General features: G+C 49.6%; 1 protein-coding gene across 1 annotated transcript; it reads right to left on the bottom strand.

Moving 5' to 3' along the window:
- Positions 1 to 486: 486 nt before the first annotated feature.
- DLGAP2 (DLG associated protein 2) lies at positions 487 to 115361 on the bottom strand. Its single transcript, XM_087856483.1, has 10 exons — positions 114302 to 115361; positions 104357 to 104568; positions 62131 to 62278; positions 54346 to 54565; positions 28019 to 28368; positions 20495 to 20580; positions 18540 to 18955; positions 8537 to 8628; positions 3887 to 4039; positions 487 to 1029 (listed from the first exon to the last, which is right to left on the bottom strand). The coding sequence occupies exons 1-10, from the start codon at positions 115295 to 115297 to the stop codon at positions 811 to 813; spliced, it is 2892 nt and encodes a 963-aa protein (XP_087712609.1). The 5' UTR covers positions 115298 to 115361; the 3' UTR covers positions 487 to 810.
- Positions 115362 to 144179: the final 28818 nt, after the last annotated feature.

The raw sequence follows: 144179 nt of genomic DNA on the forward strand, positions 1-144179 counted from the left end.
ACGTACAATGACTCCTGTATCAGAACGAGGGCCACGCTGTTTCTTTTCAGACACCTGCTACGGGACAGCCAGCCTCTTGTAAGACTTCGATCTCTTTTCATGTGTCACTCTCTTGTGTGAATGAAGTCAGTGAGCGTATTTTTTGATCGAGCAGATGCTGTGCTGGGTATCTCTAATGGGTTCAGACGTGGACTCCCCCGGGTTTCTGGAGAACTGCACGGCAGGGCATGGGGGGGGGGGCTGGAAAGATGGCTTCTCATCACCATAGAGTTGGCACAAGGACCCTGGCGATGGGTCAGCTGGATTCGGGGAGAAGCACCCCCAGGTGAAAGGGGGCGGGTGTCTGTCTTTCCTGCCCTTCGAGCTGGAGCACCTTCCACTGGGACGTCTAGTGAGTGGTGAGATGCACCCACTGATTGCTCTTTGTTATTCTTGCCTCTAATTGTCACACAATTTATAAAAATATAAATAACAAAATGTCAGCCGGGTTCCATCTCTCGAGGTGCTTCTCGTTATCGTCTGAGAACAGAGTGGATGGGTTTGGTGTCCCCACGTCTAGCCATCAGAGCTGACTGAGAGTCAGACCATCCAGGGGGAGGAAGAAGAGGAGGAAGAGGAAGAAGAAGCTGTTCCGGCCGTGAGCTCGGCCAGCTGCGGGAATCAAAGCATTCCAGTGTGTGCACGGCACAAAGAACACAACAGGGCGTATTCGGTGGAGAAACGAGACCAAAGTTACCAGGTAGGTGAGAAACTGTACAAGCGTTTTGTTACAAAGAAAAGAGAGGACCACGGTGAGGGCCGCCCCCGTCCCTAGAGGCGCGTCTGGGCCTCGGGGATGTAGATCTCGATGCTGTCTGCACGCTCCGAGGCCGAATTCTGGCGGAAGGAGGCTGCCCTCTTGGCTGCCATGAGCCGCCTCCGGGCTTCCTGGCGCTGTCTGTCCGGCAGGTCCAGGGACTTTTCTCTCGTGATGGGAAATTTCCCTTTGGGGGGCTTCTTTGGTATCGGAGGGGGGACCTTTCTTTCTTCCTGAAAAGCAGCACAAGTCAAAATTGGGGCGATCAGAGGAGGGCAGCGCCAGCCCGTGAGCCTGGCCCACGTGGGGGCAACTGCAGGTGGCACGGGACACCCCCTGGGGGCCCGAGTCTGTCTGGCCCCGCGTCCCTCCCCGCGGCCTGGCCGCCTGCCCGGTGGGCCCTGCCTGTGACTTGCTCACATCCTTCCACGGCGGGGAGAGTGGTCTGGTGACGGCTTTACGCTTAAGCAGCTCAATCCTGCACCAGAGTATTGACTGTCTCCTCAGTCTCTGATTTATTCTGATGTCGTTGCCAGATTAACAGACTCTGTCACCTCTGAGCAGTGGCAAGTACCCACCATTTCAAGTTCTCGAGTATCCTGGGCATTTTGGAAGATGACACTTGACATCCCTGTCACATGCTACAGTCTTTTCAACAGACTTTCGATTCTAAGGACCTTCATGAAAATCATCTTATGTAGGGGAACCAATGGCCAAATTCCCTATTGTGGCCCTAAGATCCCTTGACATTAACTAGATAGACAGATAGATTTGTCACTTGCTTGGGAAACAGATGCAAATAATTATTTCCGACCTTTAACTCATGTTCTTAAATAAGTCACGAAAACACGTGTATGCCTTTTCTAGAAAGCTCCATCCCGCAGTTCTGTAGCAGATATAATATGTAATGCTTGTTACTGTTCTAGAAAAAGGTCTGTGTCCCAAACCTTGCTGCGTTATTGACCGTGGGTCCTAACTAACAAAGCTGGACCCAATGTGGGCTGTCCTTCCTAGTGGAGGGATGACAGAGCCCTACATAGCCGATTACCCCCTTCGCAGGAAAGAGGGCCTGGCATAAGGTGCCAGAATCCCTTTCTTTTCTAAGCAGATATCTAGTTGATGGGGGAAAACCCCATCCCTGTGTCTTTCTCTCTTCAGCCTCTGCAGAAATTCAAATGGGCCAGACATGCTGGGATGTTGTGGGGAAGGCATAGCTTGCCATGCAGGGTGGTCGCCTGTGGCTGAACCTGTCCATTGTGTAATGCTGGATTTGGTAGGAAGATGGTTTTGACACTTTATTCCCATGGCTTATTTTAAAATGACCTGGACCAAAAAATTAAAAAAAAAAAAGTTGGGGGGCACTCATGGCTTAGTTGAGCGGCTGACTTCTGATTTCAGCTCAGGTCATAATCTCAGGTTTGTGGGATCTAGCCCCATGTCGGGCTCCTCATTGAGTGCTGAGTGCAGAGTCTGCTTGGGATTCTCTCTCCCCTTCTCCCTCTGCCCCTCCCCTGCCCCTGCCCTGCCCTGTCTCTCTTCCTTTAAAAAACAGATTAAAAAAAATTAAAATGACTTGGACCAGAAGCAATGACTTTTTTCTGACTCTTGGGCAGGCATCTGTGACAATGGGGTAATTGTTTCATCAAAACTTTCAGCTCTTTCAAAAGTTAGTTCCTGCATTAAGCACATGACCGGATCTACCTATTTCTTTTCTCTTTGCTTGGTAGCCTCTGAAGTATGGGGCTGTAGGAAATACACATGAGCAATTCTTGTGGGAGTCTCCCGTTTAAAGGGGCTCTTGACCTCCAGGCGTCCCACAGTAGGAGAGGGTTGACCAGATGGCCCTGCAGTTCTACAGAGTAGAGTGGCCCAAGAAACACAAGGCATGGGGCCTCAGTGGTGTGAAAGAGCTCCTTATCGTCCGCACTGCGGTGTATATCCTCAGCAAGAGGCTGTCTTCAGTTAGAGGACAATTCCCTGTGCATGGCTTAGGTAGAAGGGATTTTATTAGTTGTTAATTACTGAAGAATGGAAAAAATAGGAAGGATTATTGCAAATCTTTAGATTAGTTTACTGAGTTCTATTTTTTAGTCATTAGAAAATGACATTTTCATTGGCGATCTTTACTTGTGATCTCCTTCACTTCAAAACCAAACCATAGATAGGACTTGCTTATGTACCGTGTATGGCTTATAGACAGCCCGTGACTTCTTATTCCTCTCTGACCCACTGTCTGTGGGAGAGGGGATCTGTCAATCGTCTGCAGTGGCATCTATGGCATCGAGCCCAGAACCCCCCCAGTATGGTCGGTGGCACTCTTGTGGGAACAGTGATGATGGCAATGATGGCTTTTGTTCTAATTATCTACATAGCCATCCTCCACTATGTACTTTCTCTTCAAAGCATGTTGGGTTAATTTCACCATTTTATTTTGATAATGTCTACCCAGAAAATCAGATGATGATTACTTAGATCGTCTTTAAAATGTGTTAGGAAATCAGTGTATTTATTGCTGATTCAGACCTACGTATCCGCCCTACTAACGATGATATCTGAAGGGAAGACGTGACACCATGTCTTCAGATTTAATGGAAACTTTCAGCCTATTTAAGGGCCCAGGCTGAGAGGCCTAGAGGAATTTTACATCATCAAACCATTCAGGCAAGCTCAGAATGTTTTCTTGGCCTCAACTGGAGATAACCAACTAAAACGTTTATCTGAATAGGAAGCGGTCATTGTGACCAGACCTGAAACTTTCCCTGCGGAAAATCATCTTCGTATAATCCAAACAAAGGTATGATGGAGACAATTCAGAGGGTAGATCCCTACAAGAAATGCAACTCTAGGTCTACATGTGATTTGGGTGAGTGTCCAAGAGATACAGCGAGAAAGAAACTTACTTATGACACCTGGCCGGTGACTTGCGTCCCACCTCTGCACACACGTGCACGGGTGACACTTTGATATGGTGTCGCTAACCTAAGACCGGGAAGCCCCTCACGGTGGAGCGTCACTCCTACAGCTGGACCAGGTACAAGGCACTGACGGGAAGCGGGGTGTGAGGACATCACACGCCCGGGGCAGAATTACCTTTCTTTCGGGCGACTCTATTATCTTCCAGTCATTGAGCTTCAGCTGGTGTAGCTCGTCGAACTTCATGCTGACGTCCTCGATGGAGAGCTGCAGCATGTCCCAGTAGCCCGCCAGGTCCTGGGACGTGGGTCTCGGCATGGCGCTGGGGTCCTGCCAACACACGAGCACAGTTTACAGCCCATTCTTTCCCGCACGTGCCTTTCAAGGACCCGGGATAGGGAGAAGCCCGGCTAATTCACAGCTCTGATGCAAATATTCAAGTGGGCCCACAGAGGTCCAGTAAGTTTACACAAGTGTTTGCTGACACACTTCACATTCACAAATACGAAAAGGCTCCGTATTATGTAATCCCAACTCCATGACATTCTGGAAAAGATAACACAGCAGGGACCGTAAAAGGATCAGAGGTTGCCTGGGGCCAGGGGGAGGGAGGCATGGGTGGGACATGGACGTTTAGGGCAGGGAGACTACTCTGCACAGTACTATGATAGTCGCCACTCGTCACTGTACATGTGCGCAAACCCATGGAACGTACGACAGCAAGAGGGACCCTCATGTGCACCGTGGACTCTGGGTGAAGACAGCGTGTCCACGCAGGTTCACTGATTCTAACCGAAACACCTTCTGTTGGGGATGCTGGTTGTGCTGTGAACGGGGGGGCAGAGGGGAACGGGAAATCTCCCCGCCTTCTTCTCAATTTTGCCATGAACCCCAAACTGCTCTTAAACTATAAAACCTATTAAAGAAGATGCATGTACTACATTCATTCATTGTTTCCTTTAGAAAATGCTTCTTAGGCCTCGAGAATGGTGGCAACTATCAAAGTTTTCCGACGCCGGGCAGTTCATAAAAGCAACAGGGCAACTGCGTTTTTGGTCTCCTTGGGGGATTATTCTGCCGACTCGTGCCCGGGCCAGGGCCCGGGTTTGGTGGTGGTGAAGTTGGGCTTGGAGCGGTTCCAAGTGTGCTCTCTGACAGATCTCAGCGCCCATTCCGACGGCCAGTGAGGCTGCACAAACGCACCGCGGGTTTACTTTGCTCCCACGTGGCGGGAGGACAGGCAGGTCTGATCTAGGAAGGTGCACGACCAATTTCCGGACAGGTCCCTGCACGCACAGGGGACGCCGCCGAGCCACAAACCGGCAGTCCGCTATGCACACCATTTCGGTGCGTTCTCTACATTGAAGTGGGGCGACTTTCTAAGATTAGAGTGCACCTGTCCGCCGGTTCCCACACGGCATGAGGCTGGTGAGGATCCGAAGCCCGCCGGGCGCCTCTGTGCTGGGGGCAGGCCAGCTTCACACCGTACCTGCCTGGAGGCACACAGGGCTGTGACCCCGGGTTAAGCGTATGGGTGTTTCCATGTGTGGTGCCTGTGATTCAGTGGGAGGCCATCTCAGATTAAACAGAGAAATTGTGGTGAATTTGCTTAAAATGTGCAATTTTCGGCTTACTTGTAAGTCATTCATGGTAAGCACAACGTCCTTTTTTTGTGTCTTACTCCTTCAGGATGGCTGGACAGAACCCCACCGCCGGGTGGCTGACAGACACGTGTTGCTCACGAAACTGGAGGCTGCGTGTCCAGATTGGGTGCTGGCGTGGACGTGTCCTGGGGAGACCCACGTCCAGGTGGCCAATTTCTGGCTGCGTCCTCACATGAGGAGGAGGTGCGAGCTTTGTGGGGTCTCTTTTATAAAGAGACTAACCCCCTCACGGGGGCTCCACCCTGATGACCTCACACCTCCCTGAAGGCATCACCTCCTAAGGCCATGACACTGGGGGGCGGAGTCCAACACATGAATTTTAGGGGGACACACGCATTCAGTCCCCAGCGTCCTGGTTTGGCATCTGCATCATATGATTGCTTTTGGCCCCAGCCCACCGTGCTGCGTGCAACCAGCCGACAGCCTGTGTGGGTGAGGGTCAAGGGGAAGCGAGCTGCGTGTCCAGCCAGCCCATCTGCGGAAGCCCAGGGGGACGCTGGCGTCCACAGGGTGAGAGGCGGCCGGCTTCCAGGCACCTGTCCTTGTGGGAGGCGGTCCCGTCCACCAGCCGTGGGGCTCTTCCCCTCGCGTGGGGGGCCCTGAGCTCAGCTGCTGCTCGTAAGGAGAAACAGAATGCCTGTGTTGCAGCCAGGACCTCATTCTGGAGGTGACGGAGCAGGACTCTGAACGTACTCGCAGCCATCGGGAAGGAAGTGGGGCTGGAGGAGGTTTCTCCCACCAGGGACCCATCTTCTGTCCGAAATGGAGTTTCTAAGGGGGGTTGTGTCCCCTTCTTCTGGAAGACTTCACAGACACAACGAACCTTCTTTTTTGTGGGTTTAGGGGAGGACGCCTGAGCACGTCTGTAGGAAGCCGTACGGTGACCCTTCTCATCTCCAAGGTCAGGTTGTTGGGCTTGGGTTACGTCTTCAATGAAAAAAGCTAATGTATTCTTGGAGACGTGCAGGCTCCCACTGACCCGCGAGCGGACGTCAGTCTTCGCCTGTCACTCCGCTCGACTGCTTTTGAGGCAGGGGTGCGGCTCTGTGGGGGCAGCGGGGCACAGCCAGGACCTGCCTCCCTGTCCTTGGCTCTTTTCTGGGGGAGCTGGCTGCCTCTGTGTCCACTGGACACTCAGATACCGTGGTATGTTTGTGAAACTGTTTTTAAATGTCCCCTTCCCCCAGCAAAGCGACACAGTGCCGTCTTTCCCAGTTAACTTCACGTCCAGGAGGGTTCCCGTGGCTCGCTGGCCCGGCCGCCAGAGGCCCCCATGACGCAGCCTCTGGGGCTCCCGTGTTCTGGGGTAACGTCTTCAGAAGGGCTGGGAAGCCCTGCCAGACCACACACGGGGTTGTGGAGCTTGTGGGAACGTAGGTCTGAGGGGGACAGTGAGTTTCTACCAGGCTGGCTGGGGATGAGGTGTGCGGCTGGTCAGGGAAGCCCGTGTTTCCCTGCAGGTTCAAGGGCAGGTCCCCCCACTCCGGTCTGTATTCTCGTTATGTGATGAATCGCTCGTACGTCCTTGCCTTGAATGATGTCTGCTTTGTTCAGTCCATCCTAAACACCCCGGGGCGGTGGTGGTTCTGGCTTATCTTCTGGGGTCCTTCCTTTGATTTAAAACCGGTTAGCCACCTAAATCTTCCAGCAGCTGGCAATGCGGCGTCGGACAGTGTCTCTCTCCGGCCAGGCCCGCCTTGGACACCCACCCCCTCCTTCAAACAACGCCGCAGGGTTGTTTTGTTTTTGTTTTTTTTTTTCTGAATCCTAGATAGAAGCCAAAAGAAAAGGAAACAGCCACACTATGCATTTCAAAACTCTAAAAAAGGATGTTTTTAAGGTTAGGTTAAAGTGCGATTTGACATATGTAAGAGGCATCAAAAATATTAGGACAGGTAATTTAAAAATCCAATATTAGCTGCTTCTGGTACAGAGGACATGGCCGTTTTATAAGCTTGAATAACGCTTTTACATGTTTTTACTGCGTGCCAGGTGCTTTAGGTAGGAATCCCTAAAGACGGTGAGTACCGATGCTTACCTGACTCTGGATAACACGGTACAGCGCTGTGCAATGGCCTAAATCCGCTCCTTTCAAGGCAGTAATCACGCAGACGTGGAGGAGGCAGGACTATGCTCCCTGATCACTCCAGCCCAGCACGTCACGGCTGCTAAACCCCCCTGCACCCCCTTTCTAAGTGTGGGTGATTACTTCATGTCACGGGAGACATGGGGGTCACTCTATACATTTTGTGATGAAAGTCAATGGGGTTAACTGGAAAATACTGGAGAAAACATACTTTTTAACAACCCTAATTAAGAGGGGGGAATTGGCGGCTCTCGTGCTTTTTTTCCTTTGATGTGTAGGAACATTCTGTAAATTCACATGTCGCCTTGCAAATTAAAACAACAAAAAAAAGTCAAATCACGGAGCACCGTCGCCCCCACGACGCACAGACCTACCTGCATTTTAATGACAATTTTGCTCTGAAAGAAATCAATGTCTGGATTTATAAAATAGTCTATACAGTAATGTGAATACTCCTTAGGTATTTCTACAAATAACATGAGATGGATACTTTTTTGTTAGACAAAGAACAGTGTGTGTGTGTGTGTGTGTGTGTGTGTATTTGTACCTAGATGCACTAATACGCCACATGAGTAAATATCAACACACATATCGTTCTTCTTTCTCTTTGATGTTCAGGACCATCAGAGTCACGTTTACTGCCAACTCGGTTGCCTATTCCTGGCATACTCATTGCCCTCCTGACTACGAACTAGAAAGCCCCGATTATTCTACAATCTCTACTGAATCTCTCTGAAAGTTGCTGCTAATGTGTTGAGTCGACCCCCTCTCGTTGCGGTCTTGGTCTGTGACATTACAGCTGCTCCTGTCCCTCTTCCCTCCTAAGGCTATCGGGCAGGTGGACCCTGCAACCCGAAGGTGCCCCAGGGCTCTGGGGGGCTGTCCCCGTGCCACCCGCTCCCTCTCCCCCAGCACCGCCTCACGGTGGCCTCGTCACCATCCCAAACCCCAACCCGGGACGTGCGTTGCATTGGCTCCCTGTTCTGCAAAGTCCCAGGTACCTTTCTCAGACCAGAGCGGGGAGAGAGGACCCACGACTTGCTCTAAGGAGCCAAGGACACCCGGGGATTTGCTCACCATGTTCTGCTGGCACAGCCAGTAAAACTGCTGGAATTTCTGGGACATCAGAAGCTGCGCGCTCCCCACTGCACTCCTGATTTTACCGAGAACTGTGAACAAAACAGAACAAAACAGGTTTAAAGCTGGGTCAGTGAAAAACCAAACACAAGAGCATTACACGAAGGGAGTCAAGTCCAAAAAGCATGAGTTACTCTTCTCCTTTCCTGAAGATTAAAACTTTGAATTTACTGTGCAGGGCATGGCCACAGACTGGTTTTTTTCCAGGCTGCCCCATGTCTGAGTTTTGAGGGAAATGCAAAGATATGTAAGTAATACCAGCTGTTAGGATATTACTGGTCAGTGTTGGGATGAGTGTAGTCTGGAAGTGTGATCTATACCACAGGAGGCTTTTCCTGTTTATGGCACCAAGATTCTTTTTTTTTTTTTTAAGATTTTATTTATTTATTTGACAGAGACAGCCAGCGAGAGAGGGAACACAGCAGGGGGAGTGGGAGAGGAAGAAGCAGGCTCCTAGCAGAGAAGCCTGATGTGGGGCTCGATCCCAGGACCCTGGGATCATGCCCTGAGCCGAAGGCAGATGCTTAACGACTGAGCCACCCAGGTGCCCCATGTGGCACCAAGATTCTTTAAGCAACGCTGCTTAGGTGAGCTAGAAGTTGAGGCAGCCAAGTAGGAATAAAAAAAGACATTAAGTCCTTCTTGCTTCTTATGGATTCCACGGAGATGAACATGTTAATTCGTAATTTCTAGGAAATCACATTGGTACCGGTTACCTCACTTGACTCAAGGGGGTAGTCTTTGGGGGCTCTGAGAGCATCTTGCCCTGTAGCGAGGAGCTGTGCAGGGAAAGGCTGCGGTGTGCTTGTGACCCATCACTTCCCAGCCTTGGGCTCTGTCCACAGCTCCCGCCACCTGCTGTGGGCCCTCTGCGGACGACCGAGTCACGTCACCACCGTGGGCTCCCATCACATTTGACTCTCCAACTGATTCACCACGGACGTTCATAGTGACGATGTCCTCCCCACTCCCGTGAGCCCGCAGTGATGTGGCAGGAAGTCTCCAAATGATTTCTAAGTCATATGACTTTAAGCAATCAAATAGCACTTTCTAAAAAAGTAAGTAATGCAGTTTTGTATAGAAGTGTGGGTATGACCACTTCGGGATGGAGAATCGGCAAACAGAAGCCTTTGTGTGTGAAATGCAGGGACTCTGTCCCAATTCCGCGACCTCCGGGGGTCTCTGCACCTGCCACCTCTGTCCCCGTCCTCACGCCCGGTCCTTGTTGGGTGTTAGTACCGTAATTATTTTGGAAATAACAGCTTTGGTAGACCCCATCTCACATGACTCTCAAAAGCACTTGGGCCTCTGCGGGAACACGTTTCCTGCCTCTACACCCTGAGCCCACTCAGCCCTGCGTTTTGTTTGCCAGAGACACAAACAGCAAGTTATTCACAGGGTTCCGGCAGATCTCCCTCTTGGAGCTGGAGCGGGTTACTCCCACCTGCTCACTTTTGGCTTCCGTCTGGCTCTCTTGCAGACCGTCTGCAGAGCACAGGTAGTGAGGAGCGGAGCCAGCCTCTCCAGCTGAGAGCAGCTGAGCGCGTGTCCTCGGGCTTCCCTGCCAGGAAAGCCATGGAAGCCTAGCATTGCTAGCGGCAGCTGGAAGACGGTTAAGGAAGGGGGTGTTTCGCCTGGAGATGTGTCCGTCCTGGAAGGGAGGAAAGAACCATCACCCTCCCATATGTATTTATGTGGATTCATCTACGTCAGGACATTTCTGGACTCCAGGCTTGTCTAAAGAAGAGAGCGAACCAGAGCTCAAGGCGGCATGAAGGACATGCTCGCGTCACCCAGTGTCTTGTCTGGAGGCGCATCCTGACGCGGTTCCTCGGGACACCAGGGGGCGCCCATGCAGGTCCTTGGGCACACTCGATCGTCGAAAGCTTGCAGGTGTCCACAGAAGGGGAAACTGAGGTCCAGAGGAGTAAATGCAGCCCCCGCCACGTCCCCCACAATTTCCCGAATGTGAGTGATTTTACCAGCGGCCTCTAAACTAAGTATTTGTGAGACTCATTCAGAGTGCGCTTGAAACTGGCGTAGAACATTCTAGTGCCCTAACAGCCGAGCCTCACGGTTGCTCCTTCCCCTCGGCCTTGCTCTGGAGGAGAGTCAGAGACCACGGCTGGGAGGGGCCTCAATATCCACGTGACCAAATGCTATGAGGCTGTGGGAACGGATGTCCCAGAAACGCACCCGTGGATGTGCCTGAGACATGTCGTAAGGTACCAGCGGTCCCCCCAAGGCAGCAATAGGTAAAGCACAAAGTCCATTTCCTAAAAAGTGAGGAGCTGGCATCGTGCACAACCTGTTCTTAAAATGATTTTCTTCAAAACAACAATTGCTGGAGAGAATGTGGAGAAAGGGGATCCCTCCTACATTGCTGGTGGGAATGCAAGTTGGTACAGCCACTCTGGAAAACAGTGTGGAGGTCCCTTAAAAAGTTAAAAATTGAGCTACCCTATGACCCAGCCATTGCACTACTGGGTGTTTACCCTAAAGATACAGACGTAGTGAAGAGAAGGGCCCTATGCACCCCAATGTTCATAGCAGCACTGTCCACAATAGCTAAATCGTGGAAGGAGCCGAGATGCCCTTCAACAGATGACTGGATTAAGAAGTTGTGGTCCATATATACAATGGAATATTACTCAGCTACCAGAAAGAACGAGTTCTCAACATTTGCTGCAACATGGACGGCACTGGAGGAGATAATGCTAAGTGAAATAAGTCAAGCAGAGAAAGACAATTATCATATGATTTCTCTCATCTATGGAACATAAGAACTAGGAAGATCGGTAGGGGAAGAAAGGGATAAAGAAAGGGGGGTAATCAGAAGGGGGAATGAAACATGAGAGACTATGGACTCTGAGAAACAAACTGAGGGCTTCAGAGGGGAGGGGGGTGGGGGAATGGGATAGACTGGTGATGGGTAGTAAGGAGGGCACGTATTACATGGTGCACTGGGTGTTATACGCAACTAATGAATCATGGAACTTTACATCAGAAACCAGGGATGTACTGTATGGTGACTAACATAATATAATAAAAAATATTTAAAAAATGATTTTCTTCAGAGTAAGACAATGGACTTAAACACTTCTTAATTTAATTTGTCTTATTTTCTCATCTGTCTATAAGGAACTCAGCTTGCTGTTCCCCGGAGTTTCATTATTAACAATTTCACACATACAGAAGATCTGAAAGAAAAGTGTCCACATCACTTCAAATCAGTAATTAACAGTTTGCCACGTGCGCGTGTTTATTTTTCTGAACCATTTGAAGATAAGCTGTAGCCAGCCGTCGGCCTGTGCAACCTTCATGTCCTTATCATTCCGAAGGGGTGAAGAATTCCCTTGCGTATCTATTCTGTGCTGCTTCTAGAATATTAACAAGGAGTTTAACTCACGTGGCTTTAATAAAAGTGAATAACTGGATAACACCGTGGCATCCTTTCAGACTTAAAAAATAGCTTCATGCATCTTGATCCCTGGGCCCAGGTATGTTCTGCAAATCTGTTTCGAGAGGTGCTTTCCTCCCCGCAGACCCACCTCCTTGATCTGATTTGCCAGGCAGCAGTGGAGAGGGAATGGTGACCAGGACCCCTGGAGGAAGCTGGTGCAGGGGGAGGGCGCTGGGGTTCAGCACTGAGTGTGCCCAGAGGACAAAGGGTGGGCAGGCATGGGGGGGTGGGGGTGGACAGGTGCATGGATGGGGTGGGCAGTGCTGGGACAGGGCATGGGCAGTGCTAGGACGGGGGGTGGGCAGGTGCGGGTGGTGGGACACAGCCAGAGTATTTCCTAGGAGGAGTGAAAGCCCTTTACCCTTCATTCACATTTTGATCCCCCAAACTGAACACATCTCTCTAGCTCTGACCTTACTGCTGCCAAGTGGAGGAATGATCTTTATTCTGAAATGTTGAGTTTCCACTGTAAACCCCTGTAACTTGCAAGACTGATGAAAAGCTTGAGAGAGACTTGTTTCAATGGGGCTGTTGCTGCAGGAATGTACAGAAGTGACACTAAATGTGCTTCTTTGTACTGACTATGTTTCCTCAAATCGTAATTAGAAGTCAATCGGTATTCTACAATTCGGAATTTTCATCCCTAATTTTCATATTCTTCTTAAAATGTAATTCAACAGAAGTATTAATATAAAGCACTTGAATTTATAATCTTTAACACATCATGGATAGATGGGCAATACCTTGGTGTTGATTTAATGTGGTGAAGTTATTATAAAGGCTGTAAATTGATTATTGCTCGGGAGAGACAGTGAATGTTGGAAGAGAAGCTCGAGACGTGATTGCTGACGGCGGGAGGGTCTGCAAGTTTAGCGAGTGGGGACGATTCTATCTGGTACGTTTAATGCAAATAGCTTCCCATAATCGCCAAGAATTTGAAGTGAAAAATTCAATGTATTCTTTTCCAAGATACTTCCCTAATGTTGTCATAGTTTCGACACCTTTTTCAAGAGCTTCAGATGCGTGCTAATGCTCCCCAGATTGCAAGCTGACAAAGAACGTGATACAACGCTTGTCTTTGACGTGCAAGGAAATTTGATTAATTCCCTCGCTCCTTTTTATTTTTCACGCATCTTCTACAATTTCCAATTCTTTCTAAATTTGCTATGAAAGGCCAGGACAACATTTACATTATTCTTTCAGAATCTGAAGTGGATTTTTGCAGAATTTGCAGATAGTTTGAAAGGATCATGGGAATATTTATCTCCTCTCCGATCTCTTGGGTTCCTCCGTGACTGGTTTCGTGCAACAGGCGTGGGAAAATCGCTGCTTGCTGAGACGTCCCCCCGCCTTCAGGTCTCATGCATTACATTCCATGTTTATTGAGCACACGTGTGTTTGTCCACTCTGGTGTCACGTGGCCATCTGGTGCCTGGCACGTGAGGGACGTCCCCGAAGGCACCTGCCCGGGCTTCACGAGGACCTGGAAGCAAGCCCATCGGAAGGCTGGCAGGGGCGGCCGTCCACCGAGCTGTGCAGTCGGCAGGTCCCCAAGGCTGGTGGCGGCTGAGGTGCGCCTGGCATCCGCTCTGTTCAGGGCGATCGTCGCTATATCTGATTCTTCAGTTTGTCATTTTCTCTGTTGACGTGAAGGGTCCAGGCAAACTGAAGACACAGGGGCGGCTTCTCTCCAGCCTGTGTCCTCCTCATCCCCCTGCATTCAGGGTCGCTCTGAGCAAGATGTCCCTCTTCCCTGTGCCTGCTGCATCATCTATGAGCCGGGCATCGCCCCCTCCAGAGGTCACGGCTGGGCGTCCCGGGTGTCCTCCTTCCTCTGCCGGTAAAGGGAGACCCTCAGACGAGGGAATCGCTGAAGGCCCCGCCCCCCAGCCCTGGGCATCTGTGGTTCTACACGTCTGGTCAGCCGGTGTCAGGTTATTAGCTGTTTTGGGCACGAGAACCTGCCAACACCTGTCCAAAGACCCCACTTCGGAGTCCCTCATGTGGTTTCGATCTTTGTGGAACTACGGAAGGAAAACCTCGTAGCTTCAGGACAACTGCTTTTATTTCAGAAAAACACCCTACTAGTTTTGTTTCACTTTATGCCATTTACCCTTTGGGTTTAATATCACAAATACAAAAATCCCCAAATACGACTGTAGTAATGGTTGACAATCGCTCCAGAACGGATCTTTAGTGACTTAACAATAGGAAGGGGTCATGAACGTGACTTAACTTAGACCAGTATTATTTGGGCTCAGGATAGTTTTTCTGAACCACAGAGGGCTGAACGGATCTCACTTCTTTCAATCAGTTCAGTGAGCTGTGATTATAAAATTGTAGCTTGGGAAGAAATTAGTTCATGTGATGGAAATTTCAATATTCGGAGCTCAGAGTTCTGGTTTAACAAGCCGTTTAACTTAATCTTTGCTTTTTAAAGGTGCCATCACCAATAACCCTCTATCTGTTCTTAAAACGAGTGCGAGAACCAGAGGTTACCTTACTTTTTAAACTTACTAGGGAAATGTCTAACGTTGATTAGTATGGTGCTAGTTTCAGGTGCAAAGCACGCAGAAGAGACACCTAAGAAACGTTGTGTCATCTTTGTCCACAAAAACATCAGACATCTGGGCAACTTCAGGAAAGAAATTCAGAACCACAAAAAGTATCAGGTGCATCACTTCTCTGGTCTCTGCACCCAAGGCTTCCAGCGGCGCCATCATCTTTAGTTATTAAACAGTCCTGGGAAAAGCGCACATAAGACAAAATCATCAGCTGGTATCCTCAGATGGGGAGGGCACGGGACACTGCAGCCCCTGGGTGAGGGCGACGGGAGGACTGGGGGGATTTTAGATGCTGCGCTCTCACAAGGGTGTGAACAGGAGAGTGAGCGTCCTTGCGTATGATGACCGTCCAATTGTCCTTCTGTTCCCTTCTGTGTCTGCACTGCAGAGCACCCTGCCAGACCCTGGTGTGGGATAAGAGGTGCACCAAATACCATCACCACCTTCAAGGAGCCGAAGGGCTCTGAGGACAGCAGAGGACAGAGCTTCGGGAAGACAGAGCAGCTGTCCTGTCCTGCGAGAGACGCACGTCGCCAAGGGCTTGGAGGTGATGGAGTGGAGGCAGACAGGGGCACAGTCCACGTCGAAGTGAAGTTCTCCTTAAGGAGCCTGGAGACAGGCCGCCATCTGTGGAGCAGCTTCCCCCCCCCTCCCCTCTCTGCTCCCCCTGCCACACAGCTGAATCCAACTCCCCATCGATCCTGGCACCACGCGCCGTCTCTACGAAGCTGCCTTGGGATTTTCCCCGTTGAAAGTGTCTCAAGCCTGAGTTTCTAAAGCTCCTATCTGCATTTCTCCCACCACACGTGATGTTTCCTGCTCGGTATAAATAGTCCTGTCCCGGTCTCACTGCTCCCGGTCACTGCAATCCGTGTCTACACTGCTGGTCACTCTCCGCCAGCCTACAGTCTGTGGGGTGGTGACTGGATCATGGCGTGTATTCAGTAAATATCTGCTGAACATTTACATTAATGAGAGTCCAAGAAGAAGATCCCAAAGATTCAAAAAAGGTGTTTAGGGAAATGCCATTGAGGGGCAGCAGAAATTCCCTTCTGCTCTAGCTTGCTGGAGAAGAATACACTTTCCAGATGCTCAGCTTAAGGCAACTGAAATCCAAACACTGTGTTTCCCGCGAGGATGGAATCTTAACCACTGATCTGGGTCATTGCAGGCCCTCGAACTGAATTCCGTAGAGAGTACCTTCACAGAACTAGTACCAGAACTCTCTTGCATGCCCCCAGTGACAAGACAGTCATGACTTATCATGATGATGCTTCGGTGCCAAAGCCTTTTAACTGTCAGATCTTTTGTGTTTAGTTGGAGAAGGAATTTGCCCCCTTTTCCCTCTTAATTTCCAGTGGCCAAGTCATGATGAGCTAGTCATGAAACACTTAATCAGCTCAGGGAGTCTCTCTGGAACCTCAAGGGGTGTCCCAGCTACAGAGGATCAGAATGCAGCAAATGGCCGAGGACTGGGACTCAGCGTTTTCTGAAACAGCGGAAGAAGGTAGTCCACAAGAATACAGACAGGAAAGCGATGCAGGGAGAGCCTTTCCAGTAAGGAGCGCGGTGACTTGATAACTTCGGGCAGCACAGTGGTAAAGCATCGCTTTCGACGGGAGAGGGCCCTGACTTTGCCTCTCGACTCCATCACCATGCTCTATGGGATCTGGGGGGAGACGTTAACCTCAAGCCTGGCTCTCTTTATTTGTAGGACGGCGACGATGCTATCCGCGCCGCACCGCGGTGAGCACTGAACGACGTGTGCAGAGAACTTCCCATGAGATTTGGTGCGGGATTCACGCTCAGTACCTGCCGGCGTAGAGATCTCTTCTTTGAAAACAATACTCCTTTTAAACTGGAATTCTTGGAAAATAACTACTACGTTAAAAGGACACGCTAAATATGGAAAATTGTGATACGGTAACGAATGCCCTGGGCCGCCTTACAAACACGCAGCGGCTAGTGTCTCCTGTTGTTCTGCACACAAAGGGAGACCAGACTTCTTGTCCTAAATGGTGTAAATTCATATGATGACAGGATGGAATTGACACATTACGGAGCTAGACCTGACAAGTGTGTCTTCAGCGGGGTTCTGCTGTGGAGCCCCAGAGGGCGGGGGCGCGTCCTGACGGACCACCCCGCGGGTCTGCACACTCCGGGCCCCGGAAGAACCCGTGTCGACCCCGTGCACACGGCAGGAACCGACCACCTGACCCTGATTTCACATCAACTTAGGCAATTCAGTTTTTCCGAGTTTCGTCTTTGCGATAAAGATTATAAATCCCATGACAATTAAAACAATTTTGCCGAGCTGAAACACATACCGACAAGTGAGAAAATGCTGCAGGAAACGAGTGGTTTTTAAATATCAGAATTGTGCGTAATCGCTCCACTCAGTGTACCCTAAGCAGATAATACATTTGGACAAACGCATGAGAACAGTTTGAGACACCCATCGGCCACAGCCCACTGGGGAGCAAGTTCAAATGCTTCGCCATGGCAACGCTTCCCCCAAAACACTCAGGGTCTACTATCCACCCAGGTAAACAACATGTGGAATTTGATGATTAAGAGAGAAATGTGGGGGAAGAGAATTAGTTATGTAAAGGCAATCTATTTGTTTCTTCGTAGGTTAACACCGTAAGCTCTGACAGCTAGAGATCAACACACCAATTAGTTTTTTGGCTTTATGGATCTCAGGCCACTGCATTCTGTCAGTTATGGAAGTCTGTCTAATTTCACCATCATGTTTCCATTTGTAGGATGACTGACAGATTCTCTCACAACAAACATCTAGACATGTAAGGGCAGGGCACAATTCCCAAGGACGTCAGCTATCCTTTTGAACTTGAGAATTTAGAGTGAGCTAGCAAGTGTACAAAGGAATTCATGGAAGAAGAAAAAATACTTTCAAGAGAGCATAACTTGTCAAGTCAAGACATTCAGAGATGCCTCTGTGAAATCATATTTTGGTCAAGACATGTTAGTTCTAAGTATGTTGCAAGTGTTCTTGGATTCTTGGTCTATCAACAAAGACAGATAGTGTTTGTTTAGAAATCACGTACAGCGATTCACAGGATGCTGCTTCTGACAATCCTCAAGATAGGATTCTTCAGGTCAGTGGGAGGTGGGTGGAGAATGAGGGAGCTGTCCCTTTCTGCAGAGAGGCAGAGACCCATCAGAGCCAGAAAGGGGCTGGAGCAGGTCTGCTCTGTGGGCACTGGGTCAGGAGGTCACACAGATTCCCGCTCAGCGCGGTGACGGGAGAGCTGGGTGCGAACCATCACAGGGCTGGCCGGTTCAATCTCTACTCATCTCAAACTTCTCTTTGGCATAAAGCCAACTCAAGTGGCCCCTGGGTGGCTCAGCCGGTTAAGTGTCTGACTTGAGGTTTCGGCTCAGGTCGTGATCTCAGGGCCCTGGGATGGAGCCCCGTGTCAGGCTCCACACTCAAGTGAGTCTGCTTGAGATCCTCCCTCTGCCCCCGCTCCTGCTTGAGCTCACTCTCTCTCTCTCTCAAATAAATAAATAAATCTTAAAAAAATAAAGTCAACAATTTCTTATAAACATGGGACACTAATGATTCTAGAAAACAGTGGACACACTCCACATCAAGTTACTGTGAGAATTCGGGAGAACAGGCACGTGGAATGCGATCAACTACACTTCCGACACCATGGTCAGCGCCATTGGGCTCATGATCTAACAAAACCCAAAAGGATCCCCTCAAACACCTTAGTGGCGGCTTTTCTGTTCGTGTACTTATCTGTTTTCTGGGCGCTGAGCGGGACGTGGTGGGGAGCACGTTTGTTTCCATTTACCCAGTTATCAAAGGATTAATAATGCCGTTTGCCTGTTTGCCCTACTGACCAACGATCAATGCTAGTAAGCCAAGGAGAGGCTGTCCTCTTACTTTCCTCCGAGAGGTCGTTCTCCTCTGCGTCTCTCTCCATGTCCTTACACCAGCCTTCCATCCTCTTTGTCTCCGTGTGCAGGAGCTTCACAAACCACGAGCCGTCCCTCCGGCACGGAGACATCCTCCCGGTGTCCGCTGTCTCGATGGACGGCTCCAGCCAGGGGTCAGGCGGCGGCAGGTTGGCAGTGTCCACGGGGGTCCTGTAGTCTTCTCTGTAACTGAAGAGCCCCTGGGTCCGAACAGTTCTCACGGCCCCGTACTGGGTCGGTGTGCTGGGCTCTGAATGCCGCTGGAAGGAGGGCCCAAACTGCAGGCCTTTGTCCTCCATGGTGACGTGTCCCGGGAAGCCCTCCAGCTCCAAGTCCGCTTGGACGGCGGCGGTCACGCTGTTGGAACGCTTGAAACGCCCGTGTCTGCGGAGGGGGGAGGGAAGAGAAAGGGGAGACTTTCTGAGCGGACTCCATGCAGCAAGCCTACGCCCAGCTCATCAGCAACATGCCTGCAGCGCAGCGAGCAAACAACTCCAGGGAATGATGAGTCTTTCCCTTTCCTTACTACCATTTTGGTGTTTCAGCTTTGAAAGAACGCTGGGTTTTGCAAATAATTAACCTCTAACATCTACCTAAGTCCCAATGCCTAAATGATGCCCACTAGATAAGGGCGTGTATTGCAGGGCGCAGTGAGGGTAATGCATTCCACGAGTCCCCTGCCTTGGCTCAGGGACTTCCCTTTACAAATATGCTACAGTTTACAAAACTGCCGTATGTTGCATCTATGCAACAGGACGGCTGTGTAGCTTCTTTTATGTAAATAACTTCTGTACCCCACGGAGTTTTGTGACACATTTCAGGGCATGCGTCTCTTCTATCTGAATAACTTCATATCATCCCCATTAAGTCTTTTATGCAAAATAAGGAATCCAAATTCTGACTCGAGCAGGTGTTTTAAAAACATTTTCATCATATGCATTGGAATGCCACCCAGTCCCGCACAGCCAATTACTGAAATGATGGGCAGGAAAGGGCTTATAATTGGAGTCCAGATATTGCTGGGTGAGAACTCTGTGTGCGTGTGTGGGGGGGTTATTCCAAACTGAACCCTAACTCTACATTTTGGTTTCTCACCAACTGAACCCTCCCTTCGTATGGTAGCAGCTGTGTGTGCAGCTGGTTAATGAGTTTGCCACTTACTGTCTTTGCTGGAGGCAAAGGAGAAAAGAACCGAACCCATGATGGGGATGGAAGGCAGCAAGCCCAATCCCCGTGCAGAAGCGGTCCGCCTGCTAAGTGCTCTACTGGGAACCGGGGAAGCCAGTAGCTTGTGGTCTGAATTTCTTTGCAATCAAAACCTTTATTGGCTGGGTCCTAAAACCCTCCACAATGAGCAACATCACCCAGGCCTAGATGCTAACTGAAGTTGCAGATGTAACAATCCTCTCATTTAATTAGTTTTTATGAAATGTACGAGATATATTTTTTAATTATAAAATAAAATCATCATCCTGTTCTTGCTACAAAAATAACATCACTGTCATAGACATCTCTGTATTTTATAGTTTAAATCATGGTATAGCTAAGGTCTTAATTCCTTCTTCTCTCTTTCTTTTACTTTTAACATTATTAGGTAAGGAGACATGCACCTGATTCACCCTTAAGCCTATCTGTTCTTCCTTTTGATGAAGAACTTTGGCTCTCAGGCCTGTCAGCTCCTCTGCTTTCACAGGTGGTAAATTACTTTAGAAAGAATTATTCCCCTGCCTCTCGCAAAAACAAGACACGGGCGGGTGTTATTTCATACTTGAACAATATAAATTGCAAAGTATAAATATATGACCCTGCTTCCGCAAGTGGCATGAATTATAGATGGTCGGCGTGATCTAGATGTTTGCAGTCAGAGTTCTAACAGATCGCTCTGGCTTGGGAACATCGTATGTTGGGAAGGGGCTGAGTTACCGCTTCTCATCTTCCACCTGGATGCCAACGGAGTGGTATTCCCGCAGGCCTCGGCTCTCTGTGTCAGAGTCTGTGGCTGTTTCCACCTAATGCAACACAGAACACCTTATTTTAGAACTGAGATAAGGGACCTGGGCAGGGGACAATTTTGTGTGTGTGTCTGTTCGTTTGCTGTAACTAATTACACATTTAATTAGTACAGAGAGGCACTTGACCCAGTAAAATCACAAAAAAGAGGGAAATGCGGTCATATTGGTGTAATTACATTGTTACTGTGTTTCATCACATTTCACATAACTACTTGAACTCAGTGTTGCACTCTGATCTCTCAAACATATGCAAATAAAATTGCTTAGTTCAGCTAAGGCAAAAAATAGGCTTTGTTGGATTGCACGATTATAGGACTTAAAAGCTCTTATCACACCCTACAGTGAAGAAAGTAAGTATAGCATGAACCAGATAGAGCTAACGACAAACAAGCCACTTAATAGAATTATACTGATGGCCGCATCCACATACAAAAACACACGGAAAGGAATTTCAGCGTGTATCGGGACCATTGAGGCAATCTCTCCATCTGCTCCTACACAAAGGTTTCTCGCATCTGCCAATGAGACTGCCCAGCAAGGCCGTGTCAGAACAGAACAGAAACTGCGTATTTTACATGAATCCTTCTTGTGGTTCTATTTGCCAAAATGTCTCCCAAACCCACCAAGCGTGTTAGGACCGTCAGCAGGGCAGAGCTCACAAGCGAGGGGATGCTGGTACGGTCTGTTTTCTAAAAACAAAACAAACCAAAACAAACCCCCAAGCTCTCAGCACAAAAAGTCTGTGAAACCAAAGGTTAGTTTCATCGTAAATATTATCCTGGCTATTCCAACGTCCCTATCCTTTTCCCCAGAAAATACTACCTACTGTATCAGTGGGACTTTGACCCCAATCTGAAATGTCATAACTAAGTTGTAAACCACATCTTCTCTTGAAAATATTAATGATTGCCACGAGGGTAAGACAAAAACCACTAAAGAAATAATTATGACACTCTCTTTTGTGCCTTAGGAGACACTGTGACTATAATTTGTGGTTGCCCTGTGGCCGAGCTCATGCCACCGAGGGCTGACTCAATTCGTGGCAAAGAGAAACAGTGAGTCGAAACCTGATGTTTCTTTTATGCTGACCATGCACCAGGCACTGTGCCAAGAGCCTAATAAGCATTATTGCATGTAGTGTCCACGGTACCCCCGCTGTGATTTCCTGCCACACTGAACAGCTGAGGAATCAGAGAAGGTGAGTAACTTGCCCAGGGGTGCACAGCTCACTGGGGGCAGAATGAGGATTCACACCTGCGTCTGTCTGACAGCAGCACCATGCTCCGTATTGACCCTCTGTGACCAGCATAAGGACAGCCTCAAGAAGCCCCTGGGGCTCCTGGTGAGTTCCCGAGCCGTGGAGCACGGCTGGGCATACCCTATTTCTTACTGGCAGAATCCTGCACACATGCAGAGAGGTCACCCCTCCTCTGTGGTGCGTGGTTGGATGGCTGGACGAGGACACAGGGTGACCACAGGAGGAGGGACATTCTTGAATCCAGGTCTAACCCTGTTGCTGTCTGTACGGGGGAGGGGGGTCATGGCTTTGATAAACTTCACCTTCCTGGACATGGAGATTGTTACTATTTTATTTTATATGAAAAGGTTATAGTAACAATTCACATATTTAAAATGTGGTCCCATGTCAGTGCAAACAGAGCTGCCTTGTGTTTTAACTGCTCGCTATTCCATTTTACGACCATCACCTGATTTATGTAACCAGTCTGCAATGGAGGGATAATCCGGTTACTTCTAGTTTTCTGCCACGATTAATGCTGGTGCTCCAGATACATGCCTGTGCGTGCGCGTGAGCTTCTGGGAACACATTCATAGTGTATGTGATTTCTGGATCAAATTACTACACTTCACAATTTTAGTAGATAGTGTCAAATTTGATGGATACATGATTTGGGGGAGATCAAAGCATACATATACTTGTAGAAAGAATTTTGTAGTGAAAAGAGCACTAGTTTTTATCATTGAAATGTTCAGAATATTTATCTTACTTATTCCAATTCCAGGATTCTAGTCTAAGGAAATCACTTTAAATTCTGACAAATGCGTGAGGCGTTCATCCTCGCGTTATTTCTCAGGTGAAACACGGCAGGGGTGAAGGGCGAGCGGTAGCAGAGGGTAAATTATGATTCGCTCATGACACAGAAGACTACACAGGACGAAGATGATGGCTGTAAGGGCTACACCACGCAAGACGCTTGTGGTCCCATGCACACTAGCAGGTGGCATGAACAGCAACATCACAAGATGCATGTGCACACATGAAACACACGTGTATTCACAGCCATGGACACACACTACGTAAGGGACTAAAACATACAACCGGATAACAGCATGTTGTCTCCCTTATCCAGTCTCCAGTTCCCTGTGCTAGAACTCTCTTCCGTTCCCAGTGGAGGGGAGAGCTTTGGAGCCAGAGTCTGCTGCGAGCTGGCCATGCGACTCTCAGTGAGTCTCTTAAATTTTGTTGAGTCTTTTCTTCCTAATCTCAAAAATGAGGGGACATCAGACACTTCCCTTGATTGAAGTAAAACTCCGCAGGAAGCCAGACTCAGATAAGCTTGTCCGCAGCAAGTACTGACGCTCTGTCCTCTCACCTCAACTGTGAAGACGGGCAGGTGTGTGATGATACGGATACTGAGTACGAGGGATCCCGCAGAGCTACAGTGCTTGTCGTACGAAACTTTTCTAAGAAAAAAATAATGTTATCTCTGTTTTCAGAAGGGGAAGGCTAAGGGGGATGATAAAATCATATACGGCTTGCATGAGCTGAATACTTCACAATTTCAAAAATCCTGGGAGTAGAGACCCTTACAGAAACAGAAAAAAAAGCAAATTCAAGGCAAAGAAAAGGAATTCCTGCTTTGTACAGTGGAAAGAAAATCAAAGGAATCTCTCCCCAACAGGAAATTCTGCGTGAAAAGTCAAGGGATCTTAAAAGTTTTGAGAAATGAAGGCATATACTCATTTTTACAAGACCTACCATGTTCTAGGCATTGAGAAGAAAGATTAACAGAATCACTTATGCTAAGTGAGCTCTTTCTGAAGCCGATGTCGGGTTTGCAGGGCTCCCTGATGAATGGGGACAGACATCTCCCCAGTCACCGCCGTGAGTGGTGGGCACGGTCACAGAAGGGCGTCTGGGGTCTGTGGAGCCCGGAGCCACGCACTGGCTCTCCCCGTGCGATGGTGGAGGCCGTAAGCTGAGCTGCACGCCGTCATGACAGGTGGGAAGGGGGACGTTTCTAAATATGGTCTGTTTATGAAACAAGGACCTTGGTGTGGCTGCTGTGGGCATGCATGTGTGTATGTACATGCGTGTGTATGCATACATGCACGTGTGCACGTGCGTGCACGTGACTGCAAACGAGTGTGCATGTATAAGTAAATGTGTGAGTGTGCCCATGTGTGTCTGCATGTGTGTTCACATGTATTAACTGTGCAAATGTGAGTGTGCACAGGTGTACATGTGTGTGTATGACGAGGTGTGCATGAGCAGGCACATACGTGAGTACATGCACGCACACATGCCCGAGTCTGTGAGTGTGTGCACATGTGCGTGTACTTGTGTGAACAACCACATGCATGTCAGTTGTGCACACATGCATACACACATGAACATGCTTGCACCTGTGTATGAGCACGTGTGTGCCTGTGTGTGTATACATGTATGTGTGAGTGACCTGCATGCATGTATCTGCATGTGTGCACACAAGTGTGAATGCATGTGTATAGGTGTGAGCACACAGGTGCACATGTATGTGTGTTGAGTGTGCATGCGTGTTTGTGCAGACATGTAAGCATGAGTTCATAGGAGTGTGTGCATGAGTGTGAGTGTGCATGCACATGTGTGTGAGTGTGTGCTTGCTGGGGCGTGTGATCTGGACAGGAGGCGGCCCGTGTGCCCTGGTCCCCATTTGCTGCATGGGAGGAGTCTGTGGGAAGTCAAAGCTGATCAGCCACAGTCAGCCCCCACTTCTCCCAGACCCGAGGGAAGCTTCCAGGCAGGAAGCCATTACCCCCAACACCGGCGGCAGCTCTGACCGTCCATCTCTGCTGTCTAAATCCAGATCTGCCTTCAGAACTGTGAGCGTGGCTGGGCAGGGGCCCTGCGTCAGAGGCACGACCTAGCGTAAGTCCAAGAGTGAAATGTGGTCGGCCAGCCTCGCTGCTGGGATGAGCCTGCAGCAGCAGCGGCACTTCCAGGAGCAGTGGTGGGAGGCTTGCCGGTGCGCAACGGCTCAGACCGGCGAGGGACAAAGCCGCGGTTGTGGGCGGAATGACGCTCTCTCAGCTGGACGCTTGAGCTGAACAGGAAGAGGCCTGCGGCAGTTGCTCTGTTCATCCCCACAACCTGGCGACGTAAGAGCAGTAACTGCTCCGACTTTAAAGACAGGGCAACTGAGGCAGGTGGGCCTGAGGAATCCCTGCATGTTAAACCAAACTGCGGTGTCTGGGAACAGGAGACATTTTCAATGGACTTTCACAAACACAGACACACGCACAAGAAAAGGAGAAATTCTGCAGGGACACACGCACCACAGATACACAGGACAGGAACACAGAGGAAAGAGGAGACGTCAGCATCGAATGAGGAAACGTGAGGAGGGACCCCGCGGGTTCGCCCCAGGGCCCCGCATCACCAGGCCAGCCCTTGAGGAAGGGCCCGGGGCTGCACCCCCAGACTTGCAGAAATGCGTGGGAAATGCCATGTCGATCTTCTGCCGTCTGCCCTTGACGAAAGCTCCTGAGCACGGGCAGTGGTCGGGCAGCTATCACATGCCCGAGAGTGGAGGCTGAGTGTGCAGGGTGCTAGCCGTCTTTCCCTACCAGCGACAGGACCGACAGGCGCGGGACAGGTTGCTTCTTGCCCCTCAGCTCAGGGGTGGGCCGCACACTGACCCTCCCCGCCCGTCTCCTCTCTGGGAAGTGGGCGTCCTGCAGGCTTTGCAACGCCGCCCTCCGTCCTGGCTGCGACACCTATGGCTGTGACCCTGTAGGCAAGTCACTTACCCCCGAGCCTCAGTTTCCCCATTGGCAACTTGGATGACAACTGCCCCTAGGCTTACAATCGGGTTATAACGAGCACATGCAGGAGAGCCAGGGACACGGCAATGTCCACAAGCCTGCTTCTCATCGTTACTTCTGCGTCACGCCGCCACAGCACAGACACGGCCAGCCACTCCTCCGTGCCCTCTATGTGTCGGGGTGGGGGGGTTTCCCTCTGCTTCAGTGGCCACCTCTCTCTGTTTCTTCGTGCTTCGCTCTGTGAGTTGGCTGCCTACACTCCGCGCACTCGTATTGATTCTAATACTTAAGCTTCTCTGACAATGTTTTCCGTTGGCTCTTCAGTTCACTTCAGTCTGATAATGGCAAGGGTACGAGCTGACATGATGCTGTGCATTCCTTCACTGCCACGGAAGACAGCGGAACCCTTCGCACACGTGCACTCACACGGCTGTTCACAGAGCACTCCCCCCCCCCCGTCACCCGTGCACCCACTTATCCGACATTTATCGAGCACTTGCTATGTGCCAGGCACTGTGCTAGGCGCTGGGTGATGAAGAGGCGGAGGGGCAGCCGGGCCTGCACAGACACGCGGTGCGGGGGGCAGCGCCAGAATGGCTTCCGGGGTGGGGTCAACGTGTGAACTGCGGGGAGCGGTGGACAGGGCAGGAAGGACATTCTTGCAGAGGAAAGGCGTGGTTGCTAGGAACAGAAAGGGCCACGGGGCGGGGCGAGTAAAGGGGTCGGGGCTTCTGGGGGTGAGGCGGAGGCAGGAGGGGTGGTGCCTCGGACCAGTAGAGGACCTGCTACTGCAGGTCTGCTCTGCTCAGATAAAGCCAGAAGAGGACACTCCCGCCCTCGTCCCAGGCTGGCGTGGGCAGCCAGAAGGAAGCCTGTGGCAGGTGGCAGGTGAGAAGGCCAGAGGGTGCACGAGCACCTGGAATGTGGAGTCAGCCTCTTTAACTTGCGGACCTCGCACATCTTCTCTGGAGACGTGACTTTGGAGCCAGAGGGAGTGGCGTCGGAACCCTGGCCTCCCACAGACTAGCGCTACGGCCCCAGCAAGCCCGTCGGCCGCAGCACGTTACTTGCCTATTTGAGCCCCATCTTGGTCCTCACCGAGGTGGGGCTGATTACACATCATGGGGGGACACAAGGGTTCCCTGCAATCATATGGGGGCACCCAGCATAGTGCCTGGCATATAGAATTAGGACACAGAGAGGTGACAGAGCAGTTGTATGAATAATCCAAAAAAGGGAGATAAAATAAAAATTCATGCGTACTTGTCTTTGCAGTATATTTTGGTACTTACATCTGACCTTGGGTATGGCTGATGCTCTGGGAATTCAGAATCCTAAACAAAACAATGAAGCCACAGTGTGGAGACCTGGTTCAGAGGACCTAGTCAAGCGGGCAGTTGCCCCAGCCTGCTCTCCCATGTCCCCAGGATGCCCAAGACATGGAGCCCCCTTACGCCATCACTAAGCACACATGGCTCTCAGGCAGAGCTCTGCTCACCCTCCTCCCTGGCCATGAAGCCTTCTGATTTTAGAACTTCCGGCTGGACACAAGAGTGGACCATGCTTGCACAGGACTTAGCAAGGACCGTGCCTCGCCATGCCACCACGATCTCAGAGGGAGAGTGACCGCGGCAAGATATCGTCCGTGTGAGGCGCATCTCGTGCTGTCCCGGGGCTGGGAAGTGGGCTGGACGGTGGCCCCTGTGTCTTACCACAGTGCCTCCCATGCCCTGGGAGGGGCGCTCTGGACGCAGAGAGGAACCGCCCCAAGCTGCACCCTGCTCAGGCGCCAGGTCTGTTCTCGGGGAGAAGTCTGGGGCCTCCATGTGTGGGTCAGCCCTCGGTGGTCTGAAACCACCGGCCCGGCTCTGCCACCACAACTACACACCCAGAGTGCCCTGCGGCCGCTGAAGGAGTACCTGAGTGGCTGTGAGCACGCTCAGTTTTGCCCCAAAGAGGCCTTTTTAACCTTTACCGCTGTATTCCCAAGGCCCTTCTGCCCCACTCTGCTGTTGGGGCACAAGACTAAAAGGCTTTCGAAAAATGGGGTTTCAACAACAACATCAATAACAATAAACCATCCTTCTATAGCATCAAAATAAGCTGTATCCACACTCCATAAGCAGCAGGCAGCGCCTAGAAAGTGCCCTGGGTGGGGGTGTCTGCGTGGTAGGGGCAGGCGTGAGGCGGGGACCCAGATGTCCCAGGACAGTCCCCCGGCTGTTGACTTGCCGGCTGGCCGTGCAGCTGAGACCTCGCTCTTGCGTCTCCCGGCCCTTGGAGGCTAGGCTCCCTGCTAAGGACCCAGGGCCGCGAGGTCTCGGCACCTCAGTCTATGCTATCTGCGGAGCCACGGAGCAGGCGGCAGTGCCACGCGGCGCAGAGAGGCTACCTGGATCCCGATGGAGGAGCGCCGGCTCTTGAGGAAGTCCTCGGCCTTGGACACCAGGACGGCCTTGTCGCTGGTCCGCGTGGAGCTGCTCTGGCCTTCGGAGGTGAGGCGCTGGGCTGCGGCCGTCTCCAGGGCAAGGCTCATGGCCTTGTTGCTGTCCAGACTGTCCGTGGAGTTGTAGAGGCTGCGGCCGTCCTGGGGCCACGGGGACACCCGCTGGGCGCGGCTGTCCTGGTAGGCGTCCTGCGTGGACTCGGTGCTGCTCTGCGCCGTCACCGAGATCAGGGGCTTGGAGGTGGTGCGCGGGGGGACGGGCGGTGGCGTTTTCTTGTAATTCGCATAGGAGACAGCTGTAAGGAAAATCAGCGTGGGATCAGCAGAAACATCCTCCCCTCCCTGGGACCCTGCTCCACCCTTCACTCCCCATGACCCACGAGCCTTTTCCGAATGTGTGGCCTGAGAAGATAATGCAAACTCTGGGGGATCTCTGTGCTCAGAGATGGCCCACACAGATACACTTACAGTACTGGGAAATTATAACCCCCCCTCCTCCAATGCAGCAACAGTGGCCACACCGAGTAACTTCTGACACAGCAGGACCGACAGCAGGCGCGACATCATTGCACGCAGGGGAGCCTCACAGGACATGCTCATTTCGTCACACTGCGGTGAAAAGCAGGACCTACTCAACCATATGCAGGTGAAGGTGGAATATATTCATAAGGAAAAACCACGTATGAATAAAAGGTTAGATGCACAGAACTCTGTTCATCAGCTCATCATCGAGGGACAACAGGGTGGCTGTTCTCTCTTCTGCTTCTCTGCATGTTCCAAAAATGCTTATGTTGAGTAGGTATTATTTTTCTAATGGAAACATATAGAATGTGAGAAGACCGTTTGCTCCCTATACGGACATGCTTCCTGGGTCTAAAGCGTAGACGGTGGTTGAGAAGGGACCCTGGGTCTCCACACGCACACCGTCCAGACCTCCTTCACCTTCCACTTGCTCGTAGCCAGCCTCCCACCCTGCACCCACTCCCCGGCTGCAGTCAACACACTGAGGGACAAAACATGCCTCTGGACACAAAGTCCTATTAAGTGTCTCTTTAAAGGCCACCCCAAATTCATTAGACACATTTGCCAGGCTCAGGGTGTTACTTATTTTTCCACCGAGGTGAATGACTCCATTTCGACAGGAATGTGTTTTCCGTTAGCTAATGATTTTTCTTTATCTGGAACAGAAGAACTCACCCAAGTGCTTCTGAAACAGACGCCATCCCCATGACCCAGCGCCAACGCACCCACACGGCCCACAGGCGTGCGAGGGCTGCTGTGTGCACGACCACACGTACACAGCGCCTCTCCTGGGGAGGGCTCGGCCTCGTCTGGGAGGACAGACTGAGCGGGTTTCCCCCATGAATTTCAGAAGCTGTCCAGAATCAGGTCCTGCTGCGGCCCATGGGAGCACGTCCTTTCCGCTCTTCTGTTCCCTGGGGATTTCAGTGCGCTTAACTATTTCCTGCAATCACCCCCAATGACTGTGTAGTCTGTGTGAATGGGTTCTCTTTATAAATAAAACCTCAAATGTCATTCCGAATAAAAATTGGCAAGTGACAAAACAAAATGAGTTTGTCCTGTCAGGATGATCTGAGTTTGAAGGCATAAAAGTTGCACATGAAAATTTACGCCATGGACACATTTTTAAAAGAATGCATTGGAAAGACTCACGAGTGTGGAAAACAGACGGAGGACAGTTACTGGAAGTGCAGGCTTCAAACTGCACGAGAGGAACATCGGAAATCACCTTTTATACTTTAAGGATTTGTCCTCCTAATGTTGATCAACCTCTAGAGGAAAATTACTGAACATGGACTATATTCGAGGCATTCTTCTAGGAGATTCAGAGATTCAGAGATGTGTATAGTACGGTTCCCAAGCTCAGACACCTACCAACCTTTTAAGTGTCTGTGTTAGGCTTCCCGGGCAGAGGCTGCTGGGCTCCCGCAGCAAAGGCTCGCTGGCCTTCTCTCCTCTGCGGGGCACCGCTCTCCTCCCCAGGATCTCCCCCTCATCTTGTGTCCTGGGCACCATACTCCAACCACATCGCTTCTGCCTGGATCCCTGTCTTTGCCAGAGTGGCTGGACATCCTCGTCCTTGAGCAGTCCTGCCCTTGCTGTCACAGCGGCTGAACTAGTTGGGTTGGAGTAAGAAGGCCTTTGTCTCCATCTGATTTTGGGGAATCACAAATGTGCTCACCTGTGCACCTTGCAGAGCTTGGATCTCTTTGCCTCTGAGACACTCACTCCTGCCACCTGCACTCACCTGCACTCACCTGTTCTTCTCTCTGGCTCCCACACCTTTCCTTGCACTGAATTTCGGAAGCCACCCGACCCCTTGCTCTGCTGGACTCTACCTCCTTCCCTACTCATCACCCGCCTCTTAAGCCCAGCCTCAGGGACCCTGCTAAGCTCGGTTCCGGATCTGTAGGGATCCACAGGAAGGTCTTAATGGGACTCACCGCACATCAGGTGGGTGTCCGTTCAGTATGGAATGGAACACTGTGGCACTGCTGCTGGAAAAATCTGCGGAAGTGTGCCCACAGGCCCACAGTGTGCTCTGCCCAACATCAGAGCTGCGAGGAGGCCCCTTCCTCCCGCACCCCGGCTCTGGCCTGGCCCACAGCAGGGCTCCCACTTTGACCTGGTGTTTAGAGCCCTGCCACCCCACAGTCATCGTGCCTTATAACTGATATCCAGCTCTGCCTTCAGGGAGGGACAGTGGCCTCGGCCGAATCTTGTGTGCAGGTGCTTGCCTGCCTTGGCGGGTCATCCCCCCACTAGCTGGTCCTCTCTTCAGAGGCTCCTGCAACAGTTGGTCAGGGGCAGATCCCTGGGTACAGGCACCGTCCCCACCTCCCCCACTTGTACCATCCCCACCTTGCTCACCTGTACCGCATTCACGCCCCCACCCCCCTGCACACTTTGCCTGCTGTCCCTCACTGCTCTAGGGGCCTCCAAGGACTGAATTCAAAGGCCCATTTTCAAGTCCCCAAGCTTGTGACTATATTAAACCCCATTTCTTTCTTGAAAATTGTTTCTCCTACCTCTACTGTTGGATGACTTCATTTTATTTCTCCAAAATCTGTGACACAGCCCCTTCCTATACCTTCAAATCTGCCAGTGAATTATTCCCACTTGTCCTGACCACCCACACTCTCTCTGGAGTGGCAGCTCCTGATGCGTGGACGTGTCACTTCCCCTCTGCAGCCCAGCTCTCAGGCTCCGAACTCAGCTCTCTCTACGGCCCTTCTCGTGCAAGGCCGCCCGTTGGGGCCATCTTGCAGATGGGATAGGATCTTCCTGGGTCCCAAGCCAATCCTGTCCGAGCTCAATCGATGACGTCGATGAATGGTGTCTGGTCTGTTCCCCTGCTTTGCTCCTGCCGTGCCAAGTTCCGAGTGCCCTGTCGTTCCTCTTCTTGGCTGTGGCTGGCCTCATTTGTCACCATCCTCTCCAGCCTATCACTCCTCTGGCCCACCCACACCCAGCTGCCACACGGACGCTCCCACAGACACACTGTGGAGCCCCCACATGGTGCCCCCTCAAGCCCTTGCCTCCTTCCCTTCATCTCCTCAAGTGTCTGATCGGAGAGGTCTTCCTTATGTCTGCCCTGACTCTCAGGCCCAGGAAATGTCCCCTTCCTCCATCCGGCCCCGTGCCATCATCCATGGCAACATTTCTTTGGGGAAAGTGGTATTTACCAGACTCTGTTCTCTTTCATACTGGGGAGATGTGTGTTCCCTCAATGCCCAGTGCAGGGCTTGGCACGCCTCTAGGGCTGGATGAGCTTATGGAAAAATCCCGCAGCTTTATGACATGGCCAAGGTTCCATGGGGACTCTACCCCAATCACCAGGGGCCACGCAATTTCACAACAGGGGAACTGCTGGAAAAAAGTAAAATGCAAACCACAGAAAACCCACGTTCTTCAAAAAGCTTATTTTTGGCCACGGAAGAAATATACCAATAGGTTTGTGCTTCTCAAATAGTAACATAAAATAAAATAACTGATGCCATCTGTAAGCTTAATTTAAACACACTGTACAGGTGCACAAAGGGGAAACATTGCTGGGCTCTGATAGGAGTAAGACTCCAGGGTACAGCGAGTTTTGGTTGGAAATCATTTTGAACATCTGGAAAGAGTTAAGCCGTGAGATGCAGAATCTCTAGAACTTTTTCGGAGACTGGAAGTATCCAGAGTTGGCACGGTGCTTTGGCTTTTCCTATTCTCCAACTGTGTTTGACTCCGCTGACTCAGGAGGAGAAATGAGGGTCAGGAGCCTCAGGAGAGAAGCCTCGCCTGAAACCCGGTGCGCTGGGGACGAGGACGGCGCATCACACGACCGCAGAGACCAGAGGGAGAAGCAGGAAGTTCAAGCATCGCGGGCAGACGTGAGGAAGAAGGAGAGCAGGCAAGCCTCCGCCTGCCCAAGAAGCACGGAGTCTGAGGTCAATCAGTGGGCAGCATCTGGGAGAAGGGCTCCAAAAAGGAGCCCCGGGCCAGGGTTTCAGCACAAGTGGAAAGGGACAGAGGTCTGAGTGGGCAGCACAACAAAGCAGAAGTCGATGCACCAGCACTCAGGGCAGGAGCCTGCTCCCAGAGGAAGCGGAGTCAGGAGCAGCTGGACCGGCAGTTTCATCAGCTGCCTCCACTGGGCTAAGTCATCTTCTAACTGAGGCCGCTGTTGGCCTGCAGCTCAGATCGGACTCCATCAGGGCTACTGAGAGCCCAGGCTCATGGAGAAAGCCTGTGGGGAGCCCAGCGATGAGGTCCGAGCAGCTGATGCTTGCTCTGAGCTCTGACACCTCACAGCTCGCTCTGGAGGCCAGCGAGACTCCCCGAGAAAGTATGCCGTCCTGCATTAGCGAGAGCACTCCACCCCGACACCCAGCCGGACCTGGACCAGGGGCATTAACGGACCCAGGCAGGGCTGCAGAGAGGGCCCGGCTTGTCTGTGGGTCTGAGTGGAACTGAGGGGCAGCAGAAACATGCAGGAGGCAGGAGTCAAGCCCTGTTCTCATTCCCATCTGTCATTCGTGTGTTCGGTGACAGCCGCCTGGCAGCGCTCCACATGGACCCCAGCTGCGCCGTGAGCAAGGAGCCCCCGCCCTGGGGATTCTGATTCGGGGACTCTCAGACCCTCACATTAGATACGTCCGTGGGTTAGCCAGTGGTGCTCAGCTGGGGTGATCTTGTCTTCTGACTCTCTCAGGGGGCCCTTGGCAGGGTCTGGAGGACATTCTTGCTGCTGTCACAACCGGAGGGGGAGGGTGCCCCTGGCATCTGGTAGGAAAAGACCAGAGGAGCTGCCAAACCCCGTCCAGTACACAGCCCCCCCCCCCCCATGAGGAGCTACCCAGCTCAGAAGGTCATAGCGCTGAGGCTGGAAACTCAGGTCCGGCGAATCACTTCATCCCTCTGGGTGGGACTCCTTGGCTCCTCTGTGAGACGAAGGGACACGTATGTGGGTAGATCATTCCGTAACAACTTGTCATTTCCTCCTGTTTGGTTGTCGGCTTTGACGATTCCCTCTTCTTCCTAATGAGCACGAGGCTTACTGTCCAGACTGTATTTGTCTCTCCTTGACAGGGGTGGCCCACTGAAAAACTTGCTTCTTACTCAGCTCTTCTTAATTCTACTTCGCGATCAGTTCCTTGATACAGGCTGATGTATCAGCGTACTAAGTGTGACACAGACACACGAATAAGGGGATTGACCAGATAAGGACACAACGAAACCTCGCTGAGGGAGGACTTCACACAGCCGCGCGGAGGCTAACCCGCTGGGCATCGTTCCTTTCCTGCAAGGACAGTCTCATCTCTGATGAGCATCTTCGGACGCTGGCGAGCCTGTAGCAGGGAAGCACGGCGGCCCGGCACCCTCCGCGTGGCACGCACACCGCACGCGTAGCTCCGTGTCAGAGAAACACTGCTTGTGAAGAGACGCCACGTCTTAGCAGTGGCAGGGGGACAATGAAGGGCAGCCAAGAAATACGGGAACAGAGATTAAGAAGTCACATCTGCCTTAACACGGTCGTATTGCTCTTCGCCCTGTGGAGATGAGTCGAAAGGTGCTCACGAAAATACCAAACTGGCCGCGTCCTCTCGCTGTGTCCAGTCAGCAGGGAAGGACGGCGTGTATGTCCTCAAGGACCGGGACACCTCAAGGGCAGGCCGAGCAGACAGATCTTCCTGGACTCCCATTCCAGCTGGGTCACTCCTTCACCGTCCGCAGACATTTCCCCTCACCCCCGTGCACAACGGTAAATCTCCTGAGTGTATTCAGTACAACCAAACTTCCCGAACGGGTATCTTGCACATACAAACAAAATTGCAGAGTGTTAAAATTTATCTCCATGATCACAGGAAATCTAGTATCCCATCTTCCAGTGCATTTGCTACAGGGTGATGATATGAATTCTTAAATTGACTTCTTTGTAAAAATGCAGCAGGACAACATACTTTCCTGAGAAATTGATTAAAACTGGGCAATTCTCAGCATGCATCAAGGACAACTGACTTCCCTCAAGCCGAGAGGGTGCAGGGGAGGGACTTTGTCCAGGGAGGCGAGGGAGAGTTGATACCGTCTTCATGCTGCGTCCGCGTGCCAGGCAGACTGTTTAATAATCACTGAAGTGGAAGCGTGGTTTGATGCCATCAGCATGGTTTGTCCAGAGCAGAAAATGGGGAGCCAGTTTCTGGGTGGCTCAGAGAAGCCGCTGATCAGCCTCGGTAGAAGATACAGTCAGAGCTTGTCTGGAAGAGCGATGTTCTTCTGCAGGTCAGTGAAGCCCCAATACCGAAGTGTTTATCCGGGCTGCTCCGGTCTCCTACTAAACACTGTAGGAAGTATGTCCAAATAGATGCCTTTCCTATTGCTTAAAGAAATTAACTGCCTGTAACGTAATCATTAATTTCCCCTGCCAAACCATGGAGGAAATTTCGTAACAACAGTCAACTGGAGGCATTGTTGTAACTGCCGTAATGAGGGACACCCCAAAAGCTGCCCCTGAAGGGGCTGCAGAGACCTTGCATTTCTTCCACGTGCCTCATCTTTGTTGCCATCATACTGTAAGATTCGCTGGTTCCAGTAAACATTCATCTTGAGCCTAAGACACTGGCTCCATCCAATTGCTCATAATCAAATTGAAGTGAAGGGCGGGAGGACCAAAGTCTGCATCCGAGCCTCACAAAAGCCCGGGAGAGAAGGACCCAGGGGTGAACGGGAGGCTGTCCGAGGAGACAGGCTCGGGCTGAGTCTTGGAGACCAGACAGAGCAGGCGATGTGGGGGAGGACGCAGCTGGTCCGTTACTCCGCGTGGACTCACTGTGGTCGATACGGGACACAGCGCCCCGTGGAAGGGGATTCGGAATCAGTGGGTCAGGAATTACCGAGAAAATTGGGCTCCTTTAGAAGATACTCTAAGGTTGACTAATTCTCCCCTAGTGGTCTGGAGGCTCTCATTCAGGGGATAAATTGACCGATTATAATAGTTTTCTAGGGATACCGTCTTGTTTCCTTTTAAGTGTCAGAGTTTTCTTCACATTATTTACTTTCTGGGGAAAATACCAAATGGACATTCTACTGCTCTTTCTTCCCCCAAATGGGGAAAAAAATGTGCTTTAATGTTCATACCCATGCTCTGATACACTTTAGCAGCTCAATATCTTGACGCATGAATACAGTGCACCTTCCAGGACACGGATGCTCCTGGTTGGATAGCCTAAACGCACTGTGGCTGAAAATTTCTAGAAAAGGGAAATTCTCTGCATTTCCATTCTGGTTCTGCTAGAGTTGAACGGACTCTTCCTTGCTTCTGACCTAAAATGAGGTAACTGGGATATTGGACAAATTCTCTCAGCCTCAGTCTGCTCACCTATAAAAGGGACATACTCGAGATATCTCTTTGTCTCTTGTCACGGGGATGGGAGATAAAGCCCAGAAAGGGACGGGCAGAGGCAAGCGCTCAGTAAGGGCGGCCACTACGGTGTTGGCCACGTAAAACCACCCCTGCGTCTGTCCTCAGCAGAAGTAACACATGCTCCCGGCAACCGCGGACTGGGCGGCGCCCCTCACCGGGACCCAGTCACGACATGCATGTTTATGAGGTCTGTCTACGGTTCTCTCCGACTGCGTGCGCACACATAGCCACCACTGGGTGGCACAGGGTCTGCGGCAGCCCCACGCGGAACACTTCACACTTTATTCCCTACCTAAGCTGCAGACAATCTTGCCGGGTACATGGCATGTGTATTTCCATTTCCCAGATGAGAAGACAGGTTTAAATGGGTTTAAACATCTTCCTAAGGTCAGCCAGGACGAGGTGGCATGACTGGGACATCAGCCCCTCTCCAGTTGTTGGTTATAATGATTCTCTCCGTCTTTCCCTGACCCTGTACTGAGCTCAGTCTGATTTCTCATGGTTGGATCTGATTTTATTCCTCCTTGCCCATTGCAAAGGTAAGTGAGAGAACCATTTATCATTTCAGCAAGATTTCCTCTTAATGTGATCAGCTTCAAGTTTTCTAAAAAATAAAAATAAAAAATGAAATACATCTGGCAGGAGAAACTGTAGAATGTACTCCCACTCCATGATGTGAACTGTTTGAAGGGCTGTTAGCTGATGGGGTTGAGACCGAGTAAGAGGAAATTAATTGCAATTCTCTCTCAATTCCTTACATGATAGAAAACAGTGAAACCATTTTTGGGGAAAAGGCCTTCTAATATTTGCTTACTCATCTAATGAGATATTTCCTTGGTTCACAGGAAGTTCAGAAGGGACCCGGAGAATATCTGAGCACCCACATTTCTGCTTTACAGACTATGGAATCAGAGGGACAGGAAGGACAGCAAGTGACTTCTTCCCTCTAGCCAATCAGCCCTCTGGCAGACCACCCAAGTTTTACATCCTAAATAGTAAAACTTCGCACGGGAAATTTTTCTCTTCTCTGTTTTAGCTGAATAACAGTGTTGTTTAAGACCCGCCCCCTCTCAGCACTGGCCAGCCATCTGGAGAGAGGGAGAGGACGCTGTCGCTCTGTTAGCACATGATTTGTGGTCCTGCGGCAGGGACAGCAGGTGCCGCTGCCGGCTGAGAGACCCAGACACGGCCAGCTCACGTCAGAAGTGTTCTCTTGGTGCTTGAACGCGAATGGAAAAAAGCCCTTGAACAAATATGATAAAGATGTCTATTTATACAAAGTTTTCTTGGAAATAGCTAACAGTTGATGACCACTTACTAAGTGCGAACACTGTATTATTTTGGACATGGATCACTGCATCTGATCTTCCGGAAATCCTAGGACGTAGAAGCCGGTTGGCAGTGTCCTCAGTCTCACAGTGCACAGAACACTTGGGATCCCTGCAGCCTCGCGGCTGGCGTTTGCGTGATCAGCCAGTGTCATGGCGTCTACCGTGCTGTGGGACCTGCTCAAGGGGAGTGCCCCCTGGGGTGGCCGTCCAGGGCATTAGGTTCCTCGAGACAGCCGGGATGGCTAGCTAAGGCCCCAGGGAAAGTTCTGGTGGAATGTTGGAGGATTTCCCACCCTTGGGATCTGAGCAACCCACATTTCCACTGAGGGAGACACATGCACGGGGAGGCGGGGGGGGGGGGGGAACGACACATTTTTAAGCCCCTGAAAATACTTATCACTTGTCCATGTGTTTCCCTTTGCAATGGTCCCACCATAAATCCAACATACAGATTTAATAGAAATAAATGATACTTACTGTTTTAAGAATAAGAAATACTATGTAAGTTATAGAAACAGATTTAGAAATACACATAAAAACTTCTAGGCACCCAGATACCAGACTTATTCTCACATGTTAGTGTAAGAGTCAAGACGGGATTTGTATTTTAAGGCATGGGAAAGGCACTTAATATACATGTTGAACATACCGACTGTCTCTTAGAGGGGTCCTATGTCCATATGATATGGTCCTCCGTGGGCTTTTGAATGGGACATTTATAGCAGAACAATAAATCACATTCACATTCCTGGTTAACTGAATGCTTTTGAATTTTATAATTTAAAAATTAAGTATCAGCTGTCAGCCTTCAGTAAATCAAAACTGCAGTACATAAACTATTTAAGGTAAATAAAATAATATTGAGACAGAATTTTTGAAAAACTGATGCAAATCAGTGTTTTCACTCATTCATCAGTCTGGTCTTGTGACAAATATTTGTTGGTAGCTATGATCTTGTGGGGTAGAATTGTGTATTCCTAAATGGCTCGTTACAGTTAGAAGCTTGGAACTATAGTTAAGAGAGAATTTAAAATGATCATTTGATCATGTTAATTTGCTGTCAAGAACTAAAATAAACAATTAAAGAAATCATTTAACATATTCATGAAAAATATTCAATTAATCAGCTGGATAGTTTGGAGATAATAATTGTCTTAATTCTGTGTATGGAATACACAATTAGAATATACTCACCAGAGCTAATACTTATTAATTACAGGCATTGTTATGTCATTTTCTATATGCATATCAAGCAAACCGTAAATACAACTGGAAATTGAAAATTTAATTTAGCAATATAATGCTACTGAATTCCCTGCCAACAGAGAAAGGTTTCTAAACAATCACATAAGGTTTATTTAAATATAAGCGATCAAATAAAAATTTTGAAATAAAAATGAAATGATTATTTAACTTAATATCTTAAGGTGTCTGAAGACCGTTTTATTTTTTTTAAATTGAGTTCAGGGATGAACTTTTGGTTTTAAAAGCCCATCATGCATTTATTTTACTGTGTGTAAAACACGATGGAAATCGCTGGTGGCTTCCTAATTACAGGGAGAGAGACACCTGTGCCTTCTAATCCAATTACCACCTTAGTTTGGGTTTTGCTTGTGTCCCAGAGATCAGAGCAGTTGGTGAAAGTCACCCCCAAATCCCTGGGGTTCAGGGAAGGAAGCCGCTCAGTAAAGGGCTTTCTTGAGTGTATTTGGTGCCAACATACGCCTTTGTGCCATTGAGAAAAGGTTAATTACATGATTTAAGATGGAAGGAGCCATGCATAGAATCCATTTTTGGAAGATTTCTGTAAAATTTGCATTGAATAAAAGTAGTGAGGCCTAAAGGAAACTGTCTCAGGTGGATTAGTTTTTCCTATCTAGAGGCGTATAAAAAGAGTACTTTCCCAGATACACGTGGGGTTGAGCTCATTTGGAAACCCTTTCAGAAGGGACTGCCCAGAGCCCTGGGTCTAAAGGGCTGTCAGCTGGAAACAGGCAGTGGCTGGGTGCTGACACCAGGCACTTCCTGGCCTCCCTCGACCGCATGAGAAAGGCTGCCGTGGTCAACCGCACAGCCACCAACCCCATTTAAATGACCTAACTTCTCAAATATCTCAATATCTAAACATTAACTAAAAATCAGCTCCTGCATAACACCAGCTGAGTTTCCAGGGTCTGACGGTCCTGCGCGGCTACTGGTCCCCGTGCGGACAGCGCGACTAGAGAGCGTCTGCCTCACTGGACGGCCCTGGGCTAGAACATTCCCGCCCTGCACCGTCATGGAGTACGTATGCACCCATCTGTTCCATAGACGACATAAAGCAAACCAAGCTGGTCATTGGGACTTGGCATTAGGTCTTCAGAGTGTTGGGTTAACAAATCTAGGAGGGAGAATCTGGAGGAACACACTTGATTTGAGATCCACTAGCTTGAATGAGATGAAACTAAGCGCTGGCCCATCTACGTTGTTCCACGGTGTGGAGTCATCTCAAATGCCAACACAGGGATACTTTAAATACATGCCTAGTGGTCCATCCACACCTGGCGGTCTGGACCCCGTTTCTGAATGCAATCCTTACAAGGCATTCACAAGCCCAAAAGGAAATTTAAAAATTAGCATTCCATCGTACAGAGCACAAATACGTAATCAAGGTGAAGTGTATTTCAAACGGCAAACATCACTATTTGAAAGTAAGAGCCACACTTAAACTCGCTGCCCTCTGTTAATTAGAGCTTCAAAGATAATAGCATAAAAGGAATTACAGTGAACAAGTCCGTGAGTGTCGAAATGAGAGCCTGGATGTTGGAGAAACCAAACTTCAAAGGCGAAAGAGTCCATATAAAAGATGAAAGCCATTTTGACACTGAAATTAATGTTAGTCTCAAAACATAAGTGTAAATCAAGCAGGACACAGAAGCCACATCCCACAGCCACGCACACAACGGTTTCCCTCAAGTTACAGAAACCGAAGTGGGCTATCCAAGTTCTGGGGCAGAGTGGATGGGTCGGCAGCAAAGACATCTATTTCGAATGTGTTAATTAGCAAGAAATTATAGTCTAACCGGTATTTAGCATCTTGGAGACGGTAAAATAAAGTGATGACAGCTGTTTCACTGCTCAAGACGCTTTCTGTCTTCGCTTTAAATATTTAAAACTCGCATTACATAATAAGAGCTTGAATTTTCCAAAGAAAACGTGTGTGTATTCAGTTTCACTTGGGACATTTAATGGTGAATGAAGTCTATATTAAAATCATACCAGAATTACATGTTTATTATCAAAATTTGGGGAGAGGGCGAAATTCTCAGACGGTGTTTTGTTTGGCGGTGAAATCATGGATTTTCACATAGATTTTCACACGTGGCACACAGGGAATGTGTGGCCAATGGTCTATGTGAGTTAATGTATCCGCAGACACGACTTTTTGTTCACGGAAAAGAAAATGATCTTCCACAAAAAAGTTAGTAAGTCAATATGGCAAATGCTAATTGCAAGGGTAAAAACGGTACCTACCTGCTGACTTATTTACCCTTCCCAATGCTCAGCGTCCAACGATCGCCTCCTAGACCCGCCTACTTCTCCGCATAGTTCGATAAGGAAGTTGCAAGGCCCCACCCCCATGGTAGGGATGGCACCGCCATGACCTCAAGCTGACTGACGGTTAATGGTCGTCGATCCTGACACCAGGGCCAAGCGTTGTGCCTGCTGTGAGTGGTCCGATGGCTGATGTCAGTTGTGCCATGAATCGGAGCTCCCTGGCCGGAGGCTTCTCTGCGAACCTCCCGAGCCCGCTGGAATCGATGAGCAGTAGCGGTGTCATGAGAAGAGCAGGAGCGATGCGTGTGGCCGGAGAGCTGGTGGTGCTCCGGGAGCTGAAGGGTAGTGGTGGGGTCTGTCCCGGCAGCACCAGCAGGAGCCGGGGGGGTGGGGGGCCTCTGCAGGAGGATCCCTGCTCCTGACAACCTCACAGACAAGAAACACGGACAATGCAAGCATGAGGTTGTCTGTGAGCTCCTGCTCTGTCCTAGTCAATGACACGTCTGCTCCAAATCCCCCACGGTACCCATGCTCTGGAGGACACCCCAGAGAAGGGCTTAGGGCAGCCCTCCATCCTGTGCAGGGCAGCGCATCCTCCATGGGCCCCTGGCGAAGGGCACATGGAGGACAAGTGCCTGATGAGTCATCTGGGATATGGCCTGGAGACAAGAACAAGCCAGGAGAATGCAATCGTGCCGAGGCGGGAAGTCACCGTGCTCTTCGGAAACTGCTCACAACACTCTGGTCTGCTGGCCAGCTCCCACTGCTGTGTTCTGACGATATCCTTCATTAAAGAAAATACTCTGACCCTGAGTTCTGGAGCTAGAGAAGCAGTGATGCCAGTTGCGTGGTGAACCCAGAGATGTTCTGCAAGGGACCCTGGGCAGGGTTGGTGCAGTGACAGGTGTGTCCTGATGTGTGCGCCTCACCTGTGCCATGCTAGGTATCCTGAACGTCACAGAAAAACCTGTTCTCCTGCCCCTGCCTCCCCGGTGCCTGTGCCTAGCCAGGGTGCGGGCGGCACACCAAACCAAACCAGTTATTAAAATATACGTTATGGGGGCACCTGGGCAGCTCAGTCAGTGAAGCATCTGCCTTCAGCTCAGGTCATGATCCCGGGACCGAGTCCTACATTGAGCTCCCTGCTCAGTGGGGAGTCTGCTTCTCCCTCTGCCTCTGCCGCTCCTCCTGCTTGTGCGCTCTGCCTCTCAAATAAATAAACATTAAAAAATATATATACATCGTGTTCTAAGGGGGATAGACATGATGGACTCAAGACAGACTCCAAGCACAACTTCATTAAAGTGTTTGAAAAGCACCACTGTGTGTCTAAAACCCAGCCCACATTTCTGCCTAAATGCAGCGTGTGGTCTAATATTCCATCAGCACTAGGTGAGTCCAATTATTAAAAACACCAAACAGAAGCAGCAACATCTCTAAATGCCACACCTGCCCGTTAATGAATGTAAAGCTAGAAACAAGACCAACTTAGTTCTCATAAGAAGAGGGGGAGCATTAGTAGGCATTTGGGGCTGGACGAAATGAGCCCCACCGGCGCTCCGGCCCCGTAGGGAGGGCATCTTTGGGGAGGAGCCGAGCTCCGCATCAGCCCCCTGGAAACGCCACGCCACACTAGCTTAGGAGCTAACCACGCAGGAAACACAAGCTCTCCCATAGCTAGTCAGGGATCTCTCCGTATTGTGCACCTCGCAGGGGAAGGCTATCCGCCGCGCCCCCCCCCCCCCCGCCCCGGGCTGTGCCCGTGTTCCCAGTGAATAGGGACAACAGAGCTACCTGCGGGGTCGCGGGAGGCCAGGACCGCAGGCGGGAGAGCTGTGACCTTGGCAGACCATTTTCAGGAGGAACCATGTGGCCCCTGCCACACGCAGTGGCTCCTGCTGCCTCCACCTTCTGGGGAAGTGTCCCAGCTGGGGTCTCCAAGTCTACACCCAGGGCTTCACTGCTCTGGGGAGGGGCTGGAGGCCTGACGGGTGGCCCAGGGAGCTGGGTGCTCCATTCCAGTCCTTGAGCCGGGCTGAAAGCTGCTGTTCTTACAGCACCAATGATTCTGTGCCCTCGTGACTTTTCTGGGACCACTGACGTGGCCGCACTTGTTTGTTCTGGCTTGAGAGCTGCCTGTGAAGACACGTCACGGGAGTGTAATGGGCTCCAGGAGTCTCGGCCGCACGCTCGTGTCCTGGGCTCCTCTGGTGCACCCTGGCTCTTCCGGAGAGAGATGTCGGGGAGGGAAGAGATGGGGTCAGAGTGTTTGCAGGGTCTGCTGACCTCCGTATCCCAGAACACAGACCTCGTGCTGAACGCCTGAGACACCGAACGGCTTTCCTTGTTAGCACTGGTCCCCAAAATACTCAACATGTGATCCCGAGATTATGCTGCGTGCAGACTGTCTGGCTCTGGATGCTGGAGACTCCCGGGTGAGTTCAGCTCTCCGCACTTGCCCCAGCATCTCAGGGACTCGGCTCCACGCTCTGTCCTCCAAACCCAAGAAATGCAGATGGGGACCCACCGAGTATCTCTTGAAAAGCACACAGTACCTGCTCCTTGAGTAGCCCCACATGCCAAAGAAATTCATCTTTTTTTAGTACCATTTGCCAGGTCTGTCTTTCAGAAATCCCCTCACAGAGACAATTAAATCCCGGTCTGCACGAAGGAACATGTGGGAACGAGCTCCTGTGTCCTCCCAGTTAAGATCAAGGACCTAAGCTCATGCTGCAAGTATTCAGAAGAGAACGCTGACCACTTTACAAACCATAGGACATTTTGTAAGAACGTTAATACTAATTTCGAGAAGGGATTAAACATTGACTAGCAAGTCTTGGTAGAGAAGTTTTGAACATGATTATTATTTATCGATCTGCACATGCGTCTGGAGCTCCTAAACCTATTTCGCGTTCTGCTCCCTCTCCTTGTATGAAGCAGCTCTCCGCTATTTTACAGGTGTTAGGCACGAAAGAGGTATTTGTGGATTGGATTCGGTTGATGGCATATGATTGATCCAAATGGACGCAAATGAATGACCGACCACAAACCAGTACACTGATAAGAAAACGCCCGGCTTCTATTACGGAAGGAGACAGTTTAAAGAACCAGAAGTGTGAGCTTGCAGGGTCACCTCCCGGGAGCTCAGCGGACCAGCGGTCGCCTCCACCAACGATGAGCTTTCTGTTGCTTCAGCTAATCAATCTTCTCCTTACGTATCCTACTTATACTCACGATAACATCTGATACGATCTGTCGTTTCACGCCTCCTTATCTCTTTCCTCCCTGGCATCCGAAAAATAACAAACAGATCAACAGAGGGATAAATACGACCCGTGATCAATCCACTGAGATTTTCCAGCCTTTCCTTTCATTTCTTATGTTCAAAAAATGCAGCATCTTAATGGCTGTGTTAGGGTGAAATAAAGCCCATCCAACGATATATTTTAAAGAGGAATGCTTTACACATATGAATAATACATGTTTTCTACATTCTGCATAACGATTTCCTTACCACGTGTTACTGCCACCTGTCTGTCATGTGAAAGTATCAGCAGACATACGAATCTCATAGTCCACGTCCCTAAACCACAAACCAGCTCACCGTGATTGAGTGTGTGTGTGTGTGTGTGTGTGTGTATGTGTGTGAGTGTGTGTGTATGTGTATCATTTTTGGTGTCTGAACAGTAGTTGAAAGATTAAGCTCCGAGTAATCAACCTCACTCAACCTTTTTCTCCAAACGCGGGACCATTTAATGGCCAAACTCACTCCCAGTAGCTTAATCCTGCTCCTGAAAATAAACAATCAATAGCAACTCACTGAAAGTCTGAGTTTTGAGTAGCTCTGGTATCTTCGTGAAGGCAGAAGGAAGGTAGTAGTGGAATTTATTCTTCACTTACAGAAATAGTTTTGAGATACGTGTGTTTCACTTTGGCTGTCTTGAATTTTAGAGAAATGCAGTTTCCTTACCTATGAAGAGAATGAGAAGTCAACTGTGAAGGGCCACAGGCAATGATTCTGTACTTAGTGGACCACGGAGAGCCTCTTCTCAGAAGCGTACACAGACGTCGCCCGAGGAATGACAACGACAACCCGGGTAGACCTCCGCACCAGGTCCACACTGCAGGTTAAGTCATTAGGGTGTTACTTGCACGTTTTTTTCCTACAGTCCTTCCAATCGCAAGCCAGCTCTGGGGTTCCCCTTCTTGAAGGTTTCGTTGGGGGAAGTCAACTTCAGGGTAACGTTGGCTGGACCTTTGTGACAGCCTGAACTCGACAGAGAGAGTGCCCGGGGGTCCAGGTGCGGCGGGATGAGAGCAGAGCTTGAAGAGGACAGCGGTGGGAGCCAGGGACAGGGGTCTGTGGGCCTCGGGGAGCTGCAGCCCTGATGAGGCCCCCATGAGGCCAGGAGACCCGGGGGGCCCTGCAAAAGGGATGTGGAGATCTTGGGCAGCTGGCGTCAGGTTTCCGGGGGCCTTGCTGCCATGTGGGGTGCTGGCATTGCCAAGCTCTGGGCTCACCTCAAAATGACTGAGGCTGAGTCTTCTGGTGGCAGGAGGGTGAGGCGCTCAGAACTGGGATGGAATTGATTTAAGAAACTAAACTACTGTATTCTGTCTCGCAGGTCCATGTTGTAGATGGTCGGATCAGGTGTCCTGTGGGACGTCTAAAGAAAGCAGTGGGTGCTCGTGAACTGGGACTGCCCACAGAGAAATCGAAAAGAAGAAAAGCCCAACTGGGTAGTAGCCAAGCGCAGGTGGAGTTTAAATATTGAATTTAAAATATTAAGTCAGTGCAAACTGTTCATGTAAATGGATTTAAATATTTTATAAACCATAGATTCTCAAGTCAATTATTCACGCGTTCAGCAAATATTTATGGAGTCCTGTGCCACGTCAGGGTAGATGAAGCAATCGGGGAACCTAAATTCATCTGGAGTGTACCCCCGAGCGCCCTGAGCACGGTCATGACCTTCGGTCGATCCTATGAAGTATATTATCTCAAGATAAATGATGTCCTGTCACTTCAGGTTTGTGACTGCTTCATGCGGGACGTCCCAGCCTGTCAGCACCAGTGCTGTTTGGTAATAATCATGGTGTTTGTGGTTTCCAGCTGGTTTCATTGGAGCTGGTGGGTTCAGACTGGTCATGTAGCTGGAGACGCCTCTGTGACCAGTTCGCCACGAAGGACCGCCACCATGAGCAAGCCGTGGGCTTCCCCATACCACATCCTTGTTGCCACACTGCTGGTAACCTGAGACCCGGGAATGAGGTATGTTCTGTGGGACCGGCAGTGCCCAACCCTTTGGAGACATACCGTTGGAGACCAGTTTGGAGACACAACGTTACCCTGCTGTTGTGTGTCCCCAGCCATGAATAAAGCTAGTCCAGGAGCACAATCCTGTCCTTCCTACAAGTCCTTCCAGCCACAAGACACGTAAGGTGATTCACATGTGATGAATTCAAGCCCCTTCTAAGTGTGGACGTTGTTCTGGATGTTTCTGATCGCATGTTTGACTGCTCCTAGCAGGTGCCTGTTCTCAAGGCCCTCACATTCCAGTAGAGGAAGACAATACACAAGTAAAAACTAAAATAGCTTCTGATATTGATTATCTGTGAGATACCGAACACTGCATGTACCTGACCTCGTTGTTATAGGCAGAGAAATCTCATTATGATGCCTGCCGGCGGGAAGCGTGTGTTCCTAACCCTTCCCGTGCACTATGGACCCCTCAGCAGTTTGGTGGAGCCTACAACTTCCTCCTCAAAATAATGTTTTAACCATAAAAAATAAAATACAGACGATTAAAAAACTTACATTGAACTATGGTTATCAAAATGTTAAACATTTTTGTGACACAGATGTGTGTATTAATGCTGCAAACGATAAGGTCCGACAGCAGGACTAATAACTACTGTCGTTTCCAAGCCTGATGCACTTCGGGGATGTTCTGAAACAGTGTCAAGAGCCGAGTGGCCGTCGCTGTCTTGAGTTCCGTACTTGATGGCGTCACAGACGCTGCCACTGTTAATGCGCTCCGTGGCCTGCATCCGTAACCGAAGGAATTCTTACAGTTAGAAGTTAGTAAAAATAAAGATCCACTTTTTAACCCATCAGCATTCATGCAGTCCTGACTCTTGAATATATTAGGGACCCCTGGACTTCAGGTTGGGACCTCAGTTCCAGAGCAGGTGACCTCTGCCGAGAGATTGTCTGCTTTCCTCATTACAGTTTCCTGTAGGGCGTGAGCTGTGGACGCATCTGCGAGAGCCTTATACCTGGAGCCACGAGCTCTAACCCCGCAGATCTCCGCGGCGGCCCTGACAGCCCACGCTGGGATGAGCGCCAAGCCCTCGGGCTGTGTGACTGCTGAGTCGCGGGTCCCCTGCTGCTGATCACTTCTGGGTCACCTCTGAAGTCTAACTTCTCCTTCCCTTCTCTGTGGGGCTTTTTCAGGCTCACCGTGGTTCTCCTTTCCAAAACTGAGTTTCCAGAGTGTCGTCTGCCTTCTGGCTCCATTCACTTCTGACAGGCCCGGTGGACCCGTCCCTCTCCCATGGCACGTGTCCTGGTGGCCGGGACTCGATCTCAGGCCCCGGTGGGGGCAGTCAGTCTGGATTTTCCTTTCTGATGTCCACGGCCTAGGGGAGGGTGCGGGCTATGGGAGGTAAGAAGTCTGCTGCCTGGGTCTGAGCCGCAGCCATGCTTCCCCACGGGGAAGTTCCCGGGCAGCAAAATGCTGATTTCCCAATTTGAAGAGTCAGGTAGGATGAATTCCCTCCTACCCATGGGAGGGTCAGCTTTGTGTTCTAGTCAGGCCCTCAACTGATTGGACATGGACCACCCAGATGAGGGAGGGCAGTCTGCTTTCTCAGTCCTACGGATTCAAATGTTCACTCAGCAGAAAGAAACCAAATGCTCGCAGAAACACCCAGAATAGTATTTGACTAAATATCTGGCCCAGTCAGGCTGACACACAAAGTCAACCATCCCAGATGAGATTTTCCAACATTCCTCAGGATGACAATGCTTTCGTCCTCCACGGCCAGCGAGAGCAGAAGCCCACCGGCCACTTCCAACACAACGGGAAGGACGTGTGGGTAGCAAGAAGTCTAATTCTCTTCCACTTATGTGCCATGCTTCAAAGGATAATTCTTATAAAAGGCTAATTCTCCAGAATCTAGAAATTGCTAACTAGAAACCATTTTTGTGTAAGTCCAAAATTGTCATATTAAATTGTCTTAAGTGTATCTTGGAACCCAGAAGCAAAGAATGAAAATTTGAAGTTACAAAAGTAACAAATGAATTATAATTTTTAAGTGCATTTTAAAGATGACGTATGTGAAATGATTAAGTCTGGATAATCAATAAACTGAAACATATATACAGGACTTTATGGTCACATTCCTCTCATTTCCAATGTGAGGTTTTTTTTTTTTTTTTAAAGATTTTTATTTATTTATTTGAGAGAAAGAAAAACAGAGAGAATGAGCGGCAGGAGGGGCAGAGGGAGAAGCAGACTCTGCTGAGCAAGATGCCTAATGCGGGGCTGGATCCCAGGACCCTGGGATCATGACCGGAGCCAAAGGCAGATGCTTAATGACTGAGCCACCCAGGCGCCCCACCAATGTGAGTTTATATCACTGTAAAGAAAGAAAACTAAAAACTCACTTTGGGTGATCTGATTTAAAAGCATTGTTACAGGATTTTTTTTTTTCCTGAGAGAGCAAAAGTATTTTCTTTTCAATGTTCTCAGGATATTTTACAATAATATGAATTTAAATAACTTGTTTTAATGTAATACTTTTTAAACTAACACATAAGGACTAAAAGGCATAATATCAATGCTTTCAAAACATATATAAAGACAATGTAAATACATGAAATAGTAAATCTAACTGTAGCCTCATTTTCTGGGCATCTAATATCTGTACATCTTTAAAAGAAATGAAAATTAGGATTTGTTTTAATAAATAATTTTTTCTATTGAAACTTGTCTGATCAGGGAGTAGGGACTAATGAATTATTTTTTTCAAAGATTTTATTTATTTGGCACAGAGAGAGAAAGCACAAGTAGGGGGAGTGGAGGGAGAAGGAGAAGCAGACTCCCACTGAGTAGATGTGGGGCTCGATCCCAGGACCCTGAGATCATGACCTGAGTGGAAGGCAGAGGCTTCACTGACTGAGCCACCCAGGAGCCCCAGGACTAATGAATTTACGTTGGCACCTAAACTGATTAGAAGAAGAAGGAATCACAGAAGCCTTCCTAGAAGAAATGATTTCTGAGTTGCAGCTTAAGGCATAGCTAAAAATTACATACAGAAACGCAGGAAAGCGAATTCTGGGCTGCTCAGGGCATATGCAAAAGCAATGAGAGGGTCTCCAGAGAGTGGGCACGAGTATGGGCTCTCAGGGCAGCTGGGGGGCGAGCTTGGGTCAGGTCACCCAGGGTTATCATCCTTGCAGGGGACGGAGCCTTTGCTCACTGGTAACAGGAAACTGAGAGAGGGTGCCAGGAGAACATATTGGGGCCGGGCTATATTTTTAATTATATTTAACTCCATTCTATTTATTTGGGGGGGGGCTATATTTTTGGAAAGAAAATCAGAGGAGTGTGGAGGGTGGGGTGAAGACAGGATGAGAAGTCCAGCCGGGGGGCCAGTCGGAAGGCTGAGCAGAGGTCCAGGGGGCATGCCACGGGCGTGCATTGGGTGAGCGGTGGAAGGCATGGGCTGGTCGCCGGGGCGTGGGAGGCGACGTCCACGTTTGGGGGGCCTCTGCGGTACCTCGCGGTCTGCTGGAATGATTCACTGATTCATCGACTCATTTAGGCATGCAGGCGTGGGTTTATTTGTTTACTCACTGGTTATTTAGATTACAGGCGCCTAAGTGACCAGCGACAGTCACTAGCTTCTCCCACAATGATGGGCCAGAATTTCCTGTGTGTGTCTCCGACTGAGCCGCCGAGAACCCACGTCCTCCAGTCACGCCCATATCTCAAGTAGGAGATGGGGGGTAGGGTCAGCCGCACACAGTCATAAAGTGTAGGGATCCTGGACTGTGAGGCTGGGGGCTGGGGGTCTCGTCTCCGTCCTACTGAGACTCAGCACTTTGACAAGTTCGGTGATGGAACAGACATAGAGCCCACGACTGGGGGTCTTTTACTCTGGGGTCCCACCCAGTTAAGTGCACGGGGGCGTGTTTCTGGGGGGGGGCGAGGATTGCTTGAACACAGGTGCTCTAGGAGGAGAGGGCACGTTGCAATCTCAGGCTCCAGCACTACCTGCCGGTAAAGGTAGGGCCCCTCCTCTGTGTTCAGCTAAATGTCTGCACAGTTTCCCTCCCCGGGCCTGAGGGCGGAGGCTGTCTTTCACTTGTTTATCCGGAAGGTCAAGAGCACAACGTGGATACAGTGATAGATGATTCTCTGTTGCCCACGGAAATCAGGCAATTCCCATCACACAGATGACGTCCACCTTTTCAATGTCCAGCCTGCGTATCTTGACTTCTTCCGAAACGCAAGTCCACACGCAAAGCAGAAGCCCCAGTAAGACTCTGCAGAGACACTGTCTGACCTCCAAAGGGCTTAGTGCCGCAGTCGGCCTCATAAAGGAGGCGAACGTCCTCGTGCACAGTGCTTGCCCCTGAACTTCAGATGCCACAGATTCCTGTGGCCACGCGGTCAGAGACCTGCCTTTGGCAGGAAGTCTGTCTGATCCTGGGGGAGCGGAGAGGAGAGCCTCCACGTCACCTTGCCACAGCTGAGGGCTTCTCACCAGACCCCTGTCCGGCAGTCTCCACGGGGTTTGGTTTCCTGTCAGCTGGAGGGGTTTGGGTTCATGACAAGGACAGCTTCACATGCCCAGCAGGGCGATGGGTTCCCCATGCTTCTGTTGGACCCAGAGGACATGGACATCTACTCCAGGCTCGGTGTCCGAGAAGACCTCATCCCTGCATCCCTTCCTCCAGGCACTCAGCCAGTCTTTACTACAGTCTTCACTATTGTAACTACGTAACGATCCTATGATGGTAGACAGAAGAATGCCCACACCCCAGCTGCTCACATTCTCATCTCTGGACGCTGTGTCACCTTTCATGGCAGAAGGCACTTTGCAAGTGAGATTAGGTTCAGGATTTGGAGATGGGAGCCATCCCTGGGGTGAGCGGGGGCCCGATGTCATCCCAGAGTCAGCGAAGGGGGTGCGGGGACGGAAATGGACCGAGTCGTGCCCGGGGGCTCTGGAGGGCAGTCGAAACCTAGAGGCCCGAGGCGCTCCTGGAAACTGGAATTATGATGTACCCCTGAGGGACAAGTTACTATTGAACTATAAACAATGAAATAAAAACAAATTTATGGTTGTTTCCTCTGTCATGTTTTGTATGGATTTTCCCTTTGTTTTAATGACTTCTAGAATCAGTTGTGACATTTGTTGAAAAAACTTTTGACCCAGAGAAAAATCATTATAATCTAATTTTATAGCATTTTCTCCACAGTATCAATAACATTCTCTCCCTAGAAAGATCGGCTGAAATGCATATTTAGACAAGTAAATCTCTCTGATAAATCATTTCACAGACGAGAAAGAACCCGTGTGTGAAATGGAAGTTAGAGGTTTTCAAAACCACTCCACTGAAGGAGAGGACACTAATCAGTACGCAGTGGTTCTCCTAACGGAAGACACAGTGCAGGACGGACGTCCGTGGTGGGGGTCGCCCCGCGAGCGTGCGTGCGGGCCCCACGGCAGCTCCCTGCCCAGCTGTGCAGGAGACTGTTCTGGCCCAGTCTCCACGTGCCCTTCAGGGTTAAGCTCAGCTGACCCCCCGCCCCCCGTCCCCTCCAAACAAGCAACACACGCCGGCAGCTCGACCTGTCGGTGTTTAAAACAGAAAGCCTTCCATGTGTCTCCTGGATACGTCATTATTACTAGGTGCATATTAAAATTACATGTTTGCATTTGTTCAAGGGGAGACAACCTAATTACACCAACTTCTACTTTTCAAGTATGCAAAAAGAAACATTTAAATAAATCTTAGGCTTCCAAGTAATTGCTGTGAATTAATTTGAAAATAGTGTTTTTTTGGAATTATTTTCAAGAGATAGTTGTAGAACCATAAAAGAAAACCAATTTGTCGAAATAATCCCTCTCTCTTCACACACACGTACACACCTACCCACTGAGGATAGCTATTAGAAGTGAACGTTGGGGTACGGTCTTCTGAACAGGTTGGTACAAAATGATTGACGTCCCATTTTGCCTCCCTGACAGGAAGCCCTGAGTCCAACTGGAAGGTCAGTGGGTATTTACATCCTGTGTAGTTGGACAGTTTCTCCCCTCTACCTTCATTCTTGTGTGTTTTTTCAGATAGGGGCTTTTCATTTCTTAGGTATTTTTCTCAATCTTATTAAATTGACAATTGTTGCAGGCCCTCCCAATTCTACGGAGAGAAGGATGATAAATCCGCGGAACGCTTGGGGTAAAGCAGGAAACGGAAGAATGAGCACGTCCTCTGCACTCCCCTTTCTTCAAAAGGCATTTTGTGCTAGAAATCTCCCCTAGCGGTTTTTGTTTCTTCTGTTAATCTAGTTCTCAGACCCTTCCCTGACCGGGGCACGACCCCCATGCCCTCAGCCTGGAGGGAATCGTGACTCCGTAACCAGGCCAAGATCCAGGAGAAATGCTGAATAGAAGCATGCTTTGTGATTTATCTGGTGCATACATCTTGGGAGCACAACAATGTACTTGGGAAAATGATACGTACATAAATTAGAATTTTAGTCTAAGTTCTGCACTGGTTCTCGCATTATCTCTATGAAAACAGTTTTCTTTTTATTCTCTCCATAATGAAAGCTCTAAACACAATAAAGTCATTTTCTACTAGGTAATTATTGTTTCAAAGCCTTTCCGAAGATCATGAAAGTGCTTAATTGTCACTTGCTCATAAGAGACATTCAACAAATATTGGCGAAGGTATCAGCAAAGATCTCTGAAAGTGTGTTTTTTAAAATGCAACGGTTGTAAAGCTTGCTACTTCCCTAAGTTTTTAATCTGGTCATTTTCCACAAAGGGCAGAGCGGGAGAGGTGGTGCATGACTCTGCTGAGGGGAGTCAGGGACTTCCTGAGAGCTGGGCCACGTGGGAGGAGGGCCAGAGGCTCAGCCCCGCCGCCCACAAAGCCCGCCGTGGTGATGCCTCGGTAACAGTCACAGCCCTGCCCATGTCCACTGAGCACATTCGTGGCTCCGCCGTCTCCACTGCCAGGGAGCCATGCAGTGGGAACACAGCACCCATGGTCCAGTGGGCTTCTTCTGAACACCCCAAGGCTTCACTGTCAAGACATGTCACCAATCCCCCACATGGGTGCCACAGAGCCACACAAAAAGATGGCCGAGGACCCACATGCCCTTGAAAACTAATCTCTAGGCTTCCTGGATAAGTTATTCATAGCGACTGCTTCTTTTGAACACTGAGAGAACGTTAACAAGCCTGCCGTCTTGAAGGGCTGGAATCCCGGGATGAGGCCTGAATGCAGGTCACCCTCTCCCATCTCCAGGCTCTCCCACCACACATTTTCCTCCAGGCTTTCTGTTGCTGATGTGGCAGTGAGACCCCCTTCCTGAGCTTCCCATCCCACCCCCCACTCCGGTCCCATGCTTGTTCGCCCGGCAACATCCTCGCTGTTTCCTCAGACTGGTCCCTTCCCTGCTCCGACGTGCCGGCCGCTTCCCCATCTGCCAGGAGCAGGGACCTCGCTCCTCAGCGCGGCTGGTTTCTGAGTTTCTCTGCTTGGCCTTTGTACCAAGCCCGGGGAGCGTTTATTGCTGCGATGTTTTATGGTTTCTCCAGGCTATGTATATTCATTGTGTTACATAAACAGCACAGAGCAGTGAGCTCTCGTGCACTGATACTCAGTTTAGGTGGTAAATTTTCAAAGGGGTGGATGTGGTTTTCCATAAGAATGCAAGCAAACTGTGACACTGAACCTGCAGAGCCCAAGGAGCATTAGTGAATCTGCATGAACGATGGATTTGCTCTGAGCAATGAGTCGTGTTTATGGATCTGCCCAGCACGCAGTGGACGCTCAGACTGGACGTGGAGAGGAGGGGCCCGGGAGTCGGGGCACGTCCCCTCAGGTTTGACTGCAAGCTAGCAAACTTTGGTATTTAAAGCACAATCACTGTCCAAATGTCAGCGCTTAAACTTGTTTCCTATAGAAAACTACAGAAGTTACGCTGGATTATTCTAAAGAATCTTGATACTAAGAGATTGCATCCTAAGAAAAAGAAAGGTCAGCTATGAAAGAAATGTGTCAAAACCCCATTGCAAATATGACGATGTGACAAGTGCCATTTGGCAAATGTACCAAACGTTTGGAGAGTGTATTTCACCTGCAGTGAAGAAGCGTGTGCTCCTCTGGGAGGAGACTCCACGCTCGCCTACACGTGTCCCGCTAGGAAGGTCAGAAAGGGCGCCTTTACCTGCTGTGGATCTGATGGTGGAGGCGGTGTTGGAGGGCGTCATGGCCGGAATACATTCATCATCCTGGGAGTAGCCGGCTTGGATGGCTCGAAGGTAACTGTGGCTCCTCGTTCGGAAGCATCCGGGGAGGTCCAGGGCGTCCATGGCCTGGGATTCGACTTCGCTAAAGACGGACTCACACACCGACTCGAACTGCCCGTTCATCTCCGCCTCGCTCATCTGGAAAAACAACACGCAGTCGGTGGCGAAACCTGGTCATGTCACCGTGGCCATGTCACCAAAGAACAAGAGAGAACAAAATTCACCCTCACCCTCATACGCTGTCTTTCTAGAGGTGTTCATTTGAGTTTGGCTGGGGGATTTGTTAGGCCTAAGGCATGTCTTCCTGGGTTACTTCTTACCAAACACTAGGAAAAATCATCAATCCCAAGATGCTCCTGAAATTCTGTGCAGCCCGCAGAAAGCCTGACAGGGTGGCGGCCAGGACCGCTAGGTTTGGGAGACACTGTGTGCGTACAAGGTCAGCATTCAGACGCCAGACCCTGTCTGTGCTGTTCCCAGAGCCTCTGTCACCTTTCCAGGCTGCTCACAGCGGCCGGCTCTAGGTGTGGAGGCCACATACACAAACACACGTTCGGTCTGCTTCTGTGCATCGTCACGGAAACCCACCACACATCTGGCTGGCGGGGTTTCTGTCCACGTCAATAGGCGTCACCCCGTGCGTCCCAGCTCTGTTGCTGTTCGGCCCGGGACAGAAGCAGACTTGCCTCCTTTGATCGTTTAGCACGGAAAGGAATTACTTGTAAGCCTGCAATTTAATTTCCAGGTATAGAGTCAGCCTGGGAACCTAAAAGTTCCAAATGTATTAAAATAAATCTCAAGGCTTTGGACAGGGATGGGATCGTGAGCACACATGCGCGTGACCGCCGGGCTGGCTGGAGGGCCTTCGTGTGGGGTCGACGACTCTGGCCGGGGACACATGTTACCTGAGGTTCCCAAGGGGTGATACTCATGCATTTCCCATGAGCCAAACCCAGTGTTTTTAAAAGGGAATCTGGGGAAGTGAAATGTAGTGTCAAAGCCAGCTTGGACAGAATAGGGTGGGAGGAGAGATGAAAATTTCAGGAACGAGAAGCTGAAAGTGATCAGCTGAGGACCGGAGGCTCACGGGGTGATGGGCAGAGGTCCGCGGGGTGAGGCTGTGAGGGTGAGTGCAGGTTCTGCACGAAGGGAGGAGGTGCAGGGCAGAGGGAGCACCTCCTGTGGTGCTCCAGATCGTCCTCCGTCCAGCCCTCCTGCCCTGGGCTTTCGGAGGAGCCCAGGCCGGACCCTGAGACCTCGTCCCACTTCCCAGGTGGCTTCTCCCTGCCAAGCCCACCCTGCTGCGATGGAGCCCGGTAGTGACCGGTCCCCGCCACATTCCTGCTCTGGCTGCATCCACATCCGAATGTGTCACCCACAGCCTCCTCCACACCCCGGTGACACTGACCGACAGATACAGACAAGTATGTTTTGACACACCAGATTTGTCATTTTCCTCTGATTGTTCACAGAGTAAAAGCAGGTGAAAGAATCCGATCTCCCCTCTAATAGGAAAACAAACATGATTTTTTCTAAAATCTCTACTTGCAGACCTGAATGTGGCCTTCTCTGGGGTCACCCGGGTTTCTGACACGCTAGAATAATGGCTCCTTTCACTCGGCAAATCTGAGGGTGTCAACCCTGGTCTCTGGTGGTAGAAACGTTGGAGGATGGTGCCCAGCGCCACAAGGACCCACAGCATAAGGGGGAGAATGTCTGGGCTGTGCCAGCAGAAAGGATCAGAGGGAAATTACAGGTGAGAGCGTCAGTCTGAATGGGTCACGGGTTCCTGAAGTCGGAGAGGGACAGATAAACCACAAAACCACGGCACTCCCATCAGGAGCCTCAGCTCCCTGGAGAGCGGGACACATCACAAGCACACATGCTGGTTTGAAACACAGCATTTTTGATGACAAATTTCTTTCACTCCAAGTTTTCCCATATGGGGAATTCCAACAAAAAGCCTCAGATCGTTTCATGTCATTTATGTCAAAGATCCATATTACACAGCCTGAAAAGGCCAAAATCTGCATGATGCGGCTTGCGACTGGGTGCAGGATTTAGTGGAAACCCTGCTCAAACCCACTCTCTCCTTGAAGGGGAGAACCATTAAACACACCCTTGCATTTTACAAACAAAAGACTGAACTTTCGCTAAGGACCACTTGTAGCTGGTGCTTACAGCGACAGAAACACATCGGTGAGTTTCTAGAAATGAAGGTGTCTTGTTTCTCCCATAGCAAATAACAAGTAGTCGAGAAGAATCTCAAATTTGGGTCCAGCGAGGAACCGAAATGACCTGCTCTTTGAGAGCTGATGTGTTCACCGAGCCCAAGGAAGATTTGGAAACGTGGATATAATTTTACATGGGGACTCAAACCATGGCTCAGTCCCCGGAAATTGCAAGAGGATGTTAAGCCAATGGCATCAAAGTTATGGCAACCATCCGTGTCCTCTGAAGCTTCCTCGGTCTTCTTTTGTGAACTGTAAACTCAGAAACGCAGTTTGACCTGCTTCTGGACAATGTGGGCACCACGGAACCGACACAGGTAACGTTGGGAAAATTGGGGGGGGTGACAGGGTGGCTGTCCTGTGCGTAGCGGAGGTCACAACAGGTGGCGCTCCACAGCAGGCATGGTGGGGCGTGGCCGTGGAGACCCGGACCTGGTGTACGGCTGGTGGGATGGAGGCTGGCGTGGCCGCTGTGGAAAGAGTATGGCGGGTCCTCAAGAAATTAAAAGAACTACTGCAGGACCCGGCCACGTCTGGGTATCGACCCATAAGAACTAAGCGGGACGAGAACAGCTGTTTGCAGACCCACGTTCACTTGGTGGACTATTACTCAGCCCTGCCCACGGAGGAGCGTCCGACACCTGCTCTGGTGGGGCAGGGCCTGGAGGGCAGGATGCCGAGGGAAAGAAGCCAGTCAGACAAGGAAAGACACTGCGATTCCACTCGTGTGCGGTCCCTGGAGGAACCATTCCGCAGACACCGAGACGGTGGTGCCAGGGGCTGGGGGCAGGAGGCTCATGTTCCGTGGGGACAGAGTTGGAGTTCTGCCAGAGTTCTGGCGACAGACTCGGGGGGGGGGGGGAACGCCTGCACAGCACTGTCAGTGTCTTGAACACCACTGACCTGCTAACTTAAAAATGGTTAAGGGGGAAAATTTTATTATGGATATATTACCACAATGTTTTTAAAAAAGGATGCATGACAGAAGGAGGCTGTGGTCATGCCAGAAGAGCTTTTCAAAGAGAAAGAGAAAGAAGGGGACCATGAGACAGCGGGCATGGTCAGAAGCTACGGGAAGGCAAATGTCTTCCCTCAGCCAGGACGCAGAGGGTCCCACCCTCCACGCACCTCCAGACCCCAGCACCATACCCCCGGCTCCAGGAAACAGGGCGGGCTGTCAGAATTAGCCCAACCGTGGATGAATGGAAACGACGTAAATGCAGAGACTCAGCCCCGGTGACCTCAGGAGGCTGGGCTGGCTGAGCTGGGAGGTGTCCCAAGGGCGAGACCAGCAAGGAGACAGCATGGCGTTCCGCACTGGCTGGAGGCCGCGTCTTGGGCGTCTGCAGACGCTGCTGGAACGATACGGCGATTCCACTAATGCTCCGGGCGCCTTTGCTCCACAGCAGCTCGGCCACGCCTCCCCAGGGACCCCGTGTGTGTGCCTTCTGTCCAGAGCCCCCACCTCCTTCCCACAGAGAGGAGCCAAGGGGAGGTCCGGGGACCTAGCCCTGCCTGCCCCTTCATACCCTGGGAATAAGTAAGGCTCTCATTGCAGCTTGCCCGGGGAGGGCTAGAGCTCATAAGGAGTGTCTGACCCCAGCAATGCCAGTACGTGTGAGCAGCTGGCGTCTGCGTGGTTCTGTGACCCCTCTAGAGTGGGACACAGGCCCTCCACACGTGGGGTGTGGGAATGTGACAAGGTGACACACGGAAGGACGCTGCTCGGTGTGGTGGAGATGGAGGGGACAGGAGGGTGGCTGGGGTGCTATCTGCTCATCTCTGTGGGCGACTGTGGGATGTGACAGGCACAGACAGGAATCTCTGCTCTGCTCTGGCTGTCAGGTGACCGTCTTGAGACTCGGTTCCTCCCTTGCTGCTGGGCGTCTTGCTCCCCTGCGTTCCTAAGTCCCTGTACAGCTGGGAAGGAGCTCCAGTGCACACAGCTGAGGACTGTGTCAGGCAGGAAACCACAGAGGTCATGCCCCGCCGGGTGGCCCCTGCAGACAGTAACTGGCAGAGCCCATCACAGGGATGGGGACCTGCGGGCTCTGCAGGCCATGCCACTGTCACAATACTATTTATCAATGATGGAAGATTAGATGGTCTTACAGTCTTGCTCTAAGTATGTCTCCCGGATATGAACAACATGGGCATTCTTCCATCTACCACATAGACTTAGCTAGACAGACATTAAGGCAGAGCACTGAAGCATGCGTGGGGGGCAGTGCAACCAAGAACAAAGTCCACCATGCTCTCTGAAACGGAAGGGAACATCATTCTGAGAGTAAAAGCGCCATCTGGGATCCTGTCCGATGAACTGACAAGCTGGTGCATCCCAGAGAGCTCAGGAAAGGCCAGCAACAAAGGAGATGCCCAGAGAGCTCAGACACATGTGCCGTCTGCACCGAGACTGGCTCCACGCCACGTCCATGGTTCTGCACAAGCAACATGGATGTGTATTTCTAGCATTTTCCAGAAGATTCCTCCAGGGAAGAAACTGTATGGCTCAAGATAAATCCCCCCGCTCAAGCTGGTCACTGGGAAGGTGTACGTCCCATGCACCACTGCAATCCCAGACGCTCCCCACTGGCAATCCCACGGCATCAGTCCAGACACTCCACATACCTACAGGGACTCTTCTCAGGTTCGTGAACTCAGAGAAGCCAGACCCGAGTCCAGTGACTCAAGTTCAATCACAGCATGGCTTACAGACAAGCAAGTCTCATAAGAACTCGGATAGACTTTTCATTTCATTTCTGCACCTGAGCGAATGTTGAATATTGAAGAGTGAACTTCTACCAGCTTTAGCCACCAACTGAAATATCTCAGGGACACTGAGGGGTTCCCAGAGGCATCACCCCAAATGCATTGTGCTCCGTTACTGGAAACTACCTGCTCCTCTGGGACTGGTGGGTCACACTGGCCAGGGTTGCATATGGAATTACTACAGATTTGTTTCCAGGGGTGAAACGGCCCCATTCACTGCCAGGGTGCCAGGGTTATTGTAAGTAACATTTTTTTTTTTCAGAATTAAAAACTGAGTTCAATGTAAAGTCCTATCATAGAACTCATCAATCAGAACGACCTGCAATTCCAAATGTCGAAGTCATCAAAATAAATAACCCCCAACACCCAGCTTGTCTGCAATGGCTCTTATTTACAATGACGAATCTTTTCAGACAGAAAAAGGTACGGGGACATGTGATTTTTACCGATGTAGTTTTGGAAATCCCAGCTTGGATTCACTAAGAACATGGTGTTGAGGGCAGTGCGTGGCTTATGTAGGGCAACCAAGGAAGCTGGTGGCTTTCACGGGACCCCCTGAAGAGCTGTGCTGGGCATTCAGGGGAAACCCGTTTGTTGAGAGCAAATGAGAACAAATGAAAAGCAGAATCAGACCCACAAACACAGGAACAAACTGATGGTTGCCGGGGAGAGAGGTGGGGGGGGGCGGTTGAAATGGGTGAAGGGAGTGGGAGTTGCAGGCTTCTGGTAATGGAACGAATGAGGGGAATGGAAGGCGCAGGAAGGTCTGCTACATTGTAACAGTGATGGAAACAGCACAGAGTAGCTACTCTGGGGTGAGCATGCACCATGCATAACGGGGTCCAATCTCTGCTGTGCACCCGAATCTAATGCAACATCGGGGGTCAACTCTACTCAGATAAAAAAGAAAGAAAGAAAGCAAAGCCTGCGGGAGTCACCCATCTGCAGTGAAATCACCTTGTCCCCTGCTGCAGACGCTGGTGGGGTCACATCTGACTCTAAAGTTGCATTTTGGCAAAGCAGCTGTTGTAACTGGAAGGGAACCTAGCATCTCAGGAAAAGCGTGCGGGAAGGTCCTGCTCCTGGAGGCGGGGAGAGAGGTTGAGGGCGCCTCTGTGCGCACTCTGTTCACTTAGTAACTCCTAACATCAGCTTGGACTTTGTCTATGCTGAAATGGGATGTTTCCCCGATTAATTAGATAATTACAATAATCTAATCGCAGACCGTCTACAGTTGCTATTGCTGTTTTTATTGTTATTTGCAGGGGCATTTGCGGTCGGGCTGCAGCGCGACCCACCACCCTAGTTTGTCCGGGGCTGAGTTCAGTGCTGAGTCCAGGATGTCCCTTGTGTCCAGAGTCAGGAATGGTCCTTTCCTTGTTTTAGGGGGGGAAAAAAGGGTCACTGGCATTCTCTTTGCCGTAGATGGAAAACTAATCCTGTTTTTAAAGAAAAATAGCCTTTGAGTTGATGAAAGAGGTCATGTCTTTCTTCAGTTGTGGAACAGGGAAAAACCCAGATTGTTCAGTAGAAAAAGTCCAGAGTGCAACTTTCTGATGAGAAAAAACTGTAAAATGAACAGACTCTTGCTTTATATTTAGAGCCTGTGGCAAAATAAGTCTTCAGTGTATTTGAACCCCTGGCAAGCCACCAAAAGCTCATAGCATGAGTCTGTAATCAGGAGTACTTTTTAGCATTATGCACTACTAGTACTATTATTATTACTATAGTAACAATCACGGCTGGCATTTAGTGCCTCTATGTCACTTGTTACATAATGAGATCCAACGTTCATTAGGCACCTGCCCCGTGTGTGAATGTGTTACATCACCTGTCCCTACAATACCATGCAGCAGCCTTCCTCTCCCCGCGGATGAGGAAAGAGAAGTTCACGATGGTTAAGGGACCCTAGGCTCAGGAGGCAGAGGCGGGCGGAAGGGAGCCGGGCTCTGCCACTACTCTGCAGGAAGTGCAAGAAAGCATTAGGTGTAAGCCTGAGACACTCCCGGTGAGCCTGAGCACTGTTTTTAAAGGCAGCTAAAATTAGTAAGCAACCTGTTTAATTAAAAATTCAAGAATTCAATTCTTATCGATCCTACAGCATATGGTGATTAGAAGCGCCAGCTACTGCTCATTTTGCTCTGGCGTACTCTTTGAAAAGTTCAAACCAGGATGGGAAAGCCTGCTGGGCTCCCTGCCTCTCCAGCAGCCACGCCTCTGCGCCCGATTAAAACACCAAACACCGCCATTCACCCTGGGGCCACGGATCCCACTGAGGCTGCGTAAGAACGGAGAAATAGGGCCTGTGCGCCTCGCAAATGCAACTCTGCACCCCGGATTATTTTCAGCTCTTCTTACTGGACCATCAGAGTTTCCGGACAGGGCTGGGATGGAAAGCCACTGCCGTCAGACCCTGGCTGTCATGGACCTGCCCCGTTTCCCTGAGGAAACCTGGGGAAAGGAAGACAGCCTGAGCTAAGTCAGCAAAGCAGGCTGAGACGTCATCCCTGATTCAGAGGAGGCCAGCATCAGGGGGATGCCATCACAGGTGTCGAGAACTCAGTGTTACAGGGTTCCCGGGTGTGCAGTCGGAGAGGGCTCCAGGCAGGAACCTCACATCTGCTCACGGCCTTGCCCCAGCAGGCTGCAAGGACACGGCTTTAGAGAGCGGACCCGAGGGGGGGGGGGGAAGGAATTCCCGACCTGGCTCACACAGCTGGCCTGACTCAGGGTGCTGACGGCTCTCATGTAGCTCTGGTTCCGGGAGCGGAATTTCGGGGAGTTGTAGCTGGCCGAGGGGTCCAGGCTGTGGCCGGCAGGCACGTCGCTTGCAGCTTGCAGGTAGCTCTGGCTAGAAGAGAAAAGAAACGAAGAGAAGAGGCGTTCTGTGAACATGCACGGAAGGGGCAGAGCCGGTGAGGGTCATTCCAACCCGCGCCGAGAGGCCGTTGGAAAGTTTCCAGCTGAATGTGTGTCTTTTGGTGGCCATCCTGGTCTTAGGTCCACACTCTGCAGGCTCAGTTTCAAATGCACAGTCATCACAAGTAACAGGGGATGCTCTTTACAAAGCTGCTTTGAGACCTGACTATGGCCAGGTAATGAAGTTAGGATCGTTCCACGTTAACTAAAAGGTGCCGAAAAGCACTGTAACTCATATAGCCCAGCAGCGGACGTGGCTTCTGAATTTAAGCCAAAAATCTGAGAATCTCTATGGACTCTGAGAAACAAACTGAGGGCTTCAGAGGGGAAGGGGGATGGGGGAAGGGGATAGACTGGTGATGGGTAGTAAGGAGGGCACGTATTGCATGGTGCACTGGGTGTTACATGCAACTAATGAATCATCGAACTTTACATCGGAAACCGGGGATGTACTGTATGGTGACTAACACAATATAATAAAAAAATCATTAAAATAAAAAAAAATCTGAGAATCTCATAAAAATCATGTTAGCTTTTGGCAATTTGACACACTCAGAAAAATAAAAGGAAAAACAAAAGGCTTGCCTTCCATTGTAACTCATTCACAGTAGTGCAGGTCACGCACTGCACAGGGAGAAAGAGCAGGCTGGGAGGTCCACCCCACCTCACCATCACGGTGGACGTGTGCCTCCAAATGACCTCAAAAACCAACGTTCTCTGACCCCCTTCAGGCTCTGCTCTACTGTGTTTAAAGATGGGAAAACTGTGAGAGCGTCTGGCAGGCAGAAAGATCAACTTAGCTTAAACTTCTGGCCCACTGAGTTCTCTGTTTCAAGTTCTGTGGAAAATCTTTTGATAATAGAGTAAAAATTCATTCTATTTGATCAAAAACTGGAATTGTAAGACCAGAGGTACTGAAGCTTCTTTCCTCGTTTGGATCACAGTGGGAACATGAAATAGTATCAGTGCACGGGCCCGTGTGTAGAAACGTGTAGAAATACTTGGCTGCTAAGTCTGGCTCCACAGCCAGTTAAAAGTTTGTTCCTTGCTTTACAAAGTAAATTCCTGATATAATTTGTTTTCTCTGTGATTTACTTCTTTCTGTAAAAATGCACCAGCAGAGAAAAACTGGGGCTCAATTCTAAGTTCTGATTAGGCAGAGCCCATTTATTACAGATTTAAAGTCAGTATTTCAGCTAATATTAATAATACTTTTTTACATATTAGAATATAATTTATATTGTAAATTATTATCATGGCAATTTTTGTCTTAAAACCAGGTGTGTAACACATTCCAGCTCCCTTCACTCAAAACAAAACAAAACAAAACAAAACGAAAAAAGGAAGAAATTAGCTGTCATACAGTCGGTTCTAATTTTGTCATTTTGGCAGCTAACGGGGAGTAGTGACTCTTTGCCTGGACTCCTGGTTTGATCCCACTGCTCCCCGCTGGCAGCTGCCAGGCCTGACTGCCAGGAAGACAGGTGAGCAAACCCCCAGGCTTGGCCACCTGTTGTAGGTGCGGCAGGAAGCGGCCAGAGTCGATGAGAGCAGCCAGATGCTGACGGACCGCGCCCAGGACTATGCTGTGTGTGGGGCTCAGGACGGCTTGCACAATTGGGGGGGGGGCACGTGTGCACAGCCGGCCTCAGCCGGCCAGTGTCTGCGTGTGTTTAGTCCAGCACTGCATGCGGGAGCAGGAGCCCGGCAGCCTCTGGCAAAACCTCTGACTTAGGCTCTTGGCCTCACTCCTGACTTTGCAAAAAATGCAAACTTTCTGCATTTCCCCTCTCCTTCTGTTTCCTTGAAATGGCTCATTTCATACCTTGCATTTCTGCCAGTTGGTACTCATTTCTTATTTTCTTGCAATATAATAGCTCCCTTTCTGACTAATACCACTAACTCATCGTCTCAGCACTCTCAGATGAAGGGTCTGAGAGCCTCTAAAAGAAAGACTTGTGTCTGTCTCTGTCTCCATGGTTTCAGCTCTGGGCCAGTGAGTGAAGAGATGTCCTCAAAATGAGAGCAAATGACCCTTTGGGGGCTTTTGGATGGCACTCACGCCTGAGTGACTCTGTGTTTGTGATTCCATGTTTCAAACACGTGTTCTAACTCCCTGTGATCTCTTTCTTCCAAAGCTGGGCATGCCATTGACAGGACAGTTGCCACTGTAGAAAGCTAAACACATTTTCTTCTCTTAAATGTTGACTCACGATGGTTAACGTTTGCTACAACTCTTGTGCTGGATGCCCTGCAAGCATTTGCCGTCGCACAAACGGGACACTGAGTCATCGGTGCGGGCTCACACAGATGCGTGGCAGAGCTAGACTGTGCCGGCAGTCTGTTCAGAATCCGGGCTTTCAGCCCCAAGACCGTAGCTGCTGAGTCATAGAAGCAAAGACTCCCAAAAGTATGGTCCTTCATTACCATATATTTTAAATAGTTCAAAAAAACCCCTTCAGCCTCACTAGGCTTAATAGAATTTTTTATATTGTAACGGTTTAGCTTTTTACAATACTGCCGTGTCCCAGGAAGCCAGCTGTCCATATAAATCACACACCTGGAGGCTGAAAATCAGGACCCAAGTCTGAGGAGCACAGGTGGGGTTAGAAGCCGGCAGCAGGTGCCTTCTTCTGCACAGAACACGTGCCCCCCAAGCCCCCGGGACTCTCACTCCAGGACAGCCTTGTTCCTCCATAGAAACCGTCCTAGGAATCCCAGCTCATTCTGAAATCCCCTCAAAGCCCCTTAGTTATTCCCTCAAACTGATAGTTCCTACTTTAGGATCCTAGTTGCTAGGGGGAGAAATAGATTTTCACATATAGCTCAATCGTGACTATTTCCTATCTTCATGACGGCTGGTCTGAGGGACGGGAGGCTGGAACAGGCCTGAGCCCCGAGGCTGGAGGGGGACACGGAGCACTGTCGCGGGTCACCACAGGGGAGCCAGAGAGAGGGAAAGGAAGGTCCACCTGCAGACGTCCTGGAGTCCGCGAGGTGGGAATGGCCCCAGACAGAGCCATCCGGGGTCACAGACACCACCAGGGAGATGGTTTTTGTGGATTTGGGGCAGAAACCAGATGGCAGCAAAGGTGAAGAAGTGACAGCGTAAGGGACCATTCTGAACAATTTGTTGAATCTGTCCATGATGAGGAGGGCGCAGGGGTAATTGGAGAAAAGTTGTGAGTTTTGGGGGATGGGTCAATGTATTTTTAGAAAGTGAGGATGCTGTGGGAAAGAGACCCCAGGAGGTGGCGGAAAGAGCCCCCCTCCACGTGAACGCAGCACTGCATGTGTGCTGGGCCCCCAGGGGGTGGCGGGAACAGCCCTCCAGAGTGAACATAGCGCTACACGCACGCTGGGCCCCGCGTCAGGTGATGGAGTCCCTCAGTGCACACAGCAGTTCGTTCTCCGGAGTGCATGTGTGGGGGCCAGCCTATGTTCACACCCGCGCGAGCCCACGTATCCTTGCAGACAGTTTCTACTCTCAGTGAGCATCTGCAAAGTGCAGCTCGTGGTAACGGGACTTAACGTGGAGAGTTTACTGAATATCACCGAATATTCTACGCGACAGGCGTAGAGTGGTGCCCAGCACAGGGCGAGCACTTGGTTGATGGTAACAAACGTTACATTTCATTTGTCGTCAGAAGGCCTGGATGTGGGGAGGGAGACCCAGAGTAGTGGTTCTGGATTTTCTCCTCTGGAGTTTGGTTGAGGTGTCTCATCTGGTGAGAAGCCGATAGGGGAGGGGGCTGCCAGATGGGGCCCCATTTTCCCCTGTGAGATTCTGTCTCAACAAAACATTTCAACTGTTTAAAATTTTTTGAAGAGAATAAAAGAGAGATTGTCCCCCTAAAATAGAAATCCCAGAACGGAGCAATAAATACCCACTCTGTTTTTATTCATGGAAACCAAGTTGGTGGAGGTGGGATGTGCAGACCTCCGGCACACAAGTCAGTCCGCTCCGTGCTTGCTGCAGCCCCACACCGTTGGCAGGACTGCGTGCTGTCCTTCCAGCCGCAGGCGCGGCGGTGTGTCTCGCTGGAGTTTGCTTTTCATTCCATCTCTGTATCTTCTTTGTGCCATGACTTTTCAACTGCCCCACTGTAAAAACTGGATTATTTGGCTTCGTATTTTTGTTCTGTTCTCCGTGTATTCTGTGTTCGGATCCTTTGTCAGCAGCATTTTCCTTCGGCCTGTGACTTGCCTCCTCCTGTTCTTCCTGGCGTCTTTGCACGAGCGGAGTCTCACGTGTGGTGCTCAGGGTCACTTCCCTGCTGCGTTGACGTGTTCTGAGTGCTTCTTAACCCGGGAGCTCTTGCCTCCCAAGGGACACCCCATGTCCGGGGACAGTGTGGGTTGCCACACTTGGGGGAGGGGCAGCTACTGGTAGAAGTCAGAGATGGTGTGGGAAAACATCCCGTAGTTCACGAGGGGGCTCCCAACAGGAAAGAGCCGCCTGGCCCCAAATATCGGTAGTGCTGAGACTGAGAAACCCTGGTCTACTTTCATACCAAAATCACACTGTCTTAAGGTCAGATTGTCTCCAGTCAACAGCAGCATAATGCAGTCTCTTCAAGTGCACACTGAACGTTCACTACATTAGACTAGACTTTGGGCCATAAAACAGACTTTAACAAATGTTGTAAGAACAGAAATCACACCAAGTGTGTTGTTGGACCATAATGACATTAAACTAGAAATCAATAACAGAACGGTTTCTGGAAAATCCCCAAGTACTTGGAGATTAAACAACAGTCTTCCAAATAACCTGTGATTCCAAGAGGAAGCGTTTGAATGGAATGTAGAAATATCGTGTGCAGGTAAAGCGGGGGAGGCTGGGACCACTCATCGTCAGAGACAGCAGCATGAGCTCATCCTTAGCCTAATGGAGATGCAAAGATCATCTCAGACGCGCGTGTACTCGCTCTGCCTGCTCAGAGGAGCCGGCCACGTGTGTGCCCAGTGCCTGCCTCTGGGCTTCCAAATACCATCCCCCTAAGCGGAGACCGGGATCCTTGAAGACATGGTGGATTCTGGGGCTGGGACTGGGGAAAACATCAGAGAGTGTGAGCTGTCCAACTTTGCTCTTTCTCAGGATTGTTCTGGTTCTTCCAAGGTTCTTTGCATTTTCACATATACTTTAGAATCTTCCTGTCAGTTTGTCTAAAAACCGAGGTTGCTTTCAATAGCATTGGCTTTGACTGAGGTTGCCCTGAGATCACACCTCAGTCTGGGGAGGATTAACATCTCAATATTGAAGTTTCCATCACCTGCTCATGTCACTAGTACCTAGTTATGTCACTCTTTAATTCCTGGGAGCAATACTTGGGGTTCTCAGGGTAGAGATTCGACAGTGCTGTTGAGATGTTTAAAACCCACTTACAAATAACAGGTGTGGGCGAAGATGTAGAAAAAAGGAAATCCCCATGCACTGTTGGTGGGAATGCAAACTGGCACAGCCACTGTGGAAAACAGTAGGGAGGTTCCTCAGAAAGTTAAAAATAGAGCTACCGTATGATCTAGTAATTCCGCTCCTGGGTATTTACCCAAAGGAGACGAAAACCTGTTGTTGAAGAGACATCGGCACCATTCTGAACAGTAGCCAAGACATGGAAGCAGCCCGTGTCCATCCACAGATGAGTGGGTAAAGGTGTGACGTATATATGTATAGGTACCCGTATGTATATACGCGTATGGGTACACGCATACACACACATTCATAGATACACACACACACTGGAATCTTACTCAGCCACAAAAAAGAAGGAAATCTTGCCATTTGCGACAACATGAACGGACCTGGAGGATGTTACGCGGAATGGAATACGTCAGCGAGAGAAAGAACAACAGCATAGGATTTCACGCATATGTGGAATCTGAAAAAAACAAATGAACAAACACACAAAACCCAGAAATAGGCTCCTAAGTACAGAGAACAAACTGGTTGTTGCCAGAGAGGAGGGCGTCGGGGGAATGGGCGAAGTAGGTGACGGGGATTAACATTTCCCAATTGTTCATCAATGGTCTAAAGAAATACAGTTGGTTTTTATATATTTTGCTAGGGCCCTGGCCTTGGTAAATGCCATTATTTGTTCTAGCATTTGTTTTGTACTTTTCTTAGGTTTCTGTGTGAATAATCTTTTGGTCTGAGAATAAACAGAATAGAGTTCTTCGTTTTTCATCTCGATGTTCTTTGTCTTGCTTGCCTTAGTATTGGCTAACCCCCACTCTAATGTTAAGTAGGAATGGTGAGGGTTGGTGTCCCACCTTTTACCTAATCTTAATATTTATATATATATATTTTAAAGATTTTATTTATTTATTTAACAGAGATAGAGGCAGCCAGCGAGAGAGGGAACACAGCAGGGGGAGTGGGAGAGGATGAAGCAGGCTCCCAGCGGAGGAGCCTGATGTGGGGCTCGATCCCATAACGCCGGGATCACGCCCTGAGCCGAAGGCAGACGCTTAACCGCTGTGCCACCCAGGCGCCCCTAATCTTAATATTTATATTGATTCTACCTTTTATGCAACTATCCTTCCTCCAACTGAAGAAGCTCCCTTTTATTCTGGGTTTGCTGAGAGTTTTCTTTCTTCCTCATGTCTTGATAATAATCCTAACACGTTTCTTCTTTATTTGTTAATGTGGTGGGTCCCTTCATTGATTTTTTTGAAATTTATTTATTTTAAAAAGATTTTATTTACTTTTTTATTTGAGAGAGACAGAGAGAGAGCGAGCAGGGGGAGGGGTAGATGGAGAGGGAGAGAATCCCAAGCAGACCCCACCTTGAGCACAACGCGGAGCCGACCCAGGACCCCAAGACCACTACCAGAGCCTCAACCAAGAGTCAGATGCTCAACCGACCGAGCCGCCTCGGCGACCCTCCTCCATTGATTTACAGACATTAAATCAACCTTGCATTCATGGAATAAGTCCTATTTGGTCATGAAGAAACTATACTTGGTTCTTTTTACATATTATTGGATTTGGACGGTTAACATTTTGTTAATTTAAAACAACGTATCGGTCAGTAATTGCCTTTTTTTGGGTAACATTTTTGGTGTCAGACTTACACAGCTTCATAAAATAAGCTGAGAGGTATCCTATTCTTTCGCCCTGAAGCTAATGAGTTTGTATATGATTTGTGCTTTTATTCCTTTAGGGTTTAATGGGATTTACCAGTCAAACAATTGTGGCCAGAAGTTTTCTTTGTGAGAATGCTTTTAACAGTGAATTAATTCTTCCTAATACACAATAGAGCTGTGCAGATTTTCTAGTTCTTCTGTGTGGGTATGTTTTTCAAGGAATTCGTCCAATTCATATAAGCTATAGAATTTATTAACACAAATTTGTTTATAGTTTCCCCTTATTTTCCTTTTAATCTCTGTTGGATCTACAAACACTTCCTTTTCTGTTCCTAATATTTATAATATGTGTTTTCTCCCTCTCCCGTTTTTTTAGGTGATCAGTCTTGCTAAGGGTTTATCAACTTTACTAATCCTTTCAGAGAACCAATATCTGGCATTGCAAATTTTCTCTATTGTCCATTTTATATTTTACTGATTCTCCTCTTTATTATTCCTTTCCTTCCTTTAATTTGGATTTAATTTGCTCTTTCTTTCTTTGCTGTTTAAGGTGCTAAGCTTAGATTGCTGGTTCTAAGCCTTTCTACTTTTTTAACATAAACATTTAATGCTATGAACCCTGCTTTGGCGGCACACACACGAACCTTCACAGCTGGATATTCACCGTCATTTGGTTCTAAATAATTTAGTTTCCCTTGTGATTTTTGTCTTTTTTTTTTTTTTTTAAGATTTTATTTATTTGACAGAGATGGAGACAGCCAGCGAGAGAGGGAACACAAGCAGGGGGAGTGGGAGAGGAAGAAGCAGGCTCCCAGCGGAGGAGGCTGATGTGGGGCTTGATCCCATAACGCCAGGATCACGCCCTGAGCCGAAGGCAGACGCTTAATGACTGTGCCACCCAGGTGCCTCAATGCTTTTTGTCTTTGGCCCATGATTTATCCACAAGTGTGATATGAGCTTTTCTAGGTATCATATGGTGTCCTCTAGTACTCTAATTTCACATATATTAGTTTACTTTTCATTATTCCATGTATTACTGAGGCTGTGTCTTACCCAATATTTTACCTCTCTTTTCATCAGCTTGATTCATTTTCAAATACCAAAAATGTTTCCTTCTGCTTCCTCAGTCTGCTCTTAAGCAGTGAATTTCTCACTTTAGACCGTGTACTCCTTTGTTCCTGAAATGTGAGCTGGTCCTTTCCACCGTCTGCTCATTCATCAAGACCATCTTTTCCTTGAAGACATAGACCTTCTAATGGCTGATTTCAAGTTCTTTTTGGATCATCCACACATCTGGGTCATGTCGGGGTTCATCGTCACTGTTTCTTGCTAGCGAGTTTCACTTTGCTACAACCTTGCATGGCTTTCTTCTTCTTTCTTGGGTACAGCGGAGAGCGTTGATAGAGACTCTGGATCCTGTCATCTTCCTCTGAAGAGGATTGATTTCTGTGCTGGTGGATCACCTTGAACTGTGGACGCACGGTTATACACATTCACGGGATGGATCCGTGGAAAGCGCCAAGTGTTTAGAGTTTAATGTTCCCCATGTTTTAGATAACTTGCTATTTTGGACACCATGATTCGCTGGGCTTCAATCCCTAAACTTTTAATCATCTTCAGTGGGTAGCAGCTGAAAGCTAGACTTGGTTCAGGGGTCAGCAGTTTACACAGATGTTGGGGTTCCCCATTATGGCTCCTTGGTTTCTGTCTTGTCCCTGCCCCCTAATTCCTCCTGCCACTCTGGAAACCCCAAATCCTATTCCTTAGTATCCAAATTCATGACTGCAGCCCTTTGCTTCAATTCTTACTGTCCCATACCACGAGGAATAGAGGAAGTGCTCAGAAAAGATTATTATAAATGTGGATTTCACTGAGTGTGGTCCCTTTTTCAGTGTTTGAAGATCATCTACTTCCTGCCTGCTATTGCTGTCCTGTATTGTTTATATTAATATAAACTAATATATATTAATATAACAGATATATATAGTTGATCCTTTAACAACACAGGGGTTAGGGGAACCTAATTGAGAATCCACGTGTGACTCACCCCAACCCTACTAATAGCTTAAGGTTGACCAGAAGCCTTACCAATCACATAAACAGTTGATTAACATATGTTTTGTATGTTTATGTATAATATGCTATATTCTGACAATAGCATAAGCTAGAGAAAAGAAAGTGTTATTAAAATCATAAGGAAGAGGGGCGCCTGGGTAGTGCAGTCGTTAAGCGTCTGCCTTCAGCTCAGGGCGTGATCCCGGCGTTCCGGGATCGAGTCCCACATCGGGCTCCTCCGCTGGGAGCCTGCTTCTTCCTCTCCCACTCCCCTGCTGTGTTCCCTCTCTCGCTGGCTGTCTCTCTGTCATATAAATAAATAAAATCTTAAAAAAAAAAAAGAAAATCATAAGGAAGAGAAAACACATTTATAGTACTGTATTTATATTAAAAAATCTGTGTATAAGTGAATCTGCATGGCTCAAACCCATGTTGTTCAAGGGTCGACTGTGCATATTTGTAGCAGATTTATATAATATGCTTCCAGAGCTTGTAACTGCTTTCCGGAGGAGAGTTAGTTCTCCAGAACTCCTACCCATTCAGTTTTATTTTTTAAAGTTATGTTGTTACGGTGGTACTTGTCACTTGTTTGGCTCACTGACATCTCAATCATTTCATTGTTGTTTAGGGAATTCACCCCTGGGAGAGTCTGACTCCTATTACAGGATCACAGGTCGGGCATTTCTTCTTGCGGACTCCCTTAAAGCTACAGTATGGGGACATGATCGACGTTCCTTCAATGAGATGCCTTTCCCAAGGCTTGAGGTGACAGCTAAGTAGGACCCATGTTGTTGACAGCAACCATGGAAGCTGCTGGGTCTCGTTTACAAGGTCTTGTTTATAAAACTACTGAACAGTAGTTCAGACGTCACTGCCCTTGTCCTGCCCAGGGGTGTCAAAACTGTGAGGTCTTTGCACAAGGGGGTTGGAAATAATGGTCTTCACGAAACTACTTCAGAGGTGAGGTTTATGTCCCTGGTTGCAGAGCCTTCAAACTCACTTCCCTTTCCCTTCTGGAGATTCTCAGAGATTTCCCATATTCTTTTCATAAACTTCCTTTCTACTTATTTAAAGAGTCTGCTTTTGAGCTCCTTTATGAGTCCTGGGAGAGTTTGCATACGATCCTGCCAGTGTTCTGTGCGATGTTGGAGCTGTGAACGCTGGGCTGTAAGTGCTCAGAGTGACCGTGGAGGCCACACCTGAATTTATAGGGAACAGTATCTCTAAGGTCAATCCGGCTCTGCTGAAAGGCTCCCTTGGGTTCATTTTTACTGAAAGTCTTTAAATTGGCCTCACTACCAATATCTCTATGAGGAATTGTTGAGTACAACCAGAATAGAGAGTATCAATTTAATTCTTTGACATTTAACAGTTCTGAGGTTTTTTTAAATTCAATGTGCTAACAACTTTCCCTATAATTTTTTTTTTTCCAAAGAGACACAAAAGAGAGGCCAGTATTAGTGAGCTTCTATAAAGAGCTGACATCAACAGAGAGGAACCCAGCGGTGTGAAGACCAACACCAGGCGGGAGTGAAGCAGAAGAGACCCTCTAAAAAGGTTTTCTTCTTCAGCATTAAAATGCTCTCCCCAAATAGGTTTATCCAGCAAAATGAGTCATTCATCTAACAAACATTTATTGGGTGCCTATCACAGAAACAAGATGATTGAATCATTGCCCCTTGTCCTCAAGGAGCTGGCTATGCCGCCCATAAATCTTAATGGAATTGGATTTTCTGAAGGATGTGTTTAAAGAGATCCAAAGTCTTCCTGAAAATCTCATCTTTGTCCTACTACAACTGCTTTATAGTTCAACTTCTGAAATGTGCTTTAAAGGAAAGGTGGCAGTATTATGCAGGGGAGTATGAACTAGACTGCACTTTAAGGAAAGCAGAGCGTTCAAAAAAATCAGAGAGAAGGGTTGGTATTAAGGAAAAGCTCCAACTACTTATCTTCCATGTACGGGTGTCGATATATCAATATTAACAGATGTAAATGTGTTGAGACAGATGAAAAAAATCTGCTCTCATTACAAAATCATGTGTCTGCATGTAAGCCTTCAGACATTAAAGTAATGAATAGAAGTAAGAAAAGAAAAATTTTAAAATAAGGGATAGAATTTTATATAGATATTGAATGTTTATACATATAGTACAATATAGTGTGGAATCCATTGCACACTTATATTATTAAATACTAAATGAGGCACAGCCACTTTAAAAATGGGTCTGACATCTCCAAAGGCAAGAGAAACAAAAGATAAAATGAACTTGTGGGACTTCATCAAGATAAAAAGCTTCTGCACAGCCAAGGAAACAGTCAAAAAAACTATGAGGCAGCCCACGGAATGGGAGAATATATTTATAAATGACACTACAGATAAAAGACTGGTATCCAAGATCTACAAAGAACTTCTCAAACTCGATACACGAGAAACAAATAAGCAGATCATAAAATGGGCAGAAGATATGAACAGACACTTTTCCAATGAAGACATACAAATGGCTAACAGACACATGAAAAAATGTTCAAAATCATTAGCCATCAGGGAAATTCAAATCAAAACCACACTGAGATACCACCTTAAGCCAGTTAGAATGGCAAAAATTGACAAAGCAGGAAAGAACAATTGCTGGAGAGGATGTAGAGAAAGGGGATCCCTCCTACATTGTTGGTGGGAATGCAGGTTGGTGCAGCCACTCTGGAAAACAGTGTGGAGGTCCCTTAAAAAGTTAAAAATAGAGCTACTCTATGATCCAGCCATTGCACTACTGGGTATTTACCCCAAAGATACAGACGTAGTGAAGAGAAGGGCCATATGCACCCCAATGTTCATAGCAGCATTGTCCACAATAGCTAAATCGTGGAAGGAGCCTAGATGCCCTTCAACAGATGACTGGATTAAGAAGTTGTGGTCCATATATACAATGGAATATTACTCAGCTATCAGAAAGAACGAGTTCTCAACATTTGCTGCAACATGGACGGCACCGGAGGAGATAATGCTAAGTGAAATAAGTCAAGCAGAGAAAGACAATTATCATATGATTTCTCTCATCTATGGAACATAAGAACTAGGATGATCAGTAGGGGAAGAAAGGGATAAAGAAGGGGGGGTAATCAGAAGGGGGAATGAAACATGAGAGACTATGGACTCTGAGAAATAAACTGAGGGCCTCAGAGGGGAGGGGGGTGGGGGAATGGGATAGACTGGTGATGGGTAGTAAGGAGGGCACGTATTGCATGGTGCACTGGGTGTTATACGCAACTAATGAATCATCGAACTTTACATCAGAAACCGGGGATGTACTGTATGGTGACTAACATAATATAATAAAAAAAAAACATTAAAAAAAATGGGTCTGGACGTTCCCTGAAGGGTTAAATGTAATTCCACACGATCCAGCAATGCTACTCCCAGGTATGTGTCTAAGAGAAATTTGTCCACACACACATTTGTGCAAGGATTCACAGCAGAATGACTCATAATAGCCCGAATGTGGAAGCAGCCCAGATGTCCATCCCTGATGGGTGGTGTAGCCATGCAATGGGTGTCACTCAGCCATAAAAACAAGACACACACTACAATAGGCCTGAACCTTAAAAACATAATGCTTGGTGCAAGAAGCCAGACACAAAAGGCACATATGATAGGCCCACATTGACAGGCAGCTCCCAGGACAGGCGAACCCAGGGAGGCAGCAAGCAGATTCGTGGTTGCTAGGGGCCGGGGGGCTGCCTGTCAGTGGGCACCGGCTTTCTTTCTGGTGTGAAGATATGTTCTAAAAGTGATCACAGGGAACACTGCACAGCTCTGAATATGCTAAAACTGTTGAATTGTGAGCCTCAGATGGACGAATTGCGTGGTGTATAAATTATCCCTTCATAAAGCTGTTCGAAATCAGATATGAACAGTGCTGTATATAGTTTTCCATCATTTGGGTCATAGGCTCTCGGCAGCTCCCAGAGAGGATGTCGTACGGGTAACAGTCACGGGACTCTTCCACGAATGCTTCCGTTGTCCTTGGTGTTGGTTATGATTCTCCAAGGAAGATAATCTGATAATCTGATAATCAAGCTTGTTTCATAAAGCAAGAAAATCTTGACTGAGGGGAGACAGAACGCCCCCAGGTACAGGGCTATGATGCAGTTGAGATTCAAGCACAAAGATCTCACACCCCCAAGTGTGCATATGTTACTCTGTACCCTATAGAAGCATTTTAAACATTTGCAATGGATCATCACAACTGTTTGGTAGGTTAAGATGAGCACAAAGCAGTGCCTTGGTTTGTTTCCAGAACAGAGAGCTGCCCTTCCAGGGCCATCACTGGCTCATGCGCCCGACTGAGTTACCAAAGGACCTCGGGCTCCATGGCCCCCTTAGAAAACAGAACAGAGAGTCAGCCGGAGTGTGGGGTTTGCAGGGGGATGGAATGGCCACACAAAAGCCTAAACTGCTAGATAAAGAAGTCCTGTACTGAAGGCGCATTTTAGGCAAACAAGGATGGAGGAATTTTCTAAAGCTAATGTAGAAAGTATGGGCTAGTCTCAGTAGGTGGTCAGATTTGGGCATTCAGGAGAAATTCTCGCTGTCATCTGCTTTAAGTTATGAACAAAGAAAACTGGGGGGAAGGCGGAAATTGCATGGCTTCTCAAGGATGTTATAAATCTTATCCTCTGAAAGGAACTACAGTTCACCATCCACATGAGTGGTGACAGAAATGCAAATTAAGCGTTTCCACCAGCTTCCCCTTTAATTATTCAGCTCCCCGGAAGAGAGAAGGGATACATGTTGAGAAGAGGAGATCTGAAGCCAGAAGACCTGGATCTGAAGTATGGATTTCATCCGTGTCTGTCCTTGCAGGAGCTGAGCAAGCCACTAATACTCTTGACCCACACTTTCTTCCTTGGACTGGGAAGGTGATGACGATCCCTTCCTGGTAAATCAGGGCTTGTTTGCAGGGTCCCCGGAATCCAGGCAGTGGAGAAGGGGGAAGCTCACTGCAGTGTAATGGCTCCGCCCACTCCTGCTGCTGGTGCTTCTGACTACATCACAGGGACCCCGCGTCGGCACTGGGCAAATGCTGAGCTCCCTGCCTACCACAGAGAGCTGTTCTTGTGCCTAGACCCTTTCATTATGATTCACAGCTAGGCTTTCTTCTATGTTTGAGATTTTCTTTTAAAACCAAGTAAACAGGTTTTATCTTTATACAGATTTCTGACGGTTACTGGTTTATATTTAAAGGCTAGTGTCAAGGCAACAAGAAAATATCCACTCAGTGGTTTTGCAAATGCTAACCTAAACCCAAATCCCCTGGGTGCTTGTGAATAATGTAGATTCCTAGATCCCATTCGCAGAGATGGGTTTAGAATGTTTAATAAACATTCTAGGTGATTCCACTGGCGCGGTCGATGGACCAGGCCACACTTGAGAAACACAGATCTACTTGGATACAGGGATAGGGGACCCCACTGAAAGACCTTTTAAAGAATCTGCATTTTTATCCATTACATCCACAAATAATAAACACACGAATGAAGCATCTTTCCTGTGGTGGTAGGAGATAGGGTTTGCGTCTGCATTATCAGCAAGCCGGAAAGCATTTATAGCAGGTTACACAGCCATGTGTCCTGGAAAATAAGCCTCCAGCCACGTGTGAGCTGAGTCTACAGTGTCTGCCAAACCACAAAGCAAACTTCAGTTATTCATCTGTGTGGTTACCTGTTCCAACTTCGTTAGGCACCTGCTCTGTGCCCCTTCATTTCAGGCACCGAGAATGGAGCCACGTAGCTCTGGACTGGCTGACATTGGTCCAGACGGAAATGCGGGATGGGGGCGGCCCCTGGTATCCGCGTCAGGATGGAGAGGCAGGACCAGGAACACTTTCTGCTGAGGGGAACTGACTTTGGTAATTTGCACTGGATCTCATCAAATATTAAATGGTCAGATACTGCACAGAAGTTTCCTGCCTGGAGAACGCTGGGGCAATAGGCAGGCTGGCTCAGAAGTGCCCTAATGCACCTGCCGCCTGGATCCCCCAGACAATCATGAAGACAGGAAACACTGCTGAGCTCTGAGTTGGGCACAGTGCCCCATTCGAGCAGGGGGAGCAGGACAACAGACATCGTATAGCTCCTCACACCGACGTCATTAGCCAGGACATCGGGATGAGTGATTCAGAGGGGTCCCCACACTCAGGCACGTGGCTCCTAGAGACTCTGAACGGGCTGTGCATTCCAGCAACCGGATTTCCGAGTCCCCGGAAAACAACTCCAATGTTCAGAAGAAGTCTGACAAGTAGGACAAAAAGAATATTGCTGGCCAGGCCAACCAACTTCTGTGGCGTAGAACTAATAGCGGATACGTTAGCGAGTTAATTACATTACACATCAGTGAATTCATTTAATGAATGTATCACCATTCATTAACTGGTTACCCATTTACTTACTACTTACTAAGCAACGACTACATGCGTGTCACGGTGCCAGGCACAGAGAGAAACCGAGCACAGCCACGTGTGTACGGAGCTTACCTTCCCAGGGGGAAAGACAGGTGACAGATAACAGAAACTACCTAGTTTCTGATTGTGATGACCAAAGAAGTTAGAGCCACATTCAATCGCTCCTTTATGAGGCAGTCAGCAAAAAGAAGTAAAGTAAGGGAACTCTGAAGATAATGAAAAACTGGACACATCCCCTGTGATGGGACTCAGCCCAGCCTGGGAATGGCCCGTGGCCTGGGGAGTGAGTCCTTCCTGTCCAGTATCCCTCTCCGCCCCTCCTGGATTCTCCAGAGTGGTTCCTGAGAGGATAGTCACCAGGGCCACAGAGGCCAACCAGCCCGGTGAGCATGGCCGGAGAGGGACATGCCAGTCCCCACGTGGACTCAACTCAAGTTCAAAAGCACGAACCCCAGAGCGCCCCAAAAGGTCTCTGCCATCCCTCTATGAGTCTACAGTTCCTTCTCTCCTGGCCTCCTATCCAGAATCTCCATTTCATGGTCCCCTCCTCTATACGCCCCACCTGCCCCCTCTGCTTTCTCCCTTCCTGACAAGGACTAGCACTGGGGGAGCTCTCAGGAGTGCCCCTCACCACCTGTACCCACCTGTTGGGTTGTGGGACCGATTCTCCCAGACCCACTCTCTCCATCCCAGGACCCACCTTCCACCCCCATCTCTCCATCCCAGGACCCACCTCCCAGACTCACTCTCTCCATCCCAGGACCCACCTCCTCTGCCCCCATCTCTGCGTCCCAGGACCCACCTCCCAGACCCCCCATCTTTCCATCCCAGAACCCTGCCTCCCCTGCCCCATTTCTCCATCCCAGGACCCACCTCCCCTGCCCCATCTGTCTGTCCCAGGACCCATGTTCCCTGCCCCCATCTCTCCATCCCAGGACCCACCACCCACCCTCATCTCTCCATTACAGGGCCTATCTCTCCATCCCAGGACCCACCTCCCCTGCCCCATCTCTTCATCCCAGGACCCACCCTCCTGCCCCATCTCTCCATCCCAGGACCCACATCCCTCCAACTCTCTTCATCTAAGATTGTGAGGATCCCTCTTCTCTGTCTCCCAGGCCCAAAGCATGCTTCCTCAGGGACTCCTCTCTCCTTATCATACCCCCATCCAAGCCCTGAGGATATTCTGCTGTCCCTACTTCCAAAATATCCCTAGAATCTGGCCACTGCCCATCCGACCTCAGTCTGCCCCGCTGGGGAAGCTGCATGCTCTGTGTGAGGAAGGCGGGTGCTGCATAGCTGTAACTGTTCTCCCTGCTCTGCCTTGTGGCCCTTCAGCCGAATTCCATCCCAGGAGCCAGCATCCTGCCAACCACGACTCTGTTCCCGACCCACCTCCGTCAGCGGCACGCCACTGAGTCTGGTGCTACCGAGGGGGTACTGTGGCCTTCTTGAGCGCAATGTTCGCGAGACCCCTGCTGAGTCCAAGTGGCCAGACCCCCACCCTGGACATCTCATCAGGCTCCTCTCTCCTCTGAGGCCCCCCAGGTGAGTTCTGCGCGCCTGGCCTGCCTCTAGCAAGCATCCTGCTAGGTTGGTTTAGCCAGCCCCCACCCCGCGACCCCCACCCCCTATGTCTCCTCTTTGTAATTTCCCATTGTGACCCCACTGGCCTCGTGACTGTAAATGCCCCCTTTTCCCTCTTGTCTTCAGAGTTGAGCCCGACCTCCCCTCACTGCAGGGCCCCATCCGCTGTCCACACACCTTCTATGATGGTCCTGAGTGAAGTCTGCCTTACCGCGTAACGTACATCATGAATACTTGTCCCCGACATAGATTATTTTGCTCATCTGCTCAAACCACTGGGCTCCCTCTGTCCCTCAAAGTAATATGGCAACAGATGGACAATAACGTGACTTCAGGGCCTCCACATTGTGCCCCTTCCCCAGTCCCCTTGCCTCCCACCTCACCTCCTCCTCCTGGCTGGCTCTGGCGGTTTTAGATCTTGCTTCTTCCCCGATTCTGAGGCATGTTCTTGCCTCAGGCCATTTGCTTCCCGTTCCCCTGCCCATAGCTCCCTCGTCCAAGAGATCCACACAGCCAGCGCCCTGTGTCCCCCCAACCATGCTAGTTCAATCCCCAGAGCACCCCTCCCCCCCACTCCCTACACAGGCCCGCCAGACCCTAACTCCGCTCACGGCACAGATCGCCTTCCGCACACGTCACTCACTCATTACAGATTAGCGGCTACGTGTATTGCCCGCCTCCTCGGTTAGAGCGCGAGGCCAGCGGGGCTGGGACTCCCGCCTCTCTTGTCCATCACGTATCTAAAGCACATAGGACGGTGCCTGGCACAGGACGGGGGCGCGATGGCTGTTAACTGAATACACGAATGAACGAAGAGCTGCCATCACTGGAAAAACAATCTTTCTGCCGTGCTCAGCGAGCCGAACGGTGCCGTCCTGCCACTGCCTGGGGACAGTCCGAACGCAGCAAACACAGAGCAAAGCAGAACGGAGGTGCTGGGTTCACAGTGACATCGTCTGGACCTCACGCCGCGTCCAGCCCTGGTCGTCTGCTTTATCAGCCACTATGCCCCCCGCTTTGCTCGAACCTCTCACCTTCAAAACCAAAGATTCTTGACAACATGCAGCCTATAAGGAGTGGTCTGCCCATGGACGACTGAAGTTTTAAAGAAAGGCCCAATTTCAGGGACCTATATTAGCCTCGGTAGATCATTAATTATGAATATCAACATTATCTGATGCTTTCTAGTAAAACAGTATTTTGTTCCTTAGGTTGCATGATGTCACTCAACAAACATCTATTGAGCATCTAATACATGTCAGGAACTACGCCGGACATGAAAATGATCTTCATTCACCGACTCCCTGATTTGCTCGTTCAACAAGTATTTACCGAATGCTTCTGCGTAGCACGCACCGTGCCAGGAGCGAGGACGGTGCTGGTGAGTGTGACCAGAAAGGGCTCGTAAGGGACAGACAGACCGTCATCAGACCAGAAGGTAGCAAACAGGGATAATGAGCAAAAAGACGAACAAAACAAGGTTTTATGACACTAAGTGATGAGACAGCTGCTGCAGATTGGGGGTTAGGAAGAGTCCCCCCGAATAGGTGTATGCAAGTGGAAAGCTCAGGACAAATCAGTTCGGCAAAGAGGAGAGAAGCCACCTGAGCAAGGGAAACAGCAGGTGCACAGCCTCGAAGCTGGGCCAGAGTCCTGAATGTTTGCAGGAATTAAAGGCCAGCGTGGCAGATAGGCAGGGCTGGGTAACACACACATCGGCATCAAGGTGAAGTCTCCATCTCGCTTAGGATGTGGTGAGCCCCATTTCAGGCTTTACAGCAGAGCAGCGCAGAGACATGGGCTGGTCTGTGTGGAGACAGGCCGTGGATGATCAAGGTCAGAAACAGGGAGGCCGGCTGGCCGAGAGACGCTGCAGCACTCCAGCTCAGAGGTAGAACTGGGGAAGCGGGCAGACGCAGGGGTGCTCAGGGACTCGCCCTGGAAGGATGCAGGGGGCAGGAGAGAGCTCAGTGCAGGACCATCAGGAGACTTTTTCTTATTGTTCACACAATCGTCTTTGTGGCTTTGTTTTGGGTATTTATTCCTTGGTTTTATTACACAGCAGTCAGAGAATGGGACCTGTATATTTCTATTTCTTGGAAATTCTTGAGCTCAAAAATAAATATTTAAGTTTTCTTCTTTTTTTTTTTTAAGATTTTATTTATTTATTTGAGAGAGACAGAGAGAGAGAGCCAGCGAGAGAGGGAACACAAGCAGGGGGAGTGGGAGAGGAAGAAGCAGGCTCCCAGTGGAGGAGCCCAATGCGGGGCTCGATCCCAGAACACCAGGATCACGCCCTGAGACGAAGGCAGAGGCTTAATGACTGAGCCACCCAGACGCCCCAATATTTAACTTTTCTAACCTTTTCTTTGGCAATAGTTTTAGACCTACAAAAAAGCTCCAAAAATACGGCCAAGTGTCACAATACACCCTTCGCCAGCGTTCCTTAACGTTAGCATCTTACATCATCGCAGTGCGATTAGAAATACAGGACATTACAGGTAGTGCAATACCCTTAGCTAAACTCCTGACCTCGTCAGAAGTTTACCTTTTCCCACTGATGATCTTTTTAGGGTCCAGGATTCCATGTTACATTTGGTTGTCCTGGCTCCTGATTGCCTCCAACCTGCGACAATTCCCCCACCTTCCCTTGCCTTTCATGACCTGGAAGCTTTGGAACATCACTTGTCACTTGCTTTGTAAAATGTCCCTTCGTTGGGGATGCCTGGGTGGCTCAGTCGATAAGCGGCTGACTCTTGGTTTTGGCTCAGGTCACGATCTCAGGGCCCTGGGATCGAGCCCACATCGGGCTCCCTGCTCAGTGGAGAGTCTGCTTGTCCCTTTCCCTCTGCTCCCGTTCATGCTCTCTCTCTCTCTCAAATAAATAAATAAAATCTTTTTTAAAAAAGTCCCTTCATTGGGCTGTGGAACGTCTCCCAGGACTAGCTGGAGGTCATGCATTATGGGCAAGAATTCCACAGAAGCAACGTTGAGCTTTCTCCTATACCTAGGGGTGCCTGGTGTCACCGTGTCTTAGAGCGTGGGTTTTAGGGGTGCAGGGTGTCTCCCCAGGGGAGTGTCAATTGTCCCTCTTGGGAACGTGCTGCTTCTCAGCGTGATTTGCTCACCTGCCGGCAACTCTCGCTGCATTCATGAACCCTGCAGGGCTGGCCTCGTGGCAATCTTCTGTCCCCTGGGCCTTCCAGCCCAAGTATTGTACTACAAGGTAGAACTGTCCTGCTTCCCCCGTTGACTATTTTGTCAATAATATATTAACATCAGCACGGACTCAGGAGCTGTGGATTATAACTCAGCATTATTAATCGTGATTTTGTTGCTTGAATAGCCCCAGTCTTGGCCGCAGGGAGCTCCTGAAAGCTAGTGTCTACGTCTTTTTGACCTGCTCCCATCCTGTGTTGAGCACTGCTTTACTTTCCGAATCCACCTGCTATTCCATCTGATCTGGTATTTTCTCTGTCCCCCACTGGGGTCAGACATTTCTCCAAAGAACATGGGTTCCTTTCACTGGAGATTGGTATTTAGGAATCAAGACCTGGGTCTTGGGCGCTGGGTACTGGGTGCTCTTCTCTACAGGCGGGTCATTGTCTCCGGGCCCTCAGCAGATGGCGTGGGGAGAGCTGTGTGTGCACGCTGAACTGCAGGTCTACCCACGCCAGTCCTGACATCTGTATCTACCTGTCCATGTACGCATTACAAAGTTCATACTACTCTCTCTGTTCCAATCAAACACCACGGGGCTCATTTCAAGGTCTCACCTTCCCTCATTTGTAAGTCTTCCTCTGACAATGAGACATGTGGGTCTCATCAGCCACTATATATTCCATTATCTGTTGAATCTTAATTTAACTCATCAGCTGTGGTTAGAACTCTAAGCCACGTGCCCTTGAGAAACACATGTCTCTCGGTGGGGCCCCAAATCTGTAGGATTTCTTTGTCTTTAGCCTCACACATGTGGTCAATGTGTTTTATAAAGTCTCTGGCTGGTTCCCTTCTTTCCCCACCCCCCACCTTCAGCATTATGACGTCTTTCGTGTGTAAGAATCTCATTGGCTTTTATCCCTCTTCTGTTTGTGGTCCTTCTTGAGTTTAACTAATTGTTTACGGCTTGGGGCATGTGAATCATTAGCGTGGTTCTATAGATTGGAACCACCTAAAAATGTGTCCCCAGAGGGATGTGGCCCCCCCCCCCCCCGCTCACTTCTCGTTCCTGTTCCTCCTTCTTCCCACTACCTTCTGCGGGTAACCGGCAGTCCTAGACTGTTGGTTTGAGGAGTGGAGTGGACACCCGTGTCCTGTGCTGTGAGAGGAGACCGCGAACACAGCAGATCGGGCATAACTGTAGGCAACCAAGAGTTATTTTGGGGCGAAGTGGAGTTGAGATGCTTATCAGACATCTCTATGGAACCATCCCTAGGCAATTTCCGATCAAGTCTGGAATCCAGACAGAAGCGACAGGTCAATAGGAAAATCTGGGAGAATCAGTCCGAACATGGTATTTGTGGCCATGCATGTGGGTAGGGTCATGCAGGAAGATTACAGAGAGAAATCAGGGCAAGAGGTACTGTCAGAGCCCTGGGGCACTTGGTACTTACAGGTCGAGCAAGAGCAAGGGGTGGAGACACAGACCAGTAATCAGAACCTAGGTCAGCATCGTTCAAGGCAGAGGCTTCAATTGCGCAAGAGAAGGGGTGGTTATGCAACCAGGAGACATGGCAGCAATCCTCCAGATCGAGTTGGGAGAGGAGACCCGCAGAGGCTGTGGGCGGCCGTCAGAGCGGGGAGCCCTGGGGCGTGGCTGCTGGGGACCCGGGACCAGGGAGCAGAACCCCCAGAGGAGGGGCCCCCGCTGAAGCCAGCAGCAGCCTGACACGGTTTGGCACACACAGCGTCTCGCGCCACGCGAAAGACAGGAGCGAGTGGAGATACTCCTCACGTGAGACACAATGCACGTCACCACGTGTCCCACCCCTGCGTCCCTGCACCTGCCACCCTCAACACGCATCCTTCCTGCGGGGCGTCCAGACAGGCTGACCGCACTCTGGCCTCTCCCCTCCGCCTCCTGCTGACGCCGCGCTCCTCCCAGCCTCGCTTGTTCCTTCCCGCTAACTCCACTCCTTCAGTCTCACTTACTTCATCTCCTCGCCGCCTCAGCCCCTTCCGCCAGGCTCCTCCACGGGACCGGCTTGTCCTCGGGCTGCCGTGACACCACTGCTCCCATCTCCTGGACACTGTCTGCACAGCTCAGCGCCGCTCCCCGCCCCGCCGTCTCCTCTTCCATCTTTCTGGACACTGCCTGGCAGGCGGCTCTCGCTCTACGTCCCGCCTCTGCTCCGCATGTTCTTGCTGGGCCTGTGCTCCCACCCACAGGAATTCATCACATAGCTCTTTTTGTGATAATTCCCCAATACACATCCCTGCCGCGTCCATCAGGACAGGCTACGTAATGTTGCAGCAACAGAGCCTCCAAAATACTGGCTCCAAATAAAACAGGTTTATTTTCACTCACTGCCACATGCCCACCGTGAGCCATCTGGGGACTCTGATCTATGCTGTCCTTTCTCTGGAACTCCGGCTGAAGGCAGTGCCGTTACCCAGAAATTGCTGGTCGCCATGGCAGAGGGAAATAAAGTTCTGGAGGGTTGCAGGTCCATCAAGACGTGACGCACGTCACTTCCACTCACACTCATCGGCCACACATCGATCACACGGCCCCTCAACCCCAGGGCAGATCAAGTGCCGTCCTCCCCAGCCCAGAAGGCAGAGCGTGGCAGGTGCTCAGTGGGCAGCACTGGACCTGGAAGGTCTGGGCCGAGACGGCTGTCCGGCAGCCTCTCTCCTACCTGCTCAGCAGGACTGTGGACGCTGCTCGACTCAGCTGTTTCAAACTCGACATGCCCAAAGCGGGACTCCGCATGCCTCCTACCTCTGCTCTACCCCACTGAAAGCACCTCCAACCCTGGGGGCCCTCTTTGCCGGCTCCTTCGGGAGACCGTGCACACGCACCAACGAACGTCTCCAGCATCCGACCCTTGCTCTCCTCCCTCCCACCACTGCTGTCATGGCTCCCCTCTCTTGACAGACACTAAATCGTACCCACGCAGTCAAAGCGATCTTTCCAAAATAGAAATCTGCTAGTCTGCTTGAAATTTTTCAGTGGCTCTGTAGGACCTTCAGGGAAAAAAAATTTAAGAAAATTTTTTGTCTAACAAACAAGATTTCTGGAACCCAAAGTTAAAGTAAAGATGGCCTGTCACCAAGCGCTCCCCAGAATTACCAGCAGTAACCCCCCACAACCGACGCCAGCCAAAATGTCTGTAGAAGCAGTTCAGCTCATCAGATATTACATGAAGCACCTGCTGCGTGTCAGGGTCACGGAGACGTGTTCTCTGCCCGCGAGGGCGACGTCTGGTGAGTGAGGCAAAGGGGGGACCAGTGGTTCCCTGTGATGCCGCCTGTCCCGAGAACACGCCGCGTCCTATCCGGTAACAGCCACCTGCCTCATGGGTATCCACCCGCGTGCACCGAGCTAACCATCCCTTCAGCACAGAACCTGTGTTTCCATATTTTCAACCTCCAGTCATATTTTTTGACTGCTGGTTTTAGAGATTAAATATTTGATTACTTATCTATAAAGTAAGAGGCAAATACTACTTAATCACTAAATAGGAGTTGGACTCCAACTGAAATTACAGTAATAGTGTCAAGTGTGCCGTGCACGAGGTCACAAGTGTTCTGCCGATCGATTACGGGGGACACAACACAAAGCACCAAGCATCCACTTGAGGAGGTCGTGACCGAATCAAGAAGCAGAGGAGAGCGCAGAAGATGCAAGTAAGAATCATGGCATTAAATGTGCGGGAAGATGGCACTGGAAACCCCCACTGTGGGAGCTTCAATCGTCAGAAGTCACCCCATGATGACTTGGGGCCCCCGGCATCTGAGGTGGAGAAGCCCACCTTCCACACCAGAAGGAAGGGGAAGGTCCCCTGTTGACACCTCACGGGGTCCTGAGACCCTGGACAGGTCTCTATGAGCAATGCCACGTGATTAAACCTCACTATGCCAGCAAGGCCTTCCTCGAGCAGACCGATGAGGGGACGTCAGAGGACACCACATGATCTGGGGACGAACGTGTACGGGAAGGATTTGAGAAGGTAGCAGAAACGTCACACATGAGGATATTCACAGTCTTCAGGATCCGTGTAGGGATTTTTACGAAATGCAGTCAGTCTTTGGGAGAGGAGAACAGCGGATGAGGGAGAGTTCTGTCCGACCAGGAGACAGCTGGATGCCAGGGGCTGTCTGGACGTAGGCAAGAGCTGGGGCTGAGAAGAATGATTGCGAGCAAGTATGCAGTTTGCTTGGTAAATACTTGCAGTGTTCACAGTAAAACCAGGCCTCCGGTGGGAGAAAGCTGGAGGACTGTTCAGGAGGAGAGATGCTGGACTTTGGGCCCATTTCCACACCACCTACCATCATCTCCCAGCCTGGCCAGGGTGGGGGGTGGTGGGCGGCTTTCCACAAGAGTCCGTCGCTCTGTGTCCTTTTTGGACATGTTCACCTCGTAAGGCAACCTTCTAGTTTGCATTAGACTTACGTGTGTACAGGCAAGAAGCATGAGAGCCGGAATCTACAACAAACAGTCACAATCGAATAAGCCGTCTCCCCTCTGTTGGGGGCTGCGGAGTGTCTCTCCTCTTCCTGAGGAGGTGGGATGCTCCTGGCGCCATGACATGGGGCCAGAGAGACGTGGCGGCAGGAGCACTGGTCTGCACCTCCACGTTTGGTAAAGTGATCATATGCCAATACCCCATAGGTCAAGTAGACACTCAGGGTGTCTGGTTTGAGCCATTTTATCCTTCCTGTTCCCCAAAGAATAGTACAGGATCTGAAGATGCTGTGGGAGTGAGCTACCAGAGGTGGTGGTGGGAAGAGACAGAGTGTGGGCAGGAAGAGGGGAAACTGAATCGTGTCTCTCCTGCCAGGCAGGGAGGGAAGGAGAAGACAGCTTTAGGATCCTCCAGGGAACCGAAAGATGCACCGGCCAACAGGCCAGTGGTAAGGGAAGTGGTGAACCTCGCTCTCCTCCTCCTTCCTTCCCACCCCAGTGCCAAAGGGCAGGCATTGGGAAGAGCGAAGGGGGGGGGCTGTGTGCAAGGGCAGACCCCCGTTCTGTCATCTTCCTTCCCCTATAACGTCCTAGTCCTCACAGAGGGAAGGGAAGGAAAGAGCTGGGTGGTGTTAAATGCCTGCATCTGTAGGGACCAAGGCTATCTTAGTAGCCTTAGCCTGCCCACTGCTGCCAGGATGGTCCGGGGTGGTTCCCAAGCATGGCAGGGCAAGAACGTAGATCCCAGTGTTTTGAGGATCCCAGTGTTTTGAGGATCCTTTAGCTATCCCAAGACTAGATCATGTATCTTTTGCTCCATCCTTCAATGTCAGGTGAGATGGCTGCCTGGACAGGTGGAGGACCGGTGTCAAGGGATGGATCCCACCAGTCCCAAGCGGTGCATGTGGGGGTGTGGCTCAGAAGGTGACGTGGGACCGACAAGGAGGAGTGTCCACCCCCAGGCCCTGAGCACAGCAGGGGGGGATGTCAATTCTTAAGCAAAAGTGGTAGGATACGAGTTTGGGCAGCCACATTTCTTGCAGAATAATTACAGTCAGTTAATAATAAAATTAACTATTGTGTGGAGTATGAATTTGTCTTTGTTTCAGGCAAAGTTATCTGTGTCCATAATGAGTCACAGTGAGCACCTGCATGAGGTGACTGACACACGAATAAGGGTGGGCCAGAGACCAGGCTGCGGTTGAGGGACACGGAGCACTTGGTACTTGACGGCAGAACTGCACTGGTTGTGGGATGGGAGAACAGCTGTTACAGGTTTGGCCAAAGACCCAGCGTGAAAAAGTAACATGCGGATTGAAATCACCTTCAGAAACAGTGTTCGACAGTCACCAACCTGGATCAGCACCATTTTATACATGCTTCCTTACCGTGGCTGAGTGGGGGCTGTCTCTGTTAGGAGGTCAACTGTGTTCCCCACCAAGAGTTGTGCGGAGCGTGACCTTCTGCAGAAATGGGATCATTGTGGACTGGTTAGTGAGGATGAGCTCAGCGGGGTGGGCGCCGCTCCAATAGGAATGATCCTTCCAGCAGAGGAGATGCCACGCAAGAAGGAGTTAGAGTCTGGAGTGAGGTGCTCACAAGCCAAGGAGCAGGTGGGGCCACAGAGCTGGAGCCGACAAGGAAGGAGCACGCCCAGGAGGCTCTGGAAGGGGCACGGCCCTGCCAACACCTGGATTTTGGCCTTCCAGCCTCCAGACCTACAGGAGGCTTACGTTCTGCTGTGTTAAGCCCCTCCGTGTGTGGTGGTGTTAACAGCACGGTAAGGTCTTAGTTCGGGTGGCTCTCACAGGCTGGGGGGTTACAAACAACAGACTCTGACTTCTCACTGTTTGGAGAATGGAGGTCCGAGGTCACGGAAAGTGCAGATCTGCTGTCTCAGGAACCAGCTGGCCATCTCATGGTACAAGAGCTTGTTCCTAGATGGCCATCTAGCGGTGTCCTCACATGGTGGAAGGGGTGGGAGGCTCTCAGGAGTTCTTCTGTAAGGACACTAATCCATTCCTGGGGGCTCCACCCTCATGACCTCATCCTTGCCCAAAGGCCCCGCCTCCTGACACCACCACCTTGGGGGTTATTCAACATATGAATTTTGGGGACACAAACACTCAGTCCATAGCAGGCAGCCCTGAGGGAAGTAATACAGATGCTGTCCCCCAAAATATACACGATGATGTTGAAATCGGAGTGATTTGTGAAAGACTCCAATTTAGAAATTCTTGAAGCTCATTCATGTTGCTCCATCAGAGACAAAGGGGACCTGGTGATGCCAACCGACCCCAAGCACTCCCAACGACGCGCATGCCTCCAGGTATTCTTGCTCTGCATGCCTCGTCTAAAACACGCTTCGGAGTTTGGGGGGGGGAATAAAAGTGTGGGGGAATACCACCGGGGATAATTTCACTTCTCTGGCTTTAAAACATGCACACAATTATATTTCCACTCATAGCTGAATGTCTAATAAAGCTGTTGAGCATAAATTTATTACTATGGTAACTTTACAACACAAGTATATTTCGTTTTTAAACTCAGTATTATTATTGGAAAAACAGCACTGAGGGATTATGGGGGCCTTAGAACACAATGAAATGGTTTTTAGTATCTTTTCTTATGTCATTGCTAATATATGCTTTTGCAAAAAAATTTAGAAAATATTTAAATGAAAATAAAATTCAGCCACAAATCCACCACCCAGGGATGATTATTATTCATATTTTGGTGCCTTCCTGTATCAGATTTTTATGGCTGTGTGTGATGGCTAATTTTATGTGTGAACTTGGCGAGGCTATGGTGCCCAGACGTTTGGTGAAACAGAAGTGAGATGTGATCAACATTTAAATCACCAGAGTTTGAGTAAAGCAGATTGCTCTCCAGATTGGGTGGGCCTCATCCAATCAGTTGAAGGTCTCAAGAGAAAAGACTGATCTCCTCAGAGAGGAGAAACTCTGTCTCCACACTGTCTTCTCACTCAGGTTGCAGTATCAGTTCTTCTCTCAGTCTCCACCCTGCCAGTTTGCTCTGCAGAATTCAGACTTGCTCACCCCCAAAATCACATGAGCCAATTCCTTAAAATCAATCTCTCTCTCATTACACGCACACACACACACACCCTGTTGGTTCTGTTTCTCTGGAGAATCTGGCCAATATACTGCATAACAGATTATTACAAATGTAGAGGGTTAAGGTGACACTCACGTCTTAGCTCCCACTAGAACTGGAGTTACGTCTGGCACGTGTGACTGGGTCCTCTGCTCACAGGATCACAGACTGACATCACAGTGCCAGACAGCCTGAGATCTCATCTGCAGGCTTATGCAGGTTGTTGGCACAACTCAGTTCCTTGTGCTTCTAGGAAGGAGGTCCCCTTTCCTTGCTGGCTGTTGGCCAGAGTCTCTCAGCTCCAAGAGGCCTCCTGGAGCCCTTTCCATGTGGACCCCCCCCATCTTTTAGCCATGAATGGCTTGTCCAATCCTTCTCCTGCATCAAATCTCTGGCTTCCCTTTCTGCCACCACCAGACAAAACTGCTCTTCACAAGCTCATGTGATGAGGTCCAGCCCCCAGAGATAATGTCCATTTGCCACATTAAGTCACATGCCTGAGAGAGGGATATGTCATGGTAAGCACTGGTTCCACCTACATTCACCACAGAAGAAGGTCATCTTAGGCTTCTGCCCACCACACAATCTTTGCAGTTTTTGCTAGGAATATTCCAATGTTGGGACCTCATGGGGTACAGAAATCTTGTAAATACTCTAACCATTTTGTTATACACTGAAAAATTCTTTGTAAACATTTTTTATTGGTGACAAATAAGTGAATATATCATTTTGTATGTTGATGGATGTTTACTATTTCTAATTAATTCTTCACTACAAATAATAGTGAAGAATTAGAATTTCTTCTAGGACTTCTTTTTTTTTTTTAAAAGATTTTATTTTATTTATTCATTCAACAGAGATAGAGACAGCCAGCGAGAGAGGGAACACAAGCAGGGGGAGTGGGAGAGGAAGAAGCAGGCTCCCAGCGGAGGAGCCTGATATGGGGCTCGATCCCATAACGCCGGGATCACGCCCTGAGCCGAAGGCAGACGCTTAACCGCTGTGCCACCCAGGCGCCCCTGGGACTTCTTTTTTAAAATTAAATCTTTTATTGAAAGTTGAGTATTTCCTTAGGATCCCATAACTGGAATTAACATAAAGGTTTTTGATATGCACTGCCAAATTTCTCAGTGAAAAAGATTTTAAAAACATTTTTATACTAATGAGAATACTTACTTCAAAAGCAATTTAGTTAATCAAAACCTCACTTTTTTAACTCTGTGAAAATTTTTCTGTAATTATTAATTATTTAGATTTAGGTGCCTAGTTCATGTCCAGGCTACATTTTACATGTATTTATTCATTTATTTATTTGATAATTATCTTATTTATATACTCAGTCCTTAACACACACCTATTTATTGGATGAATAAATGAATGAATTCATATGTCATGTATGACACACCAAAGAAGACAATGAATGCAGAACAAATTCTCTTTACTACATTTGGGAGAGGCACATATAGAAAGACTCAATGCTGCTTCAAGCTCAGTGTTGGGTTTCACGTTACTTAATTTTGCCCCCAAACCTTATAGATTTGCCTCTGCTCAATTCTCTTCATTCAGCATGTTCTCTGGAAACAGCCTTTCAACTGTTGATGGATTCTGACTCATTAACAGAAACGCTCTCTGACTTGTTACAGGAGTACTGGGGATGCTTATGTGCTGCTAGACATTTTGAAGTCTACAAAAGTGAAGAGAGTGACTTGTGTTCAGAGAACGATGCTTTCAACACCCTTCACTGTTCGAAGGTGAACAATTCTCTGTCCATTATGCTGTCAGAGCTCTGTCACAAGCTGTGAGAAGAACTGAGAGGATGCTTCAGTTTCTGAGCAGGAAGGCACATGTCAGGGGTAGACGAACAGCAGAAGAGTGCACAAAAATAGCTCATGGGTAGACCGAAGAGTGATTAAGTGCCTTTTGCAGCTTTGAGAGTTAGTGGGAATGAGTTTACTTCTGGGGAAATTGAGAGGACATTTAATCGGAAATGGGAAAAATGGGGAAGAAAGGAAAAATGGTAATATTTTATGTATTTCTAGTTCCCTGCCAAAAAGGCTAGAAGGGAAATATGACTAATATTAAAGAACATCATACACTACAAAAGTCTAAAAAAGTAATTAAAAGGAAGAAAAATAATTAATAGTGGCTCTACTTATCCTAGTAAGTGTATCTTTCCTTCACTTAACTCATTCAATCCTGATCAAAGTGGAGATGAGAACAAAATTGCAGAACCTCTACAAAGTAGTAAGGATGAAAGCATCACTTTCATCACATGAGATGCAGCAAAAGACACACTCTTAGGAATATTCATAGTCTAAACTCTCTCACTAAATAGGCAGTCAGCTGACAAATAAGGGAAATAGCAAAACGGATCTAAGGAAATAAAAAGGAAAAAATTAACAAAAACATCAATTAATGAATTAGAAAATAGGAAAAGAACAGAAAATTGATAAACCAATCAATGCAAGAGCTGATTGCACAATCTGGCTCTTACAACATTCTCAAGCCGCATCCCTGATGCCCATCTTCCTTTCTCAAGATGGCCCCAAAGCTGATGGACTGCTGTAGCCTAAGTTATGTCCCCAACAAGCCAATCTGTAAGAACATTCTAAGACCCTTATGTCCTGAAGTTGAATGGTTTCTAGAGATGCATGGATTGGCAATGGATTTCTGCAAAGGAACCAATATTTAGGATAAGGCTACTCTGTCTAAATTAGGAGATTCTCAAACTATTCTTCAGAAGTATGCTCTTTCTAAGATAGTGCCCTGTTATGTTTTTAGGGAATTGGGCAATAGGACAATCTCAACAGAATGCTTACCCCTCAGGCCTATACAGAAGTAGCGAGTTAAACTATTCATGGATTAAGGGTACAAATGAATCCATTAATAAAACTAATTTGGAGTTACCGCCATGCTAGTCAGATTCTTGTTAGCCTACTGACAAGGATAAAGATTCAGAAGCAGACATATCTCAAGAGAATTCCCCTATGATGCTATCCTGGCAATAAGCAGGGCTGGTGGCTGCACAATCACAGAGAAATATCTTCTTTGCAACATTATATGCAGTAATGAAAACTTAAAGGCAATAAAGTAATGAATAATAAATTACAGCCCATCGATTCACTGACATCCAGGCAAACACAAAAACAATGTGCTTAGTCAATAGGTGTGCCATGGAAGGAGGCATGGGATTGCTGTATAGACAGGATTTTGACCCCTATGATCTTCAACCCGGGGTGTTACACATTGGAATGTGCTATGCTACACGGAAAAGGGAAATTAGGGTGCAGATGGGATTGAGGCTGGTAGACACCTGATGCTGACATGGGGAGAGCACTCTGGATTATCCAGGCAGGCCCAGTGTCATCATATGAACTCTTCAAAGCAGAGGAAGGCAGAGCGAATCAGAGATACAATGACTGAGATGAGGCAGGAGAGGTTGGAGAAGTAGAAGGGCCCCCCCACCACACTTGGTTTTGAAGACACAGGCGGGGGCCATGAGCCGATACATGCGTGTGGTGGTGTCCAGGGACTCAGCTGACAGCCAGCAAAGATGGAGGCCTTAGTTCTAAGACTGTGACAAGGAGACAGACCCACCCAGTGCTCTCAGAAAGGAACGCAGCTCTGCTGACCCCTTAAGGTTAGCCCAGTAAGACCCATGTCGGACTTTTGACCCATAGGGCTTTCAGATGATAAATCTGTCTTTTTTTAAGCCACTAAATTTTTTGCAGTTTCTTATGATAGCAATAAAAAACTATAGAATAGCGGACAGAAAAAAAGGAAAGGACGTTATAATAATATGCACAGTGCGTTCTCATTTTTGTTTTAAAAATAGGTACATATATACATTTATGTGCATACAAAAATGGCTAGACAGCACAAAATTGTCAGCAATGGCTACTCCTGGAGACATGGGAATGTGAGAGATAGAATGATGTTCTACTTTATATAATTCTGTGTTGCATTAGCTTTTTACCATGAGTATAAATAATTTTGCAAGTTAAAAAATCAATTTAATAATTAATTGAATTAGCAGATTGGTGGTGTATCCTGAGGCTGGCCCCAGTACTGCACAGATGCCACTCTTGGCCAGGTTGTGAGGGCTCAGTGCTACAGCTTCCCGAGACGCAGGTCACTGTGAGAATTCATGCTGCACAGGACCACCCAGACCCGCATTCCTTGTCTGCATGTGCAGTGGCAGTGTTGGTTTAACAAAATAATATGTTCTGTAGACTCTGGACTTAAACGTGTGGTTCCCCATAAAAAGGCTGGACAAGCACTGTGCTGCAGCCCAGGGGGCTGATGGCCTGAATGAGTATTAATGAGCAAAAGAAGACAGGGTCTTAGCAACAGTACTAGTCACTGACGGCTAAAACCTAGCTCTCGAAGTAAAACACTAGAAATATAGAAAAAGTGGATAGAATAAACAAATCATGAAATTTTAAAAGAGGAATTTTTCATTTGCCTTTCTTTTTTCTTAGTTTTTGATGTGACTGAAAAAACATCAAAACAAGAGGAAAAGAATCAGAATGAGACTGGAGTCAGTGTGCACACTGAAAACACAAGAGAGGAAATCAGTTAGAATGCTGGGAATTTACCAGACAAACATGATAGATGAGGATGTGTGAGGGCGGGTCGTCATAACTCATCCATGAGAGGAGGAAATAGAAACAGGCAGCAAAGCTGAGCGCGTGCACCCACCCTCCTCTGCAAACAGTGGGCTCGCGCCCCTCTTGGGTGACAGCCTGGGGGCCCAGAGCCAGGTGCAACTCTACGGATGGCCCCTACCTCTGGCTCTGACAGCGCCCTCTGGCGAGAGACCCTGTCAGCTACCTGGAGTCCGGAGGTGGGACTCCCACTGAGGCAGAGAGCTCCCCCTGGTTTCCTCTGCTGAATGAAAGATTCGCAAATCGCCAGCCCATAGGTGGCAGTGGAAACCGTGGCAGAGCGAGCCTTCGCCAGGGGCGCATATGGTGTCCTATTAATTGAAGAGCTGCACATTTAAGGTGTGTGATATTTTCAAGGAGGCTAGCATCTGGTCCTTCTCTGGACTAATATAAAAGAGTGTAAGAAATTGGGTGGATGTGAGTCAGCTTTACACACATTTTTTTAAATTGATGATCTTCATTTTCAGAATCTTTACAAATGATTCTTTTGCTGGTGCCCTTAATAGCAGTTCCTTAATCGAACTGATTGGCAAGGATTCCTGAGAAGCCGTTCATTCACAAGAAGTTGGTTTTGCTCATTCATCCTGTGGGTATGGAGCACGTATAATGTGCTACACAGCGAAGATAAATGACAACGACAACACATCTCTTGCCCTCAAAGAGTATACAGGTGATTGGGGGAAGCAAACAAGTGTGTGGTAGCGGTAAGCATGGGGCGCTAAGGGAGCACTGGGCAGGGGCACCTGACCCAGGGAGACTCCTAGGAGGAGGTGGTCCTGAGCTGAGTGTGGAAGGGTGAGCAAGAGCACAGGAGCGTTGGGGACGGTGGTGCATTTCAAACTGGGAGTCGTTCAGTAGGGCTGGAAGGTAGACCTCAGTGTTCGGGAATGGTGAGAAATACGGCTTTATGGGTTGTTGGGGCTGGACCATGAGGAATCTGCCATGGGACTCGGCTAAGATAACTGGGTGCACGGACGGTCAGAGCTAGAATGCTGAGGGGGAGATCGGCCTGGGGTTTGAGAAGCAGGGTTTGGGTTACTATTCGGGAGATGCCTGTGGCTGAGTGGTCTAACGGAGATTTTGAGCCCAGATCTGAAATGGAGCCCCAGTACCAGGAAACAGCAAAAAGCCAAGATTGATGGCGCTAGAAAGGAGGAAAGTAGCTCTGAGGGATCCCCAGTCACCTTTCCTGATGGGTTCTGAATATTCTGAACACCCCATGATTTCTTCTACAGTTTTCTCAGGTTGACTCCACTGAGTCTCAAAAGTAGACCTGATTCCTCCCTAGAAGCCGAGTAGTTTGACCATTTCTCATGGACCGGTGGATCCCGGGACATTCGTAGAGCAATTAACCAGTTTACCCAAATGACTAGGCTGGTCTGCGTTTGGAGAAAAGGGTAGCTGCCTTCTCCTGGGGCAGGCTGATGAGCCTGAAAGGACATGTGAGCCCATCTTCCAAGGCCAGTCACCCGGTAGGCAGGGTTCTCTTCTGTTCTCTGGATCGCCTTACCCGACCAGCAGCCAAGCGGGAGGGAGCAGGTTTTGGAAACAGCTTGTGTCTCACGTTGCCTGGATACAAACACACCAAACAAGGGAAGTGAGGCAGACCTACGCGCCTCGTCTTCCTGTCCCGGAATGAAGTTTGTCTCTCAGCACGGACGAGCTGCTTGCACAGATCCCTGCTATCAGCTCCCATCCTCTGGTTTTTGGAAGACATGGTGTTCCCGCTCTGGCTCAGCTGCTGGATCCGACGGCGCCCCCACTCTCGGAGCCGCTCTGTGAATTTTGGCAGATCGTGGAGTCACGACCAAGACGCGGAGCTCTTCCGTTCCCTGCAGGGGAGCCTATGTCTGCTGTCACTGTACGGTTCCGTTCGCGCGCCTGAAGACCTTCCTTTAATATTTCTTGGGGTACAGTGTGCTGGCCACGGGTTTCCAACCTTGGATCTTACAACACAGCCCTGACTTCGCTTCCGTCCACGAGAAGCCTCTCCCTCCATCTCGCCTTCAGGCTGACGAGGGTTTTCTCTCAGGGACTGGGGGACGTCACTTCCTTGTTTCCTGGCTCCAACACTCTATGACGACACGTCTGTCCCAAGCATTTGTTCCTCTGTATGCAACATGTCTTTTATTTTTCTCCAACTGTCTTTGAGCTTGTCTCTTTATCCTTGGTTTCTGGTAGTTTGAATACAATGTGTGTATATATGTGCGGGGTTTTATTTCTCGTATTTATCCTCCTTGAGACTTTCTGAGATTCTTCAGTCTGTGATTTAGTGTTTCTCACTGTCTTTGGGGCATCCTCAGGCATCGTATCTGGAATGTTCCTTTGGTCCTGCTCCCCCTTCTCGGTTGCTCTTGGGGTCTGGTTATGTGTGTGCTGGCATGTCGGGCATTTTCCCCGCAGCTCCTGCACGTGCTTTTCCATTTTCGTTCCCACTCTTCTTTTCTTTGAGTTTCCTTTTGGTAACCTCTGTGGACCTACCTTCAAGTTCGTGGATGTGTTCCTCAATTACGTTGAGTCTACTGATGAGCTCATCAGCAGGAAGCCTTACTTCTGACATGATTTCTATTTGCACTATTTCTGTCTGCCTTTCTCACGAGTTTCATCTCTCTGCTGATTGCCCATTTATGGATGCATGTAGCCCACCTCTTCCACTAGGCCTTTTGCTGTTAATCAGGTATTTTGAGGGTCTCTCTGATTGCTTCACTGTCCCTGTCCCTTCAGTTCTCTGGGTTGATATCTCTTGAGAGTGGGTTTATTTCCTTTTACTGCGTCTGAATTCTGGTGGAAGAACGCTGGTCATCACGTGCAGAACGGCAGAGGCAAGCAGCGTTCATGTTCGGGGGCAGACACAGCTCGTGTTCTGCCGGCCTGAGAGCCCGCCGCAGCTGCCAAAGCCTCGGGGAGATGGCTGCGTGTTCCCACTGCCAGGTGCCTGGGCTAGTGAGGGCGTTTCTGTTCACACTGTCCTCTCTCCCAGTCGGTTGTGCCTTGGTGTTTGCTCCCCTGTCGTGGTGGCAGGGGGATGTTTGCTGAAAGTGTTGGCTGCTGGCAGCCCTGTGAGCCTGATGCAGAGAGGGGAGCTTCTCCAGGGCCCCCGCCTCCCACACAGCAGCCGTGTCCTGCTGTGTCCGTGCACCAGCCCTTCTGTGCGAGTTTTTCCTGCCTTTCTCAGGGGAAGGACAGCCATTCCAGTACTGGTTTACGATCAGGGACCCAGGAATGGGGATGGAGGGTTTTCCTCTGTCCTTCCCCGAGGGTTTACCCAAGCCCCTTCTAGTGGCTGACAGCCTCATTCCATAGGAAAGTGTGGCGCAGGCAGGAGTCACAGGGCAGGGGGCCTTCCCTGCAGCGGTGGGGGGGTCGCTGGCTGTACAGCTGTCCCGGCGGCCTGGGGCGAGGGGTTCTCTCCAGCTCCAGCCCCCTTCCCACCCAGCACAGGGCTGTTGGGGAGCACAGTGGGGGCCTGTGCTCGCCCCGTGGGGCTGGGGCTCCCAAGGATCTACACAGCTTGTTAACACCCGGGCTGACATCTTCACCCGCTCTACAGCCCTCCTCAGCACACCCCGCTCCACACGGCACAGCCCTCGAATCCTGTCCTTCCTGGAGCCTCTGGGCTGCCCTGCAGCCTTGGCCCTGCTGCTCTGTGGTCTCATGTTGTCCAGCCTTTTCTCCCCATGTCAGGGTGGTGTGGCTGGGCTTTCCAGCTGTCTGCACCCCAGGCAGAACTGGACTTGTTTACCCACTACTTTGCCGGACACCATTCTATGTGGATTTGTGAAGACACCTTGTTATATTTACCGGCCACCTAGTACTCAGCCATACGGATGAATCACAGTTCGTTTAGTACATTTTCTACTTTTAAGAATCATCTTGTTATACTGTTGAGTAGACAGCATACCCGTGTGAGTGAAGGTGTTAACGTGATGTGGAAAAGGTACACAGCAGGCTGTCCGCCCCCAACCCCCGCTGCAAATACTTCCCTCACCGCTCAGACATAAACCACTTTTATTAGCTCCTTACGTATTCCTCCATTGTTCCTTCGCGCAACACAAACTGATAGGAATTTTCTTATTTCCGCATCTGTGTTATACAAAAAGTGACATGCTTTATAAGGTTCTGCGCTTTGCTTCTTAAAGGTAATATAATCTGGATCTCACCACATCAGTACATACAAGTCTGACTCGTGTTCACAGGTGCACAGTGTTCTAGTATATTCTATCAACAGTAGTCTAGTGTCTGCATATCTACGACTCAGTCAGCCTCGTAGCAGCGGACCGGGGGGCAAACTTTGGCTGTTCCTAACAGCGTTGTAATGAATAGAATTTTGCACACATCACTCCTGACAGGTGCAGGCGTGTCCAGGGGGTAGGTTCCCCGAAGTGGGACCTAATCTCTGCTGCTGGGCGTTTCGGTGATCGAAAATTTCTCATGATGATCTACAACAAAATAGTGAACACCACTGTACTTTTGTACAACTTTGTGTGCTTTTCAGGAATTTCTTTGGAATAAGTTTTTACATTTCTAGTTTTAAATGGTATGCTAAAATACTCTCTGGAAAGTTTTAGTGATTTCTAAGGTATGTGAATAAACTTTTTCTGGCCTTTATCCATATTTATATAATGGTGTTTATTTTTCTCTTTGGTTTGTAAGGCATCTCTCTATATATTAAGAATATAAACCTGTGTCACTTAAATGACAAAACATTTCTTCAGGTTTGAATTACTGTTTTATCCTGGTGACAGTACTTTGTTTCTTGGTTGGTTGGTTTGCTTTTATTACAAGGAAGTTTTTAATTTTTTGAATTCACATCTGTCATTATGTTGTAGCTTCTCTCTGTGGAATAATGTTTGTATATGTCTTCTCCATCTGAAAATTACAAAACATTCATATACACACATATGTGTATAAACATATACGCACACCATATATACATACACACATACATGTGTAAGTGATACATACATACCATCTAATACACACATACTGATACGATACTTTTTTTTTTAAACAGGCTCCACACCGAGCATGGAGCCCAAAGCAGGACTTGAACTCACGACTCTGAGATCAAGACCAGAGGTGAGATCAAGAGTCACCCGCTTACCCAACTGAGCCACCCAAGCTCAGTCCACCAATATGATTCTTAGATCTCATATCCAACTGAATTTATCTTTACATAGTTCTTGAAATAAGTCCTCGTTCCTCTATAGATTTAAAATGCCGCCTTCCTGAGAGATGACTCAGAGATGTTCAGAATTATTAGAGCTTTGACTTCCAATTCAACTAACCAGAAAAAAAAAAAAAAAAAAAGAAACGAAACCCCAAAGGCCACCAAATGAAACCAGTCGGTGTATCTTTCCTAATAATCAAAAACAAATTCTGCAAATCCAGTATCTAATACAAATACACAAGCTGCCTTAAAAACCCAGCAAATCGGATTCAGTAGGAACTTGAAACTTACCTTTCACTTGTAATTATTGCGGCTGGTGTCCCATGTGGACAGCGTCTGTCCCAGGCACAGGGTCTGACTCTCCTGATGAGTCTGCCCAACCGCTGAGCACTTTGTGTGTGAAGGCACCGTGACACGTGTGCAGGATTTCAGCTGTTTGTTTGTGTTGCATTCTTCTTTTGAGAATGAAGCCTTTCCCTTACTTGCTATTCTCGAGAACGCAGTGAGGTGAAGATAAGGAGTCCTTATGTATACAAAGAGGACGTATGCTCAATTATAAATGAGAGGACGGTTTTTTTCTTGGTTAACAGCAGAAAGGCAAGACTGTGTTCGACAGAATCACCATTGCAAGAGGTCAAGCATCTTGAAGGAGAAAATCTGCAGGCCTTACAGAAGGGATTTTGTATTTGATGGCTTAAAAGGACTGATAACAACCAATTAGAGATCCACTTTTCTTCTAGGTCTTTAGCCATGCAGATGGAAAAAGAGCTGCGGGTGCAGTTCATTTTCTACGAGCATTATTGTGACAGGGGAGGCGCGTACAATTCCTGAGGCTTTGGTGTGCCAGTGTGATGATTCAGAGATAAGAACATAAATCCACACCTGTCACATTGGGACTAAAGTATAATTACCAGGTTCATGCTGCTGTTTGATTTGCATCCTTGAATACTGCTGCTAGAGGTTGTCCGTGCACACCAGAGGCGCACCAAACCCCGTGGGGGTCAGCAAACGTGAATTCTTATTTTTAGCACCTGAATCGGCCTGCCACCTGGAAACGTCTGTCAGTCAGCCCCTCCTGATAAGGCTCTGTGGTGTAGAAGGGGGAAATGCTCAGGGCACCGTGAGGTCGGATGACTTCAATTATATTTTAAATACAACTTAAGAACCATCAGGTTTGCTTCACTATCTTTGGGTATAGAATAAACTCTAGAATAAAGATGGTCTATTGACGTAGTCTATCACGAATGTCAGATTCAGTTGATTCCAATGATCCGCACAACTTCTTGCAGCAGTGGTGAGCGTCCCTGGTGCTAAGGGACCACAGGTGGGAGGGTCACAGGCAGTGGGGACGGGGGTGAGGTGACCGACAGGGGCACTGTACAGCTGTCTGTTCTGCAGAACCTGGTCTGCTAATCTGGGACTCCCAGCCAAGCCCTCCTAGGTTCCCCTGGGCTCCTCTGACCCCACGGTAATACTGAAGTACTCCTTCCTTTTCCTGTAGTGCCTGCTGCTCCCCACAGGCACGCTCCCCACAGGCAAACACTCTCCCTCCGGGCACGGGGTTAGAATCACTCCTTTCATTTCAAACCCGTGGTCACTTCTGTGACATTCTGCACCTTTCTCCGAGTTGGGGTTCTGTTGCATAAAATGGGCAAAGTTATAACTTCCCCGAGTAAATAGTTGAGCTTCTGTGATGTTACTTAAAATGAAAATTAATGAAATCACATTGAAATGCACAAAATTCTAAACCAATGTAAAATGTGCTCAGATGCTGATAGGCGATAATAGTAACAACTTAATGAATGCACCTCCCAGTCGTTTAACTTGCATTTTCAATATGTTAACCCCAGAGAGTGACTTCCGGGAGTTCCACGCACCTGGCAAATCAGCAGAGTGCCCCTGCTGGGCACGGTGCCGTGTGGACATTCTCACGGGGCACTGCTCTCCCCATTTCGTTTCCTCCAGGGCAAGGTCAGGCGTGGGGGAAAGCGTAATTTGCACACTTAATAGACGGAACTCAGTGCCCTGACACTTGCTGGAAGCATGAACAGAGTGACAGTTACGGGAGAAAGGGAAGAACGGCCCAACTGCAAGGTTATCTCTGCGGACGGATCGGACGGCGCGTGGAGGCCACGAGTGGGGGAGGGGCTGAACCTGGACTAGGACCGGGAGGGGCACCACTGGATTATTCATTCCCCCAACTTTCACTGGCACGCAGGAGCCATCAGCGTGTGAACCCCAGCTTGGCTCGCATGCGTAGACACTCAGTATCTGCATTACGATGTCAGGCGGCCTTGGCCTCTTCATCACTCTGGGGTTCCGGAGGGAATTCTGACTGTTCTGGGTGAAGGCGTGGGTTCTAACGTAACTCCTAATGCAGCCTTGTCAGCACTGCCCCTGGGGCTCCTGGTACGAGGCCCGGCCAGTCTGGGTGAGGAGGTGCGAGGGATGGCAGGGTCTCCACCTGCCGCGGGGTGATGTGAGATCAATGCCCCAAGGACAGCTCGAGGACGGGCACACGGGATGCTGAAGGAGTGCTCGTCACGGGGGGCCAGCAGAGAGGGCATTGGGGTGGGGGGGGACTCGTTAACACAAAAATCAAGTTCCTGATCCTGAAACTACCAGATTCCTGCTCACCATTAAAACACAGCTTGTTTGTTTTTTTTTACTTTCACGTGGTTTGCTTTAAAAATACACAATCATGGGAATCACAGACTTTCAAAATGTCAGCTCACGTCAGTGGCCACACGCCCAGGGGCCCCGAGCCCCGGACCCCAGCCTGAGCCCTCAGAGCCGCTGAGCACGGCGGCTGCCTGGCTGAGGTGGTCCTCGGGGAGAGTTACGGTCATTCCTAATGTGCACGTGTGACTACGCACCCCAGGGGAAAGGTGGGGAGGCCGGCGGCTGGCCCGCTGCCTGCCTGCTGGTGTGGCGGTCAGGTTCGCATCTGGGCTGTTCTGCCTCTGACGTCCTGCAGGACAACGCTCTGGCAACACCTTCGACTGTTTCTTCGCTCAAGCATGACTCCCGCCCCCGATGCCATCCCTGATGCCCCGCCAGCACATCAATGCCGTCCCCAGAGGGGCTCTGTTCCCAGTCTGTCCCTGACGAACCCGACTATCCATGTAAGGCAGAGCAGAGACGCACGTGCAGGGACACGGACCGAGGCGTCTGCCACACCCCACATCCTATGCGGCATTCCCCAACCCGATCGCCGTGCAATTTAACAGAACGGGGCAACAAAGGCATGGTTTGCATCGGTGAAGAGTAAGATCTGGCTGCCATTTAAAATCTGTATCGTGCATGCTGCACGCTACCCTTACTAACTGGAGGTGTTGGGAAGTCACACGGTTTTGCTTGTTGCCGTGCGCACCAGGCACAGGAGGGGTGACACAGAGATCCCACCTCGGTCTGGGGCTCCATCCTCCTGCTCACGGGTTATGGTGACAACTCTGTGCAACAGAGGCAAGGCACAAAGACGCGGATCCCGGGGACAGAACCTTCATGTGGGACGGCGACAGCTTGTGGGGGGTGAGGCCGGAGAGCTCTCGCATGCAGCGGACCCCTGAACAGCACAGGGGTGCATAGTGTGGGACCACTTCTATGTGGGTTGTTTCCCATACACACAGTGCGGTACTGTAAATGTATTTGCTCTGCCCTAAAGCCCCGTGTGGTCCAAGGGTCAACTGTACACCTAAACTTAGCTGTGGGACCAGAGACACACAGCAATGCGGGTGTTAAGAGCCTTGTTTCCAAGTTCATGTTAATAATCTCTTTCCCAAATAGTTTTCCCTGTTTATACTTTGGGAGGTAGTTAAATGTATCAGCAACCTATCTTTGGACAACATTTAAAGCACATGCTGTTGTACTTGTAAAACTAATAATCCATGCTGTCCCCTGCCCTACAAAAATCCTATTGCCTACAAATGCGCTTATAAAGTTTTAGTAAACAAGACATTCCCTATAAGATCTCCACACATGCACACACATTCCCACAAACACGCCCCTGGCGGAACTCACTGCCACGATCTGAGAACACCCTGATGGACCACACCAGCTACGATAGTGGCTTTAAGATGAGCTGATGTAGAAACCGCCCAAGTAAATAACCAAACGTCTGACTGTTTTTTCTAAGGGTCTTGAAAACTGACGGCCACAAATCTAACATTCGCAACTCAGACACTGACGGCAGCTACGACGGGCCTGCGTCTGGACAGGGAAGACAGGAAGGCGGTCTTACGTCTGGAGGTCTGCCAGTGGCCGGGGTCCGATGGGCTTGAGCAGGGGCTCCGGCCGCATGGCCGCCGTGGGGGACGTCTTGGGGCTGGAGTCAGACTCCGCGCTCTCCTCGTCGCCCATGGCTTTGATGTAGCTCCCACTTCGCATTCTCCTGCAGGGGATCTCCTCGTCCTTGGCGCCCGTGGGGTACCCTGCCCACTCGTCTTGAGGCACCTAGGGGAGAACAGACACACGCATGCATCAGGGGTCCCAAGAAGCCCGGGGCTCTTCCGGGGAACAGACGCTCTGCCATTCCTGGAAGACACGCTCCTTACGGCCGTTTACCGTTTGAAGTGAGGAGCGTAAGATGGATGGTTGCTGGCGCTGTCATTCAAAGCCCAAAAGGACATTCATGTACTATTACTGTTTTTCCCCATTATAAAAGTGAGAGCTAAACATGGGAAGAGTGACAAAATGCGAGGAACGCCGGAGGAAAAGAAAACCACTTGTAATCTCAGCACCTACAAAACAACACTGCTTACATTTTAGATTTATTTCCTTCTGGTATAAAAGGAAATTAAAATTGTCCTTGAGAAGACTGGGGGTGGGGGAGGAGTCCTCCAGGATGGGGAATAGGACAGCCGCAGAAGGAAGATTGGGAGAGCAGAGGGGAGGACGGGGCTGTGTCCTGGGGCTTCACCCCCAGGGGCAGCGGGTACAGGAGTGGGGGAGGCTGGAGGTCGAGGGGTGTTGGTGTGCAGAACCCCTGTGCTCAGTCGCAGACCTGACAGGCCACGTGCCTGCACCCAGCAGGCCCCACATGCACCGCAGACTCCAGGCTCTGGACCAGGCTCCCAGCCTGAGGGTGGCTGGGCCTTCAGACCAGGAAGCAGGTCAGCACTTTGATATTCACCCACCACACCCGGAACCTGAGCTCCTCATTCTACAACCAGCACAAGTCACAGGACTAGCACAGCGCCTGCTGCCCCCAGCGTTCCCGTTCCGAGCCGTCCACGGTCGAGTGTTCCTCAGCTTTGCATGGCCATGGGGAGGCTCTGGATGACCTTGACCCCTTCGGTCAAAGTCACATTTACAAAAGCAAACCCACGTGGCAGGCAGCATCTGGGTGTGGAGAACCCCACTGGTGTACGTGGCACAGGTCATACGCAGCGCCGAGGCGAAGGGCCCACACGACCCGTTCTTCACGCTGCAGGTGACAGAGAAAGAAAAGGACAGAATCCCACATTGAAAACGTCTTCCGAGTGGACTTCCCTGTTGCAAAGTGTTTGGATGCTTACGCAGGGTCTGCAGAGCACCTGCAGGAATCCTCCGTCCTTCCACTTGGTCAAGCACCCCGCCAGGTTCCGCACACCCACGTGCAAAAGCCCTGCTTTTACTCATCTCCTTAGAACACGTGACCATAGCATTGCTCTGGCAGATGGACGTCTTCCAGCCCAGCACGCGAGACCGAGGGCAGCACAGCTCCTCCCAGGCCTTGTGAACTCTGCCGTTCCAGCCAAGACATGGGGGTGGCAGGAGCGGGCGTCTACAATGTCAGAACCCCCGCAGCCCTGGTGGTGATGGCGTTGATGGATCTTGTCTGCACGCTCCTGAGCGGGTCCATGCAAGCTCCCGGAACAGTAGCAGGAACGCGAGGTGTGGCTGACCCAGATGCCGTGATGTGGGGCGGGTGTCGCAGACAGAAACTCCCAGGCTGTCACTCAGTTCTAATCTCGCGGCCTTCCCAGCGGGGCCTCGCTGAGCTCCTCGAGGCCTGGCACCCTGCGCAGGTCTCCACGCGGAGATAGGAATGAGGCCATGTCCATAGAGCAAGATATCCGAAGACCCCGACCTGTTCACGGCCTCTGGCCCCGTGATGTGGCTTCTGGGAAGGTCTCCTAAGACCGTGAGAGGCGGTGCCAGGGGCTGGGGAATTACGCTTTACAGTCGAGGAGGAAACTTGGGCAGGGTGCTTCCTATACGAGGAAGTATCAGTAATTATCACAATCACACAATGGGTGCTGCTCAGCCCCCAAAAATAATCGCGCAGAAGAATATGCATTTAGCCATGGAAAGAGGTTCACGGGGGAGAAAGCAATTTTTAAAGTACCGTCTGCACTCCATTTTTTATACCTTAAAAATAGACACGCCTGCATTATGCATGGAAACGCAGCTGGGAAGATGGAGCGGGGTCATCGCTGGGAGAGAGATTACGGGCTCCTTGGACAGTTCTCCTCATACTTTTCAGCAGAGGAGACAAGAAATGGATTGTGATTTAATTGGGGCAAAGACACAAGCCCAGAGGAGGAAGCGAGGGGTCAGCGGAAGCTGTGGACAAAGAGGGTGTCTGGGGAGGCTTCCTGGAGGCAGGGCCTGGGGTTCTAACTCACTTGGATTGGCCCGCAGGCAGGTGCACACGGGCACAAGCTCCCATCCCTGTGCCGCCGAGGACAGAGGATCCTTCTGGGCGGCAGCTCCGGGGAGGAGCGGGAGGCCGGCCGGGGACAGATGGAGAAGGGCCATATGCCACAAAGACACATTCCTGTTGGCAGCGTTACAAAATTTCTCTGAATTAAAAACGTTTCCATAAAAAAAAAGTTAAGTTTTTTTCCCCCCCAGCAGTCGGTGAATTAACTAACAAATGAGTCCAGCTTGTATTTTTCTGTTTCTGATTTAAGAAGCCAATTCGCAGGCTCTGACAGAAGAAATTTCAATGAGAGAGAGAGTGTAAACCAGAGTCAAGTGCAGGGTATGAACACCGATTCCAAAGCATATGCCTCCAGACTAGCAAAAGACAGAATAGCCTCACTAAAATGGCACGAGGGCCTAGTCAAGAGAGCTTTCTGGTGCATCACAGCGTCAAAACCCCGCAGCGGAGGCACACACGAGGCCCAACGTCCACCACAAACATTGCATGGCTTCGTAGTTTGCAGGGAGCGAGTATACAGATGACGTTCTCTTAACGACAGCTACCAACCTCTGCAAATCCAATTCGGAGTGTTTGCTACGTACAGTGATCATCAATTACCCTAATTACCTACCTGCATATCGTGGGGAGTGATATTTGTAATTTCTAAATAGGCGTTTTCCTGAGGTTGACTTTAGTGCCCATTCTGGAACCTCCTGTTCCTTGCTGTAAGGCTACTCCGACGCTGCGTGTTAAAGCACGCTCCCTCTCTGTCAAGCAGCAAGGCACAGGTGGAAGGGGCCGGGCTTCTGTCATAATATTCTCTTTCAGGTGTTGAAATCAAGGAAGAAAAATAGCATCCAGCATCGTGTCTCCTGCAGGGAAATGTCTTCTTCGTTCGTTCAACAAGTGTTTTGTTTTAAATACATACCAAGTGCATTCGTCACTGGGGCTAGAATAAAGAGCAAGACAGCTGGGTTTCTGCACCCAGATTTTTACAGTAAAGGACAACAGCTCTAAGTGGGGGCAGGCTCCGGGGGCCATCGCAGAAATATGGGACAGTTGTGACTGGCACACACCTGGGAAGCATTACCGGCAACCCAGGGGCCAGCGAGGCTAGTTTTAGGGAAAGCGTGAAGCAATCCCACCCAATGAAGAACTGGCTCATGTCCATATTTTTGAAAGTCTGTTTTCCGGTCTACAGTTACTTGAGCCTTAACTCTAACTCCACTTCATATGTAAAGCAAAGGATGTGTGTGTGTGTGTGTGTGTGTGTGTGTGTGTGTGTGTGTGTGTGCGTGTGTGTGTTTGCAAAGTTTTAACGAACAACGAATTTTTCCGAAATGCAGCTAACCATGTAAATAAAGGGAAGGGAGAATTTTGGTTTGATGTTTTACCAAGAATTTTTTACCATTTCCAAAAATCCCAGCAGGTGGGTTAACCCAGTAGCCTCTATAACTGCCCCCATCCGTCTAATCGGTAGCCCCGAATTATGGTGAATCACCAGCCAGAAACAAGCTTCTGAGTACTTCAATACTTCAATCTCTACACACTTGCCATTGTGCTTATTTTTGTATTAGAGTTCATGTTTTCTGTTAAAAGCTATCTTCTTTTTATTTCTGTTATATTAACGTTTGGATACATACACATTTCAAATAGTGTGTGTAGGTCGTAATACTAAGTTCACTTTAGAATAGTCAAGGGGACATGATAAAATACTTATTATTATAAATGAGACACTCATTTCAATGAGTTTAGGAGCCATGATTATGGACAGGGAAGTTGTTTCACCAATTTCACGATTCCAAGTCTGGAGAGCACATGGTAAGGTTACCATGCCTATCTCCTAGGACGTGTGCAGACTCTCGTAGGAAGGTCTCCGCTGAGCTTGGAGATGGGGAGGGTGAAGAAGGCAGGACACAGGGTGCAGGGAGGTGCTGCAAGGGGACGCCGTGCTTGCCCAGGGGAGAAGGCGGGCTTCTGAGGATCCCGAGTCCACCTGCTTGTAAGCTTCATGCTCTTTGGTTACACCAGTGGTTCCCAGGTGGGGGCTTGGGTTTCTGCTCCTGGGACATTTGGCAACATCTGGAGACACGTCTGTGTCTCCAAAATAGGGGTGCTGCTGGCGATGAGCGGGCAGAGGCCAGGGACGCTGCTCAGTGTCCCCATACGCAAGCTAGCCCCTCACTGGGAGGGAACCGTCTAGCCCAACACCAGCTGTGGAGAGACGCCGGACGCCAGCAGGCCTCCTGGCAGGCAGGATGGTGGCGATGCTGCCCCAAATCAGCCCCGGGACCCGAGTCTCCTCAGCGTGGCTGGAAAGTGCCTTTTTGTTTATTTCCTTCTGTGTTTTGGTTTTTCATCTGCAGCACTGTTCAGTTGTCCAGTTCGCTTCCTTCAGCCACAGCTGCTTCTGTTTCCCTCCGCGCTAAGGCCAGGACACGATGGAGCAGGAGCACATGACGGCCGGGAGTCGTCGGGGGGGGGGGGCAGCCCCGCCCCAGCACTCGGCCAACACCCTGGCACTGCCTGCAAACCACCGCTCCTCAAGAAACAGTCTCTCCTCTGGATCCAGGAACCTGACATCCCAGGGCCCTCTCACCCTGTCACAAGTGACCTTGGATTTCCTACTGTAAACACGATGGCAACGTCGGTACCTGTAAACTTGGATGACACTGGATGTTCACTCCTGCACAAGCGTGGGTTTATATAATGACTTCCGATTTTCCAGGTGCCTTTATCATACGGTCTTGAATCGACCTGCAAACTCTGACGTCCACAAGCTCAGCTCGGGCCAGCAGATACTTGAACCCCAACATCCTCCCACGAAGAATTTATTTCAACAAACATTTCCTGAGTGCTTATCACTGGGATGGGACGATTGCAGGTTCCAAGGACGAAGCGCTGAAGTGGGACACAGTGCGGGCGGCAGTTCTGTGGGCCTGATGTTCATGATTCCTGACCCGAGTTGGCGGAGGGTGGCTGTGGGACATGCTGCGTGGCTCTTTCCTGCTTTGGGTCTGGGGTCTGCAGGGGTTGCGCCCAGCCAGGACTCTGGCCCCTGGGGGCCCCTGTCTCCACGGTGCCTCTCCCCAGATCCACCCAGGTTCCCCTGACACTGGTACCTGTATGGTGGGCATCGTGGACTTTACAAGCCCTCCAGGTCAACCCCCCGTAGGGGACTCGCCAGCTTTGTCATGGAGACACCGCGTGGGAGAACAGCGACGTGAGACTCTGCCCTAGAGGCTGCTACATTTTGAGGAAACAGGCCAGGAGCCAACTGAAATTTCTGTGTGGCTGCCATGCCAAGCCGCTCCCCCAGGTGACGCGTCGCTGGGAACGGCTGTGGGGGTACAGGAGGCCTGTGTCTGGTTACAGGAGCAGTTGCATGACCCCACCGACCCCAGAGCCCCTGATGCTTCTGCAGACTGGCCCCAGGTAGATAATGAGCTCCATGTGGGACGGGACAGATGGGACCCAGGCTCAATGTCTGTGGCCTCTCGAGGCTGTGAGTTCACGTCCAAAGTGGCTTTAGAGGGATTCCAGAAATGCTTCCCAGGCCCAATATTTCGCTACAGGCTTGGAAGTGAGACCACTGCCTCAGAATGACCATAACCCAAGCTCATGGGCAGTCCCTGGCCCAGGTTCCAAACCAGGGCCGCTTGGAAACAAACGCCTTCCCTCTACACTGCAGTGAGCACGCACTCTGGGCAGAGTGACCGGGCGCAGGCCTCCTGCCGCCGGTCACATCACTCACGCCTCTCATTCTTCTCATATGGATAGGCTCTCTGGGATGTTTGTCTGATTGCTGTGTTCTGGAACCCCAGCCATCCTGACGACATGGGGGTCCCATGCAAACAGAGGCCGGGGGCTGGCCCACCCTCCGATGTCAGGAAACACTCTTCCCTTGTCCACGGGGACACTGGAGCAGCTTCGGTTCGTGGCTTCCAAGCGTTCTCCACCTGGTCCCAGGACAGGGGTGCTGGCTGTCCCCGCTCAGGGTCTCCATGGAGAGTCAGCCCAGCTGCAGGTGAGGGAGTGTGGCAGGGACGGGTCAGCAGTCGCCCAGCCTGAAGCCTGTGGGGTGTGCAGGTCAGAGACAGTCAGCCGAGCAGATGACTGCGGACCGAGGCACAGACTGGCGAGCGGTGTGCAAAATGAGTGGGAGGACAGGGTATGGCACCGCGAGCGGGGGGAGGGGTGGGGGGGCGGCCTCGTCCCCATGGACATGCACACCCTCAGCCCATAGTTACAATGACGCTCTCCCTGCTGAATCGCAGGGAAGCACATGGCCGCTGCTGTGTGTCTGCCCGGACCCCTTTCAAACGCTTAGTGCAGAAATAATAATTGAGCTCTCTTTGGTAAAAGATGGTGGTCTTCCCAGACCACAGACATGACCCATGAGCACAGGGAATTGGGAAACATGGCATTTTTCAGAAGCTCTGTTGTGCGCACTGGAAGCTTCATGCAGTCCACACTGAGCTTGTCCTCGGAGGCCAGACCTCTGCCGCGTGCGGGAGAGCAAGTCACTGCTTGGCTCACTCCACTTCTGGTGAAGGTGCTTCCCGGTGACTGGCGGCCCCCAGCCGCGCTCGGATGGCCCCACTGCCTTCTCCTGCTAGTTCGGATTGCTTCCCACTGTGTCAGTACGGAGTGCTTCCTAGTTCGGGCGCCGAACGAGGTGCTGACTTTGAGGCAGCAGCATAAATAAAGCTGGGGTAAAACCGCAGGGTCGCCAGGATGGACCTGTGGGTCTAGACCACAAGCCAGGTGAAGACAACCAAGAGAGGAGAAAGGGGGTGGGGAGGCCTGGGACTTGGGGGGTACTGGGGATGGTGCGGCCACGGGTCAGGGGCCACGGAGCCACATTCCCACCTGCCACGTCTCTTCCCTTCCTCCCCCCCCCCGGCCCCGGGGCTGGAGGCACCTCCTGCCTTGGTGTAGCGAGAACTGCCTGAGCTCAGAGCTGCCATCAGCCCTCAACCAGCATGACATTCATTAAAAGTTTGACCTTAGATGCTTTGTCCACAGAGGGAGAAAATAGGAAAACAAGAGCCATTTCAGAGAATAAAATGCATCCTAATTTTCTTTCAATCCTGTCTGTGGTCTGCTCCGACCTACTTAAACACATGAAAAGCCTTCCTCTGATGTGCACTCCGTGCTCTGTGCAAATGAAGGGTGGGGTAGCAAGCTGCTCTTTCGCTCAGCTCCACATCTGTCTAGTTTTCGGTGAGAAAGAAAGCGAGTAGAACTCAGAAGCATTTCTTCCTCCCTTCTTGTCTTTTCAACCTTATTCTTTAGGATCCAGAGACAAGTTCCTCCTCTTCCCCATCTTGTGGCCATGAACTAAAATCTGGGCTTATGAAATCTTCACGTTTCTGCAGGAAATTTAATGCAGTTGGCATGGGAAGATGTGCGTGCGGGCTGGACGTGGGTCCGTGATGTCCCAGGACAACTGGCCTGGGGAGACAGGAGCATCGCCTGAGAGGTCATGGCCGTAACTATTCACCCAGTGCCCCGGGGTGACAGCAGAGGACGGTGGGATAGGGAAGGAAGGCACCGAGCTGCCTCCCAGCTCACCTCTGCCTTCGTGTGTGTGTGGGTCTGTCTGCTGAGACACGACTTAATCATGGGCCCCGTCTGCCTTGCCTCCCGCCACGCATGTACGTCAGGACCGCACGTCCCGGGCTCTGGAGCTCACACTTTGCCGGGGGCAGCCCCCCGCCCCCTGCCAGAGCTGCCCTCACTGTGTATGGCACTGGCCTCGCTGGGGAGGCTCTGGGATGGAAGGGGGCGGAGTGGCACGTCTTACAGGGGGAGCTGAGGAGTAGGACGGACACACACACGGCCCAGGGCAGACCCGCAGCTGGCGGCCTCACGGCCACTGGCAAAGCACAAGGCACCTGTACCATGAAGCCAGCGCAGACGGAACCAGACTGTGGGACACCGTTCCCCCAAAACTGATTCCTCAACAAAGAAGCAACACGTGCACAAAATTCAAGGAAAGAGAGAAAAGAGAGAAGGACTCGGTGGGCTTTTCAGAGACAGATGAACTCATTTCCATGCAGGCCCCTTATCTGGATCCAAGCCCACACGAATTGTTAAAAAGAAATCACGAGCAATCGGGAAAGCTGGACGTTGACCGAATCTGGGAAACCACTACAGGATTATAATTACTCATGTCTGAGGAAGGTATCGCAGTGATGTTTCAAAGCAACGAGTCCTTGGCGTCTGGTGCGGGTTGTTTAGAGGTAAACATGGAAGTGCTTACTGGGCTGCTGGATTTCCTCCCACATAAGCCGAGTGGGAGCTGGGTGAGGTCTGAAGGCGACCAGACCGGCCAGGAACTGAGCCTTCCTGAAGGGGGTGGTGAGCGTGTGCGGTCAGTCTAGTACACGCTAACCTTTACAGGGGGTTCATATCCTCCATAACTAAAATGAATTAAGAACAGCAGTTGGAGGACAGACACAAGCATGTGTGGTCACAGGGAGAATGGACAGGAGAAGCTCAGGGACGCATGGCAGTGTGGGGGACGTGTGACAGGAGCTGTGTCCTGGGAACGGGGAGGTTCTGCAGGCAGCCACCCAGGGGCCAAAACACCGCAGGGCGAGCCTCCCCGAGAAGTGTCCGGGCACAAGCAGAGAACAGCAAGAGAGTTCTTGCTTCTCCAAGCAGGACCTGAGCGCACCCTGAATCTATTTGTCATGTTCCTTTAGATGGGAACAGGTAAACATTTTACATTTGTGTAGGATTAGGGCTTGCTAACTACAAGCAATGTTTACATCTCTTCCATTGCCATAAAAATAATATTTTACCCAGCTACCACTTTGTCCCTTAGAGTAACTTTGCCTGTGAAAGTAATTTTGGTAGCGTTTCCCTTCCAGAGAGAACCGCTGGCTTCTGGACAATGTACCAGGATGGACCCCGGAGCTCTGGGACTGCCCGCCTCCTGGAAAGGGTCGCAGTTGTCAGCCTGTGCCGTGGATCGACCGTCTGACGCGTCGGCTAGCCCTGGAAGCATCACTCACACTCCAGCACGTACGAGGGACTCTGAAGTGGAACACAAATCCTACAGATATCGAAGAAAACCTTCACACTTGTAAGCTTTACTAACACTCTGTGAGCTCCTAGATGTCACAGCAGAGGCGTCCGTGAACGAGGCGGGAGCTTCCCCGGCGTGCTCAGCCGTGGTGTGACGGGCAGGCAGAGGACCGGGGTCACAGGAAGGCGTCCCGCAGGATGCCGCGCCCGCCATCCACCCGCCTCTGCTTGTTCCTGCCCCGGAGGGACCCTGCCCCGGAGGGACAGGTGCGTGCTGCTCTCTAACCACGCTCTCCAGTCTCTTAAAGCCACTGGTCTCGGGTCCGGCCAGAGAGCTCCTGCAGCCTGCGAGGGCTCCTCTGCTCTGTGGCTGCAGCCACACGTTCTGGCCCTAGAGGCACCCGGGAACGGCCCGTCGTGTTTAGGGCTGTAGACTAAAGGGGGACGAGGGGTACTCAGACGCCCTCCCGGCGCAGGGCAGCCCACCACCCGCGACACGCGGCTGCCGAGACCCCTTACCTGCAGGTAGTGGCACGGCCTCAAAGACGGCTTGACCTCCTGGTGGACCAGGGGCTTATCTAAGTTCAGGGAGCTCTTGCGGTAGGCCTCTTTTGCCTGGCTCACGGTCAGCGTGGACCAGGAGCTCCGTTTCATGTACTTGGTGTCGGGCGTCATGGTCAAGCCCTCACAGGCCGAGCACTTGACGTCACTGTTACTCTTGGACGTCTTCAGGGACAGATCCCCGAAGGGGCCCGGGAGCACCTCGGGGTAGCAGTGGGAGACGTGGTCCACATGGTGCCTGTTGGCCACGCTGGACGTGCGGCAGGTGCTGTCACTGTCCAGATTGTCGTCGGAGCTCCACCAGCTGCTCGTGCCCGACCTGTGCTTGCCCTCAGGCTTCCGCTCCTTGCTTTTACTCCGTTTGCCGTGCTTGGGGTGGTGGCCGTGGTGGTGGTCCTCCACCCGACCATCACCCTTGGTGCCATTGACGTTGCTCTTGGAAGAGCCCTCTAGGGAGTGGGACTTGGTGAAGAGTTTTTGGACCGAGTGGACGAGGTGCCGTATCCTCCCCGGGCTCTCGCTGCGCTGCTCTGCGGCCGTGGACGTCCTCTGGTATTGCAGCGTGTGGAATCCGTCCCGGTGCAGGGGCAGCTGCTTCTCAAACTGGTCCAGGAGGTTAGCCGGGATGCGGTTGACCCTGGTGCTGGCGTGGGACACGGCACAGTCGTCTCTCGTGTCGTAGTGGGAACTGTAGTGCATCCTGGGGAAGGTGCTGCTGGACATGTGGTCGCCCAGCACCACAGGCATCATCATGCACTCGGAGTGGACGGAGCTCCCGGGGGAGCAGCGGTGGTGGTCCATGGGGCAGCTCTCCACGGGGCTGAGCAGGTAGGGCTGCCTCGCCTCCTGCGCATGGTGCAGGTGCTCGTGCTCGCAGTCTTCGGGGGCCGCCAAGCCACACGTGTGGCCCGAACACAGCTGCGCTTGTGTCCGGCCCCCGGGTAATCCCTTCATGTTCCTAGGAGCGGGGGAGTATCTTCCTTCGTTGAAGTGCTGTGTCGGGGACCATGAGTACTGCTGGTCTGTCAAGAGAGCACAGAAAGCCATTTAAGACGAGGTGGGCATCCCAACCGAGCCCTTACTTCTGTGCGGGACACCTCACGCGGGAACTACTTTATCTGGAAATCAGGGGTCATTTTTGGGCATTCGAGTAGGTAATGATTTTTTTTTTATATATACCACATTGACAGCTCCAATGTATGAGCCTGTTAAGAAGCGTAGACTCTGATGGTCCCACATGTGGTTCTTTTTTTTTTTTTTTTTTTTTTTTTTAAAGATTATTTATTTATTTATTTGACAGAGATAGAGACAGCCAGTGAGAGAGGGAACACAAGCAGGGGGAGTGGGAGAGGAAGAAGCAGGCTCATAGAGGAGGAGCCTGACGTGGGGCTCGAACCCGGAACGCCGGGATCACGCCCTGAGCCGAAGGCAGACGCTTTAACCGCTGTGCCACCCAGGCGCCCCCCCACATGTGGTTCTACAGGTAAAAATACGCATTCTGGAGTCCATTCACCAGGTCTCCGGACAGCACGATTTTGTGGTATTCAACGAACACACAGTTTGCGGGGAAAATGAGTTACATTTCTATCAGATTTGAGTATTGCGGTTGGGTGAAGAAGTTTACAAAGTAACACCTACTATTTACTCAGTAACATTCCTCGGGATGCTAACGTGCTCCCCGCTAAGGTATTCCTCCTGAAGCAGTCTAAAGGGGCCTCCCAGCGGGAGAGGAGGTGGCTTTCTTGAGGCCATCTGTCTGCGAGACGAGGACTAAACCAGGATGTCCTGACCTCTCATTACAGATACTTGGTTTTGAACTGCAGGATTTTATCCAGTACAGAAGAAATGGTTTGGTTCTGTGAGACGCACTATTGCGCAGAGAAATCATGAGGGGTCACCCTCACAGCAGCTGCTGGGCTCTTGTTAGGGAGGCAGCTGAGCACAGCATGAGATGCTGACACGCAGACACGGGCTTCTTGGGGTCCAGGCCCCTGTTCTGCCACCACATGGTGCGTGACTCCAAGGGGCGGGCCAGCTCCCTGCGCTTCCCTGTGCTCTGTATGTGACGGGGAGACAGGACACGGGCTAAGCACCGGGCAGCACTCCCGGAGGACCACAATCTCAAGCATTCTTCTTTGTGCCATTATTACAGTAACTGTCATCCTTTCAAACTGTCTTGGGTCAGCATCTGCAAAGTTCTGGGTATATTAAGCCCAAGTGATTGGACTCCAGGATTCCTTAGGGAAGCCTCTGGCTTCATGCCTGTGTCCTGCTCACCCACTGTTTCTGTTTCAGACCCAATTCAGAGCTTGCTTCCAAAGGTTGCCAAGCAGATGCAGGGAATAGAGACTCTGTTACACTATACGACATACATACATGCATATCTGGTATATAATATGCATATTATACACAAGGGAAATAAAGACTCTATTATAGTAATATGCATACATTATGCACGTATATATAATATGTATATATGGTACATAATATGCATATAACCTATGCAGGAAATTCAAACTCTATTACAATGTATAATATGCACAGATAATATATGTATTATAACAATATCTATCCATATGTAATATGTGTATATAATGTATATATTACATGACATATGCAAGAAATATAGACTCTATTACAGTATATAATATGCATATATATTATGTATATATAATGCATTTATCCATATGATGAGCACATATACTATATAATATGTATCGAATACACGTAGGAAACACAGGCTTGGAAGCTGACTCCTACAGGAAACAGGTGGGAGAACCACGAGAATGAGCACCGAGGAAAGAGCCTACAGGGTGAGCCCAGGTAGGGTCTGAGGGCCCCAGCCAACGCCTCAGGCTGGACTGCACAGACAGCGCTCTGTTCTTGGAAAATGGAGACCAGCTAGCTCCCTGGATGGGCTGGGGCTATGTCCCTCTCCACAGCCTATACCACCTTCCCCACAGGGACTGCTGAGGCTGCTGAGTCAGGACGCTGGACCTGGAGTGTCCTGGGAGGGTTGGCAGGTGCTGGGAAGTGTGGAGGCAGATCTGTGGGCACTCACCCTTGGCTATGCCCTCCCAGGCCCTGCACGTGCTCCCACCTTCTCCTCTGTCCCCCTCCTTCCCCTCAGGCCTCTGCCCTGGCTCAGACCCTGAATCCTTGTCACCAGCAGCAGCCACATTCCCTCCCCCGCCTCCCCACACACACCCCAGTCAGTTCCTCCCTGCTCAAAGGCTCACCAGCTTACCACGGAGTCCTCATTCCTCAACCTGCACCCAAGGCTGCCCCTGGGATGGCTAGCTCCACGATGACTGTGTGCCAGCTCAGAGCACGTGCTGGAAACCACGTGCTGACCGGGTGGGCCGGTGAGGCCCCGGCCCCAGCCCCTACTGCCCACATCCTGGTTTCTGGTGAAGCGTGTTGCTTTAACCAAATGGAACAACCCCTATTTCTCATAATTGCGCTGTGGGCTCCTTCCCAGGCAGCATTTACTCTGCAAGACCCCGCTCCAAGGCAATTCAGCCTCAGTTCAGACAATACCAAAAGAGAGAATGTCCCCTGTGCACCGTCCTGGAAGCTGGAGGTCCAGGCAGTCTGTGAGTCAGACTTGGACAAGGCCCCTGTGTACCACTTCCTCAGGAAGGAAGCTGTCTGCTGCCCCTTGCTCGCGCTGGCCCGGCCCCCCTCCCCTCGCCGCTCCCTCCTTCGATTCAGGCCAGTTAACTAGCCCCACCCACCTGTCCTCCATCCTCCTCACCTGAGAGGTGCCACCTGCCGTGTGGGGTTAGGGACACTGGGAGCTCAGAGGGCCGCCCACCCTGGTCCCCCATAGTGGACTCTAAGCACACACCTAGGGCGATTGTGGGAAACAGGAAAGAAACCTAGGAGACACCAGGCTTCTCCCGGATTATTTCTAACCAACTCTCTCAGTGATCGACATAGGGAAACATCTCCTGCCAAACACCTGTCAAATGACTGGTCCAAGACATGGGTTCAAAAGGTCCCCCTTGCAGGCTCCAGGCTGCCACCTGTCCAGGCCAGCTCACACACCGACATATCTTACAAGGCACGGGTGCCAGCTCACTGATCCCTAAGCAGTTAGGGGCAAGACTTGTCTCCCCGGGAGCAAGGGACAGAGGCAGAGACTGCGGACTCTTAAGCACAGGTGGGGCTGTCTCCGAAGGGCAGCACGGAGACCTCGCCTATACGTCCTCACAGTGAACAGCCTCCACTGAAGGGACCCTTATCTCCGAAGACAGCCTAACATCACTCGTGTGCTGGGCTCTGTGTCTCACGGACGTGACTCCCCCTGAGAGCTCCCCGGTGCCTTCCTTTCTCCACAGCCAAATTATAACTAGAGCACTTTAATATATTAGGAGGGGATATTTTAGATTATATTGTATTTTAATATAATTAAAAGCAAGTTTTCAAAGGAAATTCAATATCCAGCTGATAAATAGCAAAACTATGAGCTGTAATCTAGACTTTACAGCAGCATAAAGTTGTCATCCTATTATCTTTCGCTTTATTTTTCCATTAACATGTAATTTAATACAATTCTAATCTTCCTTCATATTAAAAAGCGAGACCATTATTGCTCCACTCATGTCTCCTATTTCCGCCTAACGTCTGGCCTGGAAGCTACATTATGAATGTGGCTACATAAGAGAACTGTACAAAAGATAAAAGTGCCGCTGAAATGAGCTAAATTTGATTATGCAACGCGTCGGGAGCCCACTCTCGTTTCTACCCTCCAGGACCGAGCACCCCAATGTATGCATGGGAACTGATGCTCTGCCTCTGAAAAATGTTACCACTAATAACAACAAACAAGGAAACAAGGCGCTGTAAATAACGGCAATTCTAAAACCTGTCAGAGGGACTTGGACGGTAGGTGGTTTTTCTAAGTCTACGTAACATAGAATAAATACTTCGGGGCTGGCAGTTGCTCTCTGTGGAAGTGAGGTGGCAGACACGAAATGTGGAAGGCACCTTAGCTCCCTAATTTCCAGCTACTCACGACACCATATTTTGTTTTGAAGCAAGAGAAAACAGCCACGATCCTCATTATCCATTAACTGTCTCCCCAAACTCAAGCTAGAAGGCAAAGGTACGTTTTACAGTTGGATTTCATAGACCGCTGGCATTCTCATTCTAAAAAGTATATTTTGAGTGTAGGGATAAGAACTTAAAAAATACACTAATGTGTCTGGAGCGGTCTCTGTGTGGGGCTGTGTGCCGGGAGGCAGGGCTTGTCCGCACGCCATGGAGGAAGCCCAGGCTGAAGGGCAGGCAGGGGAAGGTCACCGAGGTCGTACACTCACACCTGCCTGCACACACGCATGCACACAGCCTCAGAGCTGCAGAGACCCACGCGTGCCAGATGGCCTGCTGCTAACACCAGCCGCCGCAGGGGACAGTGGTGTGTGGGGCCCTATGGGCTCTGTCCCATTAAACTAGGCTGGCGGTTCCACACTAAGCCCGAGCCTGAGCCGACCAGGCTGGGCGCACACTGTGGCAATGGACCCAGGCCCCCATTTTTGAGAAAGCGTGGACGCGCACGTGCACAACAGCCCCGGAAGCCGAGGTATTACAGGCACAGGTGGCGTGCCCTCTCCCCCACGGTGGGCACCCCGAGGTCCCACCCCACTGAGGACACCAGCTGTGTCTCCCTCAACCTGACGCTCACTTAACCCGATGAGCCTCCCGTCTGCACTTCCTTTTTTAGAAAATTTTTTGTTTATTTCATTTTTTGAATATCCTTGTTTTTTAAAATTTATTTAAAATCAATTAATCAACATATAGTGTATTATTAGTTTCAGACATAGAGGTCACTGATCCATCAGTTGCATATAACACCCAGTGCTCATTACATCACATGCTCTCCTTAATGCCCATCACCCAGTTACCCCATCCCCCACCCACCTCCCCTCCAGCAACACTCAGTTTGTTTCCTAGAGTTAAGCATCTCTCTCTCTTTTTTTTTAAAGATTTTATTTATTTATTCGACAGAGATAGAGACAGCCAGCGAGAGAGGGAACACAGCAGGGGAGTGGGAGAGGAAGAAGCAGGCTCATAGCGGAGGAGCCTGATGTGGGGCTCGATCCCACAATGCCGGGATCACACCCTGAGCCGAAGGCAGCCGCTTAACCGCTGTGCCACCCAGGCGCCCCTAGAGTTAAGCATCTCTTATGGTTTCTCTCCCTCTCAGTTTTCATCTTATTTTACTTTGCCTTTCATCTGAGTTTATCTGCCCACTGGGGCAGAACCTTCAATGTCCTCATTGCTCTTGTGGTCCACCCTCAAAGGAAAACCCTCTCTAAAGGCGGAAACTAAAAGTAAAAAGCAAATCACACATGACAACACCAAACCACACAAACCATATAAGTGGAATATGGGGCTGCTTGCCAGACAAAGATACATTCTGCTACAATGTATTTTTCCCACACTGGTTAAACTTACCAGCAATTCCTCTGTCCCTGTGCAGAACTGTGTCCCTGCTTTGTCCCTGGAGTTGCCTTGGTTCCCTTTCTCCGTTGCCTTCATCCTTCACACATGTACCCACCAACCCATCCTTCCTGCTACCTCTGAGTGGCACCTGCCTCAGCCTCCTTCTCTTAGAAGCCCTCATGCCCATCGTCCTGTCTCTGTCCTGTTGGGACCTCAAAACACATGCATAGGCTGGGGAATGTGATAAGAAATATCCATGTGACCCTATTCCTCTATTCACTCTGTGAAGGCGTGAAAGATGTGTCCTACCATGTGTCAAGAAGCCCCATCAACAAAAATTTTCCTCAAAAATTTAACAAAAGACTACAAGATGCGTACGCCACAAAACATGGTGGGAGGAATCCGTGACACTCTGGACAAATGGATGGGTGTCCCTTATTCATGGACTGAAGACTTGACATAGTTAAGGTGGAAACACTCTCCCAATTGATCTGTAGACTACACACCACCCCTATTAAATAACAGCTGGCTTCTTTGTAGAAAATAAAAGCTAATCCTAAAATTTGAAAGATTAAAAAAAAACCCCAACTGCGTGTGTAGTTAGAGATGGAAGGAGATTGTAAAGCTGAGAGCGGAGATAAATGACATGAGGAAGGGAATCAATGCAACCAAAAGTTGGTTCTTTGAAAAGATCAATAAAATTGACCACCACTGACAACATAAATAAAAAGGATTATGATACTATGACAACTGTAGATGACCTAGAGGAAATGGACGAATTCATGGAAACCCACAAATTATTTCCAGAAGAAACAAAATCTGATAAGACCAACAACAATAAGGAGACTGAATCAGGAATCAAAAACCTCCCAACAAAGAAAAGCCCAGGACCAGATGGCTTCACTGGTGGGTTCTGCCAAACATTTAAAGAAAAATGAATGCCAATCTTTCTCAAACTCTTCCAAAAAGTTGAAGAGGTGGGAATACTTCCTAGCTCATTACTATGAGGCCAGCATAAGCTGATATGGAAACCAGATAAAGACATCACGAGAAAAGAAAATTACAGACCAATATCCTTTATAAATATAGATGTAAAATCCTCAACAAAATACTAACAAACCTAATCCAGCAGCATGTGAAAACAATTATACACCATGACCGAGTGGGATTTGTCCTGGGAATGCAAAAGTGGTTCAACAACATATAACAATGAATACATTACAATAGCCTAATAGGACAAAGGGCAAAAACATGTGACCAACTCAGCTGATGCAGAAAAGGCATTTGACAAAATCAAACAGCCTTTCATGATATGAACACTCAGAAAACTAGGAACACAAGGGAATTTCTTCAACATGATAAAGTATGTATAAAAAAAAAAAAAAAAAGGAAAACAACCCAGCTCTCATACTCAGTGGTGAAAGACTGAAAGCTTTCTTCCTAAAAACACCACAGGACAAGGTTGCCTGCTTTTGCTGCTGCTATTCAACACTGAACTGGAAGTTCTAACCAGAGCAATTAGATAAGAAAAAGAAATCAATGACATCCATATAAGAAAAGGAGAAGTATCTATCTCTGTTTGCAGATGACACATTCCTATGTAGAGAAAATCCCAGAGAATCCACAAGGAAGCTATTCGAGCTAATAAACGAATTCAACAAAGTTGTAGGCTACAAGATCAAAGCAAAAATCAGTCATGTTTCTATATCCCAGCAATACACAATCCAAAAATGAATGAGGAAAGCAATCGCATTTACAATAATATCTAAAAGAAAAAAATAGGTAGGACTAGATTTAACCAAGGAGGTGAAAGATTTGTATCCTGAAAACCTAGAAAACACTGAAAGAAATTAAACACTTAAATAAATGAAAAGACATCCTGTGCTCATGGATGGCTGACTTGTTATTTTACGGTTTCAAAATTACCCAAAGTCATCTACAGATTCAACGTGATGCCTGTCAAAATTCCAGCTGGCTTTTTTGCAGTAGTGGAAAAAACAAGTCCTCAAATTCATATGGAAATGCAATGAGTCCCCAAAGAGAAAACAATTTGCAAAAGAAGAACAAAGTTGGAGGACTCCTGTTCCAAAACTTACTGTAAAGTTACGGTAATGAAAACAGTGCAGCACTGTCACTGGGATACGCATATAGGCTCACGGAATTGAAGGTCCAGACATAAACCCATACATCTATGGCTGGTTCATTTCTGATGCGAGTGCCAACACCGTTAACAGAAAAGCCTCTTTCATAAATGCTGCTGGGATAACCAGATATCCACGTGCAAAAGAACGAAGCTGTACTCCCTACCTTGTACTATATGCAAAATGAACTCAAAGAATGCAAAAAGCTCAAAGTAAGAGATACAAGTATAAAACTCTTTGAAGAGAACATGCACATATTTCTTTGGTGATGTGAATTAGAAATGGATTTTAGATATGCCATCAAAAGTACCGGAAAAAGATTAAAAGACAAAATGGACTTCCTAAAATTAAAAACTTTTGTGTTTTTAAGCATACTACCAAGAAAGTGAAAAAGCAACCCACAGAATGGGGGAAATTTCTTGCAAATATGTATCTGATGAGGAAATTATATCTAGAATATATAAGAACACTGATTATAAAAATTATAAAATTATAATTATAAAAAGCAAATAATCAAATTAAAAATTATTTTAAAAAGGCAAATAATCAAAATAAAAACGGGCCAAGGAGCTGAATAGGTATTTCCCCAAAGAAGATACACAAATGGCCGATAAGTTTGTGAAAAGACACTCAACACCATCAGCCTTCAGGGAAATGCCGTCGAAACCAGAGTGAGCTGCCCCTTCCCGCGCACTCGGATATCTGTGCCAGAGGTGGACGGTGACAAGTGCTGATGAACGCACAGCGAAGTCAACCTCATACACCGTTGGGCGGGACATGAAATGGCACAGCTGCTTTGGAAAACAGCCTGGCAGCTCCTCACAAGAGTAAATGGAGTTACTACATGACCTAGGGATTCAGCTCCTAGGTACACACCTGAGAGGCGTGGGAGCCTATATCCCCCCGAAGACTCGTATGTGCGTGTTTTTAGCAGCGTTCTTCACAGTAACCCAAAGCGCAAGCACCCAGATGTCTACAACTCATGAGTCTAGTGAGTGGATACATAACAGGGGGTCACATGCATTTGGGGGAATATCACGAGACAATAAAAACCAAGTACCAGACGTGGCACACGCAGGCGGGCTTCAAAACACCGCGGAGCAAGAGAAGCCAGTCCCACAGGACCCCAGCCTTGGGGACAGACAGCAGGTTGTTGATGGCCAGGGGCTGGGGCGGGGAGACCAGCAGTCACTGGGTATGAGTAATGCGTCAATGGCTGCACGTGTCTGTAAACACGTGGAAAACCACTGAAGTGTACGTGCAGACGGATGAATTGTACAGTGTGGGCATTACACCCCATAAAACTCGTACAGATGAACGGATACCTATGATGCGAGGAGACATAAACAAACACACAGAGTTGAATATATTCATACTTCACTTTAAAAAATGTTCCTCCTGTGTTTTAGAAAGCAAAAGACCTGTGTAGAAAAATTTAGGGAAGCGGTATGCTTGTAGGTTTGCTTCCTCACGTCCGCTCTCTAAGGCTCTATGTATGTGGTCGAAACTGTCGTCAGCCTCAGAGGCAAAGCTGGGGCTCACAGCAAAGGTCCTGAGGCCATTCATACATGTCTCCCTTTGTCCCTCGTCCTTCCCTTCATTCTTGTGTAAAGTCCCCGGACCGTGATTTTGTAATCAGACTTGTATTTCATCAGTATATTTCACGTGGTTTTGTTACTCACTGTTCCACACTCTCACAACTGGAGCAGAGAGGGCGGCCCTGGCAGGAGGCATGTGGTTGCCCCATGTGGCCGCCCGCCTGACCCGGCTCTGCCACTCTGGATGCTACTGTGTTAGCGTTTGGTCACCCGAGTGGCCCGCGGAGGGCATCCTGCCACAATGCCACCGCCAGCCCCCTTCAGCTTTCTCCTTTAAGGTCCCGGACTCTCAGAGGAGAGGCTCAGGGGACGTGCCCAGTCAGTGTGTCCAGTGTTGGAGGGCCTTCCTACCGCCTGCCTCGCTCTTGCACTGATCGCAAGGTTCCGCCAGTCAACAGCTGGTACGAAGCACCTGCTAGGAGTCGGGCTCAATGGCAGCACCGGAACGTCACAATGGAAACCGCGAGGACAGACGGACAGGCCCCAAGTAGGTCAGTGCTGACAGGTGCTGGGACTCATAGACACGTGTGGGGCTTTGCCCTCAAGAGGGCTTGTCGGGGAGGCGTCCTGGGGCAGAGCCTGAGCGGCAGGACTGACAGCGTGGGTCCAGAGGAGAGGGCTCGGCAGAGGCAGTCCTGGGCACAGGTTAGGGGCATGTGGCCACCGGGAAGCCGGCCAGTGAGGGGTTCCCCCAGTCCATGCAGGACGTGTAGGGAGACAGGCAGGGTCTGGGCATGGGCAGCAGCACAGGCACGGTAGGGCACTGGCCTCCACCTCTGAGATCGGGAGGCCTCTGAGGCAGAGAGAGCCGCAGGGTGAAGCGATCTGTCTACTGTGAGGGCAGATGGGTCAGAAAATCAGGAGCAGCCTTCGCAGGGACCCGTGGTGCTGGTGGCTTCCACATCTCGCCGAGGGCATGGAGACAAGCAGTGCTGCGCACTGAGTGTGCCCTCAGCTTCACAGGTGGGAGCCCTAACGCCGCACGGGACCGTGTGCACACAGGGCCTGGGAGGGGGTGACAGAGGTTCCATGAGGGCCCAGGGAGGCTGTGATTACAGGAAGAGGAGGACCCAGCACCCTCTCTCTCCACCACGTGTCCCGCCTGCACTTTGACCTTGGACGTCCAGCCTCCAGGGCATGAGGAAGATTCTGCGCGGGGCTTGCTTGTAGTGCCCCTGGTGGACGGAGACAAGCCGTCAGTACCCCGTGAGCATATCCTGTGTCGAGGACGCTTCACACGTCATCGCAGTGTGACCCTCCCAGCGATGCTCTTCGGCTAGCTCTCATTATCAGCGGCTTCCAGACAAGGAAAATGGGACCCAGAGAGCGTAAGTGGCATGCCCAAGGTCAAGCAGCCCCAAAGCTGTACCGTAGCATGACTCACACGGCCGCCGTGTGCCCTCCGTAAGGTTTGCTGGGTTCCCGGCATGACTCCATTCCCGCTCCTGTTGATGGGATCGTGTCCAAGCCCACAAAACCACACTGTGGTCCCTCACATCCCCACATCATAGCGTCTTCTTCTCTTGTGAGTCCTGGACACGTGTCCACGGGGGCGCGACAGAGTCAGAAGCCCGCCCCAGCCCCCAGCAGCCCACCCCCTTTCTGTCTAACTGGCCCAGGGCCCTAAGGGACGTCCGTTGTTGTAATGTCCTGAGGGTCCCTTTGGACACATAGGCTGCTTGTGGCTAAAACAAACAGAAAACGAGGTCTGATGATATCCCGGGGTCTGTTAAGAGCCGAGCGCTCCTCAACAGGAGGGACGTGACAGAGACCGCACACTGCGGACGGCTGTCCCCTGAACACAGAGGCAGCCACCCCTCCCCCCGAAAGCTTGGTCCTTTCCCAAGTTCGGGGTGGTCCTCGTTCCTGGACCCGAGAGGAATACCTCCTGGGCCTCCTCTCAGAGCACAGAGACCCAAGTTATAACAGTAAAACCCCATCCCTAGAAGAGCAGCTCCCAGCGCTCGGAACAACCTGAGGAGAGATGGAACTGTGAGCCCCCCTTGTCTCCAGGAGGAGGAGGGGCAACCACACCGCCCCCCGGCTCAGGAAGGGCACCTGCGCCACGCGAGAGCCACCAGCGTGCACCTGCCCACGGTGGGTTTTATCTGATCACAGAGCTGGGGCGCCGAGCCTTACGGAAATCGGCCCGGGATCTAAAAGGAATTTAATATGCTTTTCATTCCTCTCCACTCAATTCTGGTCGGGTTTCCGGGATTTCTGTCTTTGTGCAGAGGGAAATGAGGCCAAGTCTTGCTGAGGCGCGAGGAGGGGGCTGGGCTGCAGGCCGTGGAGCGCCGATCGCAGGCGGCAGTGTGGGGCGCGCTGCAGAGGCTTCAGCTAGTTAAGACGCATATTTGGGGTGGATTTTGAAGGGGATAAAAGGAAGAGAGAATTGAGCTTAATAGCGGGCAGACAGGCAGGAAAGGAGGAAGGGATGAGGGAGAGACAGGGGCAGGGAAGTGAATCTGCCTACAATAAAGATGTACCACCGCTCCCCAGGAGCTGTGCTGGGCACTCATCCCCTGCCAGGGGTCCCACTGCTGGACCTCAACGGGGGCAGGGCGCACGCCCCTATGAGCAGCCTCTCTCCAGGAGCCATGCTGGGCACCTGTCCCCTGCCAGGGGTCCTACTGCTAGACCTCAATGGGACAGGGTGCACGCCCCTATGAGCGGCTACTCTCCAGGAGCCGTGCTGGGCACCTGTCCCCTGCCAGGGGTCCTACTGCTGGACCTCAATGGGACAGGGCGCACACCCCGAGGAGCGGCCACTGTTGAAGTCACAGTGCCTGAGTCCCAGCCAAGGCGAGCCCCTCTCTTCCCTCAACTGCCCTGGTTTCTCTGTGCTAGCTAGCTGCCTGGCCTCCATTCCTGAAGAACCCCTGCAATGACCTCTCCCCCTCCACCCTGCCGAACGTTCCTGAACTCTCCCACAAAAACTCAGTCTTGCCTTCTCTGAACAGGAAAGAAGGTGTTAGCTGTGTCTCTCAGGTGACATTTATCTCACTCACCCGCCCCTCCATCCTTACACCCGAAAGCCATGTCTCCAGCATCTACAGGGCACCAGGCTTGGTGGCAGGTGTCGGGGACAGAAAGCAAAGGAGACAGTCCCTGTTCCGAAGAAGCAAGGTCTGAAACGCATGGTCTCCTAGGAGAAACAAGCACATAAGCCAATCACTGTAGCCGAGGGCTTTCTGTGCCTGGAGAGGTGCGTGCACTGCAGACGAGAGTCTGGGGTGAGAGGGACAGGGGCAGGCCAGGTGGCGATTCTGACTCACGACCCACGAGTTATGGACAAGAGCGTCATTGCTCTAAAAAGCTGACTCTCCCAAGTAAAAACAGGTCCTAAGAGTTCAATCTTCGGCTGGAACCCCAGTCCCTGACTTTAGCCGAGTTCCTTCAGACACTGAGCCATTCCACTGACGGCACACGGCTCCTTCGTCTGTGCTGGGGGCTGGGGACCCCGCTTGCTCTCTCCACGCCCCAGAGCTGATGCTCACAAAAGGATGAATTCTGTAGATGGAGGTCGGGCTGAGGCCAGCCATGTGTCACAATGTGGCCGCGTCCTGGCAGGACAACCGTCTCTCCAGGCTTAGACAGTTGGCGGGCACGCATCTAGAATGCAGGGAAGCAGGACGTGGCTGTCCTCACCTGCTGTCCTCATGGTCCTCGTCATGCCTGCCCACCACCATCCGGGTGAATCCGTCACCTCCCAGACACGTGCCAACAGCGGTCAGCTCTGACCCCCATGGCCACGTGCCGCCTCAGTGTTTGGAGTGGGGGTGACGAGCAGCCTCAGGACTCAGCTCCTCTCCAACACTGCACCTACCTTGTTCGGGTGATAAAAACAACTCCTGTACAGTCACATCAAGGAAGAGTGTATGAAGCATACCTTAAAAAAAAACCCAAATTCACTAAAGTAAAACCAAAGCCATGACGTACTCTTCCAACCATACGTATTTGGGCAAGAGCTCAAGGCGATGTGAGTGTCCGCCAGGCACACCTACCTGAGCCCTGATGACCCAGGCACCTGCCATTATTCTGCACCACGAACCCTGTATCCCGTCCATCCTTCGGGATGGGGCATTAATGATGGTTTCTTGTCCCTCAGTGGGGAGGCCAAGTGAACACACTCCATGTGCATTGCTGATGGAGGGAGTAAATTACATCCTCTTTCTTGGGGAATTTGAAATCCAGACATTCAGAGACAGTGCAGGAGCTGCCACATGGATGACCAGGTCCCAGGGCATGACTTGAGTCTCAGGGACCATCCCTGCAGCTCATTATGGAGGCTACCACTCTCCCTGGGAGGACGTTCTGGTCCTTTGCAAGCAGCAGCCACACTGACGCTGGTGCTCCTGTCCCCCTGAAGTCCTCATGCGCCTGCCCACTAAACGGCCACTGAGACAGCTCACAGCATCTGCTCCTCCCAACCGGAGAGGGCGTGGTAACAAGACTGCGTGGGGACGGAAGCCCAGGCTTGGGCGAAGAGGACCAAATGGCCAATCTGGAAATTCAATTGCCTGAAAGGAAGACTGAATCCATTCAAATCACAATTGCAACTAATATTCAGGATTTTGTTAACTCTTATGATTTGTTCCACACTGTAGCACACACACCGTTGATTACACCCAACACAAAACAAAACAGAAGCCTAGGGACTTGGTTCTTGGACCAGCAGTTCCAATAGCATGATCAATAATTTGTAAGATATGTAAGTAGCTTTTTTTTTAACTCCCACTGATTCCACACAGAATATCAAAGTTCTAATTTAAAAGGAGAGCTGCACAAAGATGCCTTCGATGGTGAATGTAATCTAGACTCAGCTGTTCCATTCTGCAGTTTGTTTCCAGAATTTCATTATATATTTTTTTAAAGATTTTATTTATTTATTTGACAGAGATAGAGACAGCCAGCGAGAGAGGGAACACAAGCAGGGGGAGTAGGAGAGGGAGAAGCAGGCTCATAGCAGAGGAGCCTGACGTGGGGCTCGATCCCACAACGCCGGGATCACGCCCTGAGCCGAAGGCAGGCGCTTAACCGCTGTGCCACCCAGGCGCCCCACCAGAATTTCATTATATTTTTGATGAAGCATTTATGGTGAGCACATCTGTAACTTAATTGCACTTAATCACCAAATGACTTCTTATTTATGGGCCAAATAAATAGCTTTTAAACAGATCTTGAGTCTACCTCTCACAAACAACAGCTTCCAAAGCACAGAAGAAAATCACTATTCGTTGTAAACCTAATCCCACTACTCACGAGACCGAACCCATTTCTGGCACTGTTTGGTCCTACGATATTTGCCTGTGACATACGTGTTTAGCTTCACAAAAGCAGTTATCATTTTTCCCCAGTATCTTCTTCCTAAATTTTCTTTGATGCAAATCAGAGAGGCTCCTTGATTTAAATAAATCAATCTTTCTCTCTGACTTTTCCATAGATTTTGATGATTATCTCATATTTTCCTTTGACAAAAATTTACAACCTGTCAGAAACGTCTATTGCCAATTCTCAAATGCATATATCAGAATCCAGAAAAAGAATGATTTTTCTAAAATATTTGATTTTTGAGAATTATTTCATAAGCAGTTTTCAAATAGGAACTCACAGCAATTTTTAAGGTAGTATCGGTGACTTTCTTATTTTATAAACTTGATGTTTAATGAAAGTTAAGTTAATTTTCAGGTTTTAGTTAACAGAAGCTCATCTTTCCATCCTTGTGTAAACATTTTAATTTAAAATCTGTGCTATCCAACTTCCTGATGGACACGTCTCCAAAGGCCAGGGAAACAAAAGCAAAAATGAACTTTTGGGACTTTATCAAGATAAAAAGCTTCTGCACAGCAAAGGAAACAGTCAACAAAACTAAAAGGCAACCCACAGAATGGGAGAAGATATTTGCAAATGACATACCAGATAAAGGGCTAGTATCCAAGGTCTATAAAGAACTTATCAAACTCAACACCCACGAAACAAAGCATCCAGTCAAGAAATGTGCAGAAGACATGAACAGACAGGTCTCCAAAGAAGACACACAAATGGCCAACAGACACATGAGGAAATGCTCCACATCACTTGACATCAGGGAAATACAAACCAAAACCACGAAGAGATACCACTTCACACCAGTTAGAATGGTGAAAATTAGCAAGGCAGGAAACATGTTGGCAAGGATGTGGAGAAAGGGGAACCCTCTTACACTGTTGGTGGGAATGCAAGCTGGTACAGCCACTCTGGAAAACAGTATGGAGGTTCCTCAAGACATTGAAAATAGAGCTACCCTACGACCCAGCAATTGCACTACTACTGGGTATTTACCCCAAAGATACAGATGTAGTGATCTGAAGGGGCACATGCACCCCAGTGTTCATAGCAGCAATGTCCACAATAGCCAAACTGTGGGAGGAGCCGAGATGTCCATTGACAGATGAATAAAGAAAATGTGGTATACACACACACACACACACACACACATACACACACATACACACACACACACAGTGGAATATTACTCAACCCTCAAAAAATGAAATCTCAACATTTGCAAGGATGTGGATGGAACTAGAGGGTATTATGCTAAGTGAAATAAGTCAGAGAAAGACAATGATCATATGATCTCCTTAATATGTGGAACTGAAGAAACAAAACGGAGGGCTTCGGGGGGGGGAATGGGATAGGCCGGTGATGGGTAGTAAGGAGGGCACGTATTGCATGGTGCACTGGGTGTTATACGCAAGTAATGAATCATCGAACTTTACATCGGAAACCCGGGATGTACTGTATGGTGACTAACATAATTAAAAAATATTATTAAAAAGAAAAAAGAAACAAAACAGAGGATCATAGGGGAAGAAAGGGAAAAATAAAACAAGACGAAATCAGAGAGGGAGAAAAACCGTAAGAGACTCTCCACCACAGGTAACAAACTGAGGATTGCTGGAGGGGAAGGGGGTGGGGGATGGGGTAACTAGATGATGGGCACTAAGGAGGGCACGTGATGTAATGAGCACTGGGCATTACATGCAACTGATGAATCACTGACCTCTACCTCTGAAACTACTAATATAGTATATGTTAACTATATCAAATTTAAAAACATGACTGAAAATCTGTGCTATCCAGCAAGCAGTAGTCAGGCAGCACTCGCTGTTGCCAGTGGTGCGTGGACATTTGGGGACAACATATTCTTTCTCACTGAATCACATGACGGCAGGCGACACCAGCAGGGATTTAAGCATTGTCTCGTCCTTTCCCGCCGTCAGTGATGAACAACTGGGGATTTTCTAGCAGGGAAAATTTCTTTGGGGAGAACGTCTCATTCGGGAATGTGTGGGTCAGGCCTGCGAACTGCATGAGTCCCCTGGAGGTCATTTGTACGCAAGAAGAGGGGCAGAAGCGGGAGATGGGGCAGCAGGATGCGCCCCGGGGCCTCAGTCGTGTCGGTGGGGAGAGAAGACGCCGCGCGCTAACATACCGTGTCTCCCTACCGGAGAGATCCTGTTCGTGAGTTAGAGTCCTTGAACATGTTCAAAATATTTGAACAGAACTGCACACTGAACCTTCTTGAAATTCTTCATTACAGATCAGAGAGAGACGGTGTTTCCACAAACCAGTCTCTCCTTTCCACTCATTTTTTAAAAACTGTAAAAAACTGAAGTCAAAATATTTCTGTACATTTCTTTGAATCAAACAGGTATATTAAGAATCAACATCAGCTGTTACAGTTAAGAAGTGGTAAAGCGTGAATCCCTTCTTACTTGAGGGGGTTTATAAATTAGTGACCTGAGAAATAAATTAGGGGAAACCTTAGAAGCCACGAAAGTCTTTCTGCAGATAGCCAGGCACTCAGACCGACCGTGCTGGATAGAAAGGACAATGTGAAATGAAACTGCTCTTGTACAAGCACATTTCTGGTAGTATTAGAAAGCCAATCTCTTACTTGTTTCTTTATATGCGGCTTAATCTGATTTTATAAATACAAAGGAGAAAGCAAGGTAACTTAAAAAAATAAATATAAAGTGTAGGGGCCAAGGACAGGCTGCCCCAAAGATGGGCCACTGTGGTGTGAACGTCATTTTGAGTTGAAAGCAGTAAAACCCCAGCACATTCAGGAAAAGCTCTTCAGTTCCCCACTGACCGCCTGGAGTTACACTGGAAGGGAGAGCGCCATGAACAGACTCCCCTTTACCTAAGAACCCTATCTGCGCAACAGGGCAACGTCTGTGCTCCAAACGCGTCCTCTCACCTTCCTGCTTTCCTCCCCTCTAGCCGCCCAGCAGCCCCCGCTCCGTGGCTCAGCACGTCACGCGAGCATCACGTTGCCTGAGGAATATGGGACTCCTGCTGTCTCTGGACCATGCACGTCTGTGGGGATTCCCTGTACGCAGGCTCTTAGACTTGATTTTCTCCTGTTAATCTGTCTCATGTCAATGGGATTCTTACTCCGGCCAGAAGGACCGAGGCAGGGACAGGAACTTCTCCTCCCTGATAAGAGCAGGAGAAAGATGGGTGGGAATAGTGACGCCACCGCAAGTGAGGCTCCCAAGCGTCCCGTGTGTTAGCTGCAGTGTGATTCTCACGTGCGTGCAAGGAGAGGAGCAAACCTGACGTAGCCACACGCTCGACACACGAGTGTTGGCCAGAAAAATGCAATTCAAATCAAAAGAGAATGTTCCCTTCTGTGTCTCCTTAGAAATGTATTTTTCCTGCTTTATTGAAATACAGTTGACACATCACGCTGAGTAAGTTTAGGGTGTCCCACGTGATGACCTGGTGCGTGTGTATACCATGAAACGCTTACCACTATGCAGTTAGTTAGCACATCCTTCCCCTTCGTCCTGCACACAGTTACCGTATGTCATCATTACACTGAGAATGTTCCATCCCTCCATTCTTAGCAACCTTCTGCCATAACACACGCCTGTCACCTGCAGTCCCCATGCTGTACCTTAGATCCTGGAACTGCCTGTGGGTATCTGCTGATCGACACTTCCCCGGTGCCCCACCTCTGAGACGGTATTGAAAAACAAAAAAGGAAAGAAACATTTCACTTTATATCCTTAACATTTAAATGATTCATGAAGGTAAGAAAAACATTTCCTTGGAAAAGCTAGCCGGTAAAATGAAAATAATTTCATAGACACAAAAACACAAATTCTTAACAAAAAACTTTAACCTAACAAAAAATGTTAACCTCACAAACAATGTTAACCACCAAATTATACGAATAAAATCTTTCAGAAGTTTAGACCCGGAAACAAAACAAATGAGCAAATGCAAAAAAGAGAGAAGAGAGAGAGGCAAACCAAGAAACAGACGGTTAACTCTAGAGAACACACCGATGGTCACCAGAGGGAGGTGGGGGGGGGCAGGGGATGGGGATGAAGGATTGCACCTGTTGTGATGAGCACCGGGTGACGGATGGAGGTGTCGAATCACTATGTTATGTGCACCTGAAACTAACATAACATTGTATGTTAACTGACTGGAATTTAAATAAAAACTTAACAAAAAGAAGTACAGATCCGTTTATAAGGCTGTTTCACCCAGAAATTTATCCAAGAAAAATATAGAACCAAGAAAGGATGGTCCCATCTCATCATCACCTCTTCTGAGATTCATCCCCGGTCAACAGCATGAGAATACACACACACATAAGCACACACCTGCACACATGTGCACGCACACTGCCACCCTCCACGCACACTCTCACACCACGCACATACACACCCCACATATACAAATCACACACACACACTACACACCCCCATACCATACACACACACAGCACACCATATACTACAGATACACACATGCATGCACACACACACCCCATGTACAAATCACACACACACATACAGTACACAGCCTCACACCATACACACACATGCATGCACACACACAAGGGCATGCACAACCCCACCCTCCACACACATTCCCACACCATACACCCCACACCATACACACATCATACACACGCATTCTCTAATAATCTCAGTATTTAACAGGTGCACCATAGTTAACCAATTTTAACCAAATGCTCACATTTTTGGAGGAAGGAATTAAGTTGCTTGTAAAAATAAACTTTAAAAAAACCTAAAAAAGAGTTTCAGCAGACTGAGGATAAAGTGAGATTGTAGAGTACATATGGCGAATTTATAGTTTCTCAACACTTATTAAGCACAAAAAATTGGAATAAACTTTCAAGATGAAGTGTGTTGGAAAACAAATGGAATTTTTTTGTCCCTAATCAACTATATTTGGAATCCAAAGATGTCCTTCAGAGGGGGGTTTGTTACCGGCCAGCTTTTAGGCTCCGCTGGTGTGCATGTGAGGGAGGGCCCTCCTGTCCTGAATGCTCACAGCTGCTGTCCTGGGAGGGGCACTTGCAGGAGACCATCGTTAACAACGGTCATGACAGTCTTTACACGGGACAGGCCATTACTGGACATGCTTACTGTCTGCTCAAGGTGTGAGTAGTGGCCGATTTTTTCACGCAGAACCAGCTCAATATCGTTGTACTCAAATGCTTGGCCTGCCTGTGCTGGTCTGGAGTATGCAGCTGCCTGGGTCTCCACCTTACCTGGGAGACACTTGGGGACAAGCACGGCACACTTTGGGTAGGAAATGTTGGCTTTAGTACTTTTAGCAAATGCAAATTTATCTCAGCATTAGATGAACACTCTGGGCTCTAAACGTCAGGATTCTTCCAAAGCCTGGGGTCCATTTCATTGCCCACCACGGAGAAAACCGACCGGAGTGGAGAACATAGTAAAAATGATTTTCTGCCATCAAAATTTTACAAAAACCAGAAAAGTTAAGTCACACGAATGCTGGAGGGCATTGTGGGACTGAGAGCGGGTGAAGGCTCTTACATTTCCCTTAACACCAGTGTTTATTTGCCTGGAAGTCACCTAAGAAATTCAAGCTCCTGTCTGTTATCTGTCTGCTCTCTTAAAGGGAGACTAACTCCTGCCCTGTTCCTGGAGAGCACAGGCCACTCCCCTCCTGGTTTTCTGCCCCTTTTCTCTGCCTTGTCCTCCATCTGATGGGAAGCCAGAGATGCCCCTGGGCACCCTCTCCTGCTCGCCTGCTCAGACCCGTGGGGCTCCCTGCTGCTCAAAGGACAAAGGAGCGCCTGCCTTCCACAAGGGAATCAGCACATGCTCTCCCATCTTCTGGAAGATTCTTTCCTGCCCTCCCAGTTCCCATCTTCCAGAAGATTCTTTCCTGCCCTTCCAGTTCAGTTAGCTCCACTGTCTTTCTCATCTCTAGTGGCTGCTTCCCGGCCGACCTTTGCTGACCTGCACAGCTCACCCTCCTCAGAAAGCTCGTGGGTCGCCACGTGTCTCCTCCCAGCACCACCTGCTCTGGTAACTTAGACCAGCAGTTCGCCATAATTCCTTCAATGCAGACTTTTGAAAGAAGCAAAACAAGGATCTACCAAAACAAGTATCACGTGGCCATTACCATTTGGCTTTGATTTAGGTATTATTCGATTAATATTGGCCACTCCTGCTAGACTGTAAGTACCATCAGTACGAGGGGACCCATGACACGTTGTTCTCCCCTTTCCAGACCCAGCCAGGCCCATCCACGCCTCTGCCCACGAGGCCTCAAACCCCAGCCTGTCAAGATGTGAACAAGCAGGAGCAGGGGTTCTAACAGCTCAAGGTTCATCATTAAGGGACCCCAGCACCCACAGGGCCTGCCCGAGGAAGCCCAGCTGCCAAGAATTGCCGTCTGTCCAGCAACACCTGGGGACATCTTGGGGGCCGGAGGCTAAGTGCCAGGAGCCAGGCAGCAAACCCAGGTGCACAGGGACCACCCCCTTCCCAGGTTTGCAGCTTTCCCTTGGGCTCCACTGAACCCGGCTGGCCCCCACCTCCCCTCGCCCTCTGGCTCCCTTTAAACCATCACCTCTGCACAAACCCTGGGGGGCCCAGTTCACACCGGCGCCTCTCCTGTCCCAGGAGCTATGTCGCTGATCGGAGCCTGTGCTGCCCCGGTGCCCAGCGCCCGCCCGCTGATCTCTGGTCCTGGGCCGGTGACCCTCACGTGCTCGGACTATTTGTGGAATTAATGAGCCGCCAGGTTCTGCTTTGCTTCCTGACACATGGTTACCTAATGCTTTGGGCTGTCTGCTCCCTCAAGCCCTCTTAGAAGGAGACAGACAGTGGGGCTTCCCTGAGCTGGACTACGGGAGCATCAGGCTTTGGCTGGGATCCCACACACCACGAGGCCGCCTGCCTCCACGTCCCCTAATCTGCACGCTGTGGGCTAAGCCCCATGCCAGGCCATATACTCAGCTGCACAGGTGTTTCTTGCACCAGGGGCCACCGCTCCACTGCTGCCCACTCTACGTGCCCTGCACCTGCCCTTCCTGCACCTGCCCTCTCTGCACCTGCCCTTCCAGCACCTGCCCTCCTACATCTGCCCTCTAGCCCCTTCCCTCTGGCCCCATCCTTCCTGCACTTGCCCTTCTGTACCTGTCCTTCCCTTCACCTGCCCTCCCTTCACCTCCCTCCCTGCACCTGCCCTCCCTATTCCTGCCCTTGCAGCACCTGCCCTCCTGTACCCACCCTTTCAGCACCTGCCTTCCTACACCTGCTCTCCCTGCACCTGCCCTCCGTGCACCTGCCCTTCTAGCACCTGCTCTTCTTGTACCTGTCCTTCCCCCGCCGTGTCTGCATTCCCACCTGCCACCTCCTGACTGACTGCAGGAAGACGACGGTGTTCCATCATCCCCCCATAGGCACTTTGGTGATAAGAGAGTTTTCACTTAAAGACGGGTTTTGAGTTGAGAAGTGAAGTGTCGTGGAAGTGGGGCAGAGAAGGAAGATATTACAGAGAAGAGGGAAGAGGGGGTGAGTGCCACCAGGTCATGGGGTGTGGCTCAGGCAGGGCCAGGTTTCTCGTCCCCTGGGAGGGGCTGGAAAAGGGACAAAGCACGGAGGGGGTCACAGACACCACCAAACCATTAAATCCACAGAACATTCCTGCAGAGAGAAATCCTTTCTGAAGCACAGGGTCGGGCTTCTGTTGTTTCGATCCCGAGTGTGTGGCAGGAGGGGAGGCTGGTTGTTAGGCTCCTGCATGGTTTTGTTTCTCAACAATGCAGTGGCCCAGCCCTGATCTACAATGGGGTTCTTCCTGCCTCACAGGGGAAACTCAATTCAGTTACTGAAGTCACTAAACTGAACGGTTTTACTCAGTCAGTTCACTCAACAGACTTCTCTTTAGTCCCTATTATGTGCAAGAACTGCTGAGCGGTGGGGAGATGGGTGGGCCCAGGGGGCTTATACTTTAGGAGATGCTGGTGGGGATGGGGCGGGGAGAGGGGGCCCGCAGGGGCGCTCCGATACAAGGTTGTTATCGCTGAGGAAATCAATAAAAGGAAAAGACCGAGAGCTCCACCAGAACACACAGACCACCTAAGTCCTGCCCTGCAGACTTGCATGCCCGCAGACTCTGGAGCAGTCACAGACTGAGCGAAACGCAGGGTTCTGCCGTGGGTGCGCACAACGGGGCTCGAACGGACACACCCTTGCCATCTTCGGAGCCATGGCTCCAGAGCTCGCTCCCAGGTATGCTGTGCAATTTCCAGCATGACCCCAAGAACACTGGGGACTGTGTGGGGTGGCCCGGTGTGTGTGTGGGGTGTACGTCCCCATCTGTGTGGTGAGGCAAGGGAAGGACTCTGATGCAGGTGGAGGGTGCAAACTGGCTGCTGGCCAGCGATGGCCACAACACCTACAGTCCGTCCCTGCACCGGCCCCCAGCTCCCCCCAGCGCGTGGGTGACAGGAGAAGCCAAAGCTACTTCAAGTGTTTTGCTGTAGGATTATCAATGTCACGGTGCCCTGGCAGGACCACAGACTCTGAGCACCACGGGGGAGGGACAGGTGACCTTTGACGTACTGCCCTTCCCCAACTTATTTGCTGTGAGGAAGCCTTAAGGTCTGGGAAGGTCATCTTCAAGGTCATCCTGCTGCATTCTGGCCTGGCCAGACTGGACACCAATGCTGGCCACTGCTCGGTCAGTGGTCTTTGCGCCCCACCTGTCTCTAGACTGGCGGTTGTAGTGAAGACCAGACGAAAAAATGTAAAGCTGTACCCTTTTTAGTATGCACAGCTATCCCCTAATTTTTGTCCTAAGATTTGTGACATCATATTTTCTCACACAAGACAACTAAGAAGAATAAATGGGCATTATTTGCTAGCCAGCCTGATTTATCTGCTCAGGAAACACTTGGTGCCACATGATTTGAATGTGTTTTGAATTACTGTCCAAAAAAGTAATTTCCAACTCCTAATTCTGCTTGCTCAACTTTTTTTTTTCTGTTAAGATAGAAGCTTCTGCATTAAGCCCCTGGGTTTCACTGGCCACACTACAGACATGACCCATAACCCTTATGCTAGCCAGGCTAGGAAGGCATTTGTGTCCCCACTGCACTGATGACAAAACTAAGGCACAAAGGGGACAGATAAGAGATTTGCTGATGGCCACATAGCTGGAAAATCACAGGCACAGATCTTAACTGAAGATCTGAGGCATGGCTTGGTATGAGTTCTTGGCAGCCGGCATGAGATCCACAAATGTTTATACTGAACAAATGGTAGGTCCCCAAGCCGTAACTGCCGAGCTACCCTGCCGGCCCCCCACTTGCTTCTGAGCCCACTGACAGAACATGGTCAGCCCTCTCATGTGCTCAGCGGATCCACACCACTCTGGGGGCCTGGACACATGGAAGGACTGTGATTCTAGAATAGTCTCATGGATAAGGAGACCTACCCATCCCTGGAGATCCCGTGCCAGTGAAAGTCTCTGTGACGGCAGGAGGCATGGTAATGGGGAAACAGGGCGAGTGCACTGCCGGTGGCCTGCGGTCCCCGAAAGCCAGAGTTAGTGCTCCACAGGGACACATGGGATCCAGTAAACGCTCTATGTTCAGTGCACTTGGTAAACTCTCCCTGAGTTATTGCTGTGAAACATAAAGCCTGCGGATGGCTCCCGAAGTCTTGTGATGTCCCCGCAGGGCGTCTGCATCACCCCCACCCCGTCCTGCCTCTGCCCCAGTGTCAGGCCCTGCTCCTCTGCATGGACCTCCAGCAGCCCCCCTGGGGTCCCCGCTGCCGGCAGCTACCGCGCTCTGGCCACGAGGGCATCACGACCAGCTTTCTCTCCCCAGAGCACAGCTCCAAGGTCTCCACTCCTTTAAAGGAAAAACAAACCAACCCCAAGGTCTCTGAATTTCTTCAGCATAAACCTCAAACTCTCCAGGCAGGCGAGGCCCCTCGGAATCTGTCCTCGAGGACTTTCCTCCGTATTTCTCAGGCTCCCTTTAGCTCAGCCCACATTCCCGCTCTCCCCCGGCTGGGCCCTGGTGTCCTGGCGAGGCGTTTACACTCTCCCTTCTGTGGCAGGGTCTTCTCTGCTCCCTGTCCCCACCTCTCCCCCATTTCTGAATGTCCAAGTCCTTCCGTCTGTCGGTTTCCTATGGATGCTGTGGCAAATTACCGTGGACACAGGCGCTTCCAGTAACACTCGTGAGACCTGGTTTCGGGCCCTGCTGGGGAGAAGCTTGCAAGTCCCCACTCCACCCTCACACCACCTAGCAAGCTGAGCAAACGCAAAGCGGACAACTCTGGGGACATCAGGGAACCAAGGTTGCAGGGCAGCCCACTGCTCCCAAACTGGAGATGCAGATAGGCGGACGCAGAGAAGCACAGCCTGTCCGAGCAGACACCAATGCCCAGTGGAAAGCCCTACGCGGGAGGCTCGCTGGGAACAAGTCTGAGAATTAAGAACTTGGGGGAGCTGCTCTCAGGGGCCCCCACACTTTGGTGAGTCATACCTCTGGGGAGCCCTGCCAGGCTCTCACCGTGGAGAAAGAACCCCTGTGCGGACGGCAACTCGGAAAGACCCCAGAGCACTCCGCTCCTCTTAACAAGGCCTCGCCCAGGGGAAACTGGTCAACCAGAGCTAACTTACTGGGGTTCTCTCAGAGCCCGACTGACTGATGGGAAGGGAAACACTAACTCCAGCTCCTCTGGAGCTCCTGCCCCACCTAAGTGCGGGAAAATTCAAAACGATTCAAAACTGTGCAACAGAAGCAGTGTGAGGCCACAGCCTGGGGCCCCTGGAAGCCTGAGATTGAATCACAGGACCGCAAAAGGCCTCCCTCCCCACACCAACGGGCTCCTGTGTGTTCGGGGGCAAAACCAGTCACTGGAGGACATTTTAGCCTGACACCGACAGTGACAGCAAACAGTAAACACAGCCCAGCTGCTGGCCAAGAAAAACCGATGAAAACTCACGCCGAAGACATTTACCGAGGACGTCATGTCCAGCATCCACCGAGAAGGTACAAGGCATCCTGAGAGACAAGCAGCACGGTTTGAAGAGCCTCAGAGCCTCAGACCCAGGGTCAGACGCAGCAGCAACATTGGAATGCTCACACCGGGAGTTGAAACAACTAGATTAATATGCTAAGAGCACTAATGGATGAAGTGGACAACATGCGAGAACAGATGGGCAATGTCAGCAGGGGGATGGAAATTCTCAGAATCTAAAAGAAATGCCAGAAATAAAAAAATGCTGTCACAGAAATTAGGAATGTCTCTGATTGGCTCATCCATTAACTAGACACAGCTGAAGACAGACTCTGTCTTCATTTCTTAAAGAAATGTCAAGAGAAACTTCCAAAATTGAAATGCAAAAAGAAAATATATAATTTACAAGGCAGAACAGAATACCCAAGAACTGTACGACAATTCCAAAAAGCGTAAAATACTCATCATGGGAATACCAGAGACGGAGAAAGAGGAGAAGGACTGAAGAACTTTTTGAAGCAATAATAGCTGAGAATTTCCCTGAATTAATGATGTACACCAACCTCAAATCCAGGAAGCTCAGAGAGAGACGAGGAAATAAATACCAAAAATCTACATGGACGCACATCGTATCCCAAACACTGAAACTCAAAGACCAAGACAATGTTTTAAAGAAGGCACAGGAACAAACTCTTTACCCATAGACAAGGAAGGGTGGGAACTGTCCTGGACTCCCTTCAGGACTCACAGCATTTAGAGGTGGAGTGAGAGGTCTCAAGTGTTAAAAGAAAAACAAAGAACCCCACTAAGGTACAATTCTATAATCAGTAAAAGGAGAAATAAAGTAAGGGCTTTCTTAGACAAAAAACTGAGGGGATTTGTTGCCAGTGAATCTGGCTTGCATGATATTTTAGAAGAACTATTTCAGAAAGAAGGAAAAGGACGTAAGTCAGAAACTCATTCTAGCTAACAAGGAAAAATCATTAGAAAATGAGCAAATAAAAGTAAAATAAAATAATTTTTGAATTCTTAACTGATCTAACAGACAACAGTTGGCTCAAAATGATAACAGCAACAAAGTACTCAGCGATCACAGCTTATGGGTAAGTGGAATGGGGGACATAAGGAGTACGACAGAGGAACTGGGAATACTCTGTTATGAGGTACATGTCCTGTGTGTGAAGCAGCAGGGTGTTACCTGTGAGAAGACTTGGGTTCATTGTAAATGAATACTGAAAACTCTTGAAAAAATAAGAAAGGAAGCATAATTGATATGCGAAGGAGGGAGAGAAAATGGAATCATAAAATGTTGAATTAAAACCAGAGAAGTGACAAAAACACTGGAAGACATAAAAAGAAACAAGAACAAGGGCAAATAATAGATAATAGTAACAAATATGGTAGATATTGATCTAACTACACCAGTAATCACTTTATTTTTTTATTTTTATTTTTAAAGATTTTATTTATTTGACAGAGAGAGAGAGAGAGAGATAGCGAGAGAAAGCACAAGCAGGGGGAGCAGCAGGCAGAGGGAGAGGGAGAAACAGGCTCCCCGCTGAGCAAGGAGCCCAATGTGGGACTTGATACCAGGACCTTGAGATCATGACCTGAGCCGAAGACAGACACTTAACTGACTGAGCCACCCAGGTGCCCCCTGTAAATACCAATGGTATAAATACACTAATTAACAGCCATGTTAAGATGCTCAACATCACTCATTATCAGGCAAATGCAAATCAAAACCACAATGAGATACCACCTTACACCTGTCAGGATGGCTAAAATTAACAAGTCAGGAAACGACAGATGTTGGCAAGGATTCGGAGAAACACTCTTACACTCTTGGTGGGAATGCAAGCTGGTACAGCCATTCCGGAAAACAGCACAGTTTCCTCAAAAAGTTAAAAATAGAGCTACTTTATGACCCAGCAATTGCACTACTAGGTATTTATCCAGAGGATATAAACATAGTGATTCGAAGGGGCACATGCACCCCAATGTTTATAGCAGCAATGTTCACAATAGCCAAACTATGGAAAGAGCCCAAATGCCCATGTACTGATGAATGGATAAAGAAGATGTGGTACACACACATACACACACAGACACACAGACACACACACACACAATGGCATATTACTCAGCCATGAAAAAAATGAAATCTTGCCATCTGCAATGACACGGATGAAACTAGAGGGTATTATGCTAAGCGAAATGAGTCAGTCAGAGAAAGGTAAATACCATATGATCTCACTCATATGTGGAATTTAAGAAACAAAACAGATGAACATATTTGAAGATTAAAAAGAAAGATGGAAGCAAACCATAAAAGACTCCTAATGACAGAGAACCAACTGAGGGTTGATGGAGGGGAGGTGGGGATGGGCTAAATGGGCGATGGGTATTAAGGAGGGTACTTGTGATGAGCACTGGGTGTTGTATGTAAGTGATGAATCACTAAATTCTACTCCTGAAAGCAATATTACACTATATGTTAACGAACTAGAATTTAAGTTAAAAATAAAAAAATAAAAGAGATTGTCAGAATGTATAAAAAACAAAACCCAACTGGTATATTGTCTACAAGAAACCTACTTTATATCAAACATAAAGACAAACAGATTAGAAGTAAAGGGATGGGGGAAGAAACACTATGCTAACACTAATGGAAAGAAAGCTGTGTTAGCTGTATTAATCTCAGACAAAGTAAACAGTCAGAGATAATGAAAGCCATTACATAATGATAAAGGGTCAATCCTCCAAGAAGACCTAACAATCCTTAACATGTATGTGACTAGCAAGAGAATATTTAAAATACACAGGGCAAAAACTGAGAATTGAAGGAGAAATAGATAAATGTACTATTATAGTTGGAGATTTCATCACCTCTCTGTCAGAAATGGAAAGATCCAAAAGGCAAAAAATCATAAGGACATGGTTGAATTGAAAGACGCTCTCAATTTGCTAGACTTAATGGACATCTGTAGACTTAATTCATTTAGCAACAGCAGAATACATATTCTTCTCTAGCTCAAAGAGAACATTCACCAAGATAGACCATATTCTGAGCTATAAAGTAAATTTGAAAGAATAGAAATCATACAAAATATGATCTCAGACAACAATGGAATTAAACTAGAAATCAATAACAGAAAGATAGATGGAAAATACTTGGAGATTATACAACACACTTCTAAATAACACAGATAAGAAAAGAGTCTTAAAAGAATTTTACAAATATTTTGAAAAAATGAAAATAGAGCAACAAATTTTTGGACTGCCGCAAAAGCAGTGTTTAGAGGAC

Source organism: Ursus americanus, chromosome 27, assembly GCF_024610735.1.
Source record: "Ursus americanus isolate L20-20 chromosome 27, mUrsAme1.1.p, whole genome shotgun sequence".
Lineage (NCBI taxonomy): Eukaryota > Metazoa > Chordata > Mammalia > Carnivora > Ursidae > Ursus > Ursus americanus.

Excerpts from the sequence above, each read along its gene's own strand:
- DLGAP2 (XM_087856483.1), bottom strand. The coding sequence starts at position 115,297 with ATGAAGGGATTACCCGGGGGCCGGACACAAGCGCAGCTGTGTTCGGGC. Across the intron at positions 28,369-54,345 it reads CACCATCAGATCCACAGCAG|CTGTCTCCTATGCGAATTAC; the intron begins GTAAAGGCGCCC and ends TTTTCCTTACAG. Across the intron at positions 4,040-8,536 it reads GGCTGTGCCAGCAGAACATG|GACCCCAGCGCCATGCCGAG; the intron begins GTGAGCAAATCC and ends GTGTGTTGGCAG.